The sequence below is a fragment of the Microchirus variegatus genome, assembly GCF_963457635.1.
Source record: "Microchirus variegatus genome assembly, chromosome: 13".
NCBI lineage: Eukaryota > Metazoa > Chordata > Actinopteri > Pleuronectiformes > Soleidae > Microchirus > Microchirus variegatus.
The window spans coordinates 16,145,697-16,281,306 of record NC_139814.1 but is presented as its reverse complement, the minus strand read 5'-3'; the positions used below and the strand labels follow the sequence as shown (position 1 = coordinate 16,281,306).

At 39.9% G+C, this 135,610-nt stretch overlaps 4 protein-coding genes across 4 annotated transcripts; 1 reads left to right on the top strand and 3 right to left on the bottom strand.

Moving 5' to 3' along the window:
- Nucleotides 1-15,820: 15,820 nt before the first annotated feature.
- Nucleotides 15,821-68,937, bottom strand: dync1i1a (dynein cytoplasmic 1 intermediate chain 1a; the record flags this gene model as incomplete). The annotated part of the gene is made up of 17 exons (XM_083899826.1): nucleotides 15,821-15,931; nucleotides 19,986-20,111; nucleotides 23,899-24,039; nucleotides 29,765-29,909; nucleotides 30,553-30,686; nucleotides 30,853-30,966; nucleotides 32,145-32,291; nucleotides 43,332-43,457; nucleotides 43,602-43,701; nucleotides 45,016-45,187; nucleotides 47,712-47,807; nucleotides 64,775-64,890; nucleotides 65,161-65,220; nucleotides 66,503-66,544; nucleotides 67,539-67,626; nucleotides 68,411-68,525; nucleotides 68,818-68,937. The coding sequence occupies 17 exons, from the start codon at nucleotides 68,935-68,937 to the stop codon at nucleotides 15,821-15,823; spliced, it is 1,953 nt and encodes a 650-aa protein (XP_083755952.1).
- A 2,713-nt stretch (nucleotides 68,938-71,650) lies between these two features.
- pdk4 (pyruvate dehydrogenase kinase, isozyme 4) lies at nucleotides 71,651-81,173 on the top strand. The gene is made up of 11 exons (XM_083900295.1): nucleotides 71,651-71,935; nucleotides 73,112-73,253; nucleotides 75,362-75,433; nucleotides 76,511-76,695; nucleotides 77,181-77,270; nucleotides 77,525-77,602; nucleotides 77,988-78,064; nucleotides 78,160-78,258; nucleotides 79,066-79,179; nucleotides 79,324-79,437; nucleotides 79,920-81,173. Exons 1-11 carry the CDS (start codon nucleotides 71,818-71,820, stop codon nucleotides 80,064-80,066), a joined length of 1,236 nt encoding a protein of 411 aa, XP_083756421.1. The 5' UTR covers nucleotides 71,651-71,817; the 3' UTR covers nucleotides 80,067-81,173.
- Nucleotides 81,174-83,283: 2,110 nt separating this feature from the next.
- asb4 (ankyrin repeat and SOCS box containing 4) lies at nucleotides 83,284-87,301 on the bottom strand. The gene is made up of 7 exons (XM_083900316.1): nucleotides 87,270-87,301; nucleotides 86,982-87,194; nucleotides 86,250-86,549; nucleotides 84,712-84,954; nucleotides 84,375-84,622; nucleotides 84,048-84,161; nucleotides 83,284-83,868 (listed from the first exon to the last, which is right to left on the bottom strand). The coding sequence occupies exons 2-7, from the start codon at nucleotides 87,157-87,159 to the stop codon at nucleotides 83,680-83,682; spliced, it is 1,272 nt and encodes a 423-aa protein (XP_083756442.1). The 5' UTR covers nucleotides 87,160-87,194; nucleotides 87,270-87,301; the 3' UTR covers nucleotides 83,284-83,679.
- Nucleotides 87,302-90,296: 2,995 nt separating this feature from the next.
- Nucleotides 90,297-133,883, bottom strand: ppp1r9a (protein phosphatase 1, regulatory subunit 9A; the record flags this gene model as incomplete). The annotated part of the gene is made up of 20 exons (XM_083899527.1): nucleotides 90,297-90,476; nucleotides 90,558-90,728; nucleotides 91,186-91,209; nucleotides 92,692-92,814; nucleotides 93,971-94,015; nucleotides 94,131-94,179; nucleotides 94,354-94,413; nucleotides 95,087-95,144; nucleotides 95,227-95,356; nucleotides 96,489-96,577; nucleotides 98,399-98,504; nucleotides 99,047-99,143; nucleotides 101,197-101,426; nucleotides 102,548-102,601; nucleotides 105,907-106,056; nucleotides 109,985-110,120; nucleotides 115,418-115,522; nucleotides 118,367-118,487; nucleotides 119,093-119,225; nucleotides 132,519-133,883. 20 exons carry the CDS (start codon nucleotides 133,881-133,883, stop codon nucleotides 90,297-90,299), a joined length of 3,426 nt encoding a protein of 1,141 aa, XP_083755653.1.
- Between the last annotated feature and the right edge of the window lie 1,727 nt (nucleotides 133,884-135,610).

Below are 135,610 nucleotides of genomic sequence, written 5' to 3'. Positions count from 1 at the left end.
TACTATGTCTCCAAAATGTGGCCATTTATGGAGAAAAAAAATTTGGTCCAAAATTTGACAAAAACGCCATGCTATACTATGTCGTCCAAAATCTGACAATTTTTTTGAAAAACGTTTTTTTTGGTCCAAAACTTGACAAAAAGGTAATACTATACTATGTAGTACGTCATACTATACTATGTCTCCAAAATGTGGCCATTTATGGAGAAAAAAAATTTGGTCCAAAATTTGACAAAAACACCATGCTATACTATGTCGTCCAAAATCTGACAAATTTTTGTGAAAAACGTTTTTTTGGTCCAAAACTTGACAAAGACGTCATACTATACTATGTAGTACGTCATACTATACTATGTCTCCAAAATGTGACCATTTTTGGAGAAAAAAAATTTGGTCCAAAATTTGACAAAAACGCCATGCTATACTATGTCGTCCAAAATCTGACAATTTTTAAAAAAAACTTTTTTTTGGTCCAAAACTTGCCAAAATAGTCGTACTATACTATAGAGTATGTCATACTATACTATGTCTCCAAAATGTGACCATTTTTGGAGAAAAAAAATTTGGTCCAAAATTTGACAAAAACGACATACTATACTATGTCGTCCAAAATCTGACAATTTTTTTGAAAAACTTTTTTTGGTCCAAAACTTGACAAAAACGTCATACAATACTATGTAGTACGTCATACTATACTATGTCTCCAAAATGTGGCCATTTTTGGAGAAAAAAGATTTGGTCCAAAATTTGACAAAAACGACATACTATACTATGTCGTCCAAAATCTGACACATTTTTTGAAAAACGTTTTTTTGGTCCAAAACTTGACAAAAAAGTCGTACTATACTATAGAGTACGTCATACTATACTATGTCTCCAAAATGTGGCCATTTATGGAGAAAAAAAATTTGGTCCAAAATCTGACAAATTTTTGTGAAAAACGTTTTTTTGGTCCAAAACTTGAAAAAGACGTCATACTATACTATGTAGTACGTCATACTATACTTTGTCTCCAAAATGTGACCATTTTTGGAGAAAAAAAATTTGGTCCAAAATTTGACAAAAACGACATACTATACTATGTCGTCCAAAATCTGACAATTTTTTTTAAAAACTTTTTTTTGTTCCAAAACTTGACAAAAACGTAATACTATACTATGTAGTACGTCATACTATACTATGTCTCCAAAATGTGGCCATTTATGGAGAAAAAAAATTTGGTCCAAAATTTGACAAAAACGCCATGCTATACTATGTCGTCCAAAATCTGACAATTTTTTTGAAAAACGTTTTTTTTGGTCCAAAACTTGACAAAAAGGTAATACTATACTATGTAGTACGTCATACTATACTATGTCTCCAAAATGTGGCCATTTATGGAGAAAAAAAATTTGGTCCAAAATTTGACAAAAACACCATGCTATACTATGTCGTCCAAAATCTGACAAATTTTTGTGAAAAACGTTTTTTTGGTCCAAAACTTGACAAAGACGTCATACTATACTATGTAGTACGTCATACTATACTATGTCTCCAAAATGTGACCATTTTTGGAGAAAAAAAATTTGGTCCAAAATTTGACAAAAACGCCATGCTATACTATGTCGTCCAAAATCTGACAATTTTTAAAAAAAACTTTTTTTTGGTCCAAAACTTGCCAAAATAGTCGTACTATACTATAGAGTATGTCATACTATACTATGTCTCCAAAATGTGACCATTTTTGGAGAAAAAAGATTTGGTCCAAAATTTGACAAAAACGACATACTATACTATGTCGTCCAAAATCTGACACATTTTTTGAAAAACGTTTTTTTGGTCCAAAACTTGACAAAAAAGTCGTACTATACTATAGAGTACGTCATACTATACTATGTCTCCAAAATGTGGCCATTTATGGAGAAAAAAAATTTGGTCCAAAATTTGACAAAAACGCCATGCTATACTATGTCGTCCAAAATCTGACAATTTTTTTGAAAAACTTTTTTTTGGTCCAAAACTTGACAAAAAGGTAATACTATACTATGTAGTACGTCATACTATACTATGTCTCCAAAATGTGGCCATTTATGGAGAAAAAAAATTTGGTCCAAAATTTGACAAAAACGACATACTATACTATGTCGTCCAAAATCTGACAATTTTTTTTAAAAACTTTTTTTTGTTCCAAAACTTGACAAAAACGTAATACTATACTATGTAGTACGTCATACTATACTATGTCTCCAAAATGTGACCATTTTTGGAGAAAAAAAATTTGGTCCAAAATTTGACAAAAACACCATGCTATACTATGTCGTCCAAAATCTGACAAATTTTTGTGAAAAACGTTTTTTTGGTCCAAAACTTGACAAAGACGTCATACTATACTATGTAGTACGTCATACTATACTATGTCTCCAAAATGTGACCATTTTTGGAGAAAAAAAATTTGGTCCAAAATTTGACAAAAACGCCATGCTATACTATGTCGTCCAAAATCTGACAATTTTTTAAAAAAACTTTTTTTTGGTCCAAAACTTGCCAAAATAGTCGTACTATACTATAGAGTATGTCATACTATACTATGTCTCCAAAATGTGACCATTTTTGGAGAAAAAAAATTTGGTCCAAAATTTGACAAAAACGACATACTATACTATGTCGTCCAAAATCTGACAATTTTTTTGAAAAACGTTTTTTTGGTCCAAAACTTGACAAAAAGGTAATACTATACTATGTAGTACGTCATACTATACTATGTCTCCAAAATGTGGCCATTTATGGAGAAAAAAAATTTGGTCCAAAATTTGACAAAAACGCCATGCTATACTATGTCGTCCAAAATCTGACAATTTTTTTGAAAAACTTTTTTTTGGTCCAAAACTTGACAAAAAGGTAATACTATACTATGTAGTACGTCATACTATACTATGTCTCCAAAATGTGGCCATTTATGGAGAAAAAAAATTTGGTCCAAAATTTGACAAAAACGACATACTATACTATGTCGTCCAAAATCTGACAATTTTTTTTAAAAACTTTTTTTTGTTCCAAAACTTGACAAAAACGTAATACTATACTATGTAGTACGTCATACTATACTATGTCTCCAAAATGTGACCATTTTTGGAGAAAAAAAATTTGGTCCAAAATTTGACAAAAACGCCATGCTATACTATGTCGTCCAAAATCTGACAATTTTTAAAAAAAACTTTTTTTTGGTCCAAAACTTGCCAAAATAGTCGTACTATACTATAGAGTATGTCATACTATACTATGTCGTCCAAAATCTGACAATTTTTTTGAAAAACGTTTTTTTGGTCCAAAACTTGACAAAAACGTCATACAATACTATGTAGTACGTCATACTATACTATGTCTCCAAAATGTGGCCATTTTTGGAGAAAAAAGATTTGGTCCAAAATTTGACAAAAACGACATACTATACTATGTCGTCCAAAATCTGACAAATTTTTTGAAAAACGTTTTTTTGGTCCAAAACTTGACAAAAAATTCGTACTATACTATAGAGTACGTCATACTATACTATGTCTCCAAAATGTGGCCATTTATGGAGAAAAAAAATTTGGTCCAAAATTTGACAAAAACGCCATGCTATACTATGTCGTCCAAAATCTGACAATTTTTTTTAAAAACTTTTTTTTGTTCCAAAACTTGACAAAAACGTAATACTATACTATGTAGTACGTCATACTATACTATGTCTCCAAAATGTGACCATTTTTGGAGAAAAAAAATTTGGTCCAAAATTTGACAAAAACGCCATGCTATACTATGTCGTCCAAAATCTGACAATTTTTTTGAAAAACTTTTTTTTGGTCCAAAACATGACAAAAAGGTAATACTATACTATGTAGTACGTCATACTATACTATGTCTCCAAAATGTGACCATTTTTGGAGAAAAATTTGGTCCAAAATTTGACAAAAACGACATACTATACTATGTCGTCCAAAATCTGACACATTTTTTGAAAAACGTTTTTTTGGTCCAAAACTTGACAAAAAAGTCGTACTATACTATAGAGTACGTCATACTATACTATGTCTCCAAAATGTGGCCATTTATGGAGAAAAAAAATTTGGTCCAAAATTTGACAAAAACGCCATGCTATACTATGTCGTCCAAAATCTGACAATTTTTTTGAAAAACTTTTTTTTGGTCCAAAACTTGACAAAAAGGTAATACTATACTATGTAGTACGTCATACTATACTATGTCTCCAAAATGTGGCCATTTATGGAGAAAAAAAATTTGGTCCAAAATTTGACAAAAACGACATACTATACTATGTCGTCCAAAATCTGACAATTTTTTTTAAAAACTTTTTTTTGTTCCAAAACTTGACAAAAACGTAATACTATACTATGTAGTACGTCATACTATACTATGTCTCCAAAATGTGACCATTTTTGGAGAAAAAAAATTTGGTCCAAAATTTGACAAAAACACCATGCTATACTATGTCGTCCAAAATCTGACAAATTTATGTGAAAAACGTTTTTTTGGTCCAAAACTTGACAAAGACGTCATACTATACTATGTAGTACGTCATACTATACTATGTCTCCAAAATGTGACCATTTTTGGAGAAAAAAAATTTGGTCCAAAATTTGACAAAAACGCCATGCTATACTATGTCGTCCAAAATCTGACAATTTTTAAAAAAAACTTTTTTTTGGTCCAAAACTTGCCAAAATAGTCGTACTATACTATAGAGTATGTCATACTATACTATGTCTCCAAAATGTGACCATTTTTGGAGAAAAAAAATTTGGTCCAAAATTTGACAAAAACGACATACTATACTATGTCGTCCAAAATCTGACAATTTTTTTGAAAAACGTTTTTTTGGTCCAAAACTTGACAAAAAGGTAATACTATACTATGTAGTACGTCATACTATACTATGTCTCCAAAATGTGGCCATTTATGGAGAAAAAAAATTTGGTCCAAAATTTGACAAAAACGCCATGCTATACTATGTCGTCCAAAATCTGACAATTTTTTTGAAAAACTTTTTTTTGGTCCAAAACTTGACAAAAAGGTAATACTATACTATGTAGTACGTCATACTATACTATGTCTCCAAAATGTGGCCATTTATGGAGAAAAAAAATTTGGTCCAAAATTTGACAAAAACGACATACTATACTATGTCGTCCAAAATCTGACAATTTTTTTTAAAAACTTTTTTTTGTTCCAAAACTTGACAAAAACGTAATACTATACTATGTAGTACGTCATACTATACTATGTCTCCAAAATGTGACCATTTTTGGAGAAAAAAAATTTGGTCCAAAATTTGACAAAAACGCCATGCTATACTATGTCGTCCAAAATCTGACAATTTTTAAAAAAAACTTTTTTTTGGTCCAAAACTTGCCAAAATAGTCGTACTATACTATAGAGTATGTCATACTATACTATGTCGTCCAAAATCTGACAATTTTTTTGAAAAACGTTTTTTTGGTCCAAAACTTGACAAAAACGTCATACAATACTATGTAGTACGTCATACTATACTATGTCTCCAAAATGTGGCCATTTTTGGAGAAAAAAGATTTGGTCCAAAATTTGACAAAAACGACATACTATACTATGTCGTCCAAAATCTGACAAATTTTTTGAAAAACGTTTTTTTGGTCCAAAACTTGACAAAAAATTCGTACTATACTATAGAGTACGTCATACTATACTATGTCTCCAAAATGTGGCCATTTATGGAGAAAAAAAATTTGGTCCAAAATTTGACAAAAACGCCATGCTATACTATGTCGTCCAAAATCTGACAATTTTTTTTAAAAACTTTTTTTTGTTCCAAAACTTGACAAAAACGTAATACTATACTATGTAGTACGTCATACTATACTATGTCTCCAAAATGTGACCATTTTTGGAGAAAAAAAATTTGGTCCAAAATTTGACAAAAACGCCATGCTATACTATGTCGTCCAAAATCTGACAATTTTTTTGAAAAACTTTTTTTTGGTCCAAAACATGACAAAAAGGTAATACTATACTATGTAGTACGTCATACTATACTATGTCTCCAAAATGTGACCATTTTTGGAGAAAAATTTGGTCCAAAATTTGACAAAAACGACATACTATACTATGTCGTCCAAAATCTGACAAATTTTTGTGAAAAACGTTTTTTTGGTCCAAAACTTGACAAAAACGTAATACTATACTATGTAGTACGTCATACTATACTATGTCTCCAAAATGTGACCATTTTTGGAAAAAAAAGAATTTGGTCCAAAATTTGACAAAAACGCCATGCTATACTATGTCATCCAAAATCTGACAAATTTTTGTGAAAAACGTTTTTTTGGTCCAAAACTTGACAAAGACGTCATACTATACTATGTAGTACGTCATACTATACTATGTCTCCAAAATGTGACCATTTTTGGAGAAAAAAAATTTGGTCCAAAATTTGACAAAAACGACATACTATATACTATGTCGTCCAAAATCTGACAAATTTTTGTGAAAAACGTTTTTTTGGTCCAAAACTTGACAAAAACGTAATACTATACTATAGAGTACGTCATACTATACTATGTCTCCAAAATGTGACCATTTTTGGAGAAAAAAGAATTTGGTCCAAAATTTGACAAAAACGCCATGCTATACTATGTCGTCCAAAATCTGACAAATTTTTGTGAAAAACGTTTTTTTGGTCCAAAACTTGACAAAGACGTCATACTATACTATGTAGTACGTCATACTATACTATGTCTCCAAAATGTGACCATTTTTGGAGAAAAAAAATTTGTTCCAAAATTTGACAAAAACGACATACTATACTATGTCGTCCAAAATCTGACAATTTTTTTTAAAAACTTTTTTTTGTTCCAAAACTTGACAAAAACGTAATACTATACTATGTAGTACGTCATACTATACTATGTCTCCAAAATGTGGCCATTTTTGGAGAAAAAAATTTGGTTCAAAATTTGACAAAAACGCCATGCTATACTATGTCGTCCAAAATCTGACAATTTTTTTGAAAAACGTTTTTTTTGGTCCAAAACTTGAAAAAAAGGTAATACTATACTATGTAGTACGTCATACTATACTATGTCTCCAAAATGTGGCCATTTATGGAGAAAAAAAATTTGGTCCAAAATTTGACAAAAACGCCATGCTATACTATGTCGTCCAAAATCTGACAATTTTTTTGAAAAACTTTTTTTTGGTCCAAAACTTGACAAAAAGGTAATACTATACTATGTAGTACGTCATACTATACTATGTCTCCAAAATGTGGCCATTTATGGAGAAAAAAAATTTGGTCCAAAATTTGACAAAAACGACATACTACACCACGTCGTCCAAAATCTGACAATTTTTTTGAAAAACTTTTTTTTGTTCCAAAACTTGACAAAAACGTAATACTATACTATGTAGTACGTCATACTATACTATGTCTCCAAAATGTGACCATTTTTGGAGAAAAAAAAATTTGGTCCAAAATTTGACAAAAACACCATGCTATACTATGTCGTCCAAAATCTGACAATTTTTAAAAAAAACTTTTTTTTGGTCCAAAACTTGCCAAAATAGTCGTACTATACTATAGAGTATGTCATACTATACTATGTCTCCAAAATGTGACCATTTTTGGAGAAAAAAAATTTGGTCCAAAATTTGACAAAAAAGACATACTATACTATGTCGTCCAAAATCTGACAATTTTTTTGAAAAACGTTTTTTTGGTCCAAAACTTGACAAAAACGTCATACAATACTATGTAGTACGTCATACTATACTATGTCTCCAAAATGTGGCCATTTTTGGAGAAAAAAGATTTGGTCCAAAATTTGACAAAAACGACATACTATACTATGTCGTCCAAAATCTGACAATTTTTTTTAAAAACTTTTTTTTGTTCCAAAACTTGACAAAAACGTAATACTATACTATGTAGTACGTCATACTATACTATGTCTCCAAAATGTGACCATTTTTGGAGAAAAAAAATTTGGTCCAAAATTTGACAATAACACCATGCTATTCTATGTCGTCCAAAATCTGACAATTTTTAAAAAAAACTTTTTTTTGGTCCAAAACTTGCCAAAATAGTCGTACTATACTATAGAGTATGTCATACTATACTATGTCTCCAAAATGTGACCATTTTTGGAGAAAAAAGATTTGTTCCAAAACTTGACAAAAACGTCATACAATACTATGTAGTACGTCATACTATACTATGTCTCCAATATGTGGCCATTTTTGGAGAAAAAAGATTTGGTCCAAAATTTGACAAAAACGCCATGCTATACTAAGTCGTCCAAAATCTGACAAATTTTTGTGAAAAACGTTTTTTTGGTCCAAAACTTGACAAAGACGTCATACTATACTATGTAGTACGTCATACTATACTATGTCTCCAAAATGTGACCATTTTTGGAGAAAAAAAATTTGGTCCAAAATTTGACAAAAACGACATACTATACTATGTCGTCCAAAATCTGACAAATTTTTGTGAAAAACGTTTTTTTGGTCCAAAACTTGACAAAAACGTAATACTATACTATGTAGTACGTCATACTATACTATGTCTCCAAAATGTGACCATTTTTGGAGAACAAAGAATTTGGTCCAAAATTTGACAAAAACGCCATGCTATACTATGTCGTCCAAAATCTGATAAATTTTTGTGAAAAACGTTTTTTTGGTCCAAAACTTGACAAAGACGTCATACTATACTATGTAGTACGTCATACTATACTATGTCTCCAAAATGTGACCATTTTTGGAGAAAAAAAATTTGGTCCAAAATTTGACAAAAACGACCTACCATACTATGTCGTCCAAAATCTGACAATGTTTTTTAAAAACTTTTTTTTGTTCCAAAACTTGACAAAAACGTAATACTATACTATGTAGTACGTCATACTATACTATGTCTCCAAAATGTGGCCATTTTTGGAGAAAAAAGAAATTGGGTTCAAAATTTGACAAAAACGACATACTATACTATGTCGTCCAAAATCTGACACATTTTTTGAAAAACGTTTTTTTGGTCCAAAACTTCACAAAAAAGTCGTACTATACTATAGAGTATTTCATACTATACTATGTCTCCAAAATGTGACCATTTTTGGAGAAAAAAAATTTGGTCCAAAATTTGACAAAAACGACATACTATACTATGTCGTCCAAAATCTGACACATTTTTTGAAAAACGTTTTTTTGGTCCAAAACTTGCCAAAATAGTCGTACTATACTATGTAGTACGTCATACTATACTATGTCTCCAAAATGTGACCATTTTTGGAGAAAAAAAATTTGGTCCAAAATTTGACAAAAACGCCATGCTATATACTGTCGTCCAAAATCTGACAATTTTTTTGAAAAACGTTTTTTTTGGTCCAAAACTTGACAAAAAGGTAATACTATACTATGTAGTACGTCATACTATACTATGTCTCCAAAATTTGACCATTTTTGGAGAAAAAAAATTTGGTTCAAAATTTGACAAAAACACCATGCTATACTATGTCGTCCAAAATCTGACAAATTTTTGTGAAAAACGTTTTTTTGGTCCAAAACTTGACAAAGACGTCATACTATACTATGTAGTACGTCATACTATACTATGTCTCCAAAATGTGACCATTTTTGGAGAAAAAAATTTGGTCCAAAATTTGACAAAAACGCCATGCTATACTATGTCGTCCAAAATCTGACAATTTTTAAAAAAAACTTTTTTTTGGTCCAAAACTTGACAAAAACGTAATACTATACTATGTAGTACGTCATACTATACTATGTCTCCAAAATGTGACCATTTTTGGAGAAAAAAAATTTGGTCCAAAATTTGACAAAAACGACATACTATACTATGTCGTCCAAAATCTGACAATTTTTTTGAAAAACGTTTTTTTGGTCCAAAACTTGACAAAAACGTCATACAATACTATGTAGTACGTCATACTATACTATGTCTCCAAAATGTGGCCATTTTTGGAGAAAAAAGATTTGGTCCAAAATTTGACAAAAACGACATACTATACTATGTCGTCCAAGATCTGACACATTTTTTGAAAAACGTTTTTTTGGTCCAAAACTTGACAAAAAAGTCGTACTATACTATAGAGTATGTCATACTATACTATGTCTCCAAAATGTGACCATTTTTGGAGAAAAATTTGGTCCAAAATTTGACAAAAACGACATACTATACAATGTCGTCCAAAATCTGACAATTTTTTTGAAAAACTTTTTTTGGTCCAAAACTTTACAAAAACGTCATACAATACTATGTAGTACGTCATACTATACTATGTCGTCAAAATCTTATTTTTTTGAAAATATTTTTTTCGTTCAAAATGTGACCCAAACATCATACTATACTATGTGGTCGACCTCAATGTCATACTACACTATTTAATCCAAAATCTGACCATATTTTCTTTTTAAAAATGGGTCCAAAATTTGAAAAAAACGTCATACAATACTATGTCGTCCAAAATCTGATAATCTTTTTGAAAAAATGTTTTTGGCCCAAAATGTGACCAAAACGTCATACTATACCATGTCGTCGACCGCAATGTCATACTACACTACTTCGTCCAAAATCTGATCATTTATTTGAAAAAAATATATTGGTCCTAAATCTGATAATTTTTTTGAAAAAATGTTTTTGACCTAAAATGTGACCAAAACATCATGCTATACTATTTCGTCGACCTCAATGTCATACTACACTATTTCGTCGACCTCAATGTCATACTACACTATTTCGTCCAAAATCTGACAATTTTTTTGAAAAAAAAATGTTGGTCCAAAATTGGACAAAAACGTCATACACTGTCGTACAAAATCTGAAATTTTTTTAAAAATCTTTTTTTTAGCCCAAAATGTGACCAAAACGTCATACTATACCATGTCGTCGACCTCAATGTCATACTACACTACTTCGTCCAAAATCTGACCATATTTTTTTTTTAAAAATGGGTCCAAAATTTGAAAAAAACGTCATACAATACTATGTCGTCCAAAATCTGATAATTTTTTTGAAAAAATGTTTTTGGCCCAAAATGTGACCAAAACGTCATACTATACTATGTCGTCGACCTCAATGTCGTACTACACTATTACGTCCAAAATCTGACCATTTATTTGAAAAAAAATATTGGTCCAAAATTTGACCAAAACATCATACTATACTATGTCGTCGACCTCAATGTCATACTACACTATTTTGTCCAAAATCTGACCATTTTTTTGAAGAAAAAAACATTTTGGTCCAAAAGACAAAAACGTCATACTATACTATGTCGTCCAAAATCAGAATTCTTTTTAGAAATGTGTTTTTTAACCCGAAATGTGACCAAAACGTCATACTATACCATGTCGTCGACCGCAATGTCATACTACACTACTTCGTCCAAAATCTGACCATTTATTTGAAAAAAAAATATTGGTCCAAAATTTGACAAAAACGACATACTATACTATGTCGTCCAAAATGGGAAACTCTTTTAAAAAAATGTTTTGCCCAAAATGTGACCAAAACGTCATGCTATACCATGTCGTCAACCGCAATGTCATACTACACTACATCGTCCAAAATCTGACCATTTTTTTGAAAAAAAAAATTGGTCCAAAATTTAACAAAAACGTCATACTATACTATGTCGTCCAAAATCAGATTTTTTTTTAGAAATGTGTTTTTTAGCCCAAAATGTGACCAAAACATCATACTATACCATGTCGTCGACCGCAATGTCATACTACACTACTTCGTCCAAAATCTGATCATTTTTTAAAAAAAAACAAATTGGTCCAAAATTTGACAAAAACGTCATACTATACTATGTCGTCCAAGATCTGATAATTTTTTTGAAAAAATGTTTTTGGCCTAAAATGTGACCAAAACATCATGCTGTACTATGTCGTCGACCTCAATGTCATACTACACTATTTCGTCCAAAATCTGACCATTTTTTTGAAGAAAAAAACATTTAGGTCCAAAAGACAAAAACGTCATACTATACTATGTCGTCCAAAATCGGAAATTCTTTTTAAATTTTTCTTCGCCCAAAATGTGACCAAAACATCATACTATACCATGTCGTCGACCGCAATGTCATACTACACTACTTCGTCCAAAATCTGATCATTTATTTGAAAAAAATATATTGGTCCTAAATCTGATAATTTTTTTGAAAAAATGTTTTTGGCCTAAAATGTGACCAAAACATCATGCTATACTATGTCGTCGACCTCAATGTCATACTACACTATTTCGTCCAAAATCTGACCATTTTTTTGAAAAAAAAAATTGGTCCAAAATTTGACAAAAACGTCATACTACACTATGTCGTCCAAGATCTGATAATTTTTTTGAAAAAATGTTTTTGGCCTAAAATGTGACCAAAACATCATGCTATACTATGTCGTCGACCTCAATGTCATACTACACTATTTCGTCCAAAATCTGATGATTTTTTTGAAGAAAAAAATATTTAGGTCCAAAAGACAAAAACGTCATACTATACTATGTCGTCCAAAATCGGAAATTCTTTTTAATTTTTTTTTAGCCCAAAATGTGACCAAAACATCATACTTTACCATGTCGTCGACCGCAATGTCATACTACACTACTTCGTCCAAAATCTGATCATTTATTTGAAAAAAATATATTGGTCCTAAATCTGATAATTTTTTTGAAAAAATGTTTTTGGCCTAAAATGTGACCAAAACATCATGCTATACTATGTCGTCAACCTCAATGTCATACTACACTATTTCGTCCAAAATCGGAAATTTTTTTGGAAAAAAGAAATGTTGGTCCAAAATTTGACAAAAACGTCATACACTATGTCGTACAAAATCTGACATTTTAAAAAAAAATTTTTTTTAGCCCAAAATGTGACCAAAACGTCATACTATACCATGTCGTCGACCTCAATGTCATACTACACTACTTCGTCCAAAATCTGACCATTTATTTGAAAAAAAAATATTGGTCCAAAATTTGACAAAAACGTCATACTATACTATGTCGTCCAAAATCGGAAATTCTTTTAAAAAAAATGTTTTGCCCAAAATGTGACCAAAATGTCATACTATACCATGTCGTCGACCGCAATGTCATACTACACTACTTCGTCCAAAATCTGACCATTTTTTTGAAAAAAAAATGTTGGTCCAAAATTTTACAAAAACGTCATACTATACTATGTCGTCCAAAATCAGAATTTGTTTTTTGAAATGTGTTTTTTAACCCAAAATGTGACCAAAACGTCATACTATACCATGTCGTCAACCGCAATGTCATACTACACTACTTTGTCCAAAATCTGACCATTTATTTGAAAAAAAAATATTGGTCCAAAATTTGACAAAAACGTCATACTATACTATGTCGTCCAAAATCTGAAACTCTTTTAAAAAATGTTTTTGCCCAAAATGTGACCAAAACGTCATACTATACCATGTCGTCGACCGCAATGTCATACTACACTACTTCGTCCAAAATCTGACCATTTTTTTGAAAAAAAAATGTTGGTCCAAAATTTTACAAAAACGTCATACTATACTATGTCGTCCAAAATCAGAATTTTTTTTAGAAATTTGTTTTTTAGCCCAAAATGTGACCAAAACATCATACTATACCATGTCGTCGACCGCAATGTCATACTACACTACTTCGTCCAAAATCTGACCATTTTTTTGAAAAAAAAAATTGGTCCAAAATTTGACAAAAACGTCATACTATACTATGTCGTCCAAGATCTGATAATTTTTTTGAAAAAATGTTTTTGGCCTAAAATGTGACCAAAACATCATGCTATACTATGTCGTCGACCTCAATGTCATACTACACTATTTCGTCCAAAATCTGATGATTTTTTTGAAGAAAAAAACATTTAGGTCCAAAAGACAAAAACGTCATACTATACTATGTCGTCCAAAATCGGAAATTCTTTTTAAAAATTTTTTAGCCCAAAATGTGACCAAAACATCATACTATACCATGTCGTCGACCGCAATGTCATACTACACTACTTCGTCCAAAATCTGATCATTTATTTGAAAAAAATACATTGGTCCTAAATCTGATAACTTTTTTGAAAAAATGTTTTTGGCCTAAAATGTGACCAAAACGTCATACTATACTATGTCGTCAACCTCAATGTCATACTACACTATTTCGTCCAAAATCGGACAATTTTTTTGAAAAAAAAATGTTGGTCCAAAATTTGACAAAAACGTCATACACTATGTCGTACAAAATCTGACATTTTTTTAAAAATCTTTTTTTTAGCCCAAAATGTGACCAAAACGTCATACTATACCATGTCGTCGACCGCAATGTCATACTACACTACTTCGTCCAAAATCTGACCATTTATTTGAAAAAAAATATTGGTCCAAAATTTGACAAAAACGTCATACTATACTATGTCGTCCAAAATCGGAAACTCTTTTAAAAAATGTTTTTGCCCAAAATGTGACCAAAACGTCATACTATACCATGTCGTTGACCGCAATGTCATACTACACTATTTCGTCCAAAATCTGACCATATTTAAAAAAAATAAAAATTTGGTCCAAAATTTGACAAAAACCTCATACTATACTATGTCGTCCAAAATTTGAATTTTTTTTTTAGCCCAAAATTAACCAAAACGTCATACTATACTATGTTGTCGCCCTCAATGTCATACTTCATTATTTCATCCAAAATCTGACCATTTATTTGAAAAAAAGATTTTGGTCCAAAATTTGACAAAAACGTCATACTATACTATGTCGTCCAAAATGGTCAAAAACGTCATAGTATAGTGTGTCGTTCAAAAATGGTCAAAATGTCATAGTATAGTATGTCGTCCAAAAATGGTCAAAAACATTTTACTATAGTATGTCGTCCAAAAATGGTCAAAAAAGTCATAGAAAAGTATGTCGTCCAAAAATGGTCAAAAATGTCATACTATAGCATGTTGCTGAAATGTAGCCGAAATGTTCTCAGTGTTAAACCCTGCAGCACTGAGAATGTTGTTCCATATGGTGTGTAATAATTATTATTAATAATAATAACAATAATACATATGTTGTATGTACGTGTGCCTGATTGTTTTTTCATTCCCATGATGTGAATGAACACAGGATGACATGAGTTCATCAGCTATGCTTTAATGGTAAACATAGCAGGTTTCACAGCGAGCACTCTACATTACAATATACTGCACCTGTTGTTAACTGTAAGACTCCGTGAAAAGGTTTATGCAGCTGTGTCTCTCATTCGGAACAAAAGACAAAGTGCCCAAACCACACTTTGATTTATCTGACATCCTGAAACACTGACGTAAAGCAGCCACGTGTGAAAACCTCTCCATACAAACTATGCAGCGGGAATATTTCAGGAATGTGTCGCATGCAGGCTCAGTACAGAGAAGCACATCATAAAGTAAAATGTGACCTTTTTTTTGTAAACAATACACGACTAGTCTATGGACCCTGCTTTATTTTTTCCATCAGTGCAAAGCGTTGATACAGTACACATATCTTTGTAAGGCTATAGGACTAAGCCACCTTGTATATATAAAATAAAAAAATAAAAAAATAAATAAGGGGGGGGGGGGGGACAAAACATCAGGAGTTGACAGTTTACCCATTAAAAGACGTTTAACAGCAGAGACAATGCGGAAAAACAAACAAACGTAAAAAAAAAAAAACTAAAAATGTGGAAAAACATGACAGAAAAGAGTGAAAAGCACATGCTACAGTGACAGCAACGAAAGCACGCCGATTCTCTGATTCACTCCACTTTGGTTGGAGTCCTGCTCTATGAAGCCAGCTCCATAGGCCCCTCCTCCTCGCCGTCCGCCCGGTTTGCACGGATCTCCATCAGGGTTCGGCCAAAGCGTGACCAATCGTCTGTGTGAGCCACTGACAGCTGGAGGAAGCAGACACACAGGTACGTATCATTAAATACTGTCACGGAGCTACTGTCAACTGTTACCACACCACTATGTATGGAATAAAAAAAAGAAACCAGGTTTCAATTAATGTCTGTTTTTAACAATATGCATTAGCCGATTATTAGTTAATAAACAAAGTATTACCCATTTAGGTAAGTTAACAGAATAAATACTTATAAGTCACAAAAATTCCATCCATAAGGGTTAAGCTTTTTTTTTAATTATACATTTGTAATATATTTATTTAATATTTATAATATATATTTATTATTTTATTATAATGTTTTGGTTATCAAACTGTACATTTGATCAGGTGCGGGAGAGAATCATCATAACTAGGACTGCTCGATTATGGAAAATAACCATTTGGGTCTAAATTGAAATTTCAAACGATGAATCATTAACATAAACTTGAAACACATGGAATTCAATACACATACTATGCACAATAAATATACATTAGTATATATTTATTTACTGTTGCTGCTATTTTTGCCAGATGAAAAGCGGGACAGGAAGTCAGACACTGTTACAACCATAAAAGCATAATTTTTTTGTTTGCAATAACTGTAATTGAAACCCAAGTTTTGATTTATTGCACAGCCCTAATCATAACATCATACACAGGCCATCGACTAAGCTGATTTCTAAAGCCCCACATCAGTCTACCTCTACACAAATGTTATACTCTTTGGATTTGTACAATCAAACAGTTTAGTATCATAAACTGCTCTGACATGAGTGGCTGATAATCACTGTCCCATCACTTGATGTTGTTTTCAACACAATACACATGTTGGTCTGCAGTGCTGCGAGTCTAAATCAACATTAGTGGCCTCAACATCCGACTTGTCAGAGTAACATTATCATCCATACACACACACACACACACACACAGCCACGGTGGTTTTAAAGATCTGTGAGCGCCACGGCTAATAAAGGACTTGTCACACTTGGATGTTGTTGCTCTTTAAGCGTCTCGCTGCAGTCGTGCAGCTCTGTGGGAGTCGCAGCGAGTGGGACAGAAGGCACGGCCGCCACCCAAGCTGTCTGCAACCGCTCTGCATGGCCAGGCTGTAATTAAGCAGGAACCAAAGAGGAGGGAGGCAGCCATTTTGAACAACCCCCCCCCCCCTCCCCCCTCCACCGAACCCCCCACGGAGCTGGGCTGACCACAGCAGGGGGGCTCTGCCATGAGCGTCATCTACACAGAGCGTTTGCAACAGAGTGGAGGCTCAAATGTAAAATTAAACCATGATGTTTGTAAATGTCAGTCCACTCATATGTGTTTGTGTTGTGCTTAATCATCTCACATGTTCTGCTGAAGACCTAAAACTAGCAATTGAGACCATTTGCTAACACTACTCACAAAAAGTTAGGGATATTGGACAATACCCCTATGTATAGCTAGGAAAAAACATGGAAAGGGTTTTTCAGAAGCAAATGGTTCCAGGTAGAACCTCAGCCCTTGTAGAAGGACCTTTTTGGAACCCTTATTTCTAAGAGTGTACAGTGATATTCTACCATGAAACCAGGACATTTAAGAAGAAGGATGCAATGGTAATTTGTTTATCTCAAACAAGAGCTAACAGTGGTGGCAATACCACAAAAAAAACTTCTCAATGTCTCAATAACTTGATCGATTTTAAAGTGTTGTCTTGGTCTCATGATGTCAACATTTGAACATCATGATGAAGACGACAGTTTATAAAACAAATTGTCATTGAACCAGAACTTCCAACTCTTCAATAACAATTGAACCACTACATCAGACAGTTGTTATTCAATTACTGAAACAAAGTACTGAAACATTGAACGATTGGACACGTGCATTCAAAAGTTTAGAGAAGGTTAACTTAAGTTCACCTGTAAAGGTTATAGTGCATTTTAGGTGCATTCTGAAATTGAACCCCTATCTTTTTGTGAGTAGTGTACTGTATGTGAGAATTAAGGCTTTAGAAAATGAGCTGAGAGTTCTTTTTCCAACTGGCACTATCACCCCCTGGTGGCTATTCAGTAAACTGTTGCATCCTGGTTAGACTCACCCAGCAAACTGGAAGTCTATGTCCTCTTGTTATGTATAATCTATGCATCAGATGCTGATGACCTTGATCTGCTAGAGTTTGTGCCACGACATAAAGAGCTGTTTTATGATTTTGAGTTAGTAAGAAGAGTAAGAACAGGAGTAAAATTATACTCAAATAAAAGTATTTAGTGTGTTGCTTTCCTGGAACTGTAGGTTGGAGTTGGATAAAAGAGCTCCACTGCTCTGGATGGAATTGTTGGCATCTCCCTCTCTCTTTTTTTGTGCATGCTGTTCCTAGTTTTAGCTCGGTATTGGGGGTTTCTAGTGAAGTAAATGCCTCCATCACCACCACCACAAACACACTCCATCTTTGGAGTCGTAAAAACCTTTTAACCCCTGCTCACTTCTGACTCTTCGTGGAGGCCACCAGCTCAGCTGAGCCTCTCTCTCTCCAACTCACCACACAACAAAAAAAAAAAAAACAACAACCCCAAGATGCTAAAATTAGCTGAGTGGCTAGGCTAACAGTCTCATATGGGGCTACTAACCAGAGCCTTCCAAACATGAGAGAACATACAGGCACAGGCAGGGTGGTTGGCCACTTTGTGGTAATGGCAAAGTCATGTGAAGGCCATTTTACAAAGACACAGGAGAGGAGGGGAGGGAAAAAAAAAAAAAATCAAACACACACATCTATGGTGACGCTGACAGTTGAGTAAACATACAGGCCGACAAGACCTAAAATGGTTGGTTGTGGTACATGTGGAGGTTTTACAGTGAAAAAAATGCACTTATTTCCACTCTTTCAGTGCATGTCTTTAAACAAACTCAGTGGACCAAATAAACACAAAAATACTCAAGAACAGTATGTACTCTGAAAACTCAGCAAACGCATATGTGTGTGTGTGTGTGTGTGTGTGTGTGTGTGTTACATGTGTGATCCCCTGCCACTGTGACACTTATTTTATGAAAATAAAATTACAGTAACTGATGTTTTACTAGAACAGCATTCAACAGTAAAGCTATTCTGTGTGCTTGTTTTCATGGACCTGGAGATCCAAATACATGCAGAGGTTCATTGGACACTCGAAATTGACCATAGGTGTGAGTGTGAATGCTGGGTTTGTCTCTGTGTCCGCGGTGTAACCCCACCTTTCGCCCTATGTCAGCTGAGATTGGCTCCAGTGACCCCGTGACCCTCATGTGGAGGATAAAGCGGTAGACGATGAATCGATAAATTAATATACCTCCTATAAGTGTATAATAATCACTTTAAAATAAAAAAAAATGTTTGGTTTTTGTAGCCTAAAACAAAGCCGTTTATACAGTGTTGTACAAATACTTTGTTACTGTACTTAAGAATGTATATTTCTAGCAACTTTTACTCCACTACATTTCCTTTTACTATCTTTGTTACTTGTTACTACCAAATAAAACCAGAAGAAGAAGAGTTGGTAATGGTCTGTATTTATACTCTCTTAAGGGTTCCAAAAGGGGTCCTTCTACAAGGGCTGAGGTTCTACCTGGAACCATTTGCTTCTGAAAACCCCTTTCCACAATAAAGTGTTTTTCAAGGGTTCTTGGTGGAACCCTCCAAAAGGGTTTCAGGAGGGTTCTCCTATGAGGACAAGCCTGAAGAACGTTGCTCAAGGACACATATAGACTAGCAGAGCCAGGAATTGAACCGACAACCTTTTAGTTGAAAGACAACTCATCCTACCATTGAGCTACCATGACTCCATCGTAACTCCTCACTTGTTTAATACTTTCACTTCTAAAACTTAAGCACATTTTATATCAGAAAATTACTCTTGACACTTAAGTACAGTAAATGTCATATACTTTAAGACTTTTACTTAAATAATAATAATATAAAAAACGTAATAATAAACCATAAAAAAAAACCTCTACCTACGCTCCCCAAAATAATAGTTTTTATTATATTATAATATTAGTAGAGACAGTGAATGTATTATGAGATCCATCTTTCCATAAAATAGTACCTCTCCGGTGTCGTAGACCCACACTCGGCCCTCTGAGTCTCCCACAGCTACTTCCTTCCCTCCTGAGGACCAGTGGACCCTGTTGAGGGCCGACGCACCTTCGATAGTCACGCTCGCGGTCGGCACCTGGTGGAGCGGGAAACAAACCAGCACAAACGGTATCACTATATTACATCTATACATACAATACAGTAAATACTGTGCATCAGCTTACATTACTACAAATTATACAGAACGTCAGATTGAGAAAATCTACTATTTGGAGTTGGCCTACACAACGTTCACTTTTATAAATGAGTACTTGATGTTGAAAATGTGTTCTTTCTTGGATCATGTGACTTGTATATAATGTATGTGTACCTGACATAATGATAGATTTGGAATATCCAGCCATTCCAAATCCGATTTTGTGAATTGTTGCTATTTGAACGATATTAACCCAATTTAAATTAACCTGACTTTAAGTTTTCAGACATTGAACTGCTTGAATTATATGAATTTGAGTGCTTAAAAAAATGCTACATGTTTCATATTGTAATCCGTACACACTAGTACAGCCTCTCTTTATTTCTACCATCTGCAACTTCACTTTCAAAATGAATAATATGTGAGCCTCTCTGGAGACACATAAAACAATTACAATACAATAATAATAATAACAAACTGTCTATGTCTGCCCCCTGCAGGCAGTGGCTGTTACAATTGTCATATTTTTACTCTGGTATTTATAACTGCTGTTTGACATTTTAGTTTTCTCAATGATCTATAAAAGAACTTTAAACAACATATAAACATCTTTTTTTATTTATTGGCCTCACTGCTTTCAAAGCTTTTCTCCCTCGTGCTTATTGGAAAATCACCATGATTCCATTTAAGTCCAATTTACCGAACAAATTTACAACATAAAAAGGGCTGGCGACTGTGTCCAAACACACGAGAAACCCGGCAAACATAGCTGTCAAGCGTCCACACAAGTATAATATTTACTGTGTAAAGTATAATAACCGGCTTCGTGTTTGCTGTTGTGGGTGAGCTGATGCTCTTTTTAGTAAACAGCAGTGCTCGTGTTGCACCTTCGAGAAAAACCTAAAACCCATCTGCAGTATTTCCATAAACTGTTCCTGACATGTGGCAGGCGAGTCTGACACATGTCACCAGTGGAGACAGAGGCCCTGGCATCAGTTCGCCTCACACACCGAGCTCCTGCGTATTTAAAGCTGCGCTAACCACAGACTGACTGCCATTAGTCTGCTAGCTTCCACCGCTCCGCTTGAGTGGATCTGTACTGTATCTGTATTGGCTGTGTGTGTGTGTGTGTGAGTGAGTGTGTGTGTGTGTGTGTGTGTGTGTGTGTGTGTGTGTGTGTGTGTGTGTGTGTGTGTGTGTGTGTGTGTGTGTGTGTGTGTATGGTGGAAATGAGAACCAGGCGCGCCGCACTGCTCCGCTAATGTCGTTACGACTGTGTGTTTTTAATATGACGGCAACAATGGAAGTCTGTTGCCATTAGGCTGCTTGTGTGTGAGTGGATGTGTGCGCATGTATTTGTTACATCCGCTTGTGTGTGTGTGTGTGTGCGTGCGCGTCTGAGCAAATGTTTCTCATAAAGCACATTGTTGGCCCGAGTTAGTCCGTCGATAATGAACTCTTCCTCTGTCAGTGAAAAGGCCGCTGTGTTGGAGGGAACCATGGGAAAAAAATTGCCATGTGCGCAGCAGAGGGAAGACACGGGATCGGCGACAGAGCGTTTGGGGTTAAAACGAGAAGAGAGGAGATCAGACGAGACAATGGAAGTGATTCCACCCAAGAAAACTTGGGTGATAAATTCCATGTCGATGAATAAGTGAAAGAGCCCTGACGAGAGGGGGAGGATCTGCGGAGATGCAGACATGTATTATGGTTGAAGGCACCGTGGGTGTTGTCTCCATGGAAACCGAGAGCGCAGGAGAATGGAGGATCCTTTTATCCCCACTGTTACCTGAGTTAAGGTTTTTTTTTCCTTCTCCTTTAACAGAGTTGTAGCACAGTAAAGTTTTAAGATTCATAGATGGAAAGGATTATTTTCATTGTAAGTCAACTTTTTCAGTTCAAGTTTGGGATATTCAATTTTATTACATGAAATTCTAGCATAAGTTAAATCAGGGAGAGGTTTCTGTTGGAAGCTAGGGCTGGGTGATATGGGAAAAAAATATGATCACAATATTCTTTTTAACGTCATGTAGATGTAGTATATCACGGTATAAATCAAATTAGTATTTCTGTAAGGGTAGGCGATATGGCTTTTAAATAAAATATTTGATATTTACGGGATATTTAATATACAAAATGTATCTGGATATCAAGCTGCACACAGGTTGTTTCTCTGGGCTCATGAAACGTTTTCCTTTTTTGAAGTTGCTTGTGCTTCTCAAAGGAAATAAAACATCTACTGTTTATGATCTGCATTACATGCTCAAAATACAGTAATTATCTTTCATTTCAGGGACTATTTGGTTTAATTTTTGGGCTTTTTAAATGTTGGATTAAGGATATTTAAGCATGTAAAAAACTGAATGATGCAGAACAAATAATACTTATAATAACAAATAATTAGGCTTAAAATTGAAGAAATGCCACTAAGTGACTTTAAAAAAATATATAATTATGTTGATTCCATGCATTTTCTATCAATATAATATTACATTGATAATATTTAGTGTATTAAATATAACAAATATCATGATTATCAATGCAACAATTTATAAAAACAGGAAAGAAATGACCTTATCCCAACATGACAATATTCAAAATCTAAGATCTCATCTCATGTCTCAATATAGATAAAATATGGATATAATATCCAGCCCTACTGCAAGTTTTGATCGTAGTTTAATTCTGATATTTTCTGTTCTCTTCTCCTATCAAGCATGTCAGTTCCTAGCTGTCATTTCTATAATATATTGCAGCGGCATATTATACTCTATATATTCTATAAAATGCCTGCCTTAGTTCTCTTGCTGTGTTGACATCAACTACCATGAACACTAGCGTCTGGACTTCCAAGATTGATTTTCCTAGATGCTGATCAAATGCACATATAATATTGTGATATTTCATGCCGTTATTCTGCATTAATTCTTTGAAGTGCTGTAACAATATGGAAATATTACTGACTTGGATTTTTGGACATCAATTTTGTATTTAAGCCTCCGACCACTAGTTGGCAGCAGGCTTTCCACCATGTGACTCTTCCCCTCCCTCGACTCCTCTCACTAAAGAAGAAAACTGTAAATTGCTTATGTTACTGACAGTTTTTAATCTAAATGACGAGGAAGGGCTTGATACCTTGCTAATAGCATCTCAATATCCCATCATTTACTGATGCTTTTGTCCTAAAATAACTGCTGCCTCACAGAGTGGAGTGTTTTTTTTTTTTATCTCCAGCATGGGACTGTGGACTGAAGGCTGGGGCTCGTGGTCTCCTGCACATCTGCGAGCTTCACTGATGGGACGCATTGTGGGAGGGAGATGGAGACGAGGAGGTGGGGTCCTGAGGTTGCCTGAAAGTCGGACAGAGGTTTGAGGAATGTTCGCAGTGCTGGCTGGGAGACGACATGAGGAGATGTCACCCCGGCCTGATTTAAAGCGAGGTCTGTGGGAAACGCCCACGGGGGAATCTTGAACGCATGTGTGTGTGTGTGTGTATGTGAAGGAAGGGATGTGGAATGGATGGTGGTAGTGGGGAGGGGGTGGAGCTGGTGGGAGGGGAAAAAAAGCTTGGGTGTTTGGTTGTGCGGTTCAGGCTGAGGCCCAGAAACAGGCCCCAAGGACACCATACACACATCAACACACAAAGAGATGACACACACACAAAAAAAACACCCCATAATGACCTATTTTCAAACACTGGTACACACACACACACACACACACACACCTCAGTGTCGTTGTTAAGGTTCCACAGGTCTAAGCGGCCCATGCCATCCACGGCGGCAAAGAGTGCCGGGTGCACAGGTGACCACATGACATCATACACGTAGTCGGCGTTGTCCTCAAACGAGTACAGAGGCTTGTTGTGCTGGAAGAGAGAAGAGAGAGAGAGAGAGACGATATCTGTGTACTTATGTTTGACTGAGATGATGTGGAGCAAACAAAAAAAAAGAAGAGAGGGATTACAGTAGGTGACACATTCAAAAGAAAAGAAAGACAGAGAGAAGGAAAGGAAGGAGTGAGTGAGTGAGTGAGTGAGTGAGTGAGCTTCAGACAGAGTGGCGCTGCCTCAGCCTTGGGGCCTGTCTGGGTGCAGAGCCTAATTAAAAAGCCTAGCACATTCACACAGCGCCATAAAACCTCTGGGAGAGATGAAAGGGAGGGCCTCTCCACAAGGTGTACTGTAACCTCAACACAACAGCTGTCCAAGAGAGAGAGAGAGAAAGAGAGGGATGGGGAAATAGGAGGAAAAGGAAGGATGGACAAGGGATGGGATGCTGAAAAAAAACTCACTGTTAGACAAATGATTTGAAACTTTTCTTATAGATGGCGCTTCATCTTAAGTCAAGGGTGGATGTCGGTCCATCACAGGGACAAACCTCACAACACAATTCACTCATTCGCTCTCACAACCTTTACAGAGTGTCAGTTTAGAGTGTCCAATTAACCTCTGCATGATTATGGACTGTGGGAGGAAACCTACAGCACTGCTCTGCCGTGTGGGCCCTAAAGATGATACTAATCGTATCGATCCAGACTTACGGTGGTCAAAAAGAGAGGTTATAATGAGAAAATGGCTCATGGGATGATTACTTACAGTTGCATTGTGTTGTATAGCAATGTTCATATTAGATTGTAGGTTTTTTTTTACGGTTTATTTTGTTTAATGAGCATATTATTTCAGTTTTTAATTTACATGTTCTAAATAAATGTATTCATAAATGATCCTACTGTGGCACGACCTCATGTTGAGGCTGAGTATTGTGGATTGTGGCTTGGTTAGAGTCAGGCATTAAGTGGTTATGGGTAAGATTAGAGATAAGGGTTTGGTCGGGCTGCCCGAATAAATGGAAGTTGCAATGCAGAGTCCTCACAAAAACAGCTTCACAAATCAGTGTGTGTGTGTGTGTGTGTGTCTCTGTCTCTGAGAGCGGCTGTTAGAATTCCACAGGCTTACTAACAGCATTCCTGACAGGTAGAGAGGGAGGGGCGGAGGACAGGAGACAGGTTGGCTGGAAAAGCAAATGAAGGAATGTAGTCTTTCTTTCTCTCTCTCTCCTCATACCTTCTCTCCTTTTTTTCTCCATCACCTTTACTCTCTTGCTCTATAGTAGTTTTAAAAGGCTGTGAGACCTGCAGATAGATAGTGGTACGTGCTCTCTCTCTCTCTCACACACACACACACTCACACTCACACTCAAAGGAAAAACAGAGCTGAGGCAATTTCAAGCCTCGATTGAACCTGTTTTCCAGTCGACGAGGTGACAGCAGAGGTCATTTTTTCTCAGCCCCACTGTTTTTACATTCCATCAGCTGGATGATCTCTGTTTATGCCCCCCTCCCCTCTCTACTTGTTTTAGTCCCCACTCACTTTTACTCATTCTCTGACTCCCCAATTTTTTATCAACAGGTTGAATACAAAACGGCATTTTATTTTGATAGTCCAACCTGCCTCTAGATGCTTTCTTTGAAGCTAAAAATGTGAAATACTGTATGTCAGCAATTGGCTGCGAGTCAAAGTAATACATGACGTCGGAGGTAAAATGAGACGGATAAAGTCGACTGATTCTCCCAGAATATAAACTACTATTTTACCATCATCTGTCCATAATCTAAAACTCTTAAATAAGGTGATTCGGGTAAATAATCTGCAGCAACAAGTCTTATAACTAATCTTAAAATGAAGCTTAATCCTCGTGGCGCCACATGTGAAGCAACCGCTTGTCATTATCTCAGCGCAGCGGAGTTTCAAGCACGTTTGAACTGGAAAATGATTACTGATACAGTGGATGCTGCGAGTCAACACCAAAGTGTGATGGCAAATTATTGGCATTGTATCTGGTTACTGTGTTATGTCTCTAAAGAAAACACAATGTTTGAACTAGGGCTGATCAATTAGTGATTCTCCAATAAAAATAGCAATTTGAATAAGGAAATTTAGGACGTTTCAGTAATGTGGGCTCATATCCTTAATATTTCGTCACACATTTCATTAGAATACACTACTGTTCAAAAGTTTGGGCTCACTTAGAAATGTCCTTATATTTGAAGGAAAGGAACTTTTTTTCAATGAATATAACATTAAATGAATCAGAAATAGACTCTATACATTGTTAATGTGGTAAACGACTATTCTAGCTGCAAACGTCTGGTTTTTAATGGAATATGTACATAGATGTATAGAGGCCTATTTCCAGTGTTCTCATGGTACATTGTGTTTGCTAATCGCATTAGAAGCTATTGGAAACCCTTGAAACCCTTGTACAATGATGTTAGCACAGCTGAAAACAAAAGGACAAAAATTATTATTTTGAAAAAATAATCATTATTTCTAATCTTGTCAATGTCTTGACTATATTTTCTATTCATTTTGCAACTCTTTTGATGAACAAAAGTGTGACTTTTAATGGAAAACACAAACAATTGTATAGAAGACCCCAAACTTTTGAACGGTAGTGGATATAAAATGGTTAATATTTTTGATGATATCCTCATATTTTATGTGGTAATAATCACATTTGAATCAGAAATCATAGAATTAAAGCATTAAAAAAAAAAAAAATCATATAACAGCAGTTGCAGAATCGCTCAGAAAAATCTAGAATTACAGATTTTCCCCTAATTGATAAGCCGTAGTTTGTATTCAGAGTGAGTTTTTTCAAGATAATGCAATTTTGTTTTTCCAAAGTCTTGAACCCTGTATTGTTTTTCCTGCATACTGTTAAATGAAGTCTGGTTAAAAGAAAAATAAAGAAAAAATCCTAACAGTCAAAAACAAACAAACATTGAAATAATACAAACTGAAATAAGTAAATATCCAGTGCTACTGTACAATACAATTTGTGAAGAGTAACAGAATACCAACCGTATTAATAATAATAAAATATAAATAAATGTATCTACAGACTCATCTGAAATATCAACACCTGACGCCCTTTAATTAACGTCTTAAGAGAACAAAATGTGGAATGATTGTGCGTCATTTAATCACTTAGTAGTCGCTGGTTTGGGGGTCAAGAGAGCGTGACGGTTCAAGTTTGGCACAATTATAAACTCACTCCCAGCTGTCACGGCGTCCTCACAGTCTGGCTGACTCAAAAACGTTTTTTTTTTTTTTTTACTAACCACAATATTTGCACCACTGAGTGTAAAAACATCGGCAAACGTCTGTACCGCGGCCCTTTTGAACTGTGAGGTCAAACGTGTGCATATGTGTGTGTGTGAACGTGAAGACAATCCACCACCAGCACACCAGTTCAGGATCGCTGTGATTTGGTAGGTGGAAGGAAAAACCTCGAGGGAATCTTAGGTAAGCAACGGCAGCTCGCTTAAGGTGTGCGTTAGGAGTGTGTAGAGCGTCTCTGTTTACACGTACACACACACACGTACCGTATATACGCTCAGGTATTTTCGCCTGCCCACATACAAACACGGGTTATGTGGGATAAGAGACAGACACATTCCTGTGGTGCCCCTCAAAGGAAAGGGAATTCCCAAATCCTGAATAATAACACACTCTTCTAATGAAAATCCACAGAAATGTTTTAATATGTGTCATGGGACCCTTCGCACATGACTTATGGACTGGCGGCGTGCAAACATGAGCTAAAATTCATCTTTACTGCCTGTCACAGCCAAGTATGAAAACTGTACAGTGTCCACTGAAACCTTTTTTTTCTCCACTAGCCCATTTGGCCAGTAGATCAGAGCTTAACTGGCCCCAAGTTTATTTTCAAGGGCTCGGCAGCCAAAAGAATGAAAATAACTCTTTTTTTCCCCCTGCGCCATAATTTAATCATTATAGCACCAGTATATTGAAACACTCACAGTCAAAAGACATTTGAGTTATTCCCTTGCACTGTGAGACATTAGGTAAATGTTAATGTAATCAAATAACTTTATTATGTATTATATTATTCTGTATTATTGTTGCCAGAGAACAACTTTTCTTTTAGTAGCAATGCTGGTTTTCAAAAAATTCCCCCGTAAAGAAGACTCAAAACGCTGTAGTATATAATTATGACAGTATGACAAGTTGTGTTGTAACGTTACAGCAAAGATAGAGAAGAAGAAGTTGTAAATATTTTATATCATAACAGAGACGGAGGCGGAATGAACCGAGCCGGGGGAAAGAAAGTGAAATAATGTCTGTTTGTTTACATTTACTGTCGTTTCCATGTGAATATTTAGGAGATTTACAGACCTCCACCAAATGTTTTCCCTTTTTAAAGGTCCCATATTATAACCCATTTCTCCAAGTTAAACTAGTTCCCTGGTGTCCTAATGAACATGCCTGTGACATGCTTTGGTCAAAATACCATAAGGATAAAGCAGTTCAATCACCCTGCCAAAACAGCCATGTTTAGAACGCTCTGTTTAGTAGTAGTATCTCTTAAAAAAAGTAAAACAAAACTTAAGGGACAGGAAATGACATCAGCCACAGAGGCTTCTGGGAGCTAACGGCAGTTAACATTTGGAAAAGTGATCATTTGCAGGCCCTAGCAGGCACATTGCCGTCATATATAACATGTATCCACTGGACAGATAAATAACCCCATGTTGCAAGTTTGTGTAGAACTCTGTGCTGCACTGTGGAGCGAAGAATATAACTTTTCACAGACTTCTGGTTTTCGGATGCCGTTGCCTTTGAAATCATCAATTTCCTAAAGTATTGTATTTGCTGCCGTTTAAAAAAAAAAAAAAAAAATTTCAGGTCCCCTAAAATCACACTGGCAAAAAAGCATACTGGCGGCTGTCAGTGTTGTCAGAATAAAACTTAACCTTTTGAATTATCAGAACCCATTTTGTCCTTATTTGGGTGAATTGCACAACAGACAACTTTCTGCACAGCATGCGCCTTTATCTCATCTGCGACAGTGAAAGGAACAGCGGCTGTTTGCTTTTAACTGCCATTAAAATGCTGCCAGATGGAATTCATCGCAGCAGTATGAAAAAGAAAAAAAATGTCCTGAGTGGATTAGGTCAATCAAATTCAGCAAGCACCCACGATCACAGAGTCTGACTAACATCCACCCACTGTGACTGCAGGTGGTAACCAACAGGTAAACCACTGCAATCAGTGCTTTTTTGTTTCTCAGGGATGCGGGAGTTACTGAATCAGCCACTCAGGACATATCCGTCATGAGGTCGACGTCACAGGCAAATCTTCCTCTGATGTTGGGGAGACATCCAGCCTACGCCCGTTGTATTGGCAGTAAACTGTTTTTTTTAACTATCTATAAAACTACACCATTTCATTAGCGCAATCGTAATGGTGGAATTCACGTCATTGCACTCTTACATTATTTTCTCACACACATTTCCGGAGACGCACAAGTAGAGAGAGAATTAAATAATAATAAAAAAACATTGCTCGCTTGCTGCAGCTTCGTCACGTATTCATTCTCAACACACGCACACACTCTCTTTCTCGTTAGACCCAGAAAATCTACAATCAACCCCCCACTCACTCCTTTTCTCACAGACACACCTCTCTCTCTCACACACACACACACACACACACACACACACACACACACACACACACACACACACACACACACACACACACACACACACACACACACACAAACCTTGGTGCTCCAGAGTTTGACAGTCCAGTCAAATGAAGATGTGATGAAGAGGTGGGAAAAGTCAACGGTGCCCACTGCGCTGTGGCAGCTGATGCCCGTCACTGGGCCCTGGTGGCCCTCAAACATCTCGCAGATGCCTGCTTTACTGGAAAACACAACACAAGTTTAAAATCCTTAAAGTAACATTAATATTCAGCACTGCAATGTTAGTGTTTAGTAGTATCTCTTTAGGTCCACCTTAAAAAAATGCAAAACAAAACTTAAGAGACAGGAAATGACATCAGCCACAGAGGCTACTGAGAGCTAACAGCAGTTAGTATTTGGAAAAGTGATCATTTGCAGGCTCTAGCAGGCACATTGCCGTCATATATAACATGTATCCACTGGACAGATAAATCCTCTGAGGCTAGAAGTTTGTGTAGAACTCTGTGCTGCACTTTGGAGCCAAGAATAGAACTTTTTGCAGACATCCGGTTTTCAGATACTGTTGCCAGCACTCTCACGTGTTTTACGGGCAAAGCGGATCTCCGGGAGACAACAATTCCAGGAATTTAGCTCATTGTGACGTCCCAATGAGTGAGGAAGTCAACATTGTGTGTTTTAGCTCCTGTACTTAAACTGAGGAGGACCACAAAAACACGAGTGAGTCGTCACACGTTGCCGACTGATGGGGGCATCCAGAGTACCAAATATAAGGATTTAAATGATTAAAAAGTAGATTTTGCATAATATGTCCCCTTTAAATGAGTATGTGTTAAACAGCATGTGTTGGGAGTATGTGGACCAACCTGCCGTGTCTGGACGCAGTGTAGACTGTGCCCTCCTCACTTCCCACCACATAGTTGTTGACGTCTCCCGTAGGAAACGCCATGCTTGTCACAGCTACCGGTTTGGATTTATTGTACACCAGTTCCATAGTCTCCTACACACACACACACACACACACACACACACACACACACATAGACACCTTTTACTTGATTCTGAGTCATAAACTTTTTGTTTTAAGTCTTTTCTGATAACTGACATATTTATTCAACCTTTACGGATTGTGTGACAAGTGTATGATAATTGTGTGTTGTGTGTACCTGTGGCTGCGAGAGCATGTCCAGACTCCAGGAGCACATCCTGCCGTCTGTAGACACTGTGATCAGGTTGTTGGCATTCTGCGTGCCGACCACGTTCACGCAGTACACCGGGTGCTGCACAAACACAAACGCATGAATACACACAAAGTAGTGAGACACACATATTGATGATATTATGGGTGGATATACAAACTTTTGCCTGTGAAATAATATCACATAAACCATCAACATCAACTGTAATTGTATCATTACATAGATTATTGTGCTTTACAAAGCATAGAGCAGGCAAACAGCCACCTTTGTGGGCAGCCCATGGCCAAGAGGAAAGCAACTAGGCTTGTAACCAGAGGGTTGCCAGTGCAAATCCTGGGACAGTTCAAGTACTGTCCACTGCTCCTGTGCCCCAGCTTGTGTGTGTTCACTACTGGTGTGTAAAAAAAAATGCAGAGGTCAAATTCACTACCACTAATTCACAGGAGTGTGTGAAACCATTATGTCATTACTGGGGTAGTAACTGATTTGTGTACTTGGGGCAAAACAAAGAATCTATTCAGCAATGGGCACCGTGTAAGCTGGACGGACTCAGTGACTGGAGAAGACGAGCGTGACGCTTCATTATTGAACCCTCCAGCCACATTTTAATTATCAGTTTTTAATAAGATGTCCATCCATTTTTTTTAAACATATTTCCTCTATCAAGTTTTAACTATGAGCATAGGTGAACAGTTTTAACAAAAAGATTATTTCATAGATTGAATGAAATCATAACAAATGAAGCATGCACATCGGATAATGTAAGTGGAAACTCTAAGATTGTTTCAGTGAAAATCTAATCAGATTATATAACCAAGACGTCAGAGGCTAAGCAAATATATGGGATTTATTAAAGTTATAAAACATGTACATATAAATTATAAAACATATAAAACACAGTTTTAAATTTTATTTTAAACAGATGATTAAAACTGTGATCAATGTTTTACTAAACTTCTAAAACTGAACTACTAAACTGTGTTGGCACACAGGAACAATACTTTTATGTCTCTTGATATGTGATATTATTCCTCAATAACAGCATTTTTTTTATAACGCTGTTCAATAATACTGTTTTCGATTATGTGTATATACAGGAGGAGTCGAATGTCATGTTGCTGAGTAAACACTTACAACCACTGTTGATTTTGATTCAGAGTTGAGTTCAGTTTGTTGCACACATCTAAGACTTTATTTATAGTATTTTATAGTACATATACAGTAAGTTATAGTGATACTGGGTGGTAAGGTAGTCTTACAGTGTGTGCAGCAGCAGATAGAGGAGTCCTCTGGACAGGCGTCCGGCGGTGACTGCGGTTGTCCCACAGAACAATCTGGCCCGAGTAAGTTCCTCCCACCACCAGGTTGGGATGAAACCTGGCAAAGCCCACAGAGACTACAGGAGACTGAAGACAAAAGGGGGGGGTGGGGTGCGTGGGATTGTATAGATTAAAAAAAAAAAAAATCATGAGCTGACAGAGGAAGATGGGGAGTAAAGAAAGAAGCTGGGTCTGATAAAATGTCGTGATAAAACTGCAGACGGTGAGAAAAGGACAAAAATAAAGGAGCACATGAACCGAAAGCAGTAATGCTAGACGAAGCATGAGTGAGAAAGAGTGATCAAGGCATCGTGATGGGTGGCAGACGCAGGGGAGATAGACCGAGAGAGAGATGATGAGTTCGACTACGGCGAGGGTCTACCGAGGAGAGGGGAAAGGGGTGATGCTGGGGCGGAGACCAGACAAAGAGGGGAATTGTAGTCTTCTTTCCCTCAGCCGTTTCACATTACAGCATCAAAACCCCAGCAGCCACTGGAGCGCTCACTGTAGCCTCCATCATGACAAGCGCACCCTTGAACTCCCTCCCTCACCAGTGCCGTGTTTATTGAGTTTTGGTTCCTCTTCACTGCTTGTCCCATATGGGCCTCTGTGCGCAGCAGCTAGCCTCTCCTGACCCAGAGCCACTGGAGCGTCCGTGAAGGAATTATGAGAAAAAGTTTGAGCTAAGCAGCGCTACAGGAGGGCAAGTGGTGTTATGCGTTGACTAATTTATCCATCCATCCAGCAAAGCAGCAAGATCATGTTGAGTTAATTTATAACCGAGCCAGGGCCAAGAGAGCGCTCGACGAAAAAGCTCAGAGACACAAATCAAAAGTATGACAACATGCAGAGCGTGTTTTGCAAAAAAAAAAAAAGATTTGTTGCCTAACGCTGTCATATATCATCAGAAGATCCATCACTGACAGATTTAGTGTTCCTGAAAATGGCGTGTCGAACATATTGTTGTTATGACAACAGCTCAGAGAGACTGTGTTTGGAGACGAGCTTGTCATCAACATCCTCACAAATGAATCCTGGTATTAACAAGACAATAACTGCGCGACAGATTATGTATTATCAAACCATATTATTCTAATGGTAATGGGCTGTTAAACAGTGAGAAAACAATGAAGAGGAGTTCAATTAAAGGCAGTAACAAATAAATATTGATTTATTTATATTTATAAATGCTTTCCTATGAGGAAATGCATCTTTTATGACCATATGTATAATGTTAGCTTATGGCATGGCAAATGTGGACCAAATAGAGGCTTTTATGAGCTATGTTGATAGGGTAAGGGTTAACCCTAACCCTAACCCTAGTTATACTGTGGATTGATACTTTTGCACCCAATTCTTCTTCCATCTTCAAAAGGAGAATTTCCTTCTGACTTCCTGCTCCCACAGTGTTTGATAGTGTCAACCAAAGAAGTACTTCCACATGTGTATACCTCCAGTCCACTCAAATCAATTTGTCAGACAACTAAAAACACTGCTATTTCTTGTTTCAGAAGTTACATATTGTGCTTTTAAATGGCTTAAATGACATGCTTGTTTTGAATTTTACATCATTCATTATCATGTTTCTTTAAAAAATAAACAAAAAAAACGGACTTGGATATGGGTTGAGCATGGCCCGATGGTGTGCATCCTTGATTTAGTTTAATTTTGGCTGATTTATCGTCACGCAACACCAGGCAGGCAGCGGCTCATCAGCAGCAGCTGCGCTGTCTGGAGCGGAGGGAGTGAAGAGGCTGGCCTCAGATTTTCACACGGTTCAACGCAGAACATGGTGTTATACTGAAACGACGAGGTGTCCCTTCACCAATACGCGAGCACATATTTATTTACTTTAGCATGCTACTACTTTGCAGCTAACTTGGCGATCCCGTTTCCAAAGGTAAGCTAGCAAGGCTACAATAAGCATTAGCATAGGGCTAACATAATACAAACACTGTGCAACCTCATTATCATTATCATTATCATACCATAACTTAAAAATATTCTTCAGATCTCCCACTATAGGAGTACATACTTCTTACGGGCATTGCCGTAGGAAGCATGAAATTTAAATTACCACCAAACCACTGAAAGTTTCCCCCAACATTTGGCTTCCAGGTGATATACTCTAAAGATACTTTGGAGTGAGATATTTGTCTTTGTTTTCATTTCTCTTCCTACAGTTTCCTCCATCTCTCTCTCTCTCCAGTCCCACCACCACCACACCATGTGTGAAGCAGCCAAATCCAAACCCAAGTTCATTTTGAAAGGAGGACTGGAAAACAAACCAGAGGGAAAGAAAACACTGCACTCTCTCTCGCTTTCTCTCGTCTTCTGAAGAGTCACAACTTCCAGACGGACGGAGTCGCTACAGATGTCTGGACTGAAAATAAACTGAACTTTGCTGGTAAAAATAAAGTCGCTCATTAGCCTCGCAGAGAGGCACTCTCTGAAATGTTTATTTACACTGTCAGATAAAAAGGGATTGTGCATTTATTAGCACGTGTTACTGCACGCAATTGAACAGTTTGACGAGGAACATCTACAACCGACGGCATATGGAAGTCAGCTAACCAGGCTTCTATTATATTAAAAGAATTAGGAACATAGAAGCGTATATTGTGTGTAGATAACTTGTGACATGAAAGCTGCTCCTCCAGACACTCAAACTACGCATGGATGACTTTTTTTAATTTTTGAGGTGACCTTTCACTTCTGTGGTTGTCTGATGTCTGAAGGGTCTGTCTCCTCGGGCTCCATGAGTGGGCTAATAAACCCAAGTCCTACCATCTCTGTCATCCAATTTCCCACATACAGAAGCAATAAACAGGTTTAACCTACCACTTAAAATCATGAATCAGTAGTAAGAGAGCAGGGGGAAACTGAAAGACGCTACAGGAGAAAGGAAAACACCCGATTCACTCGATTAGATTGATTTTCACCATTGGAAAAAGTTGTTAAAGAGTCATTTCTTGGGGCATATCAATAATGATGTTCTGTAAACATACTTTGAAACATAATGCATAATTGTTGAAAATGGTTTACCAAAAAATGATGTGTTGATTTGTGTCCATAGATTAATTTAAAACCCACAATTAACTGTTTTTTTCCCACTTTCTTTCTTCATTACACTTGTGTTTAAATTCACTACAGAAACTTAAAAGATTTTTTTTAGTATCCTTTTATATTCTGCATGCAGTTATGACACTGAACATCTATAATCAAATCATGAAACTCTTGTTTTTGCTCCATTATGTTAACTTAACTCCTGAGCCTAATATTCTAACTAAATATAACCCCCCCCCCCTTTTTCAGGAAACCACAGATTATGCCATAGTCCCCTCTCATACAGTGTGCTTAGTGAAAGAGCTACTGAAAAGAATTTGCCCTACTACGTCCCGATAGTGCAGTTTGAGGCGCCACAGCCGCAACTGGGACCGAAAATAAAAGCCATTCTCCATAAATGCTTCTAATCAAACGTCAAATCAGCACATATGTTTTTGAGTTATGGGCCTTTTAAATCCACTGCTTGTCATTAGGCGCTGACATAAGACCAATTTGTCTCGTGCAATAAGGAAGTTCATGATTTAAGCTCAGGGGGGATTTGTTGATGGATTTTCAATTGAGATGTCATGTAGTAAAGATGTCGTGCTGAATTTACAGCCGACTTATAGGATGCAGGGTACTGTTTATGCCTTTTCTTCTACTTTTTTATTCATTCATTAGCCTTTTGCATCATTGACTCATCATTTCTATTAAAAATTATACTTAAAGCTGCATTAAGCAGGTTTGCTTTTGACACATTGTGTGTATTGTCCCACTCTATTTTAGACGTTTTCCCTTTTTTTCTCGCTCTAGATTTATATTATTATATTAACTATGAAATTTGACGAAATGTGACAAGAATGGACCAATTAGTTCCTCAAGATGTAACAATATTCAGATAAAGGTCAGTCACTGTCTACTGTCAGTCATTGGTTCATCATTATTCACTCTGAAATAAATCCTTAAACACTTCATCATCCAAACAAAGTTCATGAATTGATGAAATTCTCCACATTTTCTTTGGGTGCAATAGAGAATGCATCCAGACATAAAGTTATTTATTTCAACACATGCATCCCACACATGCAGCAAAGCTGCTGTGAAGAGAATGTGCCACTGGTAATCTATAACCTTTGTTTAGAATGTTCTTAATTTAGTGAGGCTGGAGCAAGTACACTTATCTCAGCAGCTCTCAGGTTTTAAGTTCTTAGTAAAAATCAATAGTTCGCATATAAGAAAATGAATGAGTCTTATGGTTTTGTCACTGATGTAAATCCAGAATTAGCAAACTACAAAATAGTGGCCGAATCTTCAAGTTACAAAAATAAGTCTTTATGAGGGACCTGACCAGGGAGTCTCCCTATGTCAGCTAGAATTGGTTCCAATGACCCCGTTATCCTCATGTGGAGGATAAAGTTGTAATGAGTGAATGAATTGTTAATCATGTCCCCATTGCTGGTTGGTGGTAGCATCCATTGATTTGGACAGCATCAACAAAGCCTTATCCCTAAATGTAACCATAAACAGTTACTGCCTTGCCCTAACCTTAACCCCTTCCACAATTCAAATCTTAGCCCTAAACTTAACTATTTCCTCAGAAATGAGGTTCTGCCTCATTAGGACTCATTGGTCTCCATGTGGACTACTGGTCCTGACAGGGTCAGTGCTTATGCCAGAAAAAGATCCTAAAGAGTTATCAAATACACACACAAATGCACACACCTGCAGCTCCTTTTCATTTTCGCATTCATAAGTCTGTACATACCAGCGCCACATCTGTCTAAATAACACCTCAACAGCTCTTGTGGCAGCAATACTCTATCTACTCCACTATGGTTCCAAATCCATATCAGAGCCAACACAGCGCTGAGCTTGACTTTTCATTTCCAGAGGCACAGTGGCTCTGTGCATGTTTCTAATTTCACATGCAGCGCTGGGTCAAGACACCTGCCAAGTCATCTCCTGCCAGGCCAGGCGGCGAGGTGGTGGAAGGTGGGGGGGGGGAGGCGGGGAGTGACAGCTCCCGGAAGAAAGAGCAGCGGTGACAGTCACTTTGGTACACTGGGCCTGAGATAAATTGTGGGGTTTTACATGGAGACACTCTTTGCAGTCAGAACAGTGGGTTTCATTTCTTTCCCCAGGCAAGGTCTCTGCTGCATGTGTGAGTGTGTGCATGAGGGAGAAACTCACCCACACAAAGTATCACCTACCATATCTCACACAGGCTCACAAGGCTAAGTGCTTCTGGCAGCCCTTATTATATTAATGGGAAGTGTTCTGTAGAGGATAATACACACATGGTAGGCAGTGATGAAAGATGGCACCCAGCGAGGGATTAGGGAGATTTGAAGGAATGACAGAGAGAGTGAAAAAAAGTTGGAGAGACGGGAACACTCCCTCCTTTGTTGCCTCCTCCTCTCTTTCACTCTTTCCTCAGGCGACACACTGTTGCTGTGGCTTGGGAAGGTAGAAATGCAGGAAGAGTGTTGTGGCGTGAAGAAAAGAAGGAGGTGGGGGGGGGGGGGGGCTGACAGGGCACAACAGACAGTATATCGTCCCGAGTAGATCCATGCCCCCATCCCTTTCTCCCCCCACCCCCACCTCCCTCACCGCACACACATGTGTTTTCCACTCTGCCATATCAGGACCAGATGGATCTGACTGTCTTCTCTTGCATCCCTGCTTCTTCGCTGCCCCCCCACCACTCCTGCAACCACCTTTCTCCTCCCTCGCTCCCCCTGGCTTTGCTCGTTTATGACACCCCATGGATTTTGTCACTCTGTGGTTTCTGGCGAGGAGAGCAAAATACCAAGGCTAGTCTCCATTTCACCGAGCAAAGAATGATGGTTTGACGGAGTGAAAGCATGAGGAGGAGGCTCGAGGAGCACAAACAGGCCTTTCTCTCTTCCCTCTCTCTCTTCTGAAACTCCTTTCCCTTTACTTTCCATATCTTGTTTGCACGCTGGGTTCATATTTTCACTTTTGCTGGTTTGTGGTTTAATGTTAGATTTGTGTTATAAATATCTATTCGCTAGTCTTTTTTCAAATACTTTTTTTTTTTTTACTTCTTAATTAATTGCTATATTTACACTGAATTAGACTCATTTTTCTCAATATGAAAAATAGGCTAACATTTTAGTAACATTTTCCGTAGTTCTTCACAAAAATAACATCACAATGAGCAACGTGCACTTCTAACAACGGCTGCGCAATATTAGGAAATCATGCTATAACGTTGCTAAATATCGCAATAGAGATATCACTCTATATAAATAAAAGATTTAAATAAAAGCATTTGTTTTGTTATGTATGGTGATTTTTTTTTAATTTTTTTTTTTTTTTATTTAAATCTTGGATTTTTATGTCAACCTATTTGTTTTGCCAAGTTCAAAAGTTACAGGAAGTAGTTGTAGCCAAAGAGCGAGTGGCTCTTATTTTGAAGGTCAGGGTGAAAGGAAGTGTTGGCGCTAATAACCACTGTTACATTATTCAAACTTTAACGGACGCAGCCTCTGCTTCAGCACATCTGTGTCATCTACGTAAAAGATGGAAACAGACAGAGCCTTACGTCCATATATTTTGCGTTCATTACGTTCGTTATTGTGCGCCTAGCAGGGGAGCTTACGATGACGGATGAAATGGAGCGATACCACGGGACATTGTGGGGGCAGTACAGAGTCAATCGTCCAATCAGTCTGGAAAATGACAATGAAGTAAACCTACAGATGCAGTGCCTAATTTAAAACATGCTGCCAGAGCTTATCCCTGCAGCCAGAAAATGGAGAGTGACAGGCAGGCGCTCGGCTTCACTCACTAGTGCACTGTGGGACGCGGCGTGTTTCAATCGAGGGGCTATCCTGCGAAAGCAAGTAGTCAAACGTTGCGGTGGACACAGAGAAATATTGAAAATGTCGCTCATCATCAATCTCTCTCATCGGCAACGCCAATGAGTAATATTCCCCTAAATTACATTTAGTGGCATTTACATTCCACCACCACAAATTCCGCTTGCTTTTTAGTCTGTTTTGGATCAAGCTCAATAAAATAACCTCTTAAATGGTCGCCATGTTTAAAATTAAAACTCTAACCAACTTAGTTTGTGTCTATCTATTTCCTTAATAAAATAAGTCAACTTACACAAACTGTAAAGTGGTTTAATTCTGCACAATCTAATAGAGTATAATCCAGTTAACTGCATAATTCAACTTTCTAAGGGCCCTAAATGTTGTGTGTGTTTTGGTGGAATCCTGTTACTGCCATAGCAGATCTGGGTGTGTTTTTTCACTTTTGCACATGAGCAAAACCGTTTGATCTACACAGAAGCATTCTTTCTTAATACCTGGTTAATCTGTTATGATAATGTTGCCAAGGTGTGAGCATGCCTGTCTTTTAAAAGAAATGTGCTCTCTGATTGATTTTGTGTATCATATGACTTAAAAAACGTAATTTTCGATTTGATATTGAAGCAATGACTAATGCACCTGGGTGGCACAGCAACCTTTTTTTTCCCACCAAACCTGGCAAAAAGGATTCGGACACACCCAAAATGCAACTTGGGCCACATGCTTCAGATGATGTACTTAAGATTGTTTAAATAGAGCTCTACATCTGTGTCATATGCTCCAAATCAAATACAGTCACACAGTCTGAACCCATCTGCTCAGTGAGCACTTAGAGGATTTCTCAGCTAAGATTTTAAACACAACACTGCTTCATCCACCAGTGTACAGATAAAGCCTTTAAATAAAGCTACTGCATTGCCCTGTGTTCCTCCCTTTTCTCTCTCTCTCTCTCTCTAAAACTCACCCTCTCACTCTCCTTCCTGGCTGCTCTGCATCTCTCACTCAACCTTCCTGAAAGTGCCAGAGTCCTATGGAGCAACACAAGACAGCGAGATATTAATAAAAATATGACTGAGTCCAATGGGATATGACAGTAGCAGCAGGGGTTGTTGCAGGGAGGCGTGCGGTTTGGGGGTTTCGGCAGAGGTTTTAAGTCAAACGGGCCCTTTAATGTGGTCTGACTCTGCCCACTTGAGAGGCTGGTGTGAAGTTACAAGATTAGACCCAACTGGGACGGGGCGATGATGGGTTCAACTGCTGGGACGGCCGTGATGAGGCGAGGCACAGCAGCAGTAGCCCCCTTTTTACTGGAGCGCAAACCCAACCCACCAAGTGATGGATCACACACTTCCTTCACTGTATTACAGATCAATGGCTCGTCAAGAGCGGTCATAAAACCGCCCACAGTCCTTAGGGGATACTTTAAGAGTTTCCCTCACACAATAGATCCTGTTTGATTTCTGCTACAGTTTATTCACCGTCTTGACTGAGGCAACAACAAATTGCGTTAGTATGGTTCCTATCATGATATAAACTATAAAATAAACAATAAAGCATGCAGAAAATGTGTATTACAACTGAAACATGAATAAAATCAGATTACTGTGTATGCAGAACTTGATCCACATCACTGTTAAGAATGATGCTGTGAAATTATTCTGAAATTGGAGCTCTGTAAAGAGTTCTGGTAAGGAACTGTAAAATAGCAGATACAGGAAAAATGACAGCAAAGAGGGAAGAAAAACAAAAGAATATATGTGACTGTATTTTACATGGAAACTTTGTTGTGAGATGGTGTCAGAATGCAACATTACAAAACACATATTTTGTGCACGATTCCAAGATTGCACTTGCCTTAAGTGACACTGAAACTCCTCCCCAAGTCAAACCAATGCCAGCTTTTAGATGATTTATTACCCACCCCACCAGTATGTCAACAACAATGCTTCTGCAAAGTAAAAAACAAAATTATTGCACAGAGCAAAGTGCAAATAAACAACCTTGAGACAGAAAGCAATCTGCATTATTCTATTTCACATAGAACTAAAGTTTGAAAAAAAAAATCCTGGAACAAATACATGTGGACTGGAAACGATACTGGAGAAAAATATCTCTGTGCTGGTCCAAAATATTGACACCCTGATTATGAAGTTAAATTCTGAGAAGCAAGAACATTTCTCATTCGATGGAAAGCGCAGAGCACAGCCAGACAAGAAATATAGAAGCTTGACCTCCCCAAAACCCCTTCTGTAACACAAAGCCTCCTATAAGCTATAGCCTTATACAATCAAGCCCCCACTGAACCAGACCTCAACCACAAACCCCAACTCTCCAATATCAGCTCAGCACTGTCGTTCTTTTGTATCTGTGCTCTCTCTCTCGCTCTCTTTTAAACACACACACACACATACGCCACAATCTTTTCCCATCAGCACAATACACACTCACACAGTAGTCTACACATTTATCTATTTAGTCACCAGAGGAAAAGTGCATTTGTGGTAAACTAAAAGCGTGGAAAACTTAAAAAAAAGAAAAAAGGATTTAATAGGGGTGCAGAATACTGATTTATACAACTGATACTGATAGCTAATAACTACCTGCAAAGCCAAAACTAAAATCAGTGACTGTGACTCATCAGGTCTCTGTATAGGATAAATTATATTATGGGAATAATTACATATTTTCCTCGTTATTGGACAATAATTTAGTTGAAGACAAAAATATAAGAAAGTAGAGGAGGAGAGCAGGAAGCTGTAGGTGTTAACCCACCCCATCCAAAACCTTAACTGGCAGAACATCCTCACGCATTAAGAACTATCCGCTCTGCAGCTAAGCTGACTAGAAAGGCGCCGCAGAACTCATTCCACTCATCTCCTCTCTCCTCCCATCTAACCGCTCCCCTCTTCCTTTCATCCAAGTCCAACATCTTAAGGAAGAGTCAGCGCTGATACCGAATGACACGCAACCTCCTCCTTTCTCTTTTCTCAATAAATACTTTATCTCCATTTGATCCCGCTCTGTTTATCCCTGTTCATTTGCAGCCTACTTGACAGTTTCTGTTTTCTTGTTGTCCATTTAATATCACTTCATCTAATACACATCTTTCCAGCAAACAGTCAAACAGTTGTGTTTTAATTTTTGTGTCGGTAAGTCTAAACAAAATACAACAGCAGTGCCTCATTCTGGTGCAAATACACTAAAACTTGGATACAGTTTACCTCTGTTGTACACATTTATATCCAGGTCTGGTACGCTCTGGTACACAAATATTCTCTGTCCTGAACCTCCAGTCCAAAGCTGAGAAACTGCACACAATTAATGAAGTCAGATACAGTACAGTACAGACTCTGACCCACATGGGAAAAATGCTGAATCCTATAGCTACAAGAAGCATGGCTGTAATCTATACCCAGGACCACATGCATTTCAGCAGCATAAATTATTATTGTCCGGCGAATAAATGGGAGCACTTTAAAAATCCATTATGCAGCTAGACCTATACAACAACTTCATATCGAAACGTTTGCACGCAGCGTGTGGTCTGCAGGAATAATGTGGTTCAATCTGCATTTGAGAAAAGGAGAGAAAATCTTTCTTTTCTTTTTTTTTTTTTTCTTGTGTCTGAATGAAGCCTGAAAGTATACAGAGCATGTGGGTGCATTTCTAACATTGTTACAGGGATATGATTGCTTGTGACACTAATACCACTACAGGTGTATTTCCATATTTACAGTGGTTCGAATGAAGTACACTTGTCAGTTATTGGGAAACAGCACTGCTGACATCAGACGCAGCATCGCCGTGGGTGGGCTAACACACATGTGGCAGCCTTGGATTAGGAAGTGGTAGGCCACATCGTTTTACTACTAAGACGTCTCTATATGGCCTAGCCTGTCTCCTGAGAGCCATGAAGGCCTCACACCCAGTCCTTCAATCCCCGCTCTCTCCCCGCTCCCTCCTTCTTGCTGCCATTTTCTCGCTGTCACTCGCAATTAGCTTCACACTCACTGATGAGTTTTTCTCGCACCAAAACATCAGTTTCTTCCATTACAGCTGGCCTTTGCTGGCAGGTATAATCCAACTAGTGGGGTCAACCAATGCATGGGAAGCTGACATTTCATCTTGGGGGCAAAAGCATTACTGGAAGTTTTATACTCGCAAGTCACTATATTTAAAGAGAAAGAAAACAAATGCAGTAACCATCTGTAAAATGTATGTGTGGTGGTTTGATCAGTACCTGACAGTGAAAAATGTACTCAGGGGTGGCCTTCTTAAATTTGATGTTCCACACCAGGGCAACCCCGTCCGGTTCATGAGGAGCATCTTCATTGTTGTTATAGGAAGCAACCAACAACTCTGGATACTGAGAGAGGGAAAGAAAGAGAGGGGGATATTTGTTAAAACATTATCAACTCACTGCTCCCTTTCTCCTCAAATACTAAGTTTGTTACACAATGTGGGATAACAATCAAATGCAAGGTAACACAGAAAGAGCTGCAGGCTTTACCTGAGGAGACCAGTCGAGACAGGTGATAACGCGGTGTTTCGACCAGTGTTCATCATAGAAGAGTCGACTGAAAGAGAGACTGGAGCCACTGCCTGAGTCTCTGTAGGCCGACAGCAGAGATAAGGGTCAAATGTCACTTTCACTCGGGTTTTGTTCTAGTCACAACAAGCACTTGGCAAATTATCTACTGTTTATTAACGTATTCACTTAAAAGGGACGAACCACAATCTGAAAACAGGCATCTGTCAAACACTAATAAGACCTGACTGAGGGAGTGTTTGTGTGTGTATACAGCAGCATATTTGAAAAAAATAATTCACTTCCAATTCTTTTAATGGGCATTTCTTTGCGTTTTCAGTCATACTCCAACCTGTTTGCAGTTGTCTCACTTTACTAGCGCAATGTCGCGCAATTCCTGAATGCATTGAAAAGCATTGTGTGAACTAATTTGAAAAGGGTTTGAATTGAACAGATATTTGTTTATGTTAAAAGGCTACAATTTTGAGTTTAGAAACGTAACTGTGATCAAGTATAATAAAATACACTATCAAGTTGCATTCAGATTTTATCTTAGCAATTAAAACTCAAGATATCTTAAGATTTTTTATCATTTGCTGCTCTACAGAACATTCAAAGCTGATTAGCTGGCCAGAAATATAAGACCCTGGATAACATGCACCCAATCAGACTGGATGGATGTGTTATATCAGACCTGTGATATTACTGAAAGACAAATTTTGAAATAATGATAATGACTAGCCACAGTAGCGGTAGTATCACCGCATATTCTGTTTGTCTGTTAAATCAGCTATTGGATCGTTTCTTGTCGACCAGAAGAGGAAAAACTGTTCGTTAACCACAACAGATTATGTACAATCAAAGCGTATATGACTCTTTTCTGTGTCAGATGATGTGTGTATTAACAATAATGACCAAAAGGAGTGAAATGGTGTGCCATATTTTGAAAAAAAAGTATGTCTGAAAAAAGAGAGTACATCTTTTAGTCATAATCTCTGTTTGACCACAGGCTTGATGCTCCTCTGTAGCTGTGACGGTCAAAGTTGAAGTGAGTCAGTAAAAAGAGCAGGCTCCTATACAGAGCAACAGCTTTGCACTTATGACTCCAACCACCACTTAGATAACCTCCATTTGGAGCAAACCCTTCAGATGCTAAGACAATGCTGTGTCGTTTGTGGTAGTTGTCAGTGCACATGAGTTTTAACCCCCCCGCCACCCCCGAGTGTGTGACATCAGCAGGAAGACATTTATTTTGAAGAACAAAAGAGCTTCCAGGCCCCTGGAGTGAAACAGTGGGCATGAGTCAGACTTAACACATTTCTGAGTTAGAGACATGTAAGTAAACACTCACATGTGCTTTCACATCCAAACACAGACTCCCTCCTCCCTTGCTCACCCCTCTTTGTCCTCCAGGTCACGGCCACTGTAGTCAAAGAAGATGTCACCGTCTTCAGCTAGAGCACGCTCCATCACTCGGATGCTGCAGTCGAAGAAGCTCTGAAATTCCGAGGAGTGAAGGATCTGCTGTCTCTCCTCCTCGGTCAGCTCCCGCAGCACTGAAAAGGAGCCTAGTAGACAGAATATGGACATTGTGTCTGGTGTAGTAACTCGAGTCTAAGAATGTAAATAAGGATTATGTGCATTTTTGATTAATTCACCAATGAAACAAAAGTCAGAGAAGAATGGTTTAAAATGGTGCCTCTGTTTTTTTCCCTATTCGGCACATGAACTTCCCTGAGGGAGTCATCCCAAGGGATCAATAAAGTCTTAGTCTAACTCTGTGAGAAGTGTCTAATTTAAAGATAGTGATTTCAACTGCTAAACTCAAACCCAGCAAGTTCAAGAGTAATGCTAAATGTCAGGTCAATTAAAGGACACAGAAGTTATCAAAAAACGACTTTTACATTAGCTTGTCACACACTGAAATTAGCAGGTATACAGCATTTGGTTGGTCTGCAATGTGGTGTTTTTCCAGGCCACCCATCACCTGTGTGTGAACTGTAAAGTCCCAAATGAAGAAAAAAACAACAATACCACCATGGACCTTATTGATAATATAGTACGGTGGGTCTAGAGCCTTCAGCCGCACGTTTGCAACTCTTATTTGTTTCAAACCCCTTCGTATTGCATGTTTTTTTTTTTATAATAATAAATGATAATAAATAAATGTTACTGTACTGTTTGACTGTTTTCTTTCTTTTTTTTCTACTGTCCCAGGTTGTAAAACGTAAGGCTCGTCCCAAAGCTAACAGCTATATTAAGAAAATGATGCACTCTAGCTCCCCCTGTGGACCTCTGAATAACTACAACAACACTGTGGTTCTGATTTGACTTCGCTTTGACAAAGAGAGAGAGAGGCAGAAACTGAACCGTACAGCACTTTGGTAAGTTACGTGTTGTTTATCTGTCTTTTAGCACAGCGTTACTTGTCCAGACTGCATCGAGGAATGTCAGCACAGAAGCGGCACAGATTTCTAAAGATCACAGAGAAACACTTAGTAGTTGACCTCTAACCTCTGCCTAAATTTAGCCTCTGTTTTTTAAAAAGTAAATCAATAAGAATGTGACTTTGGACTTAAACCCTGACGCAGTACTGTCATGTTTATGACATAGATATATTGTCTATCATGTGCACCTGATGTCAAATTAACATGAACTTTATCTCTACAAAACCCCGAATTACATGTGGACATGATAAACTACAAACATTTTTAATTAAAACCCAACATTAAGAACTTCATAAACGAGACAAAAACAAAGCCCTCTGAGCGACCCCGACTTCCTTTGGACGTAATGGCTGCACAGCACGGCGTCCGGGTTTTGAAGTCACTGTCCCCGTGCACACGATAAATGCACAGACGCACGTATATCGACCTTTACTCTGCCTCTTAACTTTGATCCCCCCCCATCCCTTTGTAATTCTTACGAGTTGTCAGAAAAAGAGCGAGTGAATCAAGTGGCAGAGATCAAAGGCCAGACCTTCTAATAGGCCAGGATGGATGGAGAGAAGACGGATGACTGTGGGTTTATGAGTGAGTGCGTGAGTGTGTGTACATACATATATGTCTCTGTGTGTGTGTGTTTGTGTTTGACTCAGACTTGACTCAGTCATGGGTGTGTTTGTGTGACTAAATATGAATATTTCAATCATAATTTATTGTGTTTCATGTCACCCAAGAACTATTTACTACTCTCTCTCTCTCTCTCTCACACACACACACACACACTCTTTTTGTCTTTTCCTCTCTTCTTTGAAGTGCGGTTCATGGGCAAGTCGAATGACAGGTTTTTAATCAGCGCTGACCCTCACATGCCACGGAGCTGATAAGTTGCATCCGTCTTAACCTCCAGCCTAACCCATCTCCACGCCTCCGTCTGATACACCCACAAACTGTCACACACACACACACACACACACACACGCACACACACACGAGTCACCGTGTTTCATGACAGCGACATGTGAGAGGTCAAGTGAAAATGGCTGAAGAATGGGGGGCGTGTTCTGCTTCCTATAATGAATTGATTTTTGAGTAGAAATTTTGTTAATGTTGTTGTTATTCTGCCTTTGTTTTGGTCTTCATGAACAAAAACAATGCAACATTATTTGTATGCTATGTCAAGCAATACTATCAGACCTGACTGAGGGTGCATGTATAAAATGGTAGGAAAGGGGTGGGTGGGGAGCCAGAAACATTAAAAAACATTAACACCAATTTTTATTCTTTGGCTTTCGATTCAGTAGGAGAATTTGGTCTTTATCTTTTTTAGAATTTAATTGTATGACTGTGTTGTTTTTGTATTTTCTACAGTATTTCATAGTTTTATTGTTTATTCTTGGGTCTATTAGGTTTTATTTGTTTTATTCATTTATCTCTGATGTACAGCACTTTGTTTCAGCTGTTGGTTTTAAAGTGCTTTATGAATAAAGTTGGATTGGATATTGGATACTCCACTTGCTGTCTGTCTAAAAAAAAATAAAGACCACTGCACTGAGAACCACAGAGAGAGTTGTGTGGAGCTGGAGCAAGAGTTTTAGTTGTTAGCAGCCGACACTACAGTTTTCACATTCCCGTCATCCGTGCGTTGTACCTTCTTTGCTTTCTTTGTTGTCGTCTTCATCCTGCTGCTCTGACTCAGGGCCTGGCTTTGGCTCCATCAGCTCTTCATCTTCTTCCTCCTCCTCTACTGCGAGAGTAAAAAAAAAATGGAAGAAGACAAAGCACGAATGTTAATCAACAGCTGTTGCAGTTTTTCTTGACCTCCTGCTGTTTGCCCCCCCAACCACCACCAAAATAATCACTCCCAGACATGCACTGATGCACCTGACTAACAAAGATTCGGTCCAAGTGGGATTCATTTTCAAACACGCACACACACACAGTACAAATACAGCAGAATGTCCATCGCCGTTGCAAATGTACATCAAGTATACATATTGTCTTTGGGACAGAGATATCACAGGAAACAAGCCTGTTTGCTATTTCCACACTGTAGCTAATCCATGCCTTCACGTGGTCCCCATGTGTGGAGAGATACTGCGCTCAGCATGCACGCAAATAGCTCCCACACAAAGACACACACAGTCAGACGGAAAAGTCAGAGTTGTGTGCGCTCTCCGATTTCTCTCACCTCTGACCCCCGAGCAAAGAGATCCAGTGATGTGTGTGTGTGGACGGGGATTCCCTTTGGATTCCCTCCAATCAGTCTCTGCAATTACACCCGACTTTGCAGGATTTACTGAAGGTGTGTGTTTGGGGTGGTGGTGGGGCGGGTGGGGGTTCAAGTACGAAGGGGTTACTGTCAACATAGGCACCTGCTTGTCGGCTACTGGCCCCCAGCAACCCTCGGGGTGTGTGTTGGTAACCCTCACCAACCTCTCCTCCTCTTTTTTCGCCGTTCCCTCTAAAACAGATGCTGAGAGTCGGGGGGGCCTCTGTGAAGGCCTCTTAACACCCTGACACTGTGACCAGACACCTGTGGTCTGCCAACACGCATACTACACACACACAATCTGTCTTTCTTTTCCTCTCAAACACACACACACACACACACACACACACACACACACACACACACACACACACACACACAAAGCCCTCACCCACAGTGCCAGGGGTGGTGAGGGGTTAACTGGTGCAGGGTCAAGCTGACAACAGTCGTTCAGTCCAGTGAGAGGAAGTGACTACATCACACCCTATAGACGTGTCATGTCTCACTCACACACGCACACACAGAGACACACAAGCACACACGCCAGGGTGTGTTTAACTCAGTTGGAGTATGGCCTGGAGCACAGTTAAAACCACTCTCTCAAGTGCTGCTCTTGCACCGGATGAACTGTCCATTTATCACATTGGACTCGCCTAAGCTCTTCATGAACTCACTGCAGCGCTTTAAAAGCAACAAATATGATTGTAATTGGTGAAATGCTTCAGCGATTTTAATACTGCCATTATTTTACAACATTATTTTAGGTTTCCCGGTACCCCAAGCTCTCACCCTGTCCTTGTATTTTTCTTTTGTTTTCCACGTCCAAGTGAAACCTTTTTGATATATGACTTTAATTTTCATATTGTGTGTGTGTAATAAATGACTAAGCTAAATCAAACACATGGCGGCGATGCTCGGTCCAAGTAAGTGGTTAACAGCCAAGTGGAGTGATCCAAACACCAGTGACCCAACCAAGAGACCAGAGAGGACCAGACAGGCAGACAGCCAGACTAGCTCCATGTCTGAGCTGCCAAAACAGACAAGCTGCAAACAGAAATGCTGGAATACCCTCCTCTGGAGCCACTTTTTTCTCTCTCTCTCTCGTTCTGTGCGTCTCACTCTCTCCATACTTGTTCATAAAGTTTTATCTGTGTCAGATATTGGTTTTTTTTGTCATCTATCAATCATTCCTCCCTTCCAAAAAAAAAAAAAAACTGGCAAAGGATTTGCAAATGCTTCAAGATGTGCAACCAACACGGGGAAACACACATGACAAACAACTTCTATTCATCTCTTTTCTACTTTCTTGACCTTACGTGACCAGTCCAGTGGTTGGAATGTGTGGTGATGAGGATGGGAGGAGCATGAGCAGAGGAGAGACCACATTGAGGAGCGGTCAAACTGTCAAACCGGGGGACCACAGGGCTATGGAGCAAGGCAGCATGATTCATGGCCTATGGGTTACCTCACTAAAGGGGAGACGGTCCAATTCCCGTACGAAGATACTGCTGATGTTGCTGCCAGTGGCCATGCATCAAGTTGTTCTGTCACGGTCACGCACCAAAAATATCCCAGCAATTTCATTTGAATGGAAATGTTTGGTTCTGTATGTGCTCAGAGTAGAGCTGTACACTGCAGTGAGCCATACTGGAAAATGGGTTAGAAATGTAAAATTTTATGTAAAATGTACATGCAAACACACTCAGAGTTGCACTACAGGGGTTTCTTGTTGAGTTGCAAAAAGAAGCAGGGAAGGAAAATTCAAAAAGGGACAATCTTCCACAGTGTGAGAGTGTGCGACTCCTACCCTGTAGATACCCTACAGTATCTGCTCACTTTCCTGTTTCCACCTCATTCCAGTCACAGGAAGCTTTCTCTTTCCACCCGCTGCTTAATACCGCTTCTCACGGCAGGACAACAGGTTAACTGGTATCATCCCCCTCGCCACAGACAGGAGTCCACCTTGATGAAACTCCACTTGAGGGCTGCCTTTTTTTTTGGCCAGCTACACACCCGGGGTAATGATATCCTTGGTCGGCCGGGGGCCACCGCATCTGACTGCCTCAATCTTCTCCTGGCTGCTTCATCATGCTGACCAGGCCCAAGCAATTCCAAGCATCCTAGTAGGTATGTGTCCCCCTCATTCACAGGATGGAGAAACAAATACATGAAACACAATCACAAGTGTGTGAAGTGTTTGTAAATGCACACACAACATCACTGAAAATAACGCTGTATATGATAGTTATGATAGATATGTTTTAGCCCAAGTTGAAGTCTATAGTTGAATAATTTGGAAAACAGAAATGTTGGGCCAAATAATCAGTTTGAGTGTTTTTCTATATATATATATACTGATTTTTCAGCTTCTTAAAAGTGGTTTCTGGTTTCTTTGCTCCACATAACAAAGAAATCATTAAAACTGAATCATTTTGGTTTTTGGACAAAACAAGACATTTGAGAACTTTGTTTCCAGGTTTGAAAAACATTGATGACATTTTTTTTAAAAACATTTCTGACATTTAATGGATCAAACGATTACTAGATTAGTCGATTATGAAAAACTTTTCGTGTGCGACTTTACTTCTGATCCTAAATGGCATCTCCATTGCATGTGTAGCACTCGAGTAGCACACTCCCACATCCATGTTTAACAATCAGCACTTCCTCGTGTGGTCCTGAATAATGTCAAACCTGCTCAATGCGATCGAACCATTTATTACATTCATCTGTTTCATTTCAGTAGAACGTGCTGAAAATATTCATCATCTTTTCAGGCTCTTTGGCAGAGTTTAATCTCGCAGTTTTGTGAGCAATGGTTTTCTTCCTCGGTTTTTCTTTTTGGACTTTATGAAATGTCCTTCACACTGTCTGATCAGGCTTAAAGACGTCCAATTTTCATGTTCAATCATTGTGCAGTCTTCCCAATGTGCGCAACTGTAGCTTGGTTCTTGTATCTCCAATCCTCTGCTGGAAATGTGCTTTTATTCTCTGATCTTCTGATACTCTTTTAGCCACGCTGCTATTACAGATTGTCCTGAAACCAAAGACTCCCTTTTAAGGAAAATACCCAAAATATTGACTTTAATTTACTTTCATAGAGAAACCAACAAATACTCACATTATTGAGTGTGAAACAAGTAAATCTTGGTCATCCTTTAGTAAATTTGTAAAGAATATTTGGAGATTTTCTGACATTCTTAAACTGCATTTAACAAGTTGTTGTACATAGTGTAATTCAGCTATGCTGTTAAATATAGACTTTTTATTTAATAGTAAACAGTAAAACCGTTCTTATTTATTCATAAGAAGAAATGGCAGCGTAACCATAAAATATAAAATAAATGCTGAAGACTGCAAGCTTAAATATATATTTTTTTAAATCAACCTTTGTCTTCACCTACACAGACCTTCTCAGACAGGAAGGTGTTAGCAGTAATTACACTGCAGCTGTCCTCTCTATTGACGATAATTAACAGTTTATTATCATGTTTTCTGTGCATGAGCCTCCTGTTAACAAGCCTAAGTGTCGTGATCGTGTTTACGGTCAAACAGGAGAGTGAAATGGCTCAGGTGATCTGTTTGTGGAGTAAAGAAAACAATCTTAATGAAGGCTGATGCACTGCTGGGAGTTTCATTAGCGTAAACATCTTGTATTATTTCACAGTAGGCAGCTACTGTCGCGCATGTGGAGAGAAGAGTTTTAAAGATACTGACAGCTTATAAAAGACGTACACGCTCCCCATTTTGTTTCCCTTCAGCCCTGGAAATAAAGCACGGTGGCGTCGTGACAACAATGTGTTGCCATGTGCTCCGTTTGGTAAGGATCAAAGCATTAGCTCAACTTTTATAATGAAAGCAATCCACGGTGAATTCTAGCGCGCCGACATGTGTTAGTGCAAGCCTGGAGAGATTGGCGTGGTTATCAAAGAGATAAAGGATGAGTGTGTATAAGAGCAGGTCCCAAGTTTGTCATTGACTATACATCAGAAGAGCAGAGCTGCAGACGTATGGTGACGAATTAACTGAGTCAAAACACAAATCAAAGCTCAAAAATAACCATAATTCTTGATACATTTCTATTGGGTTAATCACAAAGACAATGGAGGACATTCCAAACAGAGGAGAGGCAATGTGCAGGACCCACTGGAGAAATTCAGCAGGATACTATTGGGGGGATCCCACACACTGGGAATAACCCTACAACATCATTTATAGGCGCGCACACAGAGAGACACACAAGTGCATACAAACGCAGAGTTCGCAGGGGTTCTGGGACACTGGCTGTTGAGCAGACCACAACACAAGCTCTATACAGAGGAGTAGGAGGAGGTCGAAGAAGACTTGAAAGGCTTCTCTAATGTGGCCCTGGCACGACAAAGCACACACGCACGCATGCACACTTCACTAAGAATTTCTTCGCGAGCAAAAGACACAACACACACGCATGCATTGCGCTCATTTCACCGCTGTGTGTGTGTGTTAAAAATGACATACTTAGGCACCAGGGGGAGTTCTCTCACTTTTATTCAACCCACCTCCAGTAATGTAAACCTTGTTATCCAATTATGTATAATATGTATTGTAATGTATAAAATATCAGTGCCGGGCACTAGGTTAACGCACGTTAATGACGCCTGACCGGAAAAAGACATGCGAATGACGTCATGACACCGGAGTCCAGGCACCGTTTACCAGTTAGCTCCGTTAGCTCGTTTAGTGCCGGTTAGCGGTTAGCCTAGAGTCGAATTGGAGCGGTCTGTTAATTAAAAAGAAAGAGCAGTGCTACAAAAAACCAGCATGCCTGTGTACTGCGATGCGTATGTGTGCCTCTGTTTTTGAAGTTTAGCGTTACTTTAGAGACTAATTTTAACGATCCGGAGTCAAGTAAACATGACGTCACGCGCGTCTTTTTCCGGTCAGTCGTCATGGAAACGTGTCGTGCGTTAACGTTGAGGCCGTTAACGCGCCCAGCACTAAAACATATAGATAAAATGCAGTCATCTCCAAATAAAGCAAATAGAAAGATGCAGGGAATTCATGGTTTTAACTTAAGCAGTGAAACGGAAAAGGTTTGTGAGCCAAACGCAGTGCTACATTATTCTTTCATGCATTTGACAATTCGACATATTCCGCTTTTATTTCTACAGATACATGTACGTCGAGGTGAACACACAAGCGCAGCTCTTTAGGTTTTCCGTTAATACACGGCTCAAACCCGAGCCGGGCAGAAAATTGATGGTTTGGAGGCAGAGAACGCTGCCCAACCTGCTCAGGAATCTCACTGACATGTAGACGCTCCAGATTGATAGGATAGATAGATAGATAGATAGATGGATGTATGTGGGTGGGGGGGGGGGGAGTGCCAGAGCTGGCACAAACTCATTACAAACCACTTGCAAAGTAGTTTGTATTCCAGTGGTGCGTTCAACAGCCAGTCAAATGTTGTGTAATTGCTTGTAAAAATTTAATATTTTCCCCAGTAGAGGTTTTATTTAAGCAAAGAGCAAAGTGAAAATGCATAAAAGTCACACACCGATAATCCCACAAAATGTGTTACTTCAGGTTGGAGCCATGAAGTTCTTATTATTGGGATATCATTTTCCTTAAAGATACGCTAGACAATGATCAATATTAATACACTTTTTTTCATCATAGTGACATTTTCAGCCAAAATGGCAGAAGAGTCCAACTTTTACTTCGTGCTTGTTAATTTTATTCATTTATTTCCCCTTTCCATTTGATTTAATATAAAATAGTATTAAAAATTCATCACGGTTCATCAAGTCATGATTGCCACAGTGGGGGTAGAAGCGCTCACCACATACACACACATTAGCAGTGGGACCAGGATGATTTAGATTCATTCATCTCTTCGCCACACGTCCCCACACTGATCAAACATTGTGTATATGTTTGTGTACACCCAAGCCGGTCCACACCTCACGCAGACACACATGCCCTCACATAATCAGCTGTCATTAAATGCAGCCATTCAGACCTCTGGGGGTCTGTGGCAAACCTTGCTCTGTGCTGTGGGTGCAGCCAGAGTACCTCCTCTCTTCATATCTGTCTCTTTCTCTCTCGCAGTCTGTAACGTGCGTGCGACTCACCCACCCCCTCTTTTCAAGCCATGCCACCCAGGCTTGGCCCTGACCCAGACCCACATCTTTAAACTGAGCCATCATACCATGCCATGCCATGGCCGCAAGGCCCTGATTAAAACCCATGACTTCAAAGTTTCCGAACTGTCAAAAAGCCAGTCAGAGGGAGACGTCGATCGAAGGGGGAAGAGAGACCGAAAGAAAGTCTTACATAAACTCACCACTGTAGCATCAACTCACTTTTCATGCACCGTCTGAGCAGATTTTTTGTCTGTGTGTGTATGAGTGGGCTCAGATGTTGACTGGTGTGTGTGTGTGTGTGTGTGTGTGCCACTTGAATGACGATGGTGTTTCATTTTGTTTTAACGAGGCACCGATGGGACAAACAGTTTTTATAGGCCGACTACATGTTGATGCTTGGGGTTGAATCCTTCTGGATTGTGCTAAAATAGAAAACTGTAACCATAGCATCTCAGCAGCACTTAAAAATAAATATACCAACAACATTTTCATAGGAAAATTAACTCAAGATATTCATGGGTCTGAGAAATCCTGAAATTTTAATGTTCACAATGGAAATTTGCTCATCAAATTAAGACTTTCGAAACATGTTTAAACACATGTTTGATATTATATAAAAGCGATGACATCATTAATCTCATTTGGTACTTATTTCTAATAATACTTCTCGGACCAATTTGGGTTTGAGAGCCTTTGAAAAGAGGCATCAAATCCAGTCCCAGTTATATTATGTGCCAAGAGTGCTCCCTGCTGGTGGGCTGCATACAAGCAGGCCTCACTCCTGCCAAACAGAAACCCCAAAGCATGGTTATCAAATTACACTTCAATCAACTGTCATGTTATAAACTGTGATGATTTTGAAATGTTTGGTCTGGATCTACTGCCACAAGAGCAGAGCAAGTTGATGTGAAGGTTTCCTGAATTTCTGCCGTGGCGAAGGGAGAAGCACGGCTCAGACAGACCTCTGCTCTGCTGCCCTGTTATTGCACAGGGTTTACTCTGACTTGACAAATAATGTGAGAGGTTTTGTCAGCTGATTACCTGCATAAAACAATTTCAAGTAAAAGCAAACAAAACTAGCGTTGAAATGGTTAATAACTATCAAACTGAAACAGCAACAGTGAAGCAGGGATTTAAGCTGCAGGCTAGCAGTGGCAGTGAACCGCTACCCTCTCAAATGAAAACCCCTGGAGAGTCAAAAGGATCTCGGAGTACAAGGGAGACCACCCAGTGAAAGGTTCATGCCCCACTGTTGTTTTACACATGCATTTAAAAAAAAATGCAACGGGTGGGGGTGCACATGTCAAAAAGTCAAATTCAACAAAACGAGAGTGAAAAGGGAGGAAAAAAAACAGTTGAAAGAGCGAAAAGAAAAAAAAAAACATGTGAAACTGTATTCCTACTCATCCCGAGCTCTCATCAGACGGCAAATATTATTTCGGATAACGGTCATTTTGCCAAAGAGAGAAAAAAAAAAAGCCAGAGGGAGGAAGATGACGAGGGGGCCTCATGTACCTTATTATACGGTGGTCATTGGGGAGAATTGCAATCATCTGTGACTCATTTGGAATACCTTACGCACTGCGAGAGACATTATTTTTCCTCTAATATCACAGACGTCTGTGCGTTTTTTTTTTACTGCCGCGGCCGTTTCGAGGGAAACCCGCCTGGGACCTTGCATCAATTTCAGCAGTGAAATAAGAGTGGCCTTTTTGAGTTTGAAGACAAAACGTCACACTCGGACTCGTTTTATGAGGCAAGAGAGCGATGAGCATTGGGCGATCATGGTGAAAAGATGGCAGGAGATCATAACAGTAAAACATAAATGTGACATGAAGTAGAAATGTTTGAAAATGAACGCAGCGCATGCACATTTAGTTCAACAGCAACTCTCGTTGAGGTTGTTCAGGAGCTGCTAGCTTTTACTGAGGCAGAACAACTAATCGTTTTCAAATTAAACAGCTTGTGCACTCTTAGAAATAAAAGTGCTCAGTAGAACCAAGCTTTTTCGGCTTGTCCTCATAGGAGAACCCTTTTTGGTTCCACCTAGAACCCTTTGTGTTACCAAGAACCCCTTTAAAACCCTTCATTCAGGAAAGGGGTTTCTGGATGAAAATGAACTCAAGCAAGTGGTTCTGAAGCAAATGGTTCCAGGTAGAACCTCAGCCCTTGTAGAAGGACTTAGAAATAAGGGTTCCAAAAGAGTGTAACAGTGTACACTCTTAGAAATAAGGGTTCCAAAAGGGTCCTTCTACAAGGGCTGAGGTTCTACCTGGAACCATTTGCTTCTGAAAAACCCTTTCCCAGGGATTCCAGGTGGAACCTTTATAAAAAGGTTCTACCTGGAGCCAAAAAGGGTTATCCTATGAAGACAAGCCGAAGAACCTTATATGGTTCTACTTAGTGTAGCTTCTGCTAAGGCAGAACAACTAATTGTTTTCAAATTAAAACAGTTTGTGTATGCCAATAAATAAAACAGAAAAGTTAATAATGTATTTTCATGCTATGTCATGTGGTAATACTTTGTGTTAATTTAAATATATAACGCTAAACATTGAATTGACGCTTTGCTTATTAAGTTTACCGCAAATCCGGTTGAAGATCAATTCGAAACTTTAGTCACACGATCATTCTCCCATGTACTTTCAATAGAAAAGATTCATATAGAATAACGTTGTACATTTTGTTTAGGTTTCTTTGGGTACACTCATCTCAAGTATATGAATTTAGCCTTTTACGATACACATACACACACCTTTGGTCTGTTCTGCCTGTTATACCCGCCTGGCTGGAACAACAACAATGTACGAGACAAGCACTTCCATATGTGGCTACACACACACACACACACATATATCTATATGCACACACAGACACATACAGAAACATATAAGTACCTAACCATGAAAAACACACACTCATGCAACCACATTCCTCCTCTCAGGACCTTGAAGACTGCCCGCAAACCCCTCAGTCATGTCGGTCTCGTATAGACAGGGAGTGTGTTACGTTCACCGTTTTTATTTGAATGCCTCGTTGCTTCGGCGGATTGTAAAACATGCCAAAGACAGACGCGCGGTAAATTGGCAGGGAGAACTTAAAGGACCTCAACTTCATGAGTTGTGAGTGTTACGGAGCCTACAGCCCCACTGCCTGGCCGCGGTAATTCTTTCCTTCTTGAGCCACGCTTGTGGGCGAAACCAGACGAAACATAACAACGACGTTTAAGTGTTACAGTAAACAAGACTTGCGTCGCACGGGCACAGTTGTGTGACGGATCCCAATGAGGAAAAAAGAAGCTAATTTTGAATTACAAGCATGAAGGATCTTTTTGTCTACTGTACCAATGCAAATTTTATTGAAAAATCAATAATACCAAAACATCAATAACCTATGAAACAAGAAAACTCGTGTCCTAATGGATTTCAGGTGGGTTGAAATAACTTTTGTGCCCTTTTTAAAAAATCTTCCTTACTGAATTAAAGTTACAGTGTGTAAGTATACAATCACCTCATTGTATGAATTGTTAATTTTCACGATCCCAGACTGAGCCTTTCATATTTATATCGAGAGCTAGGTCAGCTCAACGGAAGCCGCCATTGTGGAACGCCATGTTTTCGCTGGAGCAAAAAATCATGCTTGAACAAATATGACATTACAGGCTATACTATATTTCTTAACACACACAATCACAACGATCTGCGATTAGCCGATAGCTTCGCCGGAGCTACTAGCTCCACCACCTCTGCAGCTGGGTCCACAGATTTGTTCCTGCATGCTGCTTTCATAATCTTAAATGTTGTGATTGTTAGCTCAGGAGGACATTTAAGATTGCTTTGTTGTCCTCCATTGTCCCCACAAGACAACACAAACATCACTGTTGTCTGCAGTCGATGAGCAAAGAGGACATGTGCTCACAGAGCCCTCTGCTGGAGAACTTTGTAATTACTTCACACAGTCTTAAGCACTAGAAGGCTGTATATTTTGATGCTAACTGAAGGCTACATACTATAGCTTCTCCAACACACATGTCAGGGAAGGGTGAGGTCAGGGATATTCAGCTGCAACACTTTTACACACTTTACTTTTAAATTAAAGAGGACATACTATCTACAAGTGTTAATTTGGGACAGTTCATGACCTGCTAAACCATATTTAATATATATAGGAGTTTCTTGCTAAAAAACACTAAAGTAAACAGTCTAATTGGACCAATGTGCTGCCAATGGTCAGGATCATTTCAAAAAATCCACAACCTGGTCTGTTAACAGCTCTATTATGGGATTATGTAGGGTTCAGGTAACGTGCGTGCATGTGTGGTCACCATGTACGGTGTTCATATGTGTACATTTCTGAGGATGTTTGCATGTATGCTTGTTTATGCCCACGTATGTTAGTCTGCACAGTTGTATTTACATTAGTGAATCTGTTTGCTCGTGTGTGCGTGCACTTGAAAGAATGTGTGTCTTTGCAGATCAGTACTTGGAAATGGGTTTTCGCTTGCAATTAGAGGCCATTACGAGTTAACCACATGTCAAAAGAAAGTCTCTTATTGCAGTAAATATACTTAAGTGAATTACTGACTAACTATATACTCAGCCTGTACAGACCCTGAAAACTAATGGGCCAGAAAATACTGCAGGGGGAGAGACAGAGTTACGAACGTACTTTTGCATATGGACGCACAAACACGCACTTTCTTGACCCTGTGAACTTTTAACCCGAGGAAAAGGGGTTTTCCAAAGTTGCAACATGGACTTACACACACACAGTTGTATTTATGAGGGCAAACAATTATGTTTGCAGTATCGTAATTGCCGCAGCAACCCTCAGTGGACTGATTCTCCCCGACTCACATCTCTCCGTTTCTTCTATTCCTCTGTTTATTCTCTCACGAGCACATATTTCTCCTCACCTTTTACATTTATTCTTCCTCCCCTTTTCGTTTCTCTCCAATTCTTGGACTACCTTTTAAGCGGGGGCCTATTATGGGTGTTTTAAGGCTCCACTGAGCGAAACCAATTTACTACAAACTGGGTCAGACTCGCAGTACACCCACGCCAACCTGCACACATGTACGTGCACAAACACTGCCACAAAATGGCTACAGTCCCCTTGACCTTCACTTTGCCTGCCAGCATCTCAAGTATAAGAGCGCACACACATGCACACTCACAGGAATGGTGATCTTCAGATTGAAATCAGTAAAGGTAAAAGAGTGGGTTTGTCAGAGGACTGACATTGATCACTGGCCAAGTGGGACTGGCTGGTCCAGAGACAAGGATTTGGAGAATAACTGAGAGGGGAGACAGAAAGATTGTCCACATTTTAATGAAACTATGTGACATCTCACCCTCTGTTCCACTGTAAAACGAGTGAAAAACTTGGCTCTCTGCAATTTCTGCAAGACCCCAAGTGAGAACATTTCAATTGCTGGTGGTTAAGCAGTGTTCATGAGAGAGGGTTCACATTCTCCATGAAATACTTCAGTGTCTGTGTTCAGCACTGAAATTTTAAATGGAACAAAATAATGTAGCAAAAGTTAAAAGTGTAACACGTTTAAAGGTGTTATTACAGAGTTAGATCTGACCCACTTGCGATTTTAAGATACAAAACTTAAAAACGGATGCCTTGCACACATATTTAAAAAATGTCTTCTCAAATCCATTCCTATAGTATACATTAAATGACTTCACATCCAACACAGGCAGAAGAAACATGTGAAGACACATGAAGTCGAGGTTAAGGCCAAGTGGAGATTGTACATCATTCTCAAATATCTCTCTCGCTCTCGATGCTGGACTGTGGTCGCTATGTGATATATGGGTTTATAATGTCAGATTCTTACTATTTTATTGCTGGAAGGTGTGTACGTGAAAGCTCTAACCAAATGAGAAAAGATGAGGGCCAGTTACTTTGCAGATTAAAGTGAACTGACCTGCAGTAAATGAGGTGAAAAGCACAAAGTGTGTCCGCACAGTGACACAAAAGACAGAGGCATGAAACACCGACCACTAGAGACACAGCTTGTTTGACCTCAGTGGATTAATCTGAGAAGGTTCTCAGTCATCCAGGTCATGGTAGTCTTTAAGAGATAAAAATCTGTGAGAGGTGAAATGTCTTCAAGAACCCAACAGAAGTCCAGTTGCCTTTGTCTTTAGTGGATTAGGTTACTATCACACACCACACTTTATTTCCTGGCCATGTCCTAAGACAAAGTGTCCATCCCTCTGGACAAGCATGTCCATTCATTACTATTAGCATAGCAGTGAGTAACTGGAGCCAACCGTGACTGAGGCTAATCCGATTGCCTGACACAATGGACGCTCGAGACGGACAGATCGGTAAACAGCCACCGAGAGCACAAACACGCATAGACAGCGAGAATTTTATACGGAGGCGAATTAGTCTTGGGAAGGAAAATCGGGTTTTATTAACTGGTTTAAATGAGAGTCACACGCACGCCAAGTCTTATGTACAAGGACAGAAGACACAAAGTCCGATCAACTCGGTCCACTTTGATAAAGCTCACACACACGATACACATACTCACACAATGATGTCTCACACACGCAGTCCGTCACCAGAAGCATGAGGACAGACTGCGAAGGTCAGAAGTTCACAAGTAGTGAGTGATTTTTTCTTTCATACACACCAGAGCTGCACAACATGGCTGTTATTTTGACACATAATGCAAATGCTATATTATTCATAACTTGGCCCTTAACTGCTTCTTAACTGTCATTTTCATGACAAAACATCTCACAACCCTTGTAATTTATAGATTTTAAGGCCACAGAATTCCTGCAGTGCTGCAAAATTCCATCATGATGCTGTTTTGACACACGTTATCTTTCAAATACATAGAATATATACCTTTTGAGGAGACTATGGTCTGTTGGAGTGCAGGGGATGCCCCTTAAGACCTGCTATGACTGTGTAGTCAACAGCAGACTGTCCTTGGATGGTACCTTGACCCAGTGGAGGTGGTAGGAGAGAGGAGGACGATAGCCAAGCTATCATCATCTTCCACCCATCACAGCTCTGAACAACTCCTCCATATCGCAAGTGAATTTCTGGTTATCTTATGTAAATATTAAGCTCATAATGCAAATATTCTGGTTACTTAATCTATATACTGTGTAGTGCAGGTCGCCAGTCGATCACAGGGTCACAACACACAGAGACAAACAACCATTCCCTCTCACACTCACACCTAGAGTGTCCAGTTAATCTATGCATGCTTTTTGGACTGTGGAAGGAATTAGTACTCGCACATACTGGGAGAACATGCAAACTCCTTTATACGTATACTGTATATATTTCCCTGTTGTGGGACTAATAAAAGATCATTTTATCTTATTTAATTTTCAATTGTGCATCTCAGTATCCCTTACTTGTACAGAATGTCACTTATAACCTTATTTAATTTGAGAACAGTAAAAAAACAACTCTAATTTTAACATAAACACATCCAAACAACCAGAAGGGTCACCATAGAGCTCTACACACCCCTGGGACACACCACCATCATTAAGACAACAGATTTACTGTTCCATCCATTCCTCCAGCGCGGCCAGCTGGGTTCCTCTCCTACTTCAACCGACTCTTTCTTCTCCCGCTGTATAATATATGTTTTAACATGACACAGAACAGTTTGGTCCAGGTCAAAGCCTGAGGGCAGTGAGGGGAGTGTGGAAAATAAATAATGATGAAGCAAAGAGGGGGGGTGGGGGAAGGAAAGGGAATAAATAAAATAAGGCTAAAAGACAGCATACGCAAAAACATGCACACATTAATTGCACACATTCCTACTTTAAAAGATCAGACTGCTGCGGTTACTTCCGATGGTACCCAGGTGTCCAAACTTACAGAAGGTCGGGTTCATTCGCTTTTAATTGAGCGTAAATCATTTGACAGCCCTTCATGACAACTTAGATTTGGCTTTTTTTTTTTTTTTAAGATTCTTACAGTTCTGAATAACTTAATAACTCAAACTCAGATTCGACTGAGATGTCAGGACAATATTCCAATAATTATCTACGCAACCTGTAGCGCCAACCTGAAAATGAGACGACTGTGTGTGTGTGTGTGTGTGTTGTGCGCTGAAGCTGGGGTCAGTAATCAACAACAGGAACTGGCCTGAACAAACACACGCAGCCAGATGAGAAGGCAGGTGCTGCCACCAGCCTCTGTTCTTCTTTCTCCAGACACATGAGCTTTGTGGTGTCTGTGAAGGGAGGGTCTCCTAAGGCCAAGGTCACCTCCCTGAAGACCACCACAGGTCTGCTCTGGCTCCCAGATGTTCTCCTTCTCTCTCCCACACACACACACACACATACACACTGAGAGAGAGGTAGAGAAACCTCCCAAAACACGGCTATCAAAAGGTAAAAAATGACATAAAGCAACATGTAGTATTGCTACAGGCACACACGTGTGTGCGTATATGTGTATACACCTTGATCATAACACATAAATGCTGCATGTTTTTCTGTTGAACTGTTTGTGTTTATCCCTCAACCAAACTGCCTGGTTTATAGTTGTATGTTTAAAATGTATGCATTTCATCTTGTAGTCGGTATTCTGTCAAACACGTGGAGTGATCTTGTGGAATCAAAACTCACTTTAATAGATTCTTTGGTGTCTTTGTCTGTGCACGAAAGGACATTTAAATTATTTACAATATTGACCACCATCTCAGGAGACAATGGCACATATTAGCTTGTATTCCTGCTTTTTATATATATATATATATCATAAAATGCTGTTCTTCTATTTATTTATTTTTTTACTATTATTATTGTTATTTTGAAGTGTTTTTTTTAACTAGTAAACTATAGTAAACTTTTATGTACTTTTCTACTTGATTGTATTTTATTTTTTTGCATTTTTTTGTGGTTGAAATAAATAACATTTAAACAATATATATTTGTATTTAATGTAGTGCTTCATGTTCACACACTGACAGCTTCTGTGCAAAGATGCGTGTACAAGTCAACCCCGATTCTAAGTGTACGTGCACTTGTTGAATAAATGATCTATTCCTGGGTCTGTCAAGGAAATGGGGGGAGTTGAGGCGGGTCTTTTGGATGCTGATCAGGAGAGACGTGTGTGTGTGTGTGTGTGTGTGTGTATGTGTGTGTGTGTGTGTGTGTGTGTGTGTGTGTGTGTGTGTGTGTGTGTGTGTGTGTGTGTGTGTGTGTGTGTGTGTGCCCATGGTGGATACTGGTGGAGGAGGGCGGTGGAATCCACACACCAGACCATCTATTATAATGACAGGAAGCAGGAAGTACCACCCCTTCGCAGTCACATGGCTGCCAGCTGCCTTGGCAAGCAGCAATGTTTGTGTGTGTGTGTGTGTGTGTGTGTGTGTGTGTGTGTGTGTGTATGTGTTAAATCTATATACAGTAAATGCATATGCTATGTAATGCCTGACAGTTTGGACAGAGTGTGTAGGTGGAGAATCATTGTTTTTTTTTTTTTTACAGCTGAATGTAAAGTCTGCATCGCAAAAGTTTAAAATTAAGTGTAATGGAACAAGTGCATTTGCCGTTTTTTCCCACACCTCGGCGAAAAATACTCATAACTGTGACAATTTAATATTAAACCACCATGACTGTGCCACATCCAGAGCACTGACCACATGTGTTTTATAACTGCTGCTCAGCACATGTCAGCACATCCACTTTCACACACTCAAACAAGCACATTTTCACACGCATCACTTGTATAAATGTTACAGACTTAAGGTCCGTCTGCAATACATAAAAGCGGGAAGAAAGGCACCCATTGTTATCTCCAACAACCGCATGTGTTATAATATAAATATTAAATAAGAAACTAGAGAAAAAATATAGAGGAAATACTGTAAAATACACGATAATTAACTGGATTCCCCACCATCCAGGAAAAAGCTAAATATATATATGTATATATATATATATATATATGTATATATACACATATACAGTGATTTACCATCAGTCAACAGAAAATCCCTTTGGTGGACTTTCATCTGTCAGCTGTTTCCACTTACAAGCAGGAGTCAAAAGCAAGATGTTCTATGATGGGAGACACAAAAACTGACAGGCAGACACTTGTCAGTTGCTCTGTCTCTCTCTCACTCTCTCAGATCTTTAAATCATTCCAGGGTTACAGGCCCTGAACTGCAGCTAAACCAAAGGAGTATCAAATTCGATCCCACAACCCTGACAATGATTACAACGTAAAAGTGCCTCGTAACCTTTGGTGCCCCTATGTCGCAAAAAACATTTTTTGAAAGTCACTCATGGACACACACACACACATATTCACCTTCAGACAGGTGGGCAGCGAGCGGCGTCTGTGTCTCTTTGCTGTAAGACACCACCTCTTTGGGAATGAAGTCTACCTGTGTGATCTTGGAGGCCCCCAGCTTCTGCATCCTCCGCCTGGGCAACAGAAACAAGACGTTATCATTAATATGATCATACTGCGCTTAAAACAAACCATACATTCCCATTTGTCCAAATCTACATTGCTAGAGTAATGTGAACGACTACATCAAAAGAAAACTTGTTTTTTTTCATCTAGTCACTCTTACATTTAACCTTAAAAATGTATTATCAGAGTCAAATTTCTCTTGATTTGCCATGCAATTCGAAATAAAGTGTTTTTGTTTTGTCAGGTAGTGAACAAGAGGAGGGAGGAGGAAGATGTACCCGAGCTCTGAATCAGCCTGCAGCTGCAGCACAGAAGGGTCTGTGTCCCACTGCAGCGTCCTGATGTCACCAACAGGGGGAGGGCAATAGAGGACATGCGTGTTTACAAATGGATACAGTGTAACAAACACACAGACATCAGCATCAGTGAGGACATAGGACTACAGCACACTTTTTCTATAAGCATGCACACACACACACAGATTAACAAGGGAATTTCCCTTGAAGTTCATGTAACTATGCCACTGTTTATAGGAATGTGGATAGAGCTTTACATTAGGGAGACATTACATTTCAGAATACATTAATTTCCGCACCTAAATTAAAGACCCATGCTCATCTCTAGTGACAGATTAGTTGGTTTACTGCCAGGGATCCATGTCAGTAAAAAGCTACGATGGCTTTTAAACTGCATTAATGTATCTTACTGATTCCATTCCATTTCGCTTCATAGTCACATGATGTGCTAAATCTGATTTAAATGACATAACACATGACTATGATGGAAAATGCACTCCAGTGCCATGATTCACGTCTCAAACTCGCATCACAACATACATCACACTCTGGACAACATCATAATCAGCAAATAGAAATCAAAATAAATACATATAGATATATACAATGAGCTTGTTAATTACATTTAGATTGTTGGGCGGTAAGAAGGGTTTACACCGAGGATTCAAGCAAAACAACTGAAAGCAGGTTCCAAATAGTCAAAATCAACACTATTAAATTGCACAATTGTGTGTTCTATTGCATATTATTGACTATTCTTATAAACTTTAAATTCAGGATTATTGTGTTGTGTTGAGTGTGTCTCCATAGTCCTATGTCTTTGTTTATGGGGTTTCCAAATTTCCCATTGAGGAACAGTAGAGCCCTGACCTGATTGGAACTACTATACTTTTTGGTGATGTGTGTTTGGGCTGCTGAACACACCCATTAGTCCATCAGCTTGTGCCACCCAGTGGCAGGTTAGAGTGGCAAGGCATTTCTTTAGCCTGAAGGAAAAAAAGAGTCTGTTTTACAGTAAAAGTGATGAGGAGATTGTCAACTGTGTGAAGGCTGGAATCTCCTCTGTGGCTCTAACTAATGTGAACGGGCAAGGTTTTGTGCTGTAATCACACAACGTACTGTATGACAGCATAGTTCCAGGCAGGAAGTTCACAAAAGGAGTGTGGATGGATGACAATAAGAGGGGATCTGCAATATTTTGATCTTATACATCACTGGTAAAACCACTGACAGCTGACTGACTGTGTTCACATGAAGTTAGCCCCAGCTAGAGAAAAGTAAAAGGGAGGTGGGGGTTTCCTGGGTTTGACATGAAATTGCTTACCTTGTGCTCTGTGCTTGGGACTTGTTTTTAGACAAACCTGACCTAAGAAGGGACACACACACACACACACATACACAGCCACAAATGGAGAAGCTCAAAATGGCATGCCATCATCCAGGGTGGATTTGAGGGAATATCTACTCCTTTTAAGTAAATTTTAATAACTCAGATTTGGTTAAAGATAGGAGAATAACAAAAAAGTCTTACGTAACGGAATTTATTTGTGCAAGGGAACTCTTTTTAACCCCAATTCCACCCCTGGCCAAACCAGAACAACACATCACTAATGATCCCTGAAGGCGTTGCTGACATTATTGACAGCTACCATTCAAAAGCAAATGGAACACGCTTGATGACCACTTCTTCTTTGCTAATAAATGGTTTATGTGTTGATCTGATGTGCTGCTATGAGTTGGTGTTGCAAGCGCTATGAATGGAACCTGCAAAGCAGTGAGTGCGTTGTCACTCAAATACGCCGCATTGTAGTTTTCTACATTGTTCGTGCCAAACATATTCCGATTGTTGGCTGAACGTGTACAGATTTGGAGCTCACTTGGAAGTTTATGCTGCATTTCTCAGTGTTTGTGTCCAAATATCAACTTTGCAAAGAAAATGTCTGCAGAATTCTTTCTCAAAGTGGTCAGTGGTCATCAGAACACCAGATGCAGTGATAAATGGCAGATACAGGACTTCACCACTAATGTCAAACTCATCCTTACCTAAACCTGTCATCCAAATATTGTCAAAAAAACAGAGACAAAAAGACAAAATGTCAAAAATGAGTTTTCAAGTAAAAACACGTTTGTTTGTAATCTCTCAAAGAGCATGCCTGGTATGTGTGAGTGAGCAGGGCACTTGTGTCCACAGCTTCCAAGTTTCTCATCTTGTTTACATGTACAAATACATGTTTTTTTCTCATATAAAATGTAAGATGTGACTGTGGCATGCCACTAATTACATTTTCTTCTCAAAGTTGCATAAGATGGATAACTTTGGCAGCAAGAGAGACGTTTGACATAGTGAACGTTCAGCCTACCTGCCTGCCGTGCCTCCATCAGCTGAGTCCTGGCTCCCCGTCTCACTGGGTGTGCTCACTGATTTGGAGGGGGACACAGGGGTCGGGACTAAATAATGAAAGTAACATGAGTCTGACATTAAAGGCTGCAAAAAATGGACTGCAGAAAAAAAGTTGAATGAGAAGCAAAAAAAGAAAAATGAGTGATTGACAAATATAATAAATGTTTCAAATAAATAGAGAGAGGGAGGGAAGGGCATCAAATGTATTGTTGGTTTTGTCTTCATTTGTAATCAGCTGTATTAAAATAACCAAAATGAATAACAGGTGCACAGCAGTGACCCAGTTCTGCGTTCACATTAATCCAGAGGGTGCTGTTACAGTTTAACACCACTAGAGAACAGTGCTTCCAAAAGCAAGGGAAGTCAAGGGAAGGCAGGTTTTGATCAAAACGATCAAAACTCAAACTAGAGTCAAATAATAGCCATGTTCAAATACACCAAGTTCTAAGACCCTCATGGAACAGATGTTAAAGGGTTGTAATAACAAAAAAAAAGTATGCATATAAGTATTAATGAAAAAGAATCAGTGCAGACCAGCCATAACAAATATAATCAAGTTAGTTTTTTTTGAGAAAAGATAAATAAATCAATTAAATGAAAAAAGTTGGGCTACATTATGCAGTCATGGCAACACAGATGATAATATATAAAGATAGTTTTCACCAAATGACACATCTGTGCATCTTGCATATGATAACAAAGCAAAGTATGACTATTTAAAGAATTTTGGCTGTAATTAGAGTCCATCTTAGTGTAGATGTTTTAACATATTACTAAATATTTTTGCATTATATTGATAGGAGAATGTTTGATTTATTGTTTGGTACCAACCAAGAGGAGGCTCCGGTGATATGCCAATACTCTGAAGGAGGGCCTCGGTCTCCCGGCGCTTTCTGTCCAGGTCCGAATCCTCTGGAGTCACCTCAGCCTTCTGCTGGCTCTCTGTCTGCACATGACACAGTGACAAATGTCAGCGTGTGCATCATAGTCACATCAGTCTCGCCTCACCCATCATGAAGCTGAAGAACAAGTGAAAACATGCGTGTGCGCATGCACGGTGCGACAAAAAATTCCAACACCAACCTTCTTCACACGTATGAAATTGTGTATGCACGCATGGTCAAACACAATCTCAGCCGTTTTTGTGTCATGGCCTGACAAGAAGCAATCAAACACACAAACAATACACAGTAGAGAATGATACAGCATGAGTGTCCGTGGTGTGTGACTCTACTCACTTTTCTCCTTACCTCTTTCTTCTTCCTCTCCTCCTCCTTTCTCTTTTTTTCCTCCCTGATTTGGGCGAGGCGCTGCTTCTTGCGCTCGAGCTCCGCTTTTAGGTCACTTTTGTCCGACATGGCGTCCTACGAGGCTCCAAGGGAGAGGATCAGACAGATGTGAGCTACGTTTGGCACAGCCACATTATGCTAAGGTTTCATTTTTCACATGATGCAGAAACGAAGGCGTATCATTTCATCCAGGGGGGGCTCGGTAGTTCTTCGGAAAAACCACCGGGTGTGGCAGTTGCACAGAAGATGCATAACCCTGCAGGCTCACAAACCAATTACGATTTGATATTGGGAAGAATCATGATCTTAACAGCTCTTTTTCTTTTTTCTTTTTAATATAATGAGACAACCTTTCTTGTCCTATCTGTTAAAAAAGGTGGTTTAAGTGTGTATCCAGTGTATGTGAGCATATGTAGATTAAAATAGACCTCCCTGAGCATGATAATATACTGTAAATATCAACAGATTGGTGTCCAATGTGTGCAAATGATGTTTATCTTTTGTTGATTTATTAATTATTAGTATGTGCGTCTTCCTCCAAACCTGCCAGACTGATGATTTGGTCTTAGCTGTTATAACTGTTGCTGTGTGGCTTGGTGATGACACAAACAAGTAAGCGTAATGTACTTAAAACTGACTTGATTTTGACAGAGAAGCTGCCAAATGTATGACAAATTTCCCAATAGGGACAGTAAAGTATATCTTTCTCACACCAAGCTGAAAATGAACCTATACCAGAGGATCTATCCCAGTGCATGTGGGCTATATTTAGGGTGATACTTCTTACTGTCAGTCTCTTAGTTTATCAAATCCTGTTAGCTAGGTATGGGACGATATAAATGTTTCCCGTGACGCTTATCCTGACCAAAATAATTGTGGTTCACAACGTTATTGTGATGACTGGAGAAATATGTCTTAATGTCATGTTTTTTTTTTAGAATATTAAACGTAAAAGGGTGTGCACTGACTGTGGTCAGGGCCATTGCAGATAGTTTACATGAAAAATGAAGCATACAAGGATTGTATGCTCACTCAGTATTAATGTTGCAGTATTAATGTTCTCTCATTACACGATTATAGAAATTGACCACCATTCATTTATTGTTAGTGTTTTTGATCACAGTGAGCAATGATACTGTATATTGTCCCATGCCTGCTGTTGATGCACTAATGTGATGAGAATTTTATGGAAATGGATCAAAAGATGATCAGTTGCATTGTCACCATCCAGTCAAAAACGGACTTAAAGTGTTCTTATACTGGAGATCTTGCATCAGACTGAGTAACTGTGAGTTTTTACAGGAAGGTGTGTTGCCTAACAGAGTGCAGTTCTCTGTGACTTGCTAAATATCAGATCAGTGTCACATTTCTAAGATATATCACACTAATAACATGCATTTCCCACCCAGTAGATTAAGAAACACACCTTTCATCTTACATGATAAAAAACTCAGTACAAGAAACACAAATAACCGAACAGGGACGCTAAACAAACCACCAACTTAATGCTAGCATGTTGCAGCTAATGTTGGATAATCACATGTGTGACAACGTGTATTTACAACCATGTAGTAAAGGCCTTGCCCTAAATGATACGGTGTTATTATGTGGACATTACATCACAAATGGGCCTATAATACGGTGTGAATGTCTCACTCATACCTTGTCCACTCGTACTGATAATGATGTGTCACCCGGGAAAGATGCTGTCTCACTGCTGCTCCCCGGGGGAAGAAATTACCACATCCTCTCCTGAAATCACAGTGAAGCGAAGCCTCGGGGCTCTCAGGTGACACCGAACACCTCGTCTCGACCTTTTCCGCGAGGCTACTGAGGATGACAGGGGTTCAAATAGAGCATTTGAGCGGCCATTGACCTAAATAGTACAGAAAACAGGTGCACCGCACGCCGATACATCACTAGGAGGAGCAGGATGATGTTGGGGAGAAGGAGGAGACGAAGCCCCGCCTCCTCTGACACGCACGCTCACTACCGGCTCATACGTTTTGCTACGCCGCCATCTTGTGGGCATAAGAAGAAGTGCGTCAGAGTACGACCAATGACACAAACAAAGGTCGACATTGTCAGACGTGATTTTACCGTTTGTTGTCGTTTAAAACAGGAACAAATACGTTTAAATTGTACTTACTGAAAGCGTTGTGAGTTTTAGTTTGCACGTAAGAGAAATAAGCAAAATACATACAATTCGTATCAAAGAAAGGGTAAAAATGTAAACGTTTATCCTGAAGATATTTTGTATTTATTATTTACTGACTATTTTCTTATTTGACATTTGTTTAACCTGGGAATACATATATTATACAACAGGACAACGAAACTATTGTGTATTTAAAGTTCGTTTGTGTTTTTGTTGTCTGTTCACTAGTTGGAAAGTAAGCCGCTTGTCACTTAGACTTTGTGTTGTGGGGCTAAATACAGTGACGTAGGGGTCAGTTCAGTTGAATACGCAGTAACATGAGATATACTCGTTTGTTTGTTTGCTATCGGACTATTTCTTTGCTAACCCTACAAACATGCAGTTCTGCTCATGTGTCGGTAGGTAGCGCTGTTATAAAACGACTGTGTTCATTTCCAACGTCTGGATTGAACAACGTCGAAAATCCTTGGCACCGCCCAAAGTCAGGGAGTTCTCGTCGCCCATTGGTTGACTTCCACGTCAATCTCCTCCTGGGCTCCTCCTCCTCCTCCAAAACATTCCTGTGTGCTTCAAATTGACTTTGGGAGAAGCCACAACAACTGCTCAAGATGCAGAGCAGCTGACGAAAGTCGTAACACCAGCCTCTGCAAAGATGCTCACTTCGCCGGCGTGTTTTTGCTGCCTGACGAGGCTTTAGGGGCCTGTTGGTCAAACTGGAGCGTGTCGAGGACAGAGAAGCTTTTATCTGTGACCCGCTGACAGTGGTGGAGGGTCTGTGAAGGACAGGAAACATGAAGTTTGCTCAGTTTCTGCTGAAAAACAGCTCCATAGCTGGGATACCGAGGCAAGTGGAGAGGTTTGCTAAGTTCTCCCCTTCTCCCTTGTCTATGAAGCAGTTCATTGACTTCGGTAAGCGTAACCAGCATGTTATTACAAGTCTTCCCTCCTCCTCCTCCTCCTCCACACACACACACACACACACACACACACACACACACACACACACACACACACACACACACACACACACACACACACACACACACACACACACACACCAGGAGTCAAATGGCTGTTGCACAACTTGCATTATTCTCTTTGTGTGTCATTGACTAACGTACAAGTGCAGAGAGACCACCAGTAAATGGAGATGGAGATCTCTATATTTGGAGAATACAATGGCCCACTTTGATCACTGACTGTATGAGGGACAAAACACACGTTATTGAGCTCATGTAAACTGCAGTAATATTCAAGTCATTAGTTCCATCCTATGTTGATTCATTCACAGTCAGTCCACATCCAACATTGAGAGAGATTATCACTGGTGAATTGTGTAGGTAGGAAATTATGGTTAAGGTTTCGATCCATATTTTGTCAAATCAGTTAAAGATGGGCCACTGATTTGGGAAATAATTAAATAAATAACCTTTAATTAAGTCTGCATTGTGTTTGTTGTTATATAGTTGTGCCACTAAAGCAAACTAATTCAGACAATTAATTTAACCCTTTAAGTTACTACTCAACCATTCGGTGGACCACACTTTAAGTCACTGTATCTCATTGAAAAATGCATATCTAGCTGAAAACTTAATGTGACTTGTTCTGAATGTTGTACTTTATGAATTATGCAAACCAGGTTTATTATGAACAGACTTGTATTTGAAATACTGTAGGGTCTAATTTAAATTGATGTATATATATATATAAGTAAATATAATAAAATAGAAAATGCAAAGAAATCATTTTTTCTTTGCTTTTTTCTTGGTGTGTACCTTAAATGGTTAAGACAGACTCATATAAGACCATATTGGGATAGAACAGTGCCTAAATATGAATGGAGTATCCTTATTGCAGGGTTCACTGCATTAAAATGTGTCAAATACTGACAGATACATGAACAATTTGCACAACAGAGTCATGTAAATAAACGCCCGTTTAAATCCATAGTGTTAATGATTGTGAAAGGCTGCTGTTGTATTTTTATCTTTCTTGACTGACTGACTGACTGACTGGGGTCAAAGGTGGATCCTTTATTTTCACCCTCACTCTGTCTGTCTGTCTGTCCCCCTCATGTGACTGCAGGCTCGGCCAATGCGTGCGAGAAGACCTCGTTCGTGTTCCTGCGTCAGGAGCTTCCCGTGAGGCTGGCAAACATCATGAAGGAAATTGATTTCCTCCCTGACAAGCTGCTCAGAACTCCATCCCTTAAGCTCCTCACCAGCTGGTAGGGTCTGTTTTTTTTTACCACAATCACACTCGCTGAACTCTGGGATTGATGATTAAATCTGAGTGAAGCAATTACTGTTACTGAACCTCTGTCTGCAGCAGTGGGGAATTAGGGTCAACAGCAACTAGTGTGGCTAGGTAATAATTCAATCAACCTAATATAGCGTTATGTATATGTACTGTGCTAATAATTAGGATGAATTGTGCGGCGCAAAACCTAATCCAACAACAACTACTGTCATTAATCTTGTCAAAGGTTTTACAGAGCTTGTTTTAGGGCGAGGAAACAGAAACAGAGTCTTAGTTCCAGCCTTTAATCCCTTCTGTATGCAACGTTGATGAACTCAGGATAAAGTGGTTGAATATGAGTGAGTGAGCTTGTCACATGCACACACTATGAATTCCTTATTAATTTATTTGATTGTCAGTCTCACTATTCCCCTCAAAATGTTTGTATGTTATTTTCATCTAATATACTTGTTTAACGTAGATTTATCTGCAGATTATATCGGGGAAAAGCGACGTAAAAAAAAAACAGGTGCAGACTATCTAATCATGCATTCTGTTTGTCATTATAACTTACCCAAATCCAGAACAGTTGGGACACTTCTGCAGTGAAAACTACAATCTGTCATCGCTTAAATCACATGACATCTGTCTCTCTCCCTCTACCAAACTTGCTGAAACTTGGACTTGTGCGACCACAGCACGTTTCCACTGTCCTTCAGCTGATATAATGCTTCCTCTTTGCTTAGTAAGGTTTTGAGTTGCATTTCTACACTCAGCAAAAATATAAACGTCCTGGAGCAATGGCAGGAAGAACACAATGGGGGTCGATGATCCAAGTTCACAAACTTCAATAACGTGGGTGTCCACCATTAGCCTCAAGCAGAGCGGTACACCGGCAACGCATGGACATCACCAGGTTGTCGATCGTGGCCTGGGGGGGATGTTGTCCCATTCCTCCTGCAGAGCCACTTGAAGTTGAAGGCCGTTCTGGGGAACTGGAACCCGCTGGCGGACACGCCTATCCAGAACCATCCCAAAGGTGTTCGATAGGTGACATGTCTGGTCAATACGGCGTCATTCAGCTGTGGCAACACAACTGAATGGCCAATGGCACGCTCCCTCATGATTTGTGACATCTGTGGCATATATACAGGTGACAAAAGTCCACATTTTGGTGTGCCCTATATTGACCAGACCATAAGGAGTGTCTGTGTACTGGTCACGCATATTAACCACCATTCTGCCATGCTTCATGACTCTCGTGAGTTGAAATACTCAATCTGAGATTGTAGTCAATAGGAGTGACCAAGTGACACTGGACTACTGGGTTTGAGCAAAACAAATCATTCCATAAACAAATGCATCAAGAATCTGAGCAAATGTCATGTTCACCATTTCAAGTTTGTGCGTTTATATTTTTGTTGAGTATAGTTGCAGTAGCAGACTGTGTTTGTCACAAGGATTTTCCAAAAATATTCCCAAGCCCGTGTGGCTATCTATGTCCAGCCTTTATACATCGGGATTTCAAACTATTAGAAAATGTTCTAAGTCTTCTGGAAATGGGGTTTGTTCTTATTGCAGCATGTTGAACCACAGTATTCAACTGCAGACAGACGTGTTGATTATATTTAGACTGTAAAGTTTATTAGCCGACTGACACCTTTTCCATTAGAGCTACAGCAGCTTGTATATGTGGACCGTGCAGCGTCCCGTATTTCCTGCAAAAGCTTAACTATCCGTCATGTTGTTTACAAGAGGAGAGAGGTGTTTCTTGATGTTTTCCTGGAAAGTTTCCAAAACATTTGCTATATAATACCCTATTACAATGTGTGTGTGTGTGTGTGGTGGGACTTGAGTACTAAATCCAGACTCGAAGGTCAGTTGAGGGACAAAGTCAGCTCCTTGAAAGCATGGCCACGCTGCTGTTCACCTTTCACCCAGTTTTCCAGCGCAGCACTGGAGTCGCCTCTGTCTGCTGGCCTAGATAAACTCAAAACAAGCTTCACTTAACTAACATGTGGAAATGCTCTAGCCTTGTTATTATACATTTGTTCCAGAAAATGAAGCAGACTTCTGTATTTCTTTGTGTCTAAACAGGTATTCACAGAGTTTGCTGGACCTCATAGACTTTTTAGAAGAGGATCCAGATGACAAGAAAGCCTTAACAAAGTAAGTCAGAAACTAACACTTTTCAAGACGCATGCATTGCTTATGTGTACATTAAAAAAAAAACATGTACACCAGGTGCTAGAAAACCATATGTCTATTATGGAAACAGCTGTGGTCACATCTGTCATGTTTACCTTTTCATCAACATCAGAATCAAAGAAGATTAATTATAGTGAAGGCTTTAAAGTTTCACTGCAAACCTCAGTAACTGCAATGATGCAGTGATTTTGTTTTTTCTTATCATTTTTTATTTTGATTTATTTGAGTTTTGTTCAATATCAATGTCAATATTTACTTTTTGGGTGAAGACACTTGAGAACCCATTTAACAGTTTCTTTATATTGCTGATTATTATAGTATATTAATATAAACTGTTACAGCCAGTACACTCTTAGAAATAAGGGTTCCAAAAGGGTCCTTCTACAAGGGCTGAGGTTCTACCTGGAACCATTTGCTTCCGGAAAAACATTTCCCAAAGAAAGGGTTTTTTAAGGGTTCTTGGTAACACTAATGGTTAAGAACCATTGTCATCCAGAGAACTTTTTAAAACCCCTTTCCTGAATAAATGGTTTTAAAAGGGTTCTTGGTGGAATCTTTAGAAAAAGGTTCTTCATGGAGCCAAAAATGGTTCTCATATGACAAGCCGAAAAACCTTATATGGTTCTACTTAGCACTTTTATTTCTAAGAGTGTATTGAATACTCAAGCCTGGTAAAATAACTTGTTGTTATCCAAGGTTGTATTTTTCATGAATTCATTGACGCATTTATTTGTCAATGATCAAATCGTCTACATGGGTTGTGATGGGTTCACGTATGCTGGTGTATCTATTGAAATGTATTGTGCAGTTAATAATTCTAGTACAAATTTATATGATAAGACATAAATCAACAAGATTTGTCCACATATACTGTAAATGCATGTGGTTTTTGGAAGATTGCCTTGTATTCACCGCTCCGCTGGTCTGCAAATGTACAACAGTGTGCTATGCTATGTTTAGAACGCATGTGTGCGCCCAGTGCTGCTGAAGAACAGGATGTACTACTCACACATCCATCACTGTTGTCTTCGCCCTCAGTTTCACACAGGCTCTGGTCAACATCAGGAACCGGCACAACAATGTGGTCCCCACCATGGCCCAGGGCGTGGTGGAGTACAAGGAGGCGTTTGGCGTGGACCCCGTCACCAACCAGAACGTCCAATACTTCCTGGACCGCTTCTACATGAGCCGCATCTCTATACGCATGCTCATAAACCAGCACAGTCAGTATAGCACTTGGTGATTTGGCTGTGAGTTAATCAATACAGTTAGTAACACCATATAAAACCATATTATTGTGGCTCTGGCACACAGCATATGTTGTCATTTCTTTATGTCAACAAATTTCACCTCTCCCTTCCGCCAAGTGCATCAGGGAACGACAGTGGCCACCACATACCAGAAAGGGTGTTTGTTTTTCCTCATTTGCAAATTACATGTAAGCTTCAGCTTTAAAATAAGGTGCTTTATCTGTATGGGCTGCTATAGAAACACGGTGGTGCAAGATGGAACCTACAAAAGGCCAATTGTAAACCAAATTATCCCCCATCCCCCTGGATTTTACATACTTGAATTTCAGCATTCCCTACTGCATCTACCTAACTTTATATATACTCACAGTTTATTAAATGTTCATGGGCTGTGCATTTAGTCTAGTAGTGTTTTTTTTGTTTACCACAAATATAGTGTTTGTTTCTTTGCTCCACAGCATTAATCTTCAACGGCAGCGTGAACCCAGCCCATCCCAAACATATCGGCGGCATTGACCCGAGTTGCGATGCTGTGGAGGTAGTAAAAGGTAATCAATCATTTTCTCACACACACACATACACAAACAGGATTTACTATTTGCTCTCCACCATTCTGTTTGTACAGAAATGGCAAATTTTAGAAAAATCCATTATCTGGAAGTACAAGTACACAGTAATCGTTGTTCTTCATTCGTTGTGGTTTGTCAAGTCTTTGAGGTTTGATTTTTTTTAAATCCAACACAACACAAAGCAGGTCACAAACTCATTAGTCCACTCAATAAACTTCTCATTCACCATCCAGATGCCTACGAGACTTCAAAGATGCTGTGTGAGCAGTATTACTTGACCTCTCCTGAAATGGAAATCAAAGAAATCAATGGTATGTCTTCTATATAAAGTGTTTTTTGGTTTTTTTTGAATGATTATTAATTGCATATGTATGGTTTAACTGTTCCTCCTGCCTGTGTTGTATCTTCCTTGGAAATGTTCTGCCCTAAATGTCCCTATAAGAGGATAGAGTCACTGGTGCTCTGCTAATATTCAACTGAACCCTCCAAGATTAATCTTTGTTCGTTTAACTGAGGTCAGTCACTCCTGCCAAGAGCTGGTATCAGCAATCTTTGAACAACATAGGTTACGAGAATGTGAGAACCAACATACCCTGAAATACCCTGTCTGCTATGTACTGTGTATGTAAAGCGTATAGCTTCTGGTTTTATATACGAGGCAGTTTTAATGTATTGACAATGTGAAATGCTTTACAGCTAAAAATCCTGGCCAACCACTCCATATTGTCTATGTGCCCTCCCATCTCTACCACATGCTGTTTGAGCTCTTCAAGGTACAGTTCCCCCAAAAAATCAGACTTGTACAGTTTTTATCACCATGTTTCCACTCATCAACTCACTTCCATATTTTTTCCATGTCCACTATTAGAACGCCATGAGAGCTACAGTCGAGACCCATGAAATGAGTCCAACGCTACCTCCAATCAAAGTGCAAGTTGTACTCGGTGAAGAGGACCTCACTATCAAGGTAGGTGAGAATTAAACATGGCAAGGCAATTTTATTCAAGCACGAAGGTAGATTCAAGGTGCTTTATGGTAAACATTTTTAAGCATGGAGACCAAATTGTAAGAAATAGAACAAAATAAATAATCATGATCTATAACAAACTCTTAAAAAAGCATTACAGAAATCAAAGGTTTAAGATTATTTAATGTATTAAAAGAGGTAAAAGAAAAAAAATGGTTTTAATGCTTTAAAAAGGATCTCAGATTCTTAGCAAAAAAGGCTTTGTCTAGATTAAAAAAAAACATTTTAATTCTACAATCATCAGGCATTTTGATGCTGTCCGTCTACTTGTACTGTAAGTGTAGATTATGTAATAATAAAAACATACAAAACTGATAAATGTTTAATCGATAATTAAAATCCTTCTGCTCCAATAACTACCGAATTTGTGCATCTATTACCACCAGGTGGTAGCAGCAAAGCATTTTGAGGTTTCTTGAATGCATCTTGAAGCCGCTCCTCGAAGCTCAACATGCTGTAAGCCCTGCATTACTTCCACTAACTCTCATGCTCTGGAGTTCATCAAATAGAGCATTTTAGCTTGAAATGTACAAATGGCAAATAATCTGAATCCCATTGACCTTTGAGTCATCTGAGGGCTCGAGGGCATTGCTGCCAAGAACAGGGGTGAGGTGGAAAAATCTCTGGCTGTTGAATCTTTGGCTTGTTGAGCGAGGAAGGCTCACTGTTCAGGTTACAAATGAACAAAGCCAGACTAAGTTTCTTCTGGCAGGACAGTAAGAGAAGTGTCATCTGCTTTATTTTTAGATGTCGGACAGAGGAGGTGGAGTCCCTCTGAGGAAGATTGAACGTCTCTTCAGCTACATGTACTCCACGGCTCCCAGTCCTGTCCATGTGGACAACTCTCGTAACGCACCTCTGGTGAGACTAAACCTGTTACATGTGTTTTAATGATCATGATCATCTTTTATGACAGATTAAAGTGGAACAACGAGAGAAACAGTTTAAAAAAAAGCCAAGCCTGTAATTATACTGGAACCATGTTTTTTTTTTCTTTACCCTCAGGCTGGTTTTGGTTATGGTCTGCCAATCTCACGCCTGTATGCCAAGTATTTCCAGGGAGACCTGCAGCTCTACTCTATGGAGGGTTACGGTACTTCAGCTGTCATCTACTTAAAGGTGAGGACATCTTTTCCTTCACACCCAATGTCAAAACAATGAAAGAAAACTAAATGCACTGCAATGAGGGAATAGAGCAACTACACAATACATTTGCACAACTAATGTGTGTTGTTATTGACCACATCTTCCAAGAGCCTATATGTGAGTGTCACTCATGCATACTCCTGCTGGGCAATTAATTGATGTAATAAATTGATAATTAAATAATAAAGTAGATTGCACCACTGCTGCTTTAGGGCTTCAGTAGTTCATAGTGGTGCAACACTGAAGACTAACAAGATGGCAGCAAGCACAGTTAACGTCAACATGGCCAGCAGCCATTTTGTACACAAGCATATTTTAGGTCTGTGTTCGTGGCACTTCAACCCCCGAGAGGAAGTTCCTGTTTAAAATGTTTGTTTAATGTCTTTTTTATTTAGTTTTTTAAAAATCTGACTTATATGGGACTTTTTCTAACGTGTTCTGTTGCGTATCACCAGGCCTTGTCCTCAGAGTCTGTGGAGAGACTTCCTGTGTTCAACAAGTCGGCTTTACGGCACTACCAGGCCAGCATAGAGGCGGATGACTGGTGCATGCCCAGCAAGGAACCAAAGAAGCTGGGCAGGTTAGACAGTCCTTTGTCATGAGAGCGAGAGAGAGAGAGTGCAGGACAAAGCTAAAGACAGTATGGAATAGTCGAAGAAGCTGGAAGACGTGGATCATGGATCATGGATCATGGATGGATTCATGTGTGCTGTGAGAGTAAAGATGGCGGCGAATGCTTTGGACGTGGACTTTAGCACACTGACGAACAGCTAAACACATTATTTAGTCAGCCGCCAAGAAAGGCTCACCACATTTAATTCTATTATGTGTTGATTTTAGGCTTGCATTAGTAATCAATTTGTCAAATATTGTGCTGTTTTTCTTTAAAAAAAAAAGATATTTCAATTATAATAACGCAGCTACACTGTGTTAAAAAAAAACAAAACATGACTAATATTTGCGTTAATGTCCATTTTTCTTTTCACAATCAAAGAGACCAACAAATCTTCCCTGGTTTGTTAAAGGGCTGGGTAAAGTTGTGTTTGTGCAGTAGGTGAAATGTGAAGAAAAAGCCATGTCCAGTTAATCAGTTTAAAGTCAAAAGGAACAAAGTCTAACGCTCAGGCTGCTCCGCACACTCCTGCTCAGCGCTCACACAAGAGGAACATGTTTGATACGATGTTTGGGGTGACTTTTAAACAGATTTTTGTTTTGACCACTTTAATATAATGTCTGTATTCTATTAACTTCTCCAGTGCCATTGCAAACAAAATGTATTTGAAGATGAGTCTGAACGGGAGTCGGTGAAATTCTTCGAGACCATGCGAGACGGAAGTTTTTAAAGTTGGAAGTGTTGTTGTTTTTTTTTGATCATGTGCATGTTGTAAAGATTTACTAACATTTTTTAAATGTTGCATTGCAGGAAGCTTGGTGTCTGCTTCCTCTTTCGACACACTGTGAGGCTAAAGTGCTCAAACTGGTGTTGCATGTTTTCTGTATTTTGACAGGTTGCCATGTTGAGTCCACTGTAAGAGACATAGGAACGACACGTGCGGACGTTCTGAACTGTATCGAATTATCTGTAACAGCTTATTCAGTTTTGCCTTAAAATCATACTGTCGTACACTTTTATTGCCATTTGAATAGTTTTAAGCCTTTGAAAATCTTATCTTGTGTTCTCTTGTTTGTTGACGATTTGATATTTAATGATGTAGACACATGCTTTTGGTCACTGTTTATACTCAAAGGCCAGGTCTTGTACTGAAGTTGTGGTTCATCATTAAAATGACCAGTGAATGTACTTAATTAACTTTGTGCAGTTTGTGTAGTGATAATTAATGACCGCTATACTTAAATTTGCAGCTTTTAGAGTCACCTGTTCACATACTATTTTGTTGTCGTCGTTTAAAAAACACTCGGGTTTCACGAGGCCCACAGAAGAGAGACCTGTTTCTGTTGTGTTATGTAAACAGCACTACGTTCCCCCCGATTTAACACCGCACTTTGTTTTAGGAAACTCTTCTCTGTTTGACTGTCACCATCACAGACGCAGACAGAACACCGGCAACTAGGGGACGAAAACCGGCCGTCCAGCTCTGTTTTACCTCTTCATTAGTGAAGACTAGTGCAGTGCCCGTAGGAAGTATGTATTCCTATAGTGGGAGCTGAAGAAGATTTTTCAGTTATGGTAATGCATGATAAGGAACGTAAAGGCTAACATAATATAAACGCTGCTGTGGCTGACAGTCACACCAGCTAGCTACGCTAATGCTAATCAAAAATGAAAACAATTTCATTGTGCCTAATGATTTTGCACAGTGTTTGTATTATGTTAGCCAGCCCTACGCTAATGATAATCGGAGCCTTGCTAGCTAGTTCGCCAAGTTAGCCGCAAAGTAGTAGCACACTAATGCAAAATAAATATGTGCTCGCGTATTGGTGAATGGACGATTCGTCGTTTCAGTAGAGCACCATGTTCTGCAGTGAACCGTGTGAAAATGTCTCACCCACCATTAGGACAGCCTCTTCACTCCCACCTCCAGACAGCGCAGCTGCTGCTGATGAGCCGCTGCCTGCCTGGTGTAGTGTGATAAATCAGCGAAAATTGAAATAACTCCATCCAAAATTACTCCAAAATCAAGGATGCACACTATCGGGCCGTGCTCAACCCATATCCAAAATCTTAGGACTATCTGACTAACAGTCAGCGAGATATGCCAGGCACAGACTGACGCAACTTGCTTTACAGATAGATAGATAGTTGTGATAACTTTCTCCGTTTGTCTCTGTTGTCATGGCATGGCAGCTAAAACAACTTCAGCACTGGTTAATAAACTCACTCTGAAAGGCAACAGAAACAACAGTCAGCATCTTCTGGTGTGGAAAAACTACACTCACAGACTAACGCAGGCTATCCAACAGATGCTTAAAAGTGATGCATGAAATGTAAGAAATTGATTACACGGAGAGGTAAAATGAACACGATGTGTCCGTGGAGACAATGGTGTCATCAGCATATCTACAAACGTGGCAATCCAGCCTCTCTTTATTCCCTCGCTCAAGAGTAAATATTGGAACTACACATGCTCCATCTGTCTGTCTTTACAAATATTGAAAATGTCATTTTTTAAAAGTCACAAGGCTTGAACATTCAGTCTTCTAGCGATGGCACACAAGTCAGCATTCTTATTAAAACGTGGTGACTCACCCTCAAAGACACACCTTCAGTGTGTAAGGTGAGATGACTACTGATATTGTGGGTTTACTCATTCAACAGAGGAGTGGTTTGTTTTCACACAGGACATTAAAAGTGCCACAGTACCGTATGAGAAGTTGGGATTAAGAAAACACTTTTAAACCAGCAAATCCCTTCACACTAAACACGGGCGCTATGATATACAAGAATGAATTCTCACTCGTTGTGTAGTAATTTGAAATCAGACACTTTTGATTGTCTCTTGTTGTTCTTTGTTTTACAAATTATTTGCACACAGTGTGGTGCATATTCCTGCCTACGGTGTTAAATGTGATTGTTCGCTATCTGTGGCCTCAGGTGCACTGGAGTGTTTTATCAAGTGTTTGTTCAGCAGAATCATGAGCGTGAGCTGTAGACAAGAGACAAGTTAGTCAACTTTGCAGAAATTGAAAATTAACCACACAAAGCTTTAAAAAAAAAAAAAAAAAAGACAGTGACACTTTAAAAGAAGCAAACGTCTCTGGAGAAAGTGAGTTGAAAACAGTCCAGATAAAAGACAAGTTGTGAATAATTTGACAAAATGCCATTATATAATATTATTTCTATTAAACAAGCTTGAAGCCGCTCCTCGAAGCTCAAAATGCTGTAAGCCCTGCACTACTTCAACTAACTCTCATGCTCTGGAGTTCATCAAATAGAGCATTTTATCTTGAAATGTACAAATGGCACACAAAATAATCTGACTCTCATTGCCCTTTGAGTCATCTGAGGGTTAGAGGGCATTGCTGCAGAGAACAGGGGTGATGTGGACACATCTCTGGCTGTTGAAGGCAGGACCCTTAAGCTCAAACAAATGACCATTCTCTCACCTGTCACTCAAACTCCTCCAGTCAAAAAAAATCCACTGACCAGTTAATGCTTCTATTGAATCGACCAGGTGGCAGCTGCAGTATAAAACAGAGCATCCAGCAGTTGAAGTCTACTAGAAAAAAATAAAAATAAAATTAAAAGTCCCTCCATTAGTACAGTATCCCATCAGGTTCCAGTAATAAATATCTCTTCATGAGAGGCGGCAGAAGCAGCCTCGATACTCCACTGTGGCAGAACCCGCCCAGACCGGCTCTGATGGCACATCGGCTCAGATGGAGCAGGCTGCGAGGAGAGTTGGTGCAAACGGCAAACAGAGAGTCATAGAAGTCTTTATGTCGCTGCGGAAGCACAAAAAACATTCTTTTTTAAATGTGTATTCTGCATCTGAAAATCAGCTTCTTTTTTTTTCACGCCACGTTTCAAAGTCACTTCAATCAACTTTCTTTCTCTTTCTGATGCGGCAAAATCCGACATTTGCATTGACGAGTAGGTCAACAAGCGTACTTCCCTGTATTACCTCGTAGGAGTCGTCGGGAATGGCTGCTCTCCACTTCCTGGTGGGCTTTAAATGTTCGTAAGAGTTGACCATCACTTCCACTACTTTGGGGTATTCATGGCAGGACTGCAGCACCTGCAGAGAACAACCGAACAACGTTAATACAGAAGAAGAAGATCCTGCCGTCAGCACACAATACATATATTCAGCGAGATGCAAGATACTACAAAAACTGTGGATTTGGTCAAAGGGCCAAATCGTTGATGTTATGACATTTTAATCTCTATCAGGAGGAAGAACATGTTTGACCTTAGTAGAGCCATGTGTTGCAGTGATTTGCCCACACACCTTGTGGAACTGTGGTGGGTAAATCCTCGCTGTGTTAAAATTGAGCAGCAGCTGATAGCAGAGCTCAGGAATGGCCATGGGCCGGACATCGGTCACTTTGATGAGATACTGAATGGGGGCGCAGCCGTTGATGTCCATGGCTCTGGTGTCAGCTCCGGCCTCCAGCAGCATCTGCATGAGGACGTGATCGCAGTTCCACGCCGCTTTGTGGAGAGCGGTTTTGTGGTCTTCTTCTTGGAGGTTTGGATCTGAAATGGAAACGAGCGTTTGGTCAAGAGACTTGATGACGTGACGCACAGGAAACGGCGGCGCGACATGGAAAAACGACTCCTCGCACCTGCTCGGTGGTCCAACAGGAGGCGACAGACGAGATGGTGATCTTCGCTGTACGTCTGCTCTCGGGAGTCAAAAGCCCAGAAGGCTGCAGTTATCAAAGGAGTGTCCTGTAAAGCGTTGACTGCATCCACAGACGCTCCGTGGGCCAGATATAGACTCACCAGCTCTGGAACGCCGACTCTGGCAGCTGTGTGTAACGGTGTGTCCTCCTTGTTGTTGTGACTGGGCATGTTGACATTTGCACCTCCATGGGGGGAAAAAAATGGCATTTTGTTGTGGTGGAGATTACATATTTTTTTATTTTAGCTGGTTAAAGGTCCAGTGTGTAACATTTAAAAGGGGTTTGTTGGCAGAAATTGATTTATAGGTTTCCATATAGCGTTGGAATAAGCTGTTCAAAAGTTTGGGGTCACTTAGAAATGTCCTTATTTTTGAAGAAAAATAACTTTTTTTTCAATGAATATAACATTAAATGAATCAGAAATACACTCTATACCAGGGGTCACCAACGTGGTGCCCGCGGGCACCTGGTAGCCCGCGGGCAGCCAATACGGTGCCCGCGGGCTCACTTCACTTCACCTCACTTGCATGTATCCGTATGATCTGTCAGTAAAATATCTTTGATATTGTTTATAAAAACTGGTAATCGTTAGGAGTAAGCACTGGAAGGAATGTGTATGCAGTTGAATGCATAATATTAATAATTTAAATGGTAAACAAACAAAAAAATATTATATGGTAGCCCTCCATATTATTTTTTACCCTTAAGGTAGCTCTCTGTCTCAAAAAGGTTGGTGACCCCTGCTCTATACATTGTTAATGTGGTAAACGACTATTCTAGCTGCAGACGTCTGGTTTTTGACCTCAGCCAAGGAGGTATACGTTTTCGCCGGAGTTTGGTTGTCTGTCAGTGACCAACATAACTCGAAAAGTCACAGACGGATTTGAATGAAATTTTCAGGAAATGTGTGCAATGGGACCAGAAACAATTATGGCTGTGATCTATAGACACTATCACTAGTTACAACGCTCGCTGTCTGACCCAGGCGCGCTGGCAGGGTGTATTTTGTAGGCACCGAGCTGCCTTGGCGGAGGTCTGCGCTCTCCGAGTGCTTTTCTAGTTTTTAATGGAATAAGTACATAGGTGTATAGAGGCCCATTTCCAGCAACCATCTCTCCAGTGTTCTAATGGTACATTGTTTTTGCTATTCGCGTTAGAAGGCTATTGGATGATTAGAAAACCCTTGTGCAATTATGTTAGCACAGCTGAAAACAGTTTTGCTGGGGTGGCAAAATTACTATTTTGAATAAAAATCATTATTTCTAATCTTGTCGATGAATAAAAGTGTGACTTTTAATGGAAAACACAAACAAATTGTGAAAGTGAACCCCAAACTTGAATGGTAGTGTATGTACTTTAGTCAAGGGCCTTGCTTTTTGGGGGGTCGCCATCCGGCCACCTGGTTTGTTTGTTTGTGTCACAAACTCTTACACACTGAAACTTTAATCCATCTACATTATACATTCTTCCCTCCACACCTTTCAAGATGAGCTGCTTGGCGCAGGCCACAGACTCGCCGGTGATGCAGTAGTGCAGTGCCGTGTGCCCGCTCAGCGACACGCTGTTGACCTTTGCCCCACGAGCCAAGAGCAGGGCCACGCAGTCGGCGTGGGAGACCCTGCAGGCCACGTGCAGCGGGGTCTTCCCGTTGGGCATCCGGTTCATGGCTGCGCCTTCCTCCAGGAGCACCAGTGCCGTTTCCACGGCGTTGCACATCGCGCACACGTGAATGCCCATCGCCCAGGAGTTGTCCAGTTTGTACTCTGGGAGCCAATAACCTGCGACAAATCAGAGAAACAAAAAGTGTTAGCTGTGATAGGAAAAGTGGTGGTATTATTCTTGCAGATATATAAGATAGATCAAGCTATTAAATCACTGTTATTCGAGCCTGAAACCACATGTTATTGTAGCTTATCTGGTGTAAAGAGCAGTTTACTTGTACATGGCTATTATGCATGTGTGGTTCTGACACCACCTAGAGGATAGACTGCAGAACTAGTCCTTTTCCCTGACATTCTGGGTGTCATATTACTGCATGAGGGCCAACATACAGAGACCTCTGCACATTTTTGGACTGTGGGAGTAAATCCGAGTAACTGGAGAAAAACCCATGCACCTCACACTTATCTGCTGATATTCCTTGAACTTATGTTGCCATGTTCTGGCAATCTGGTGACAACCATAGGACCAGATTTCCTTCTCCTCCTTACCTTGTTTATAGGATGCCAGGACCATACTGGGGTCCTTCACCTCCAGCACCGTGTCAATGTCTAGGTTGCCAGTGCGCAGAATCTGCAGGACCTGCTGGGCATTGTTGGCCTGCAGGGCCTCCAGGAACTTCAGCTTTAGCTGCTTGACAGCTAATTGCTTGGGGTTGAACTCCTCCATGTTCTCCTCCCTCAGAGACGGGCCTTGCTCAGACACTAGTGTTTGCCACACAGCATGTAGTAAATTCAAAATGAATGCACGAATGGCGACAATGAACGAATGAATCATACCCAGACTGCACGACGTCCAGCTTACGGGGGAGGCGAATAATAAGGAAGGAGAGCGGAAATGAAGAGGGCCAACATGTGGAAGGAGGGGGACGTCAGTGGGAGAAAATAGACCCCCCGAGTGAAATTAACCTGAATATAAATAGAAAGGAGAGAGAGAGGGGAGGGGCTGGAGAGTCACAGCTGACTGTGGACAGTCTTCTGACACACAGACAGACAGACAGGCATCATGCAGGTGCATGGTAAAAATAACATGAACATAGCAGGAGCCTAAAAAAGTTTCAGGGGAAACCTTTGCTCTTTATTATTCTCTTCTTGATGCAGTGACATGCAGTTTACTCTAATAAAACAATCTAAATAAAGAATTAAAAGATTGTAGCAAACGGAGGACCCTTTCCTAAGAGGGAACTATATGGTAGACTTCACAGACCTTCAAAGCCTCATTCTTCTCTGTCTGCATAGTGAGTTTTAGTTTTAAAATGTGAAATGGCTGCAACGAAGGGCTCCAAAAACCAAACAATTGATGGTTATTTATGTGTGGTACATTCAATTTCCTCCCATAACCTTGCAAAAATGTTAAACAATGCACCTTTAAAGTGCACATTTCCCCTCACAAATCACTGTTCAAGCCACTCAAAAATGGGGAAAAAAAGAACAGAAGAAACAGGAGCAAGCTCTGGACAGTGGCTGCACGTTTTATTCAGTGTGACAGGTAGCTGCCCTTTCAAACTTTTCAGAATGCCCCCCCCCCCCTCGAAAAAAAAAAAAAAGAGCGAGAGAGAGATCAAGGTCATGACAAATAAAAGAGGAGAGGTGAGCGCATGGCTATAGCAGTGTATGATTATCTTTTGTGCACGTGAACGCAAAAAAAAAAAAAACCCTTCCAGACGCCGCTCGCAACGCCGCAATTATAGCACCAGGGACTCATTCATACGTTGGTTTCATCATGCCAGGCAAACTCTGTCAAGCACATGTTATAGAAAAGATATGGAATCACATTTTTGGCTCAGGCCGGAAAAAACCTTTGTCGCCTTCCCTCGGGACCCGGGGCGTACACACACACACACACACACAGACGCCGACTGACACAATAGAAAACAAGGCTTCTGTAGGATTCTTACAGCAATATTGCTCTCAGTTGTCGTTGTTGTTGTTGTTGTTGGTTTTTTTTGTACGATACATAGAAAAGAGTCAAAAAAAGAGCGCACTGAACGGGGCGAGGGTATTCACAGAAGAGGGTTCAAGTGTTATAAAATACTTCATAAGAATACATCAGGAGCAGTTTTTGCGGGTATATTAAAGGAGAGAGTTACTGTCCACACTGTCGAGACCATGTCAATCTGAGACAGTGCTAATAAACAGTTTTAATTATGTCTCGCTGAGGTGGAGGGAGGGGGGGGTGATTATACAATTCTGGATAAATCATTATTAGGTGTTAGTAATACTCTTATTTCCGTATACGTCATCACAAACAATAGTAGGTCGCTTTGTTAAATACATAAATAAATAAATAATAACATTGAACACATCAGTAGTGATTCCTGTTATAGAGGTTTTCTATTCTTTGCTCTGAACCCGTTAACACCAGGCAGGACCCTTAAGACAAAAAGGGATTTTAAAAAAAAAGTAAAGTTGAACTTCCTGTTTCTATCACGGTGAAACTAGTGTCTCTATATTATTTGCTGTAAACCGATAGAATGATTCCCCGGGAATGATCTGGTCTCTCAGAGCGACTTATAATCCTACATAAAGTACACATAAAAGAGGTCAAAAATCAAAGTTATATATTCTTCGTCTACCAAATAAATAAAACTGAAACAGGTTCATGATAAAATTCAAACAATACTTGCATCTATCAGTAGTATCAGGTCACCGTAAAGACTCGTGTACACGTATGTGGCAGCGTTCTTAAATATTATCCTTAAGTAGTCCAAAAGTTAATTTTTGCCTGGCGAAATCTAACAGATTTTATATAAAAGAACAACCAGAAATGGATCAGTGTGTTTTTAACACTCACGTAAGCGTAGAGTTCAGAAAAATCCTCCTACTTCTAAAACGTCTAAAGGCAGTGGTGGGGGGTATTGTTTCATGATTCGATTGAGAGACGATAAAAAAGTGGGGCAAAAAGCAGGTTTACAAGCAAAGCAAGATGATGATTTAAGTTGCTTTTTAAAATGTTTGTGTGTGTGTGTGTGTGTGTGTTGCATGTATGATACAGGGTTTGGTAAGTGATTATATGTACCTGAAGTCTCCATTAGAATCAATCCTATGACTACAGCGTGTCCCCCGCCATAGAGGACTCTTATACTTGTGGTACATGTACAAGGTATACTGTCAGGTTCCATTAAATGTACAGTGTTTACATGTCCAGTGTTCTTGCAAATACACTTTTCTCTCTTAGAGAAAACGTTGGTTCCCGGTTCAGTTCAGGCTTAAAAAGTCCCAGTGTTGACTTGGTCAGTAGTCAAAGTATAAGCAGCATGATGGCCACCCAGTGGTGGGAGATGAGTACTGCCTCACATGTTCCACGATTATTCCACACAGACTTGGTGTGCGATTCGAAGCGATAGGATCAATGTGTCCGAACAATATATACATAAGTCGAACAAAATGGCACATCTGAGAGACATGTGTCAGCATTTCTGTGTATGTACAAGTTCGTTAACTTGTGTCATGGCTCTGAAGAAACGAACGCAGGGACGATTCATCTAGAAACGATAAATAAACCTAAAATTTACAAGCTAAAATAGATCATATTTTCTAAACGGCTAAAATAAACAAAGGATGGGTGTAAAGTAAGGGGGGCAGCATCTTATTATCTAACTGATTATTTTGGTTTGATTTTCGTCGTGGAAAAAAAAAAAAAAGTCACTGAACACACGGCCATTTTGGGGTTGGAGCTCCAGCAGTGAGAACTACACCAGAAAAGGTGTCCCTCAGGGCTCGTTTGTGGGGCCTACAGACAGTTCAACTCCTGCTGATTTGCCAGAGTAAAATGCTACAGTGAAAAGGTGAGCCGGCCACTCGCTTTCACTCCGTCTCTTCCTGCGGCTGCTGCTGCTGCTGCTGCTCCAGCTCTCTCTTCCGTAGCTTCTCGCGCTGCTTCTCCGCCTTCTCGCGGTTCCTCTTGGCCTTCTCCAGCAGCACTTTCAGGTCCTTGATCTTTTTCTTGATCAGAGCACGGTCCTGCGAAGAAGTGACTCCGAGAGCCTGAACCCAAAAGAACATGCTTGAAAGCATCCTGCTGTTACAGCATATGAGATGATTCTCTGTATGTTTGAACCAACCTACCTTTAGCTCAGCGCTATCGAGCTGCAGCAGCTGTTCTCCGTCGATGTTTTTGGCAGTGAATTCTGGGATATGGTGTTCTAAGTTGAGGCCCGTGAGCCAGCGGGTCACTTGCTGCGAGGTCCACTCTGAAATACCGTGGTTCTGCCTCGAAAACTGGCCCTCGTCGAAGATCTGAACACAAACAACAGACGAAAAAATAAATAACCAGATGAAACGCATGCATTAAAGGTGCCATATGTAAGAATGTGGCCAAAAACGGTTACTACATTCAAATTCAAAATACCAAGGTCTTTTAGGTTCCGTTTTCTGACGTAACTGGCAACCCGTGGTTGCTCGGCAGCTGAGACTGAACGGTGAACATAAACATGATGTGCAGTCTGCAAAATATGTTTTTTAATGTAAATATTTTGGCTGTACTGTTGTTGTTGGTGAGTTCAGTTTGTTATGAACATTATTCCTGAGTCTCTGTGACATATTAGGAGGATTTTACGGGCAGTTGCTTTAGATTTATTACATAATGCACCTTTAAATAACTATAAATCATGCAAAAATGACACTGGGACAATTTATACGCAAGCTCACAAATCCAAAACAAGACACACTTTGAGAGACACACGTCAAGTCTTACCTCGTCATCTATCATATCCAGACTCTACGCGTACACGGCAGCGTAGGAAAACAACAGAGAACAACATTGTGGTGTTAACACAGCGCAGCAAGAAAAGAAAAACAACATTTGAATGCAATGAGCCTTCACTGCCGCATCGATTCTAGCACAGTGTTATCTGTATGAATGATACTTCACCCCTTACAGGGAAGATGGCTTTTGTCAGAAATATCTATAAAGACGATAAATTAACCGAGACACAAGAGCTTACGGGGTAAACAACCACGGCGTGTGCGTCTCCGTGTAAACACGAGCTGGTGGTCTGTGGCTGTCGTTAGAAAGGAGATATCGAACGTCTGCATTTCATCTTCCCACAGCTTAAAATCCCACTTTTTCATTCACCCACAGCCATAGAGCACACACACTGCAGTTCAAAAGTTTGGGGTCACTTAGAAATGTCCTTATTTTTGAAGGAAAAGCACTTTTTTTCAATGACATTAAATGAATAAGAAATACAGTCTATACATTGTTAATGAAGTTTGCACTATTCTAGCTGCAAACGTCTGGTTTTTAATGTATTATGTACATAGGTGTATAGAGGCCCATTTCCAGCAACCATCTCTCCAGTGTTCAAATGGTACATTGTGTTTGCTAATGCTGTTAAAAGGCTATTGGATGATTAGAAAACCCTTGTGCAACGGTGGTGCAACACAAAACAAACAATATTTCACCTGCACCACCCGCCTGGGGAAGACTCTAGATAAATGTTATGGATCTGTTCCAGATGCATATAAATCTATTTGCACTTCCCTCTCTCTCTCTCTCAGCTCTGCTTACTATCACACAGTCCTGCTGACACCAGCATACACCGCAGTCATAAGGACGACAGAGATGGATATCAAAAACATTAAACAGATTCGTTTCTGTCATTCGCAATTTACGCAAACTTTATACACACGCACCGTTTTTTGTTTTTAACAAATCCCTCGGAAAAAACCCTGAATTTACACTGCCGTTCAAAAGTTTGGGGTCACCTATACATTTGTGTTGTTTTTTTTCATTAAAAGTCACACTTTTATTCATCAAAAGAGTTGCAAAATGAATAGAAAATAAAGCTAAGACATTGACAAGATTAGAAATAATGATTTTTATTCAAAATAATAACTTTGCTTTTGTCAAAGAACCAGTAAAACTGTTTTCAGCTGTGCTAACATCATTGCACAAGGGTTTTCTAATCATCCAATAGCCTTCTAACGCGATTAGCAAACACAATGTACCATTAGAACACTGGAGAGATGGTTGCTGGAAATGGGCCTCTATACACCTATGTACATATTCTATTAAAAACCAGACATTTGCAGCTAGAATAGTCGTTTACCACAGTAATGATGTATAGAGTGTATTTCGGATTCATTTAATGTTATATTCGTTGAAAAAAAAAGTAGCTTTTCCTTCACATTTCTAAGTGACCCCAGTAGTGTACAGCCTTTTAGCCAAAGTTAAAATAACAAAATATCGCACGTGTACCTCATCTGAAGATTGCACTAGTGTGTGAGAGCGCCCGGACTTCTTGGCTTCGCTCAGCAGACCGCTGATTTCCACCGAGCTGCTGCTGCTGCTGGCGCTCAGATCCTCGTTCAAAGTGGGCCCCTGGAAAAAAAAAAAATCATCATCAACAACAACAACAACACAATTTCACAGGAACGCCTGGTGAGAAGAACCCTGCTGCCTGTGAGGCTGATTCTGGTTCCTCGCTTCTCTCTCTCTCGCTTTCCGTTAAGTGGTATTGATTGAAAGCGACACGATGTTGCATTAGTATGATGACGCTGTACATTTAATCAAAGAGGCGGGTTATTAAATCGGTTTCTTAAACTGCAACGAGGGGGGGGGGGGGGGGGGCGAATGAATCAAGAAAATGAAATGCTTTTCCCTCTCTGCATGTTCCAGAATGACTGATGTGCTTCAACCCAATATTTCAAAAAAAAAAAAAAGTACAGTAAACTAGATGCACTGGGCCGAGGAGCGCATGAACCTTTCCATTAAAGCAACCAACTGTGAATGAGACTTCGTGGTTAGAGATGATGCAGCTGCTGGACGTCATCCAAAAAAAAAAGCCAACAAACACCTCTGTCTCTGTCCTTGAGAGACAGCGTGGACAGTGAGGGATTATTCTATATATATCACGTTTTGTGCTCAAACGGCAGGAAACAAAATGGCCGCGCGTCTTCGTCAGACGAAGGTCAAAGCACTTCCGTGAATAAAACAAGTCCACGTTTTTATGAGTCAGATTGGAATAATTCACCAATGAGGTCATCAAAGTAATACATTTTCATAAATCTAACTCAATATTGAAGTCTCAGCGTTATCGGAGTTAACAGCAAGACTTTAAGCTCTCTTGGTTAAATATATGTGTCTAAAAACACCATTATTTCATAATTAATGAGCACAGATGATTTATCTTTGAATGTGAGCTTGTCATAAGAGCTTGGAGAGAGCAGATTTTCATGCAAATTTGACTAAACTCCAACAAACGCCCACGTTAACTGTTTCAATTCAATCTCAAAAAGGAAAATAAAATAAAATTGAATTTGCAGGCGTTTCTTGCAGTGAAGACTAGGATTATGAAATTTAAAATGGAATTTATATGCGATCATTTCAGTCCATTGATAAACTTTCTTTGATCGCGTCACTATGATTCACTTAGCCACAAAGCCCCGTTTGACCTCTTTGAGACACCAAATGCACACATCTCAGTCGATTCAGTTGATTATTGAGCAAAATGCACGCAAAACAAAAAATACAATACCAAGTAATATGAATAGGAGAAGAAGTGGGGCCATGTGAGGGAGCTCTGTTCAACAGAAATAACACAATACGTCAAAGTAAAAAGGCCCTTGACGTCTTATTATGTGAAGTGAATCATCATCATCATTTGTCTAATCTACCAGCTCACACACTTCTTGTACCTTGGCCTTGAGTTTTTCTGGACTGTCCTCTGTCGATGGCTCTGTGGAGCTGAAAGAGAGGTCAGAGGTCAGAGGTCAGAGGTCAGAGGTCAGAGGTCAGAGGTCAGCGACTGACGTATACAGTCGCTGAAACAGTATTGGTTAAGTATTCAATAGATGGAGCAAAGGGACAAACAAAAGAAAACTACTGCTTTTTACGACTCTGACGTGATGATGGGTTTACCTGTTTCCAGGTGAAGCTCTGGGATCTTTCTCCTTCACTTTGGTTTTCCTGAGAGGGAACCTGTGTGCAGAGTGAGGGGACATAATTACATACTGCAAAATAAGTAAAGCATCTTTTGTTTATTTTTACTGATTTTTCAGTTTTATACATAAAGCGAAGTAGACATAAAATCTAATTTGATGACCATGTAAATGTTGATCGAGCATTGCACTCTTCCCATCCCTTCGATAGGATTGCATTGCACATAAAACATCAAGATAGAAAGTAAAAAGGGCCACAATCAGATACACCATGAATAACAAATGATTCAAAGGAAGAACAGGTGAAATTAAATGGGTACTATTTTAAAGGTGCATTATGTAATAAATCTAAAGCAACTGGCCATAAAATCCCCCTAATATGTCACAGAGACTCAGGAATAATGTTCGTATAACAAACTGAACTCACCAACAACAACAGTACAGACAAAATATTTGCATTAAAAAAAATCTTTTGCAGACTGCAAATCATCATGTTTATGTTTTGAAATCATGTTTTGGCATGTGGTGCCACCTACCGCCGTCTACCAATCATTGCAGTCAGCAGCGTCTCAGCTGCAGAGCAACCACGGGTTGCCAGTTAAGTTATGTCAGAAAACGAAACCTAAAAGACCTCTGTATTTTGAATTAGAATGTAGTAACTGCTTTTGGCCACATTCTTACATATGGCACCTCAAATCTGCTGAATTCCTTACCCAGAATCTGGAGTCTGCCTGTGCTCCTCTAGGCTGTGACATGGGCTCGACTGAGAACCTGCAATCACAAACACAATTGGTTTAATTAACAAACTTTCAGCAACAACAACAACAAAAAAAATGTGCATCTATATACAAACCATCCCGGAGGAGTCCTGTGGCGGTCGTTTGGTGCGGTGTTCGTCTCGGGGAGCTTTCAGCGCTGCCGGGAACTCTGAAGACGGCTGCTCCTCCTTCACCAGAGGCCACGCTACAAATAGAACCTGATACCTGAAGAGGAACGTGTACAGGAAAGGAAAAACAAAGAAAGAAAGAAAAGAAGGTGAAGAGGGGGAGGAAGTTGAATTAAGCCAGGAGACGACCGAAAGAGAATTAAATGAAAAATTACAGCTAAAAGGCTTAGAAGTGGGCCCAGAATGAAGTGCAATCAAAGGCAAAGTGTTCTGAACAGCATGTACTCCAGACCAACCTCAAAAAAGTCACTTGACATACTATTTCAAATTCATTGCCCTCTTATATTATACCCCCCCCCCCCCCCCCCCCCAATGAAAGCTTCACTGTGCCTGGTTCCTGCGTCCCCGCCAGTTCTGATTCACTTCTCAGAACTCGAGCTGAGTTACGGGGACAGTGATTGCCAGACGAGAGGTTTTTCATCCAGAAAAGACTGCGGCTGTTATTATCATCACACTGGGAGAGACGACAGGTTGTAACCGCGCCACAGAGGAAATTAGCGCTGACACGACTAACACACACCAGTTTGTCCATTAGCGGAGTAAAGTGGAGTAGACAGCGTTAAAGACACCCGCACTAATTAGACTTCCTGTGGTCAAATTGCAGGTCATGTTAAAATAAAAATGGAGTCTAATAAAGAATCATGGAGACTAAAGTTTGATTAAAAAAATGAAACACATCTGTTCACCTTGCCAGGACCAGTAGTCCTCAAGGAGACTAAAACCTGCTTCTAATGATGCAGAACCTTATTTGAGAGGAATCGATTATGTTTAAGGCTACGACTTGAATTGTGGTTAGTTTAAGGTTAGGGTTGGGCATCATTAACTGGTTGTGGTTAAGGTTAGTCAATGCAGGGTGCTCAGAAGAATAGCTGTGCAAACCTCGGTGTGTGTACTTGCATTCATGTCTTTGTGAGGGCCAAAAGAAATACAAGTTAAGACCTGGTTTTAGGGTTCGGTGACAGAATTGGGTTAAGGTTAATGTTAAGGTCAAAATAAGGGTAAGGCACTTAGTTGTGATGGTTAAGGTAAGGGGCTAGGCTATGGGAATGCATTACGTCTATGAAGTGTCCTCATTTGGATATAAAAACAAGTGTGTGTGTTTGTATATATACAGTACATATATATATATATATATATACACATATATATATATATTTAAATACACATACCTCTCCTTCTGTAGAGCTCATGCTGTCACGGGTCACTCCTCTGTAGCTCATCTTTTTGCTGGGTGAGTGGGGAGAGCCCTCCCTTAAATCTAGAATAACACACACAGAAAAGAAAGAAAGAAAGAAAGAAAGAAAGAAAGAAAGAAAGTAAGAAAGAAAGAAAGAAAGAAAGAGTATGATTTATTATAGTAACTATAAAATAATACATCTAAAATACAATAATGATAATAAAACGCACGGCAAGTGCACTCATTCAGTTTCAGTCTCTCTAGCATCGCTGCCCTCTATTGCACATCAGCTATTAAACAAAAAAAATCAACTCAGTAAAAAAAAAAAAAAAGAATACTCGCCACCCCCCAAAAAAGTAACAGTATTTCATAGACAAGCAATTATAATTTGTCAGCTTATTCCTGAGAGCACAGGGAAACGCTGTGAGATGACAGAATGATTTGAATGTGAATAATCCTGTCATCTACCCCCCCCCACACACACACACACCATCACTTCTATTATAATATCCTCTTTCATACGTCTCTCTTGACCCACACGCTCCCTTTTTTTTTTTTTTTTTTTCAATATTACACGATGAGCTGCGTCAATCAGATCAGTGCAAACACAATCACTCTGTTATGTCGTCTTCACTCTGAGACACACACGCATGCACACACACACACACACACACACACATCTATGTATATTTACCACATTGTGGGGACCAGGCATAATGTCCCCACAAGGAAAAATGTCCCCACCTAAAAGGTGTTATGCCAGGTGTGGTCCAAACAAGCATAGAAAGACAAGAGCACACACGCACGCGCACACACACGCACGCACGCACACGCACATGCACACACACGCACCCACACGCACACACACACATCTACATGTGTTTACCACGTTCGGGACCGGGCATAATGTCCCCAGAAGGAAAAATGTCCCCACATAAAAGGTGTTTTGCCAGTGGGTGGTCCACACAAGCATAGAAAGACAAGAGCATACACACACACACACACACATCTACATGTCTTTACCACATTGTGGGGACCACGTTCGGGACCGGGCATAATGTCCCCACAAGGAAAAACGTCCCCGCAAAAAAGGTGTTTTGCCAGGGGTGGTCTACACAAGCATAGAAAGACAAGAGCATACACACACACACACACACATCTACATGTCTTTACCACATTGTGGGGACCACGTTCGGGACCGGGCATAATGTCCCCACAAGGAAAAACGTCCCCGCAAAAAAGGTGTTTTGCCAGGGGTGGTCTACACAAGCATAGAAAGACAAGAGCGCACGCACGCACGCACACACGCGCACACGCGCACACGCGCACACGCACACACGCACCTCTCTGACAGACGCAGCCACTGAAATAAAGCCAGCAGTGGCTCAAAAAAGACTCGAGGAGAACAAAGTCAGACAGATGTGCTGAAAGTAGGGATTACACGTTTGTTTCTGCTTATCGGGGTTAATAGTGAAACTGGGGTCAGAGTTGAACGTGTGTGTGTGAACTGAGGCAGCGGGGAGTAGGAGGATAAGGGATGGACGTAAAAAGAGAACGGGCTGAACTGCATGGCGTTGTGTGTTTTAAGTGTGCACAAGGCTGAAACCGTCTCTTTTTACAAGGAAACCAAACTGTCTCCAAGTCAAACGTCACAGCAGGTCTTAATATTTTGTTTGTATTTTGTCCAGAATCGTTTGCCCATCAATAAATCCTAATTTTGCCATATTTTGACGGTGTCACTTACTAACTGTAGGGGGACCCAGAGAGCAAATCCTACATTGTGTTACTTTAATTTAACCAGACAGATAAATAGTCGTCAATAGAGATTATTTTTTGACTAAAATGTCACGATTGATTCTCTCTCAGAGACGGCAAAAATAATCCACACAGAGATCCACAAACCTCTGGCTTGTGCGCTCAGCCTCTCCGCACTGTTGCTGTTGTTGTTGTTGACCTGGATGCCGTTTTGCTTCATCAGCTGCATGAGCTCGGACTCTAGTGTTGCGATCTGTGGGAGGGAGAGGAAACAATCTATTGTTTTAATCGGCCGTGGAGAATAGTACCTGGCATGCGTGTTTCTACATAAGGAGAACATGAATCCCAGACGACTGTCGGTTCTTGTATTCTGTCTCGTTGTTGTTCTCTCGCTCCAGATTTTTATTTATCCCCTTTGAGACCACGTTGTCAATCCACCTGAGCCAAGCGGCGCTACAGGAAAGCGAGGGTTCAGCGCGCAGAATAACAGCAGGAGGACGGCGAAGTCGACAGCTTATTCATCTGTGAAGAATGACCCGAGACCCGAGTCGGGGGGAAAAAAAACACCCCACCACAACTGTCGCGTTTAAAGAGCAGGAAAGAGCTGTTACTTAATCAGCCTGATGATGCTGAACCATGAGAAACGATGTTCCTCATTAATTTTTATTCTTGAGCGTTTTGAGGGCAATGTGCTGAGTTACGGGAACACGGACAGAATAACTAAATTGCAAATTAGGACAGAGTAACGGAGTAAAAAAATAAAAAATAAAAAAAAAATAAAAACAGCTGATTTACCCTGACTTGCAGTCCCTGGATCTCAGCCAGGTGAGCTTTCTCAGCCTCCTCCAGCCGCTTCCTCTCTGCATCCTCCTTCTGGATAAACTCCACCTCCCTGGAGGGAAAAAGGAGATAATAGGTAATGTGCTGAGTCGGTGTGTGTTAAGACTGGGAAATAGGATGTGTGTGTGTGTGTGTGTGTGTGTGTGTGTGTGTGTGTGTGTGTGTGTGTGTGTGCGTGTGTGCGTGCGTGCGTGCGTGCGTGCGTGCGTGCGTGCGTGTGCTTCTTGTTCGGCTGTGTGGATGCAGGAACTGAGGCTGTTTCACAAACACACATGCTGGTTTAGCATCCTTTGTGTGGACACTCATAGAATTAATGCATAACCCAAACCTTTTAAAATGCATCTTAAAACCAATGTTTTTTACTCTTTGGCTTTTGACCCATTATGAGATTATTTTACTTTTTTTTTTATATATATATATATAGTTTTATTGTATGACTTATTTGTGTTGTTTTTTTACTTTGTACAGTATTTTTTATTGTGTTTTATTGCTTGTTCTTAGGTCTATTAGTTCTTATGTTTTATTTATCAGCACTTGATTGTACAGCATTTTTTGTGTTTGAGTGCTTTATAAATAAAGTTGGATTGGATCACAACTAAGTGCCTAACTCTAACCTAATTCTAACCTTAACCCTATAGCCTGGTCTGACCAGCCAAAAACGTCCTCACAAAGATAGGTTTACTTGACACTTGGCCCACAGCCTACTAAAGACCTGTAGACACACACACACACACACACACACACACACACACACACACACACACGCTGGTTTTGCATCTGTTGCGTGGACACTGATAGACATAGTGCATTCCCTATTCTAACCCTAACCCAAAAAACCAGGTCTTAATCCTCAAAAAGTCAGTTAAAGTTGTGCGTAGAAGCCAAAATGTCCTTATAAAGGTAGGTTTGTTTGACACTTGGTCCACACACACACACAGACAGAAACACAATGTGTTGAAAGTTGACGTTTTCTCATTCCCGCTCGTCTCCTCTCGCTCCCCCGACTAATGACCAGCGCGAAACACTCTGTTTCATCAGTTCCTCTTCATTTGGTCTGCAGGACTGCAGCCAATTAGAGGCAGCGAGACGGGAGCGGAGCAGGAAGAGAGAGGTTGTGATGGGACTGACCAAACAGATCATCTGCATTAGAATGGAAAGTCAGCGCTGACTGCCCGAAAACGGGACGAGACTGGGGCTTAATAAAACTGCAGCGGACTTCATTCTTTCTGTTAATAGAGTCATGATGGAGGAGGTCGTGAAAGCAATAACGAAGGGATTTATCTAAAATTAGTAGATCTGGGATCTAAGCAACAGCTTTTTTATGGGAATTGTTTAAATATAAGACATTTAAATCATATTTAATTCAGGGGGTCTCGCACTCAAATGACCTGGGGGTTCACAGAGTGTCCTGTCTGGTCAGTAGGGGGCGGAGTTAAAAAAATAATCAACATTTTTAAAGAAAAACAAAAAGTAGGGGCAATATCATGATGGAATATTCATATTTGTGATGATATTTCATAGAATTTCAAAATAAAAGTGATTATTTTGAAAACAAACAATATCCAAGTCCACAATGAAGAATGTATTTATGATGCAAATTAATCTGAAAATCAAAAACACACAGAAGTAACTCACGACCATAGAGACCTGTGTTTTTTTGAGTACTTTATCCTTTAATTAAAGCTACTACAGGTTGTATTTGAAAACACAGAAAAGACAGAAAAGAAAACACAGTAGTGGTAAAAGCAAAACATAAGGATAGTCGTTACTTTAACTATCCTTTAAACCAACTGTACTTCCATTTAGATCATCATATCCACCGTCTTAGACTCACTCAACAACCTTTTTGCTGTTGTACCCCGAGACTTTGAAGAAATCTGATGATGTGCTTGATAATCTCGTTTTTAGTTTGTATTTATTTTTCACTATTGGTTCATAAATGTGCCTTTTTTTGTCAATGGATTGTTCAAGTTAAAGTTGAATTTAATCGAGCGTATTTATTTTGAATGAATTTGCATCGACTCGACTCACTATTCCCTGTTATTCCATGTGGACAGTAGGTCAAAGACATAATAAATCTTCCCGTTTCACACGGCTTCACTTACTTCTGCTGGAAGTCTTTGATTAATTTCTTGGCTTTGTTGTATTTCTTCTCCAGAGACTGATACTGGGCCTGAGCCTCCTTCAGGTGCTCGTTGACGGTGTGACACAGAGTCTGCGCCTCGATCCAGTAGCTCTCCAGCTTCAGCATCCTCTCCTTGTTCTCCTCGATGCTCGCCTTCAGCTGACTCTTCTCTTTCTCCCAGCGCTGCTTTTCCTTCTCCACTGACGCCAACTGAGGGCAGCATAGAAAAAACAATGGAGTGCATGTTTTAATACCACACTGTGTCGTTTTTTTATATTCACAAATGGTATCAGATCACACACACAAAAAAGCCATTTTCTGCAACTTGACAAAAACATAACTTTAACTCATCTGGTTAAAATTAACATTCTATTTTAAAACAAACATAGCGGATGAAAGAAAGTGTGTATTCAGAGTACAAATCATTACTAAATTAATACTTAATTGTATTTATATATTCAGTTAGTTACTTATTAGTGACCACCTTTCTTTTGTTATTCTCTTTCATTGAGTGACCTGAAAACCGCTATAAAAATCTGATATATTATATTATTATTATCACTTATTCATTTAGTGGTTTATTTCCACTTAAGCACAATTAAAGCAACATAATCAACTCAAAACACAATATACATATATATATATATATATATACAGATATATACATACATATACATATATACATATATATATATATATATATACACATACATGTATACATATATATATACACACATACATATATACATATATACACACATACATATATACATATATATATACACATACATATATACATATATATATACATATAGACATATATACATATATATATATATACATATAGACATATATACATATACACACATATATATACATACATACACACATACATATATACATATACACACATATACATATAAATATATACACAAATACATATAAATATATATATACACATACACATATATAAACACACATATATATATATATATACACATATATAAATATATAAATATATACATATACACATATATATATTCAAGAACACAAACATGAAATAAAATGCCTTTTCTTGCAGATTTCTTGTCTTCACAAATCTAAAAAGTAACTAAAGCAGTCTGTCACAGGAAGCTGGATTATATTGAAACATAAATTAACAGCTCTAGTTTGCCTCCAGCCCATAAAAGTACACATTTTTTATCCTTTGGATCCCCCACCAGACGTGACCCGGCTCCTCCCGTGTTGACCCTAAACCTCGTCTCACAGCCGTTTACAAATTTCCCCGAACTTAGATGCAGCCCCACGCCCCGACAGTTTTAATCCCTTACCTTGTTTTTAAGCTTCTGGATCTCGGCCTCGGTCACTGTGTGTTTGATCTGGAGCTATTAGAGGAAAAGTGAAGATGGGGAAAGAAAAGAAAAAGAGAGGGCAGTTAGATAATCAAATGCATGGCTGCGCAGGCTCTCTCTCTCTCTCGCTCCACTGTCGATATCGTTTGACGGATGGGGGAGGCGAACCCTGTCCTCCCCTGACAGCATCCCAGCTCCAGCACTGACACAAACTCTCAGACGTGAGGGGGGAATAAACAAGTGATGGGGATGAACAAAAAATAAATAAAAATAGCTGAACCTTTTAAAAAGTAACTTATAAACAATAAATATACACTTAAGTTCCAACAAGAAAAGAAAAACTGATCAAATAAATAGTGAGTGCAGAGTCTAGAACATATTAAATATTAAACAAAAAGGTCCTGCATGTGTTCTATGCCTCTATTTCTATGTCGGATGGATCGAAAGATGAACCACTGGAATATGACGGACGTTAAGAGGTGCAGTCAGAGGGAAGCGAAGAGGAGATAAAAGTGCAGATAGGATTGGAAATGGAACAAGCGTGGAAGTCTGAGTGAATAAGAGCTGCAGGGGGTGAGGCGGAAAATGAGAAATGGGGGGGGGGGGGGAGATGATAATGAGAGCAACAGGAAACGTGAACATATGTGATTTTGTTCATCCTTAAGGATACGGGCTGGTGTTTAAGTGATGGGAACAAGAGTCTCAGTCCTTGTTCCTCAGTAGAAACACGTTTTTTCAAAGGTTATCTGCGGGTTGTGACGAGACTCTTGCTGTCTGCGAGTTACACATTTCAAACACACAATCTGCGTTGCAGCAAAAGTTGTGTTTCTACGTCTCTCTTGTCTGTGTGGTGAAAATTATTACTGAGAAGAGACTGCTGTTGAAATATATATGTATATATATGTATGTATAGGTATATATATATTTATATTTATATAATATATGTGTATATATGTATATGTATATACGTACATATGTATATGTACGTATATATGTATATATTATATACACACATAAATATACATATATACACACATACACACACACACATATATATTTAATTTCTACTGTAGCAACATTATAAGAATACTTTTTTCCCAGTTACTTATAATTGTATAAATTAAATTAACACATAGCTAAGCAGTAGCACATTGAGTGATGTGGTTTAACCTATAAGTCAAGTGTGAATATGTGTATATATATGTATATATATACACATATATAGTTGGGGCGACCTTGAGTGTCTTGAAAGGCGCCTTAAATATAATGCATTATTATTATTATTATATAAAGTTGGGGGAAAAGAGGAAAGTTATATTATGAGTAGGTAGAGATATACTGAGAAAATGTAACAAAAGAATACACATATCATATACAGTAGGGCTGCGATTAACAAAATAATGGATTCTAATTGGACGATTGTTTTCTCAAATAATTGAGTCATCGTTTGGGCCATGAAATGTCAGAAAATGTTGATTGAATGTCTTGTTTTTGTCCACAAAACCAAAATTATTCCGTTTTAATAATTTCTTTGTTATATGGAGCAAAAAACAAACAGAAAACAACTGAAAAAAACAAAACGCTCAACCCGATTATACAAGGATATGAAACATGCAGGAATATAACGTCCTGAGAGCAGGGGCTACATTAGAACTCCACTTGATAAGCCGCTGCAGGACAGACATTTGTTAAATGTGTCACACAGTTATTGTGGCTGCAGTGGTTTGGAGCCAACAGTCCTGAACTGTACGATCAATATTAACTGGCTGTGCAGCAGACGGAAAAAAAAAAACTTACAGTCAATGAGTCCATTTTCCATTTTACAGCTGTTCTTTTGAGGTGGGTTCATCTCTTTGATAACAAAAGAGCAAACAACCTTTTATCGTCAGGTCGAGCGAAGAGCGGCCAAATGAGGGCAGGACGCACATTATCTTTAGTATTAACACCTCGAATCGATCGGAAATAACACAGACGGAAAATTGATCGTGTAAAGCATGTGGTGCTGTGTTCGTGTTAATAGTAGAGTTTGTAATTCTAATGAGTTTGTGGGTTTATTCACAATGTATTCTTCAAAGCAGTGACAGAGAAAATACGTAGTGGAGCCCCAGACACAAACTCTTATTTGTGGCCATGAAATAAGTTCAATAACGTGCGCAAGAAATAGTAATTTGTGGGTTTAGCATCATTCCCTTCAAGTTGGACGACTGTGAAAGCAAATGAAGCGCACCCCTCATTCAAGGATTGCAGCTAAAAGTGTTCACAATGAAAGGACATTTTTAAAAGAATAGTACGGTGGCCCTGAGGTGCAAAACACAAACGCAAATCACAAAAGCAGAACACAAAATTACATTACATTAATTCAAAACGGAAGAGGTATGTCTTGTGTTTTGTGATTTGCGTGTGTGATTTGCGTGTGTGGTTTTCCGTTTGTGTTTTGTGATTTGCGTTTGTGTTTCTTGATTTGCGTTTGTGATTTGCGTGTGTGGTTTTCCGTTTGTGTTTTGTGATTTGCGTTTCTTGATTTGCGTTTTGTGATTTGCGTTTGTGTTTCTTGATTTGCTTTTGTGTTTCTTGATTTGCGTTTGTGATTTGCGTGTGTGGTTTTCCGTTTGTGTTTTGTGATTTGCGTTTGTGTTTTGTGATTTGCGTTTCTTGATTTGCGTTTCTTGATTTGCGTTTTGTGATTTGCGTTTGTGTTTCTTGATTTGTGATTTGCGTTTGTGTGATTTGCGTTTGTGATTTGCGTTTCTTGATTTGCGTTTCTTGATTTGCGTTTCTTGATTTGCGTTTCTTGATTTGCGTTTTGTGATTTGCGTTTGTGTTTCTTGATTTGCTTTTGTGTTTTGCACCTCAGAGCCAGCGTAGAAAAGAGATGCCAATACAACAACAAAACACAACACAGGGGATGGAATGGAAAGGAAAAGTCTGAAGTCAAAGAGTAAAAAAAAAACAACCCTGTTTTAACTCTGAAATGAAACAAAAGATACAAATAAAACAGTTAAATACAACGCACGTTGGAATAAAATGGGATAAAAATCTCCAGGCAAGAGGTTAAAACCCTGGTGGACAGAGTACAAAGATAAGTTTAGAAAGATATTGATCTAATTTTCATCCAAAAGAGCTGGAGAAACTACATTGATCTCTGTGTGCAGTCCTCAGTGAGACCAGAGCGCACGGAATAATCTTTGTAACTCATTCACACTCTCTCTGTCCATGGTGCAGCTTCAGGCCTCTTTCGCTCTGCACTTTTTTGCATAATATGTCAAGGTCATTCATCGGAATGATTATTAATTAGGGGCTCCGTAACAACAGAGATGATGATAAGAGTAAAAGTTTACCTCTCTGAATTTCTGGTAGAGTTTATTGGCGTCTACCTCGGAGGGAGACAAGATGTCCTCCGTCTCGGGCAAGTCGAACACCTCGATGTTCTTCTCCTCCGCTCCCGTCGTCCCCGTTTCCTCGTCGTCCGTGGCGTACTCTCCCGTCTGCTTTTTTAGAGCAAACGTTAAGTCAGACACACTTTTAGACATTTGTATTTTGTGCTGAAAGGCACCTACAAATAAAATGTATTCTTCTTGTTATCATTACTTATAACAGCTTACAATAAAATGGTTCAATTTGGTGTATTTTTTACGACTAGGACTCGTTTTTTTAAACCTCATTCCAACTGACAGCTACAGAAAAACGTGAAAATTACCAGCGGGAAATAAGGAAACCTGTTGTTTTGACTCTCTGCAAATAAGTTACAAAATAAATAAATCTGTTTGTCCTTCTTTCCTTCCTTCGATCATCTCTCCTGACACTGACACCACATAATTCCACATGCGACTCATTGCTTTCACAACCAGTCACTTAATGTTCTCTTCACTGCAAGCAACTAATGCTATTTTAGTGACATTGGTTATATAACACGTTGTTAAGCTACTTAGTAACATGACATTTTTTCATAAATGGCAGCCTGGTGAGCTGCAAGTGTCACATGAGCCATTAGTCATTGAAAAATCTGTCGGTTTTTTTGTTCATTAATCATCATCTCACCTAAACTGTAAGTGTCTTTAATGGAGTTAAACCTAACTCCTAACCTAATTATCACGATTATTTGCGTTAAAATTTAAATCACCATTATTTCAAGCGATCAATCTTTGACTTTATCTTGAAACACATGGAATTTATTACACGTAAAGAAAAGAAAAGTGACTTAAAATATGAAAGTGTTTTGAATGTTTGCAATTTATACCTTAAAAGAACTATAAATGATTGTTTAATTTAAATATCTTTACTCACGCTGTGAGTTTGATTCCACTGAATGCCTGTGTTCTATTTTTGCCCCCCTATGACAGGAAGTCAAAGACCATTACAACTTTAAAAGCGTTATTTTCAAAATAAAAGCCCCCATTTTGTCATTTCTTTTTTTTATTATTATTATTTCATTCTTTTGTAACCGTTTGGTGCCATAATCATAATTGAAAATAAAGACATGTGTTTGTGGTATGAGATTATTGTATGACATGTTTGACTTTGCTGTAAAAATATTGTCTAATAAATGTTGGCATCGGCCATTAGGGGTTTAGATGTAAATGCATCAGTTGATTAAGTCTTTGGCTGGTGACCAACAACAGATCGTGATGTTTCCAGTGGAGCCTCATAAAAACTCCCCCTCTTTAACTAAACCCTCTAACTCTGCCCAATCCCTGATTTTCCAAAAAATACCAAGAAATGGGCTGAGAGAGTGGAGGTAGGGAGGGAGAGTGAGGAGTAGAACACGTGGTCGTAAAGTCGTAGCTTTTGTGAGGAATTTGGTGAGACGAGCCTCTCGTAATATAATCCAAGAGGGATGTTTTATCTTATTTTATCTCCTAGCGCTAAATATTCACGTTTAATAAAAAGAAATACAATTCTTTAAAATATGGAGTGTTATTATGCACTTATATCATCTGTGCTCCTGTAGTTATCTGTTTTTCTGCCTTGATCTGTCACATAAATGTAGTACACACGTGTACACACACACACACACACACACACACACACACACACACACACACACACACACACACACACACACACACACACACACACACACACACACACACACACACACACACACACACACACACACACTCATCTTCTTGGCCTATATCCTCTCCACACCCCCCCCCCTTCCCGATTACTCTGCTCTGGCCTGATTTGTCTGCGGAGAACCATTTACATAATGGGCTTGTTTGTTGCCATGGCGCCCACGTCAAGCGTTGAGGTCCAATTTATGGTAGGTGGGGTTAACCGCTGAACACGAGGGGCAGTTTGCATAAAACGGCAATTTGCATAATGATGAATGCATCACCTCCCACCGCGCATGTGCATGAAGACTGGGGGAGAGAAAGAGGGACGGCTGAAGGATCTCACTTGTGTTGTACGGAGGGTGTTTGGAGTGTCTGACCTGAGAACGACGTTTGCACGATGACTTCCGGTCAAAGGAGAGAGCGCCGTCACTGCCAAGTGCACGGAAGCTACAAAGGGATTTTTGAACTTTTTGTTTGTCTTTCTTTGTGTTGACAGAATTGTATTTTATAAACATATGCACATATTTATGAGGCATTTTTGACTGCATAAAGTTGTATTTTAGGGTAACAGGAAACATTCATCCAAACAACCGCATCACAAATAGCTCTCAGTGATTATGTAAGGCAATTTTTTTGCATCTTTTACTTTGGTCTCTCTATAAATAAATAGTTTAAATGATGTGATTGATAAAATAAAGTATATCCGGTAAGGATCGATACAAAAACATTAATGCTATTGGCTAAACTAAGGGCCGCGAGTTGATTGCGCGTCATAGTGTTGTGCTGGAAATGGAGCTAAAATAAAACAGAGGAAGAAGAAATTATAGCACGTTGCGAAAAAACCTAAAAAAAACTGACATGGCATTGCAGAGTCATTAGAATCAGAAGTGAAAGCTGATCAAACACATTCCCACTGGTTTAAAAAAAACATTTTAAATCTGGGATTACACTGCTTTTTTTTTTTTTTTACCCTTTCATCGTGGTGCCCCAGCATCAATAAAGACCTGTCTGTCACATTTAACCAGGCAGCACACGCAGTGAGACACAACCTCCGCCGAGAACTTGATCTAATATTTATAGAGATATTAATATTGATGAACTCCTTTATTGCGCCATAGATCTTTGTAATGGTTTGGTAACTATTTACCCATTCAGCACTTAGGGAGTTATGGATGCCTTGGTGCTCCACAGTGTCAGATTTGAAGTTTTTTTTATTTTTATTATCTATATATATGGATAAACAATTTGAACAACATGCCCAGTAAACGTTTATGTGCCCCTGCGGGGATCTGCGGCCCGAGACGATTATTTACATATATATAAAATCTTGTCGCACTAACTTTTTTTTGATTTTCATGGTGCACAATAGATTTGAAATCATGGAATTTCCTGGTGTGCTTTAAATTAAACTCTGGAAGCCTCCAGCCACTCACTGTAGGAGCTTTAATATGAAATTAAAATGTGACATGCAAAGTATATGTAGCCAGGATTATGGGAATGCTAGGATCAGCTTCCTGGTTATGAATTACCTGGAAATAATCAAACATCACTAAGTTAGTTTACATGCAGTTTAATCAAGCTAAGGCCATAGTCCGACTAGGACGCGCAATCGGACAATTTGTCGAGTCTGAGTATACATCTGGAGGAGAAAACTGATTTATTGGCCGATCGAGGAATGTTGATCGTGATACAAACTAGATCATGGCTCTTGTGGTTGCTATGTTGTCCGAAGAAAGAGTTGCTGTTGCCGCCGCCACACTATACGACTCCAGTCGGACTAAGCGCATACGTGTAGGAGTAATCGGACTATGAATCACATTATCCTTATCAAACTAGTCATAATCAGACTAACATACCTGGATAATGTGATTCATAGTCCGATTAAGATAAAGTTACATTTTAGTCGGATTAACGAGTTGTTGACATGACATTAAGAAAACTGAATTATTGTCTTAGTCTGACTAAAATCTGACTTTTAACATACTTGTGGGTGATTAAGGCTGAGAAAGGAGTTTCTGAGTGAGTGTGTCTCCATGAATGAGTGGAGACGATGGACACCCGAATTAACTTTGCCATCATTCATGCACTCATACACTGAATGCATAGCATAACGTGTGTGTTTGTTTTTATGTACTAGGCACACACACACACACACTGTGAGTTTCAGGGCCACGAGCTCTGCGTCTGGCAGATTAAATGTCGTGAGTAAGCAGCACCATCACGCTTCCTTGAACGGACACTTTCGTGCCATCGCTACTTGCGTCAACGAGGATATGACGCACATTATGTGTCGGTCAATCCTTTCTGCTCAAACCACACTCGCTTAGCGCCGCGCATTGGCGTTGCCTGTAGTCGTTACCTCATCGTCATCGGCGTCGTAGTGGGCATACTGCTGCTCCAGCAGCTCCCTCTGTCTCCTCTCCTGATCCAGCGTCTGCTGGATCAGAGTGGCCACCTCACTCTGCTGGCCCGGACGCTCTCGGCCAATCGTGAACCTGCAACCAGAGGCACAGTTAGAAACACACGACAAATTGTTTTATCAGATGATTAAAGTAGGTCCTATATCAAAGTGTGTCGTAAATAGATTGTATATATTGTATAAAGCCGATGCAGTCTTCCAGTTAGCTGGTTGAAGCTAATCAGGAAGTAAGACAAATATACTGAATGGCCACCAGGGGGCTTTCAGGTCACAATGAACACATGGAACATGATACCAATTTTGTAAATTTGCTGCAAGAAGACCCAGGTTGGAGTTTGCATGTTGTCCCCGTGTGTGTGTGTGTGGACTTTCTCCGGGTTTCCTCCCACAGTCCAAAAACATGCAGATTAGGAGATTAGGCAAACTGGACACTCTAAATTGACCATAGGTGTGAGAGTGGATGGAGTGAGTGTCAGTTGGGATTGGTACCTGCGACCCCCACGAACCTCATGTGGAGGATGAAGTGGTAGAAGATGAATGAAAGAATGAATGAATGAATGCTCCAATTTAGAGGAAAACAGACGATGAGGCATACGAGTGGACACCAGTGTGATTGACAGCTGGTATCATCCAATAGGAGTTCAGATTATTTTGGATGACGTCAAGACGGGATTAGGGAAATCAAATGACAGTCTGATAAATTCTAGTGACAAATATGTATATTTTATTTGACAGTGCCATAAAGATGTATAAAAATGGAACAGTAACAAAAAAAAAAGGGGGGGGGGGGTTTAAGCCTGACTTATTTTAGATTTTAGACATTCAGAGACATGATTTAAAGTTTTAATTCCTTTCTAAATGTATTATTTAGAACATTTCTGTGTGAATATCTTAGCGTTTGTGTCAATGTGGAGTGTGTTTGTGCAGCGGTGACTCTCTGCTGACTGCAGCCCAGAGCCACACAGTAATGACAGCAGTATCTGCTGACGAATCAGGGCAGGGCAGGGAGAGACGGGAAACACATAATAATGTGAGAGGACAGTGGTGGGCTCAGCCTGGGCGGCCTGTTATTATCCTGGCATGGACCTAAATGGAGAAAGCCACAAGCTGTGCCTCCGAGCTACGGGAGCTGTACACGGGATCTAGCTACAGTAACGTTTAAAGATAAAAAAAAAAAAAAACGAGTAAGATGAGGTTAAGAACATATGTTTTAAGGAAACTGAAACTTCCTTAGAGACTGCGTTTGTTTGTAAAATGCTGTAAAAATGATGTCTCCGTGTTCGTCGGTGCAACGGAGGCAGAAAAAGTGAGTCATCCATTCAAGAAAAACCTAGAATAGATTTATGATAATGCCGTGCCAACTCCTCCAAACTGCAATTCATAAGCACGATATCATAATAAATGTATTCTTCTTGTTATTCTGCTAAAAGCAAGCACCGAGGATGAAGAATTCCTCTGACCTATTATAGGAAATCTCCAACCCAGCAGAGCTCCTACGTGCACTTCTATTATCTGTATGTGTCGAACTAGGAGGGGGTTAGAGTAATAGATGGAGATATAAAAAAAAAGAAAGACACACACACACACATACACAGAGAGAGAGAGAGGGAAAGGATCGGAGACGGTGCCTAATCAAGTGAATTCAGCTCCTGAGAGCTCTTTAATATATTTCTACAGGGGAACTTGAAGAGGCCTTACGGTCCAGCAGAGAGCTCTATTTGATCTTCATGAGAGGGAACAAGTGAAGGGCAGAGCAGAGAGAAGAACTGGAAAAAAAAAGAATAAGAAAAGAGGGCTGGAGAGGGCTCTGTATACACTAAGTACTGCACCGGAAAACAAGCCTTTGGACAACATGGAGGTCTGAGGAGCAGCTGACCTGGAAACAGCCCTTTCTCCTCGCTCACACATGGGGAGTCTGTCTTATTTCCTCACTCCGTCTTATTTCCTCTGCCGGCCACACGCAGAGCTGCTTCAGCACGACCGCAAAAAACCTTCACCACCGATCTTCTTTATTTACGTTAAATACGCAATGGGATTTTTTTTAAAGAAAGAACAAATCTGCTTGCAGGGAAACCTGAATAGTCTGAATAGAAACCTCATCATTGATTTACTGAGAGGAACAGTTGCATTCCACTTTAAAATTATAATATATTATTCTTATTATATATTATTATATTTAATATAGTAAATGATATATACTTTTAAGAAATAAGGGATCTGTATGTTAGTATACGCAGTTGTCCGTTCCTGTTTTGTTTAACCTGAAATCTGAAAATAATATGTATACATACATACATATATACACACTGTACATATATATATACACACATACATATATAGATATATATATACATACATATATATTTATATATATATATATATATATATACACACATACGCATATATATACATATACACATATATACATATACATATATACACATAGATACATATATACATATACATATATACACATAGATACATACATATATATATACACATACATACATATATACGTATATATATATGTGTGTGTATATATACATATATATACATATATATACATATATATATATATACATATATACATATACATATATACATATGTATATATACATATATATATATACATATGTATATATATATATATATACATATATACATATACATATATACACATATATACATATACATATATACATATGTATATATATATATATATACATATATACATATACATATATACACATATATACATATACATATATACATATGTATATATATATATATATATACATATATACATATACATATATACATATGTATATATATATATATATATATATATACATATGTATATATATATATATACATATATATATATATATATATATATACATATATATATATATATATATATATACATATATATATATACATATATATATATATATATATATACATATATATATGTATATAAAGACAGATATTCTTCTTTAAAGGTACGTACTGTACTGATTGTATCGTTTCGTTTAGTGTTTTCTTCATTTAAAGAACCCAAATAAATAAAACCCCTTAGAAATTCAATCAATAAACTGTCAATAAATTGACAAATTATCAGTTTTATTAACATCTGGAATGTGTTAACAGACTTAAAGTATGAAGAATAGCTGACAATCATATATTATTTCATATCATTTATAGCCAACACCCACGATCTATCTTCTGTAAGGGAAACATCATACTATATATACTATGTTTTATTATCGTGTTATAGTGTTGTTTTTCCATGTGACCTGATGTGTGTATGACAGCGCCTCATTCCCTGTGGTCAGAAAGCTGGGGGGGGGGGAAAGAACCTGGTTGATTTGCTGCCGGAGCTCTGAGTTAAATATAGCTAAAATGGCAAATCTGGGACAGTTGGCCACGAAAACCTCATGATGATCAGACAGAGAGCGAAGGATTTACCGAGGAGGAAATTGAAGAGAAGGAAGAGGAGGTGATGATGCTGGAGTGAGTGGGAGAGACGTGATGGAAGAAGACTGAAATAGTGAGAAAGAAGCAGCGTGAAACAAGGTCTGCTGTGGATGCAGCAGAGAGGAAACATTGGACTAATAACATTGCTCCAATGCTCCAAGAGTTCTTTTTTCATGTTAGATTTAGATTTATAACATGCAAAAATAAGCAATTAAACATATTAGATAGATCGACAGATTGAGTCTTTTCAAAGGCTGCCTCTCCCACGGTGCCATATTCTGGTATGTGGAATAAGCCCACTGTCAATATTAGTTCAGCAAACAGCATCTGTCTGTTTTGATTCTGTGGGTCGTCTATGTTCAATCTCCAGCTTTGGAACGGGACAGCACTGAGGTTGGAAACCACTGAGGCCTCTGGGTTATTTAACACCAATGTAATGGCCTGTCATGGTTTAGTCAGGGGCAGATTTGATAAAATGAAGATTCCCAGGCTCTCTTCAGACCTTTTTTTTTTCTTTTACATATAAACAGTAAAAGTTACACATAAATGCACTGTTTTATCCATCAATCTGTCCATTTTCTACTTCTTTATCCTCCACATGATGGTCGCGGGGGGAGCTGTGCCAATCTCAGCTAACAAAGGGCGATAGGCGGGGTCACACCCTGGTTTTCCAGTCCATCACAGGGCCACATATAGAGACAAACAACCATTCACTCTCACACTGACACCTATGGTCACTTTAGAGTGACCAATTTGCCCAAATCTGCATGTTTTCGGACTGTGGGAGGAAACCGAAGAACCCAGAGAAAACCCACACACACACACACACGGGGAGAACATGCAAACTCCATGCAGAAAAGCCCTTCAGACCGGGGTCGTGCTAACCACTACAAGTCAGATATCATAATAACATATTGTGAATGATGTCCCAGTCCGATCCTGCCCATAAATAATACATTATAAAACCAAAGCTGTGGTCGTGATCGGCCCGCGGGGCCGGAATTTGGCCATGCCTGGTGTAAGTGAAAAGAGAAATAGTGATAAAAGATGGGTCAGAGGAGGTGAAAACAGTGGAAGCAACACTAAACCCCCAATTAGAACCAACGGAAATGTGAGATGGCATGTTCACTGAGTTGCCATGGACAGCAGTGGCTTTTCCAAATAAAAGCCTCCCTGCTCTCCTCAGTGTGTGTGTGTGTGTGTGTGTATGTGGTCTCCCTGCAACCCCCCTGCCAAATAACTGCTCGACAGTCAAGCATAGGCAGCAGACTTTTGTCACATATTGTGTTCCGGCATCTCCTCAGAAATGATAATGAACCCAAAGGCTCTTGCCAAACAAAATGGCACTGAGCTGCTTAAGTGGCTGTTTTGCAACTTTAGCGCCGTGACAGCAGTAGATGAAGAGCGCTCGCACTTTGTTTTTCAGCACAACAGTGTTGAGGAAAGATGAGATCGGGAGCTTGGAGGATGATTTTTTTTTTTTTTTATAGAGACACTGAGATTTATATTAAATAATCACAGATTTACAGAGCGGTATTAAAAGTAGAGCAGTGTTTAACTTTTGAATGGTAACAAACTGTTGAGTTCACTCGATGCTGATTCAGTAAAGCAGCGTTTAGAATTGTGTTGTCCCTGCTCTGCACACAGGAAGTGATTTGTTTCATGTCAAAATGCAACATTGCCCTGTAAAGTGAGTGAGTGCGTTGATGCTGTATACACACAAACGCTCCCTCAGTCAGGTCTGATAGTATTGCTTGACAGAGCCTGTTTTTTTCAGAATTCAGCATTAAAAAAAATGCCACATCGTTTTCTGTTCACCAACCCCAAAGAGAAGCAGAATAATAACATCCACAACAACAGAGTTAAAGACACTTTTGCTTGTGTCCGTGTGCTTACCGAACCACTCCTGATGTGTTCCTGAGAACGGAGGCAGCGAAGCTCTGGGTGACGCCCACCAGACTGGTCCCATCCACCTCCACGATCTGGTCGTTGACCTTTATCCTGACAGAGACACATGTGAAAATATCATTAATCACGGTGCACACGTGAATTGAAAGTTAGCCTGGCACAATGTCTTTCTCTGAATGTCTTCGTCCTGCATTATGTCAGACGCAGAAATACAACTTCAAATCATGGACATCCACATTATTTCCCCGAACGACAACAGTGCCAGACTTTATTTTGGCGCCAGATTTACTGCATTAGCTCCAGACTCTTCCACCCCCCCGACCACGAGACAGAAGAGATGAGGCTCAAAAGTAACTGGGAGGGAGGCCTGATGAGGACACAGAGGACAATTAGCCTTTTGCACCAAGAGTCTCAGCACGGATATTTTATTTCTGCTCTGCTCCATGACATGATGAGAGGTCAGCGCCAGGACAAGTTCCTGACCTAGAATTCAACTGCAGGGGGAATTGTGAACAAAATGGCTTCGAAGAATATTCTTTTTAAACGCACTGCGCTGCTGCTTGAACATCTGCGCAACAACGTAGTATTTGTCAAACAGAAATCACTCTGGTCTTTGCTTTTAAGGCCATGCATCTGTTTGCTTGTCATTTTTAGAGTTTAAAGGCGCCATATGTAAGAATGTGGCCAAAAACAGTTACTTCATTCAAATTCAAAATACAGAGGTCTCTTAGGTTTCGTACTCTGACATAACTGGCAACCCGTGGCTGCTCTGAAGCAGAGACTCTACTGACTGCAATGATTGGTAGACGGCGGTAGGTGGCGCCACATGCCAAAACATGATTTCAAGACATAAACATGATTTGCAGACTGCAAAAGATTTTTTTAATGCAAATATTTTGTCTGTACTGTTGTTGTTGGTGAGTTCAGTTTGTTATATGAACATTATTCCTGAGTCTCTGTGACATATTAGGAGGATTTAATGGCCAGTTGCTTTAGATTTATTACATAATGCACCTTTAACTCTAACCTATTCCGTGGATGTTTGTTATTAAAAGAGTATTCAATGGATGCAAAATTACACTTCCAACAAACCTGAGGGACTCACAAGAAACAGTTTGTGGCAATTAAAGATGGGGGCCAGTGGACCAGAGGATGAGACGGAACTTTAATGTTTTATTATTTTAAAAGTAACTCTGAAGTCAAAACCATTGAGTCCAGTGGCTGGAGAGGTAATGATGGAAGGGTGTTTGTGTTTGTGTGTGTGTTTAAGAGCGAGAGATAGAGGCAGAGAGCTCAGGGCAAAGGAATGTGCCAAAGTCAATATTTATTGCCATCGAGACACTAATATTCGTCTCGGTGATCAAGCCTTATGGCGAAATCTTTCACAGAGGAGCCGCAGACTCACGACAGAGAACGATCACGTTTCCGTCGTCTGAGAGAGAGAAGCAGATACCGACGCAACACATCGATTCCACGCGTCACAAAGCACAAACTATACTGAAAAGAAGTGTAAAAAAAACATAAATTAAGTTTTTAATAGTTTGTTAATGCTGTAACACCAAATATTTATTTTTCAGTTAACTAGGAATGTACTTTTAATGACACGTTATGCCGTACATTTATTGGATTAACACTGCAACTATAGCATAGTTGGTATTTTCTAATCCCTCACTAATACACGATTATCTCCCAACGTTTAAAATACAGAGGCGTAAATAGGTCGAGCAAAGTCGGCTACGGACTTTTCACTGGAGGCAGATTTAGTCCTAATAAGATAATTTACTCCCTCGTCATCCTCCTCTTCCACACACATACTACAGACACTGGTAAAGAGATTAAATTACTGGTAAAATTAGATTAAGATGGAGTGAGAGATAATAATTTTTTGTTATTCGTTTCATTTTCTATACACTCTGCATATACAGTAGAAGAGTATTTCTGATTTTCCTCCACGTACCACTGGTGGTACACGCACCACACTTTGAGAACCATGGCTTTATGTGAAGTAAACAGTGCGGGGAGGAGAAGCGAGTAATTTTTCTCTCGAGAACAACATGTCTTTTGGGTCGCGTATCCATTAATCATTAACAATGAATGTGAAACAATCTTTTCACACTCACTTCCCAGGCTCACTGAGGATCATAGTTTTTTTTGGATTCACTTCAGAAGCAGGCATTTATTTTCTTTTTCCTTTCCCTCTCTCCCACAGATTTTCATTTTCTCACACACATACACAGTGTTTGTGAGCTCTGGCTTCCACATAAAAGGAAGAGAAAAAAAAAAAATTAATCCCTTAAGAAAATACACCTACTGCAAGCAACCCCAGTGCAGCAGAGTTTCCAGAGTGTCTAATGAGCTCACTGAATGGAGGAGCCTATCGTTTTTTTAAAAAGGAGTTTTTACGGGGGGGAAACCTGAACCACACAGACGCTGGTCGTTTAGAGTCTGACAACCACTGCTGTCATGCCCTTCTCTTCCCCTCTGGTTCAGTGCTTACTCGGCACAGTTCACGCTTTGTAAAAATACAGACACACACACACACACACACAAGTACACACAACAGACAGCGTAACCACGGATGTGGACCGTTTCACGCTGTGAAAATGGAAGAGTGTGGGCAAAACATTTTGTGCAGACTAATTCTTCCAAAAGCGACACAGAAAAGAAGAAGCGCTTTAATGAAACGAGTCCATCACACACACACACACACACACACTTGCAGTACACACACTATGTGAGACGTCATGTACCAGACCGCGCTGCTCCCAATGGATCTAATCTGAACCCCTGCTGCTAAATCTGACAGGTACAGAGTGTGCCTCTGAGTGTGTGTGTGTGTGTGTGTATTTTGGATTGTCGAGATATCATCGCTCATCTTTATTTAAGTATGTTTCATAACAGCTTGAGGCCTCCCAACAAGGCGGTCCCGTCTCTCACCTGGCGTCTCTCTCAGCAGCTCCACCCTCGATGACGGTCTTGACGAAGATGCCCAGCTTCTCCAGACCCGCGTCGGCTCCGACGCCCATGCCGATGATGCTGATCCCCAGGCCGTCGTCGTCTGTAAACACAAACGTACAGGAGAAATCAAGCATTTTCAGCCGCAAAAATCCCTGATTAACTGATGATCTTAGATCCTAAAAATTGCTAAAATTATGTCGCATGTCAGGCTGGTCATTACATGAAAAGGAAACATGCTGGATGGATGAAATGCATTCGAACATCTTGCGGTAATCGTTCACACGTTGTCAGGTTTACATAACGGGGGATGGATGGTGGCGCAATATCTGCAACGAATGGCCGTTCTATTTTAGGCCCACAGCGACGTTGGAGTTCAAACACAGAAAAATCCATAAAAGGACAAGACGTGAAGATGATGCCATATCATTCACCATCTTATAGCTCATGCCGAGGTAACTGGAACAAAGTGTGGTGCCGGTTTTTAAGATGATTGCAGGAGGATTTATAGTTCTGCTCTACAATGTGTGTGGGGGGGGGGGGGGTTGAAGAGCAGTACATGTCTTAAGGTTCATTATCATTTTACTTGATGAAAAAGGATTAAGAAAAAGAAAAAAACACCAAGTAAAATTCAATATGCGAGTGACTGTGTGTCTTCTGGGTATCACTGGTGGGAGTGAGACAATATTCTGAGATTGTCTTTCCCACCTTTCTCCAGCTCCACAGGGAAGAGTTCCAGTTTCTCCACCCTCTTCTCCAGCTCGTATTCTGCAGAGGACGCCACGGGATCCACTTCCTCATTACGCCGGTCATAGTCCTCATTGGAGTAAGTGTTAAACACCTGAGGGTGGGTGGAGAGGAAAAAACAGAGACGTAATGGTACAGGTTATGCACACGGGATCCGATATAGCAACTGGTTCATATATCACAGAGATGGAAAACTCGAGTTTCAGTCTCCACAGCAACAGGTTTCCTGTCGGCTCTTGGACATTTAAAGCTTAAATAAATACAACAGATGATTTGTTTCGTATTCATAAAACTAACACGAATGCACTGACGATAACAACGGGGCAGCTGTGCAGGTAACGCCGTTACTTTTAACGCATTACTGACACTGTGATAAATCATGGCCTTCACAACAACAACTCATCACAATCACCAAGACAAATGGTGATGAGGATATAAAAGATGCCCTTCCTTCCTCTTCCTCTCTGGGGTATAAGGACCTCACTGCTCCTCTGCAAGACTGAGCTGTCACTTCACATCTTCTATCCAGACAAGTGCCTTACAGTCGTTCCTGCACGAGTGGAGTGGAGGAGGAGGAGGAAGAGACAGTGTTTTTCTGCATAAACTGGCTCTACCATGTGTGTCATGGTCTGCAGAGCTCTTTAGGTTTCAATGCAGAGGAAAGACATTCTGATTTACGTCATTAACAAAGTCTGAAACCTACAAGCAGGGATTTCAAAGTTATCTGCAAACACACCTATGATCGCACGAGTCAGACCTAGACTACCGTTCAAAAGTTTGGGGTTACCTATACAATTTTTTTGTGTTTTCCATTAAAAGTCACACTTTAATTCATTAAAAGAGTTGTAAAATGAACAGAAAATATAGTCAAGACATTGACAAGATTAGAAATAATTTTTTTGTTTAAAATAATAATTTTGCCCTTTCGTCAAAGAACCAGCAAAACTGTTTTCAGCTGTGCTAACATCATTGCACAAGAGTTTTCAAGGGTTTTCTAATCATCCAATAGCCTTCTAACACGAACACAATGTACCATTAGAACGCCTCTATACACCTATGTACATATTCCATTAAAAACCAGACGTTTGCAGCTAGAATAGTCATTCACCACATTAACAATGTATAGAGTGTATTTCTGATTAATTTAATGTTATATTCATTGAAAAAAAGTGCTTTTCCTTCAAAAATAAGGCCATTTCTAAGTGACCCCAAACTTTTGAAACGGTAGTGTACATTAGACACACATATATTACACTGAAGCCACGCGACATTTTGTCACATCCGCTCGACTGCAGTGTCACCGAGTGTGTGCCGTCGGCCGCACCTCACTCCTCTGACCCGTTTAAGTGAGAGAGGAAATATACTCTCGGCAGAGATCGATACGCTGTCATGTCACATCACACATATCGATTAAAGCCTAAAGCCAGAGTTATGTTTGTCACTTGGTATGCGTGTGCGTCGTGGATGGATCTTTGCTGTGTAAGGGTTAGAGAACACTGTTATTTCATATTTCAGTGTGGGGGCAAAAGAGACACGTGGAAAAATGACTGTAGCTTGTAGCTACACATTCTTCCATGTTGTTGTTACAGGAAATGATAAGGGTTTGGCTCATAACATTAAAAAAAAAAAACAGTACTACTATATTGGTGCTCAGTTGAAAACAGAGTGACCCGGTTAAACACACGTTGATAGAGTGTGATGCTGCCAGAGCTGGTTTTTATTCTTTTGTCTGTACGAGCGCGCGTGAGCTCTATCCGTGACCTGCTGGTCATCAATCATTCAGAGTGATCAACAGCCCTGCATTATTAATGCTCACACACACACACACTCAGGCACACGTACAAGTAAACAATGTTGTGCATATGTTGTAAAAGAATAGTCAAGAAAACAAAAAAAAGGAGCATGGACATCATTAAACCACACACCTTATTTCCATAAATATCAAAGCCGTAGTTTAACAAATACTTAACTGCAGCTACTTAAATATTTTATACAACTATTTAAATTCTGTTTCCCCGGGGAGACATTTCCGTGCTGCACACTCAGGAAGTGACACCGTGTCTGACAATGGGAGTGGGGAATCACGGGTTCCCCTCACGACACGATACATGGTCCACGATACCGATAATATCGCGATACAAGCATTCTGTGATAATCGAGATATTGCAAAACAACCATATAGCGACACATCGCGATATCTGTCCATTGAAAAGTTAAAAGTGCAGGATTTCTGTATTCATTCACAACATAGAGAACAAAGTATGGATGTAGCGACGCCCGGCGTGTTAAACTGACAGGAACTGCTGATTTTTCGATATTTGCTCTGGCGTATCGATTATTGTGTTGCACGAGGAAGGATGATGATATATCACTCGATCAATATTTTGACACACCCCTATCTGACCGATCAGTAGATTCTCAAGGGTGTGAGAAAACCCATATCAGTCCGAAACTAACCAGCCATAACCAACGCTATAACAAATATTCTGCTCCAATAAAGAGGAAAATAATTTCGAAAAATTTTCAGAAGCAAATGGTTCCAGGTAGACCCTCAGCCCTTGTAGTAGAACACTTTTGGAACCCTTATTTCTAAGAGTGCAATATCAGACTGATTCTGAGCGTCATATCAGCTCATCCTTAAGGATGACAGATGCATTTTGTTCAATAAGGCTGAAAAATGACAAGAGGTGAAGACTCTACTGCTACAGAAAACTTGACATCAAGCAGAGCAACTCTTATTATAATGAGTAACTGGGTGTGAAATCACCTGGGCATAAGTCATGCAGAGGTGCCAGCATTGTTTCAGTAGTTACTCCAAGGAGGTCAACAGGAGTTACACACCGGAGCTTTAATGACATTATCTTCAGTGCACAATAAATACCAACACCAGCATTCACAGTGTCCTGGACTTCCTGTATGCGATGCTAATATTGGCAGTCACTCCCCCTCACTTATGGCCTCTCTGTGTCACTGTGTCCCATCTACAAACACATTAGCATGTAGCCAGTCACCAGAGGGAGTAAACAAAAAAAAAAAGGGAGGTCATGAGTGGGGGATGAAGACAAATGACAGTGCATCTGAGAGAGAAGTGAAGAAGAGGTACAGCGATGGTGATAAATAGGAGGATAAACAACGATAGAGGGGCGCAATAAATGAAAGAGTGTGAATGTACGGAAGTGAGAATAAGTAGACAGATTGCACCATTAAACAGAAAGCATTCATTTGGCAACCAGGTCAAAAAAAAAAAATGGCAAACACAGGCAGAAGAGCTCATACTTCTTTCCCAGCTTGACTTTGAGTTGGGATAGGATGCACAATATCTTCTTGTTCTCTTGCAATATATATATATATATATATAAAAGCACTTTTTGACCTGAAGCAACAGAAAAATGATTAGAGTAAAGCCGACACACAGAGAGAGAGAGAATGTGAGAGTGCGGCAGGACACTGCTGCTTATACGCTATAGAGAGGTGTTCAAATAAAAAGGCATGACAAGGTGTGCACTGTGTGCAGTTTAACCACGTTAAAAAATATTCTTCCACAGACAGTGACACAGACTTTCCAGGACACAGTGAGAGATAAAACCCAACAGTGCTGGCATTGCAGGGACACACCCAAGTGACAGAATAAATCCCGACAGCTTCACCTAATCTAACATGACGTACATCAATGTGTGCTGACCCATATAACCCAATAACTACTTCCTCGGGAAACGGCAGCGTCGGAGCATTTGAGTCGTACAGTAACTGCTTTAATTACGGTATGAAATCGATGTCCCCTCCCGGTGCAAATGTCCACATCGAGTTGGCGTCCAGTCGTGAGCGCACTCGTAAGAATCTGAACTCCTGTTGTGAAGCCTCGGGATTCGCGATTTGGCCGGACGCGGTGTTGACATTTCCCGCAAATGGAAGCTCTACAGACAGTCACAGGCAGCCAGATACTAGATGTCAAGCAACAATAGTGTTGCCTTTTTTTGCTTAAATCAATACAACAGAGGCTCAATACATCATTTCTGCGTTATGTTTCACTTCAGATGTGTGCAATGTTTCTGTTCAACACGTATGTATTGTTTTCTGCCAATAAAGTTGTTTAAAACCATAGTTAAAGGCGCCATATGTAAGACTGTGGCCAAATTCAAATTCAAAATACCGAGGTCTTTTAGGTTTCGTTTTCTGACGTAACTGGCGACCCGTGGTTTGCTCGGCAGCTGAGACTCCACTGACTGCAATGATTGATTCAAAACATAAACATGATTTGCAGTCTGCAAAAGATTTTTTTTAATTGTGTCTGTACTGTTGTTGGTGGTGAGTTCAGTTTGTTATATGAACATTATTCCTGAGTCTCTGTGACATATTAGGAGGATTTTATGGCCAGTTGCTTTAGATTTATTACATAATGCACCTTTAATTTTGTCTTTGACTTTCTGTCAGGAGCAGAACTCATTTTTTGGTTGATGTTTTTTGACCATAGCGTCCATCCATGGTAAGATTAATCTCTCACATTACATGTCTGTCTGGCTGTTACTACATCAGTCTGTCTGAATAGCTGTTGGTCTAACAAGATGGAACAGAGTAGCAGGGATTAGCCAAGGGCCAGCTAATGCCTGGCCCCACTCTAGAGGATTTTCAAATCTGACTTTGATTTTTTTTTTTAAAACGTGGGAGACCACAGACATTTTTAATCCCGAGTCCACGGACTAGACGATCCAGTCAAGACGCACGACGGCACACTATGGGATCTCACAGAAACTGGACTATCAGCGGCGTCAGTTAATATCTGTATAGTGTGTGTGCGCGATGTTTTGTGCTGAGAAACGCAAAAAAACTGTGGATAAAGTCAGGGCTGAGAAGACGGAATGAACTATGTCTTGTACAAGTTACGGTTCTAAACTAAAGTATGCAACATCTGTTTCCCGGTCAACTCGCTCTCATTGGTTCTATCAAACATGTTCATTATACGATTATAAATCGTGAAGACTGTGATGACGTGAAAATCGCGTCTGTTAATCCCTCACAAGACAGGATAATTTGGCCATAATAATTTGTTCAAATCAGCCTAAAATTTGACGGCACAGACGATTGTTGGAAGTGCCAGATCGGGACAGGCTTTAGCTACAGGCAAAGGAGAAAGACAGAGATCATTCTGAAGAAGAGAGGAGGGTACATTATAAGGATAGAGGGAGCGTGCGGTCTAAAACAAAGACAAGGGAGTGAAGAGAGAACACGAGAAGACACACAGGCTTTAAAATGATGAGAAAACACAGCGTAACTGGAAGGGAAGATTCCAGGTAACAGAGGCTTAGAGGCAATATTCAGCGAGAGAGAAACAGAATGACTCGTGTGACTCCGAGGTTAGAGCAGCAGAGGACATTGAGGTCAGTGAAGAGTGAAACAGGCAATAAGGGAGAAATGAAGAAAAGAAAATGAAAAAAAAAAAAGACAAAGCTGAGGCAAATCAAAGGGGCAGACAAGGCTCCAGGCCTGTTTGAGTCCAAGCCTAAGATTTCACAGCATGGAGCCCCGAGCTTGGCCAACAGCCTCTGAGCGTATTAAAATGGATCTTTGGCGTGTCAGTGGCAGTGCTGTCACCTGGTTTGCTCTTTCACACGCAGTGGATGCTAACCCAGGGCAAGAGGACACTGGAAAACCCAGAAGAAATGTTCCTACCGCCGTGGCACGAGCCCAGCAAATCAAGCCCAGCAGTGGATTATCTACAGCCTGGTACACACACACACACACATACTCGGAGATACTCAGAGTGCTCTGTGCTGTGACAGCTCAGCACATTTCCATTCCATTACTTGTACCTGCAGTCGCCCACGCACATATAACACCAGGCCGGACAGCTGGAAGGTGCTGAGGAAAGTGTCTGGATGCTGACGATGGAAATTAATTCATGTCTTCCAAGAACATAGTGAGATTGACAGATACGAAGAAACACGGACAGAGTGAGATAAACAGAAACATTCAGCACATGAGAGAGAGGCGAAAACATAAGAGTCAATGCTCACCCCGAGAGTAATCCGTCATCTTGACGTGCAACCTATCGCCCCGCGTCTGAGGAAGTCGACTTCAGACGTGTGGGGGGGGGGGGGGGAAGCCACGATCTCAGTCAGCAATTTACTGAATCCAGAAGGAGCTTCTGCATACAGAGGCAACACACACTCTGTTCCTTTTGAAAGGTCCTCTGTGTAACAGTAAGGAGCGTTTATTGACAGAAATTGTGCTTTTCCACTATATTTTATTGTATTAATTTATCCTTTATTAGCCAGGAAGGTCCCATTGAGATTCAAAGATCTCGTCTTCCTGGGAGATATATGAATATATAGGATATGAGAGTTAAAAGGAGGTTATTAAAAGAGAGTAAAAAGAGATCCTTAATCCGAAACCCCTCGAGGAGGTTATGTAAAGCAACATGTTTCTCTCATGACGGTCCACAAAAGCTCACGCCATGTCCATGGTGCATAGAAGGAGAAAACAGTTTTACGGAATTCTGAGTTCATTCTGGGAACTTTTTTTAAAAGAAAAGTTGAGCAGTAGACCTGGTGCTGTTGCTATTGCTGATGCGATATGATAAGAGGCTAGAAATAAATACATAGGTAGTTGTGCATGTAATAGTAAACATCAGCATAATACATTTTTCTCCTCTGGTTAAGGGACAACCATCATACAGATTCACATAAAATACAGTGGCGAGTGTGGGAACCGGCTAGCACCTGGGATAGTACCCTAACCCTAACCCGGTGCGCACCAAACGATCCATTTAAACCAAAAACTCTAGTTCGTTTCGTTTTCGTTGGTGTGAAAGCATCAATCGCACTCGGGTCCGCACCAAATCAAGCGGACCGAGACTGCTAAAAAGAGGTGGTCTCGGTCCGCTTGACTCCGCACCAAACATCAGACTCTGGTGCGGTCCCTCTGGTGAGAACGTGAACTCGGGTCCAAAACATATTCTGCAGTAAATGCCATGGACATAGCCTACCTTGTAGGTCTTTGGAGCAATTTTCGTCACATTCATGAAAATAGCGCGTCTCCTCTGCCTGAAATGACGCGCTATACGTCTTCGCCGACTCCAGCGCATCAGCTGATTGTTCTCCAGACGCAGCCGCGACTCATTCTCAAATTGGATATTTTGACAAAAATGGCCAATACAGAGAATGTAATAAATGAAGATCAGAGCAAGTAGCAATGTGCGAACGCGTGCCAATTTTGGTTCGTTTGCTGGTGTGACAGCGGACCACACTGGAGTCATATGTTACATAATAACAATTGTATTGCCTGGTGCGGTTGGGCCACCAATTGGTCAGAGAGTGTCGTCAATGGATGAGTCATGAGTCATACATGGCTTTAAAGGTACTCTGGGTAAGGGCCTTGCTTCATGAAGATCTTGTACTGCCGTGCCAAATGGACACTACTGTACTGTACACACACAAAAGAAGAATGACATCCTTTCTGGTATGCGAAGGCCACTGTAGTTCCACCGATAGAAAGGTGAAACGGAGAGGTGATAATATGAGGACTCCTCCGTTTGTCACTGTTTCTAACACAGCAGACCCGTTGAACAAATCAAGCCACCGGCCAATTACACAGAAAGCGAGTGTGTGCGGAGGCTTCAAACAGGGGCCCAGAGAGTAGTAAACAACTGCGAGCGAATGACGGCAGACAATGGCCCAGCTTTACTGCTTTGTGCTGTACCTTGGTTATATACAGCGAGTGGGAGGCCGGGGTTCAACGCAACAACACAACGCTTGTTCCAGGGCCGATGCTCTGCTGCCCGCTCGCGATGCTACGCAATTCATTAGGTCGCAACAATGACGGGGCAGAGTGTGGGACCGTACAGTATTTTCTGCCCAGAATAATAAACACTCTGTTTATTATTACACTGTGGCCAATATGGCACAGACCACTATTCTTAGACACAACAATGAATCGGTGTAATTGTTGGCGACAGTGCAGTAGTAAGTCAAACTTCAGCCTTCCCAACTGATAACACTGTGTCACAGAACACATAAAATTGGCAGCACATTGAGGATGATATCATCAGCAGAGGGTTCCAAAGTTTGGTAGATGGGGGATGGACAATGATGATGATGATGATTCATGAAAGTACCAATAAGTACCACGTGGCACGTCTCACCTTCCCCGGATCATTAAAAATGCATCCCCCAGGGAGGATAAGATGGCATCGGAGCAAGCAAACAAAAACACCACCGCATTAATAATGGAGTGACTAAGCTACGCACAGATGTCATAGACACGTCATATTGTGTGACATCTTATATTTGGCCCTAAATGGGTCTTTAAAATGGCAACAGATAGATTACACTACACAATAATATTATCCTCTATAAGTCCTGCAATCAATATGTTATTCTCTTCGCCACCAGGATGGAGATTTATGTCACAAAGGAACTGCATCCACTGATTATCTATCATGTTTTTCCATGTATGGTTTCTATGGTTATGAAACAACACAACATTGGGCCTGAGGTTATCTATATCTTTACCACAATTTCACTACTGCTGTATCTTTAGAACAGTGACCAAACAGGAACTCATAATAATATATCAAGACACACATTTATACAAGCAAACAGGGGTTCATTATCCATATTTTTGGTTCAACCAAACCCTGTTTCCTGTCGTTAGGAGAAACCACAGTTTTCATACTTGAGAGGTAAGGTAGACCACCACAATATAGGCCATAGAGACAAAGACTTCAACACTGAACATCATCGGCAACTGAATCCAGAAAGTTAAGGCAAACCACATGACACAAAATCATTTATGGTCTTGTAAATGATTTGTGGACCAACTCACCCACTGACACTGTTTGGATACAAGAGGACTTATCTGAAGGGCCATTTACTGTGCACACTTGTCCAAGGAGGCTAAGCTGCAGCAATGGTGTTACAGACCTACTTACAAATTACACTTCCAAAATCCATGTAAGTATTGGTTCCAAATGCTCATACAGTATGTCATCAGCCACAAAGACAGGCTGCCCAAAAGTAAAGTAATCATTTTTATCAGGAAATATAGTCAGAGGGTTCCTGGCTTGAGGCCATCTACTTTCATGTAGGTAAGCACAAGACTAATATTTCATACTCTAAGATAAGGAAGGCGGAATCACACCGATATTTGCTGTTGATGTGCCGTCATGTACAGTTACACCCTGATCAAAGGCCTCTGGTGCCATATCCTGTATTAAGGGCAGTCAAATGAGCTCCCAAAGCTTCAAGAGAAATAACCATTGCTTAATGTCTGGCAATTCTGAGGAACAGCACTGGGATAATGAAAGTTTGCAGGGGTTTTTTTTTTTTTTTCGTTTGCAGGCATCAGCGACTTTGTCTTTATGTTCCTTCATGCTCCAGTAAAGTGCAAGATTAGTCCCCTGTACTAGTTTGATGTACTGCAGCAGAAGATGCAAACCAGTGTACAGAAAACGTGTGCGCAGATTGTTCTTGGAACCAAACGGTTTAATGGGGGGGAAACTTGTCGGCTGAAGAACGAAGATACACTGCCAATTTTAGAGCTGAAAACAGACTTTGTATGGTGCAGAACAACATCTTTTTTTACAAAATCTGTCACAGTAACACGGTCTGACAGCTCTTATCTTATTGATCATGCCTCTGCGGTCAGATCCATGCTGCTCAGCATTCCAACAGCACTAACGAACAAAATGCCAGTCACTTTGATCCAGAAACAGACATCATGCAGAGCGGGCTGCTGATTACAGAGCCACTTCACTGGCCGTTTAACCAGTACTCCACTCATTAAGATATCACAGGGATCCGACCGATGGAAGCACAGTTGCTCTGTGGGCACAAAACGTATTATATAAAAAAAGTGAAAAATAAAAGCCAGGAGAGCAAAACAAAGTGGAGACTGACACGGCAGCACGGGGAGAAGATTCTGTCTGTCAAACTCCTGAGGCGCAGCTTGACAAAGACAGAAAACAATGCAAGAGAGGGAGTTTTTTTGGGTATTTAAGATGACAAGACACATTTCAAAAAATGTGAACCGTGACACGGAACAACATCTCAGAACAAACAATAAACATCCTTTTCTCTATCCTCAATATCATCTGCACAGATCGTGCTTTGACAACAGTGCCTCTTAACGACTCTTCAGATCCAAATGCTACAGACTGATCAATCCAAACTCGTCCTCCTAATGTCAAAGACAAAGCCAGTTGCTTGAATGAACATTTGATGTGATTTTGTTCTGTAGGTCAGTGCCTCCAGGAAAGAAAAGCTACTTGCCTTTTGGTGGATCACACCATGCCGTCTCATATTCACAGTGGTGTGAAAGGATGTGGAAGTAATAATCGATAATAAATACTAAAAAAAAAAAAAAAATAGTTTCTATACTATGACACAGAAGTGCTTCGAGGCAAACGCTAACGTGTTCGCAGTGGCATAATTGACAGGGATGCATGGTATTGGACTTTTTGGCCGATATACCAGGAAGTGCTTGGGCCGATAAACGATACCGATACCGATATATTTCATTAAGTCTCTTCTGTGGTGAAATTATTATAATATTTTTATACTCAAGTCGCAGCATATGTAGATAAAGAGCAAAATAAATAAACAAATAGCTGTAGGGGGCGCCACCATCTAAGTCAATGAGGTAGCAGCCTATTTAGCCTAATGTCATTAGTCGGCAGATCTTGGTGTGTTTGCCGATATCCGATAATACATTTTGAAGTAGTTTAGCAATACTTTAAACGTTCAAAAATTAAATAACTCAATCTCATCATTACTATCACAACTCAACTGTGTGGAAAAATATAAATGATCTCATCAGACTGAATTCCATCATAAGATATCCAATAGTTTTTGCAGAAACACAAGTGCAAACCTCACTGTATCACATATGGATGTTTGCACAGAGTTTTGTGCCACTGCCAACCCAACAACAAGACGATGAAATATTTAACAGAATATGTCGAACGTCTGACCCCGCTGCTCGGGCTAGAGACAAATCACCAGATGTCACTGAACAGATTTGGATTTAGGAATCCAGTGAACAGCTGTAAAGACACGTCACTTAAAGTCAACAGTCAGTACGATAAATCCTTAAAGTCTATCCAAGGCTATGTTTTTGAACCCTTTCTAAACTTAACACGTGTCAAGTTTCTGGAGCTGTTTTCTTTTCAAGATGAAATCTTTATAAATGTATTTTATCTTCTCCCGGAGGCGTCCACGATTATCTCTAAATTAAATAAGCTTTCAAAGCCTGGATGTTGAAATTATTTATCCCACTTTAAGATGCAACAGTCAGAAATATCACACTAAGAGGTGGGAACAATAAGTAATGGATTATAAGATGGCAGGGTTTTCTCTGAAGTCTCCTCCCACAGGGATCAGACTGGACTCGTGCGGGGCCCGAGGACTGAGAAAATAGCTTTGTCTCCTTCACAAAACACACGAAACAAAAGACAGAACACTGTTTGTTCCTCGTGCACCGACAGGAGGGACGGCGTATGACAAAGTGGGAGGAGTGCATGTCTAATTGTGCATGTGCGAGGGGAGAGGCGCAGTATCCCTGCTAAAGATTCCATATGACCAACGAGAACTAGCCCTTCTCTTACGGTGCATGTTACTTTTGTCCGAATTTGATCTAAATAAAAAGCCAGCTTTTGAATCATCCCAAATTTTGCTCATACATTTAAAAGTACTTTTTTTAAAAAAAGAAAAAGAACAAAGTGAGAACTGTGGACGATTTCAAACGCTCAGGAAAAGTGTACTTGCATTCGTGTGCACGTGAGCTCAGTCCTGTGAGGGAGGAAAAGAGGAAAAGCAAAAGGACACACACTGCAGACACAGTGCAGGGCAATTAGTGAGCCAAAGTTACGTTTTCCTCCTCAGAAATAACTGGGCTAATTGTTCTGCTTCGTTACATCACGTTAATAGGATTGATCGTCAAACTGAGGAATGTTTGTGTTACCTCCAAATCTGTCACACATACACTGAAGGTTCTAAATCACTAACGGTACGCTGATCACACACACACACACAGATTGCGTCCATAAGCTAAATATCACAATAGAAGAATGGGTGAATGTCATTTACCGCAACACACATTGAGCTTATGGATTCTAAATGCTTAAGGATAACGGCTGAACAAAAAAAAAAATTGTTCCCATAATCTCCCAAGTCTATTTTCCCAATCCATAAACAACAGTGGCTGCTTTGTGTCCAACTCAGCACTCAACATAATACAAATATACTCAAGGGCATTTGATGGAACACAGAGAATGGTAAAGCTATTTTTATTATTAACTAGGGACTGGAGTTCTGTAGAAACTGGTTATTATCGCCATAAATTAAATGTGAAGTAAGTAGTTTATAGTGACATCTAGAGGAGAGGCTGACATTTACAACAAAGAACTGCTCCTCTGCTCACCCCCTCCCTTCCCTGAGCGATACGGTATCCGCAGCTGGTCAAATGTCGTTCTCCGTGTCAGCAGATGAGGTTCGTGAGGTGAGGGAGAGGGCGAGCTACCGCGGCCGTAGCAGACGAAGCGGAGAGAGTGGAGGCGGGACTTCCGCTACAAGTAAAGAGACGCTTGATTTGTTCCTCGCGTTTGTCCTTACAGGCTCCGGTAGAAACATGCCGTCTCGGTGCTAACAGTGGCTATGCAACCGCAGCCCGTTATTTTACATGACTTTTTGAAACACTACGAAAATGAAACAAAAACTATTATACAGCGACTAGACAATGCAGGAGCACATAATATGTATAAAAAAGTGGATTTTGGGTTATATAAACCCATAAATACTACACAGTGTCCCTTTAAGCCCTGTAAAATTAACATATGCTGATATCACTGTTGTCAAAAGAGTATAATTCCTATAGAGTCATCTATAACATCGTCATTAAATAGTTCAATAAATGAAACTGCTTCCCGATCAAAGCGATGCCATAAGGGTTATTGAAAAACAAATGGTGTCGGTGCAGAACCAGCATGACTAACACACGCACGGTTGTTTTGCACAGAGATATTTCCCAGAGGGCAATGCTCTGACCCTCAGTCTCTGCATCACAGAACAGCTACAACTACTGCCACCGGAGAGCACGAGCTACAACTGTGTCATCTCCCATAAAGCAGATCGTACCGTAATTTAAGGACACGTTGAATTGAAAACCATCATAAACGCATTGCCAGATTACTGATAACCTACCCTCACAAACATGTATTGAGCTAAGCTATAAATATGAGCCAATAAAAGGAAAAGCCCTGAATACAATATTAGCTCTCCTGTTGTTTTAACCTACTTTTTTTTTTTTTTTTACAAGAGCTGCACCAGGGATTTTGTGTTGAGTTGTGTTCAGTGTGTTTACACAGTTTAGGCTTCCACAACAGTTTTGTACTCACCGTAATGGGGGCAGTGCTGAAGCAAATCTTCCTCTTTGGAGGGACGTCCTCTTTGTTTTCCTCTGAGAGACCAGGAAGCTCCGTCAGATCAGAGCCTGGGTCATAGTCCATATCTTCATCGTCTCCGTAGAGGTCATCGTCAGGATCTGTACAGCTCTCACCCCAACCCTGGTAACAAGCGTCTCCATCTGCATTAAAAACCACACGCTCACTCCCGGTATATTCCTCAAGAGGTTCCTCCGCTTGGTCGTTGGGTGACTCAGAAGGCTTTTCTTCTCGAGAACCATCTCCATCCTGGTGCTGGCTTTCAGCTGGTGTGTTTGTGGTTGGCAGGGGCTCTGGAGTGGCATCTTTCAAGGTTTTGTTGGTAATCACAGCATCATCTGAAGGTTTTGAAGCTTTGGGGAGCCCAGGATCCTCTGAAAGTTCCTCATCTTCCTTACAAGAGCCATTCACCTGGCTCACATCAGTGGTGGCCCCAGAAAGGCGCAGTCTATCTCCGGCCTTGCCTGCTTTGTCTTGGGCATCCTCATCATGTGGAGCTTGTTTCAACTCCTCCATCTCTGCTTCAAGACTGGGAGTCAAGAGGTCCTCAGAGGACATGGACGAGGGGAGCTTTCCCCCTGTCCTGCTCCGGGAATTTCCACGAACTGGAGACTGTCGTGAATCATCTTCACTGAGATCACCCCCTTGACGGTTGAATCCGTCTGGCGAGTAGAGGGCTCGTCTGCTGATTCCTCTGCAGGGTGCGCCCTGATTGTTGGGGTCGACGTTTTCAAAAACGGCACTGAGTTGACTGACAGTCGGTGAGGATGCCTCCGTTCTGGAGCAAAGGGAGTCCAAGGAGTCCGTGCTGCCTCGGTTGGACCTTGCACCTCGCCAGTCGTCGAGGTGCTCATGGGAGCCTCTTTTATCACGTCCATAGTGAAAGACTGGCGATTGGGACTGGTCACGTGACTGCTGCTCAAACAGCTTCCTCGTTTCAGAGAACTTTGCTCCCAAAGCTCCGATCCTTTCAGCTGATGCTGAATGCTGGAGTTTTATCACGGATCCATCGGCCTTGTTGATGAAGTTGGTGGGCTTGACGATCTTCTGTGGTGAAGAATCGTCTTGACCCCTCGTCTTAGCCGCTAAAGTCTCTGTGCCCATCTGCATGAACATGTCCTTGATGCGGCTGACGTGGGAGCCATACTGGCGACCTCTTGGTTGTCTTACCCTTTCCAAATCTTTGGGTTTTGGGTCTCCATCAATCCGAGGCTGGTCAAAGGCCCTCTTTAGTGCCTGGAACTCCGCTCGGTAGGCATTGCGGTGGGGGGAGGCACTCCGGAGGCTGGTCCTCTCCCCCGACGCCTCGGTCTTTAGCATGATGATGATGTCTTTGGGTTCAGAGGAGATGTCAGCATTGCCGGGGCCTCATTAGAACATGAGGAGTGAGGAGTTTAGTTTGGCCTACTGCAGCGCTGTCTACAATCTGACCTGTGAGAAAACAGAGAGTACAGTGTTAAGATAAAAGCATTGCATTAGTTGCATGAATAATGTGCACATTATTCATTTTACAGTGCAAATTAATTACAAATGCTCATGTGGGACATAAAAGTACACGTTATGGAGAATGCTGTTGACGCTGTCGGTTCAGCATCGCTGCACTGTTTACCTTCTTAAACCAATGCTTAGTGCACTCATCATTTCAAAGAGGCAATCTGTGTGTTCAGGCTCATGCTACCGCTGTAGGAAATCCTGTTGTTTTCTTCTTGTCGTGTGCACTGCCACATCCTGCAGCTTCATCAAACTGCCACTGCCACTGCCACCGTGATACTTTTAAATGTCAGCACTGGAGCAGAGCAACGCATGGCAGCTTTAACCTCCGCCGCACAGTGCAAAAAAAAAAAAAAAAAATGTGGACAGGCGTATGGCGAAAGATGCAACACATTTCATGAAGCGAAAGACCTCGGTGGTTTTAAATATCGAACCATCTGCCCCACCATTGCAATAATAATACAGTGTTAGAGCACCACAGTAGTGGTTTAATGTTACATACATACATAAATGTTTGGCATGGTCAGAAATAGGAAACAGTCATCTGGGACACAGAAAATGCATTAAGTTGGGATACAGGATAGATACAGGAGAGGCATCAGCAGCAGCAGCAGCAGCAGCAGTGGCTGAAACCTTAAATGATCTGGCTCATTATTCATTATTCACCACGCTGGGTTCGCCATGGTACAGGATAACATCCTTGTGTTCTGTCAAATAAGAAATTAGAAAACAATTCTGCTTTGAAGCAGGACACTTCAGAGGGGGTTGGGAAATAAAGTTAAGCAGAATGAATTTGAGGCTTGAATTGACTTCATTTAAAATTGTGTCAGTGGAATCAGACATAAACAGGCAAGCGCTGCACACCAGCCGCACCGCACACAACATGCACATCATGACACACATTCATTTGAACATAGAAATTGTGGAATTTATATATATATATTCATATTATTTTTTTAAAACAACAAAAAACAAATGATTTCTCAGTGATTAACAGGCGGACTTCAAGTGTTCACCAGCAGCCACAAAAACAAAAGAGTCACACTTACATTCATGGCTCCGTCTTCGTTTGACTTGTGATAAAAAACAAACAGTAATCCAGCGGTGAATAAAGATGCGCTCTTACTGCAAAGCCTTAATAATAACAATAACATCGCTTCTACCCCCACACACACACGCGCTCGTGAATGTAGTCCGGGACAGGGGGGGGGGATCGTCACTTCAGGAACGTTTTGGACTCACTACTAACAGCTACAGCATCGCCATTGCAGGCAGTGGCTGTGATGCTGCAGCCCCGGACGCACAAACGGGGGGGAAGTCGGTGTAACCGAGCGGCTCCTCTCTCTGGACGCTGCTCCGCGGCAGCTCCTCAACGCGACCGCGTCTGCTGTCTGGTCTGCGGTGGAGTGGAGTGAAAGCACTCGGCTGCAGTGGGAGCCGCCGGATTGCGCAAGTAAACGCTCATGTGACAGGTGTTAAAACCTCAAAACTGCGGCAATGGTTTGGTCCGATTATTCCGCTGCGCGGAGGATGGGGAGGGGTGGGGTGAGGTGGGG

Bases quoted from the DNA above. Each gene is read 5' to 3' on its own strand.
- pdk4 (XM_083900295.1), top strand. From the start codon at position 71,818: ATGAAGTTTGCTCAGTTTCTGCTGAAAAACAGCTCCATAGCTGGGATA. The intron at 77,603-77,987 runs GTATGTCTTCTA...AATGCTTTACAG, and splicing joins GGAAATCAAAGAAATCAATG to CTAAAAATCCTGGCCAACCA. The intron at 78,065-78,159 runs GTACAGTTCCCC...GTCCACTATTAG, and splicing joins TGCTGTTTGAGCTCTTCAAG to AACGCCATGAGAGCTACAGT.
- asb4 (XM_083900316.1), bottom strand. From the start codon at position 87,159: ATGGAGGAGTTCAACCCCAAGCAATTAGCTGTCAAGCAGCTAAAGCTG. The intron at 84,623-84,711 runs GTGCGAGGAGTC...TTTCCATTTCAG, and splicing joins CCTGTTGGACCACCGAGCAG to ATCCAAACCTCCAAGAAGAA. The intron at 83,869-84,047 runs GTAATACAGGGA...GTGCTTCCGCAG, and splicing joins TTCCCGACGACTCCTACGAG to CGACATAAAGACTTCTATGA.